The sequence below is a fragment of the Lytechinus variegatus genome, chromosome 1, assembly GCF_018143015.1.
Source record: "Lytechinus variegatus isolate NC3 chromosome 1, Lvar_3.0, whole genome shotgun sequence".
Lineage (NCBI taxonomy): Eukaryota > Metazoa > Echinodermata > Echinoidea > Temnopleuroida > Toxopneustidae > Lytechinus > Lytechinus variegatus.
Genome location: NC_054740.1, coordinates 54,575,583 through 54,679,919, shown reverse-complemented (window position 1 = coordinate 54,679,919; position 104,337 = coordinate 54,575,583). Strand labels below are relative to the sequence as shown.

General features: G+C 36.3%; 2 protein-coding genes across 5 annotated transcripts; one reads left to right on the top strand and one right to left on the bottom strand.

Moving 5' to 3' along the window:
* Positions 1–9,753: 9,753 nt before the first annotated feature.
* On the bottom strand, positions 9,754–80,444 carry LOC121417119 (oxysterol-binding protein-related protein 1-like). 4 transcript variants are annotated; one of them, XM_041610704.1, is made up of 22 exons: positions 80,285–80,441; positions 75,786–76,528; positions 75,137–75,297; positions 74,000–74,111; positions 73,168–73,253; positions 65,208–65,420; positions 63,203–63,247; positions 62,738–62,808; positions 61,198–61,261; positions 58,891–58,992; positions 57,390–57,539; positions 56,690–56,792; positions 56,126–56,220; positions 32,980–33,452; positions 32,098–32,308; positions 24,158–24,255; positions 23,061–23,237; positions 17,250–17,447; positions 15,867–15,990; positions 13,467–13,577; positions 12,529–12,652; positions 9,754–11,607 (listed from the first exon to the last, which is right to left on the bottom strand). In XM_041610704.1, the coding sequence occupies exons 2-22, from the start codon at positions 76,477–76,479 to the stop codon at positions 11,414–11,416; spliced, it is 3,606 nt and encodes a 1,201-aa protein (XP_041466638.1). In that variant the 5' UTR covers positions 76,480–76,528; positions 80,285–80,441; the 3' UTR covers positions 9,754–11,413. The 4 variants fall into 4 exon arrangements, with proteins under 4 accessions (XP_041466638.1, XP_041466645.1, XP_041466653.1 ...); XM_041610711.1 differs by having other exon boundaries at positions 13,467–13,574; XM_041610719.1 differs by lacking the exons at positions 9,754–11,607; positions 12,529–12,652; positions 13,467–13,577; positions 15,867–15,990; positions 17,250–17,447 and adding an exon at positions 17,466–17,594 and having other exon boundaries at positions 80,285–80,444.
* Positions 80,445–83,803: 3,359 nt separating this feature from the next.
* LOC121417110 (GPI transamidase component PIG-S-like) lies at positions 83,804–100,559 on the top strand. The gene is made up of 14 exons (XM_041610697.1): positions 83,804–83,922; positions 87,018–87,157; positions 88,278–88,383; positions 89,037–89,138; positions 90,614–90,754; positions 91,169–91,284; positions 92,325–92,445; positions 92,813–92,983; positions 93,708–93,797; positions 94,876–95,057; positions 96,648–96,698; positions 98,076–98,204; positions 99,522–99,682; positions 100,084–100,559. The coding sequence occupies exons 1-14, from the start codon at positions 83,883–83,885 to the stop codon at positions 100,193–100,195; spliced, it is 1,662 nt and encodes a 553-aa protein (XP_041466631.1). The 5' UTR covers positions 83,804–83,882; the 3' UTR covers positions 100,196–100,559.
* Positions 100,560–104,337: the final 3,778 nt, after the last annotated feature.

Below are 104,337 nucleotides of genomic sequence, written 5' to 3'. Positions count from 1 at the left end.
GTTTGAAGATTATGTTGAATATCTTGTGCAGACGTACTGTAAACGTATAATGTGGTGTCGTCTGCGTACATGGTAATACTACAATGTTTCAAGGCATGAACCAAATTATCGATATACATTAAAAAAAGGAGCGGCCCAAGGACGGACCCTTGCGGTACTCCTAGCGAAACAGATTGCTCATCTGAGAGGGTGCCTCGTACAGCTACTTTTTTTCATTATTTTATTGTATATCCCGGGGGATCACTTCCATTGACGACTGGATACCATGCATGACCCCCCCCCCCCGAAAAAACACGGAAAAGGGATCTCTTTTTCTAGATAGGGCACGTAACGTACGTAATGCAATAACGGTGTAAAAAATAACACTAAAATAATGAAAAAGGGTATATATTTCGCTAGAAAAACTGCGTGTTTACGGTCCACTTTGCGAGGGTATAATAAGACCTACTTTATAAATGTACTTTTTGCCCCCAACACTACGTGTATAGAGGGTCCGATTTAAGCGAGGTGTGTAGGGTGCAGTGGCATAGCTAGTATTTTTTTCCTGGGGGGTCCTTGCCTTTCCGGGGGGGCACCATTTTTTCCGGTGTGTGTGTGTATGTGTCACAAGGGCGGATCCGACTTTCGCCAATAGGACACGGGGCCCGAAATTATCTTCACCTATATTTTGCCCGATCAGTCACTTCTTAGTTTTATTCTTATAAAACAACATAAACATGAAATAATCTCATAAGCCTTATAAAAAGTGCGAGCGCGAAGCGCGAGCAATTTTTTTTTCTTTCATGTATTTTGTCCTGAAAATTTAATATTCTGGGCAATGTTATGTGTGATCCTGAACAAGATTCATATGTAACTAGAAGGTTACTGCGAACGCCAAGCGCGAGCAGAATTTTTTATTAACTGTTCTAGCAATATCGAAAAGGGACCTGTTAAGGACTGCTTACAGTTACCCACGAAGACGGTATATATTTCAATAATGCAAGCGCGAAGCGGGAGCAATTTTTTTTTACATTTCGACCTAAAAATGGTCATTCTTAGCACTTTTTGTATTAATGAATGGGATAGGTATGTGACTAAACTATTGATGCGAGCGCGAAGCGATAGAGGAAGAAAATTTTGAGATTTTAGACCTAAAAGCGGGACACTCTATTCATATTTTGTAAATCATAAATAGGATATAGTAAATTGGGTATCATTAATAATGCGATCGTGAAGCGTGAGCAGACAATTATTGATATTCTGATGTGAAACTGGATAATTAAAGTACATTTTAGATAAAGAACATGCATGCTTTCGTGCATATTTTAGATATAGACCTAGAATCTAGGCATTCTGAATACATTTGTTTAATGGAACATTATGGAATACACGCGGGAATACACGAAGCCAATATGAACTTGGCAAATCAAACAATGTGACCACGCAGCGTGAGCTTAAAATGCTGACGCTGATATGTAGACTATAACACGAACATTTTACAGAGCATTTAAATTTGTAAATGAAAAAAAAAAATAATGAAAACTCAATGTCCGAGCTAAAATATGTTTTATATGTTTGACTTCAAAACTTGCTCCATATCAGCCTACTGAGCAACATATGAATCTCATCGAACAGGCAATTCTGGAGCGAAGCGCAAGCAAAAATTTTATGTGGTAACATGAAAGATTTTTTTTGCAAGTCTTTCCCTCATATTATTATATCATTCACTCGTCTTTCTCCTCTTATTTTTCTCTTCTTTTTTCTTCTTCTGTCTTTCTTCTTCTTTTCCTTTTTTTCTTTTCTTCTTTCTTCCTTTTTTTTGCTCTGCCAATTGGTGGGTACCTGGGGGGGGCACACCTAATCTCAGGGGGGGGCATGTGCCCCCCCGGCGCCCCCGTAGCTACGCCACTGGTGGGGCGGTACTAAACCAATGAAAGTAAGGGTAAAGCCGTCCGTGACATAACAATTAAGATATCGTTGTATTCGTTTAGGGGGTCGATTCAGGGAATCGGGTCAGGGAATACTGTCTTGTCAAGGGTACCGTTTTGTTTCCAGCACTTGATAAGGGTAGGGTTTCAAACGCCAATTTAAGGGGTGCATCTTCAGAACAGAGAAAATACTTTTTTTTTTGGGGGGGGGTGCTTTTCGAAACCTCATGGTCGCGTATCCACTCGTCAATATATAAATATATATATATATATATATATATATACATATATATGAATGATGACATTTCAAAACCTTAACCTTAGGACTGTTAGATTAAGATTTTGATGTTGATTCCCCCAACATGGTCTAAGTTCATTGACCCTAAATGACCTTTGACCTTGGTCATGTGACATGAAACTCAGGCAGGATGTTCAGTAAAACCTGATTAACTTTATGGCCTAGTTTCATGAACTAGGTCCATATACTTTCTAAGTTATGCTGTCATTTCAAAAATTTAACCTTGGGTTAAGATTTGGCGTTGACGCGGCCGCAAAAGCGGCGCCTGTAGTCTCACTCTGCTATGCAGGTGAGAAAAAAAAATATATACACCAAGATTTTCAATACAATACTTAAAGTGTCAATGTACCAAAATAATATAATAATTAAATCAATGTGTGTTGAACTAGAACCATTTATTTTTAACACGTGTTTGAATTACTGGATGCAATATCACATCTCGTCATATATTTCATAGGTGGAAATACATGTATAATAACAATAGAAGTAAAAAAACTCTGCGTCTCATCGACCTTATTTCATGGAATTTAGTAGACTAAACTTTGATTATTCACATCTTTTATACAAGCCATACCTTTATTTTGTGTTAAATAGTATTTTTAAACCTATTATTGTACATGTATCTATTTCATTTGTGTTTTTTTTTAATTCGATAATTCTTAAATTTCCCTCAATGAAGTTTGCCGAACAGTCTTGAAAGTGGGAGGGGGCTAATCATGCAAAACTTTACAATCAGACGGTCATTTTTACATTTTTGTTCAGTTTTGGGAACAAGTAGGGTGGGGCTGAAGCCCCCCCCCCCCCGAGTGGATTGGCGCTGAATAGAGAGTGGATGACATGTGCCCTCTATGTTAGCTTTAGGAAAGGGCACTTCCAAACAACAAGGTCCAATCTGGACTATTCCTCCCTTTCCCTTTTATGTTTTTTTTTTTTGGGGGGAGGGGTATCTCCACAAGCCTTTGTCTTTAGCCCCCTCCCACGCCCATCTCGAACAATCACATTTTTTTTTTTTGTAATCGATGTTGTGCCCGTTTTGACGATTCTCTCGTTGGGTAAAGAGTATGCTCCTTCCTCTATCATACCACTCTGCAGTCAGACAACAGACAGAAAACAAAAATCACTCTCAGATATATCATAGATGTTAACATTTATTAAATATACTTTTCTTTTTAGGACTACACACTGTCTCTACAAAATAGTAAGAAAATTTTGAAGTATAGTCATAACATAATCGTGTCGCATTCCTCACTCTCAAATGATACATTACGTAACTATCCATCGACGAGACAATTCATAAGCACACTATTCGGCTGTATTGGTTAAGCAACATAGATTAGATTCCAAACTTGGCAGTTGAAGATGACACGTTTTTCAGTCGGACTCATGATACCATAAAGGTTTACAATTCAATTTAAGATAATCAATGCCCCTCTGTCGCTAAATTAATCACATTCTAAATCTGACATAGATATAAAGGGTCATAACATTGGTCGATCAAAGTCAATTACAATACTCAATGCTGATTGTCTGATAGTCTCACATAGGCTTACAGCTATTCTACTTGGTTATAACATACTATTTTGGTACGGTACTTATCATGAATAAGAGCTCTTTAACAGGGCACGTTGGTAGAGCAGTAAATGACACAGTTGGAGATACCCTGTATAATACTTCAATGAAATTGAGAGAAATGGGAAATAAACAACAATTAGTCAAATCATTTTAAACAGGAGGCTGCACGATATGACGATGCAACAATGATATTCAACTATTGCGACATTGGATTTCAAAGAATACACGGTATTGGGGCCATGATGTATTGCTTGTATAAACTATGTTGTATAGAGTTGAGCTTTTAATAGTTTCAGTCTAGAAATCTTCCTTCAACTGCCATAAAACGAACACATTCATTACCCCAATCAAAAGCATACCGGCTCCAATAAAAGGGTCATAAAAATGTCATTCCTTGTCAACATTTAATACCCCCTCATCTTTGCTGTCTTTTGTTTGTATTGTCTCAGCTAACAAAATGTGGAATGCAATCATTGACTGGTATTATTTGACAAATATCAGAACCCCATATCATGGTACTTCACATGGTGATAACTATCAAAGCAGCAAGATATGCAATATCGTGCAGCCTTAATCGATGTCTACAGCAATTACTAAAATTAATGTTTTGAATGAAGAGTTACCACTCGCTACACAACTCGCAGAATAATCCATGAATTATTCTTATCAAAGAAATGGAAGGCAGCTATAAGGCTGAGAATGCACTGAAGATTTACAACACTCTGAAGAAGCATGACATTATTAGGATATACAACCATTTCAATATGCCTATCTAGAGCTATCTATATCAAATGTACACATCAATGTGAATTATTATCATTCAGTATCTCCATCAGTTGTCAAACATTCGTAACAATTTTCAATCAAATACAATTTATCTTTTTAATATAAAAATTCCATGATATACAAATAATTGGTGCAAAATCATACAAGCATTATTTATGGATACAGACTTGTTTGAATATACAAAAAGATAAATACATGATTGCAAGCTTTCCCATCATATATGATTGATTTCACAGTCTTAATATAAAAATTTCATAAAGGGTGGGGGGGTCAAAAAACTATTCTTAAATCTATGAACAATATCATGAATACCTTTGTATATGAAGAACCAAAAGTTTAAAGTCCAACTTTATTCCTGAATTTTCAACAAAGTATAACTATTTTATTAACAATTTCATTTTAAGTTTTTAAATTTTGGCATACAATATTGATCAAAGCAACCAGCGAAAGGAACCTTCATTATTTAAAGGACAAGTCCACCCCAACAAAAACTTGATTTGAATAAAAAGAGAAAAATTCAACAAGCGTAACACTGAAAATTTCATCAAAATCGGATGTAAAATAAGAAAGTTATGGCATTTTAAAGTTTCGCTTATTTTCAACAAAATAGTTATATGAATGAGCCAGTTACATCCAAATGAGAGAGTTGATGACATCACTCACTCACTATTTCTTTTGTATTTTATTATATGAAATATGAAATATTGTTATTTTCTTGTCATTGTTATGTGAAATGAAGTTTCATTCCTCCCTGAACACGTGGAATTCCATTATTTTAACATTTTGTGCTTGAGGCAAGGAGGTCCTAATCGTCAAATTCGTAAAAAATATTGTATAATTCAAACAATAAAAAACAAAAGAATTAGTGAGTGACATCATCGACTCTCTCATTTGGATGTAACTGGCTCGTTCATATAACTATTTTGTTGAAAATAAGCGAAACTTTGAAATGTCACAACTTTCTTATTTTACATCCGATTTTGATGAAATTTTCAGCATTGTGCTTGTCTGATTTTTCTCTATTAATTCAAATCAACATTTTTCTGAGGTGGACTTGACCTTTAATATAGCAATGTGTCAGTTGAGCGTTGGCGCCCTTTACCATCTCTAATGGCTTTTTTTAATCTGAGGGGTTATGATTGCAAGTACGAGTAAAACACAATGAAGAGCACACACAACTTGTAAATTCATACATTTTTCATCAAAATGATTAACAAATTCTCACTATTACTCCCCCTCTTCATTCATCCTTATCCTAAAATGAAACAAGATTTTTTTCTGTGTGTTTTCTTCCCTCACTTATACTACAAAGAGGATGAGTAAGCCAACAGAGATGGATTCAGGTTGTCTGTAAATGAAGCTCAAACACTTCACCCCAGTTCCAAACGCCTCCCAATTTAGCAAGGTCATCACAGGTATGACCTGAAGTAGTTCATTAACATTTGTCATCCCACAATTTGTCAGATCTGACCACTTTCCTTGATCTTGATTGGCCAAGCACTGTTACTATGGTAACTGTAGGCTCAAACAGGACCCGTCTGATAAAAATCTGACAAGTCCTTGCATGAAATGCTCCCAGAGGACAAAGAAGCCATGTTAGAAGAGTGAGAAAAGCTAATGAAAATAATAAGTGTATCACACATGAATTAATAGGCCAACAGGTATATCCTCCTTTTAAATTGCTGTAATCATAGCATACCCATTGTTAATGCCCATCATTAAATATATACCAGTATACATCTGCATTTATAATATATTTACTGTATTCATCTTCAAACTTGCTGACTGATTTCAATATAGGTGGATATTCAATGATGCTGTTGATTGTCTCCTTGATTTGATAACATACAATGTGGTGGAATCAACATTTTATTTCATTTCATTGGAAGAATTCACCCAGCCATATCAGATTTTATATCAATCTTACAGACAACATGTGCGTAATGATATGATCTATTTCTCAATCTACAATAACTCCAATCTACAATAAACTTTGAATGTAAATTACCTTTAGATTTACCAAATCCTAATACTGTATTATTAACATATATTGAAATAACTGAGTTAATTTAGTCTTTTCAATATTCACCTACAAATAAGGACTTACAGCAGGGCTCCAATTCAAAATTGAAAAAAAAAGGTTTATGCAATTTTTTACAAATATTTGCATCTTAAAAAAGAGACAGACGTTAGCATTGATAATCATCCTTTTGAATTTCATATTTACAAGTATCTAAAAATCACCAACAAACATTTACAGAAAGGGAAAAGAATGGTGTGCTGAAAGAAAGCCTTGCTGCTTCATACTACAGTGAAACCAACAAATCAAACTCCAAACGTACCAATGACACGCCATTTAATACTAACGTTAAAGGGGAAGTTCACCCTGACGAAAAGTTTGTTTTAAAAAAAAAAGGAAATATAATAACAATTGTGGGTGAAGGTTTGAGGAAAATCCTTTACAGATTAAGAAAGTGATTAGAATGTGAAGTTTTGGATTTGTGATGTCATAAACGAGCAGCTACCCCATAGGCTAGGTAATAGAAAATAAATGAATTAATTTTTTAATGGTTCCTGATGACTTATTTGTGTTTTTTTTTCCTTGATCGGATGTGAAATGATTTGTCTAATGATATACAAAAGGTACAGTAAAAACCATTTTCAATATTATGAGAAAATACCATTTCATTGATTTTTACCATTCACTATTAAGTAGGAATGCTTCTCGCATATGATGTCACAAATCAAATAATTAAAATTCTAATTATTTTTTAATTCTTTGATGGATTTTTCTCAAACCTTCGGCAATATTTTTATAATTTTATCTGCTATTTTTACAATAAGCTTTTTGTCAGGGTGAACTTCCCCTTTAAGAAGGGGGGGGGGGGGCATGGACTCCCTCCCATTTGCATGACCAGGTAAAAAAAGAGAAAAAAAAACTGAGAGTGAAAATGTTGACATATGACCAGTTTTTTACTACTCAAAACCTATCACCAAATTTGAATTTGGTATCAAAAGAATCAAAGATTTTTATTAGGTATCTTTTAGCAGATGTCATCATTAAATAAGAAATTATCTACATTTCTCTCTTACGGTGAGTTTGTACATTACAGATAAAGTGGAGATAATGGCTGAACAGGGATTTCAACTGACAACCTCACAATCACGAGTCTAATGCTTTAATCATACCACATGACCCTGGCATCATGGTGCAGTGGTTCTTACTCTTGTCTCTTAATCAGAGAGGGCCGTGGGTTCAAATCATACTCCAGATGTAAATTTTCTTCAGCAAGAAATTGATCCATATTGTACAGCACTCTACCCATGTAAGGTAAATGGGGCATGCAGGCATTTATTCCTTAAAACACACAAGCTTATGAAAGCTTATGAAACTCGGCTCAAGCTGGGGTGATTGTGCTGCATTACTGTTGAGTGCTGAGAGACTTCTAATTTTGTAATTGCTCACTTTATAAGCAAAAAGTATTATTACATCTAGTCTACTTAACAAGTTATTCTATATTTTCACTCTCACAGAATATTACATGCAGAGGCATTTCTTTGATAAATCATAATTTTGTCTGCTCACATTTTATAGACAACAATACAATATTTTTGAAGAAACTAAAGGAAGCACTCATATTGCTACAAAATCTCACCATAATAAAATATTTGACAATAGGAAAACAGAAGGCATTCATACAAACACAGGTTTACATGAACATGTAGATTACCAACGTAATAGAGCTGCATATGAATTTCTCAATTTTGCACTTTATCGAGCAAAAATACATGAAGATAGCATAAATGTAAAGATCTTACAAAGAGACCGTCATAACACCTGTAGAGAATAAAATTAAAGGCAACTGGTTGTATTTTAGAGACAATTCCTCCAATCAGGCTACAAAATATGCATTTTTGGTAGAGGAAATGGGACTAAAGGGATTTTGTGTAAATATTTTCATCATCATAATCAGTCATGCTTTTGTAAAGCGTAACAAAATCTATATATCTATATATCACTTTGGGTTTTCAACGTCAAACAAATTATCATATCTCCTACAGCTTAAAACCAAGCCAAAAGTTGATACAGGTGCAAGTATGCAGAGCGTCAAATACCAGTGCTTGATTTTGCCACTACAGGTTACGAGGGAAGATTCTCCAATTAAAATAGTATCCAAAATTTGGTCCCCTCAATTTCATAAAAGTACCCAACAAGAGAAAATTTCCCCACCAAAACGGGAAGGCCTAGTAAGAGATAGCTGTACATAGTATTTTTTTATATCCTGAGGTAGAGATATACATATCAAAATATGTGCATGTATTAAATACCAAATGACTCTCATTTATCTTTGCAAATACAGTGAAAACCTGAATGAAAATTGACACTTCTACATTTTTTCCTTAAAATGCATCCATGGCTAAACTTAAAAACATTGTAACTTCTATTTAGAATAAGTATTTTCATTTTTGTATCAAGATTCTTTACTAAATCCTGACCACAATTCGGTGAATAACATTTCCCCATAGAATGGGTTCCAAAAGAGTCATTTAGTGACTATCTACAAAGGAAGTGAAGAACTGACGGGGGGGGGGGGGGGGTCAGGAAAAGGAAAGTCAGACTTGAAAGATATTTCATAATGCCCATGTGGCATTACATTTAGTCTGGGTTTGATTCAAACTCAAGATATGGTTGTACATATTGCCAATTTATGGCAATGAGCTTTAGCCTGATTTACGACACCTCCTCCTACTATGAATACCTACACATATGCATTTCCATTCAGAGTAAAAATCTGTTTAGGTGAATGGATTGAATAAATCTTGAATATCCTAACTCTTAGCCTGATATTTTAGGTCGCGTTTACCAAATACATTCACCTACAACAGACTGCCATTTTGAAGGCTAGATTGCAATTTACCTAATGGATGTGGTCCTAGGCCAAAGTACATTGGGGAGATTTCAAGTTTTGGTGTATGGTGTTGGTGCCGGAAGCACAATTCAGATTGTGTTCCCAAGCTTCAACACTGAATGCGAGTTAACATTTCGGTGTTTGTGCATGGCTTGGTGTTGGAAGCACAATTCAGATTGTGGTTCTCTAGCCCAAACACCGAATATGAGTTTACAAAAAAAGATCAAAATCACAATATCGTGAGATTCATCCCAGAACAAGCATCCCTTTTTTTTGTTCAAAGTTTGGTGTGGTACTGATTTAAAAACGAGCCCAACTCCAACAGAAATCTTGAAATCCCCAATTGATGATTGCTATATGCAACAATATCGAAAAGTCATCTACATCAATAGATGTAGTTGGCAATCTAATTATAGAATTACCTGATGGGTGTTTCATAAAGTTGTCTGTAAGTTACAAGCGACTTTACGATCGTCTGGTGACCCTGTCTTAGGAACATAATCAAGGTCAATCCGGTCTGTATCATTTACCACAGGAAAGGATCACCAGTTGCTCGTAAAGTCACTCGTAATTTAAGAATAGCTTTATGAAACACTCACTTGTGCTTCCTAACCGTACTTGATCTTTGAACCAGGTGGGTGTTTCATAAAGCTGTTCGTTAAGAACGACTGGTGATCCTTACTTGTGGAAATGGTACATTCAAAGGCTGTGGTTTAGCGCGTAAGAAAGGATCACCAGTCGTTCTAAAAGTCGCTCTTAACTTACGAACAGCTCTATGAGACGGCCCCCAGGTTTTACAATTGACCACATTAACCGTTTTCTGTAATCAATTTGTGTAAATCAACTATAAACATCAATCACTGCATATTTATGTTACGGACCCCAGAACTTCTGATAGGTTAGAGGCCAACACCAGTCCTAATATAAATTATTTCTAAAAAGTAGAGTACTCCGTAGCTGTTATCAATCACTGGTTAACATGATTTTCACACTGGTTAAGTTGAAGGTAGCATGATTAACTGCATAGAAAGGTCACTTGTCTTTCCCCTATTCTTTGATCTTTCATATTCAGTTATACCATTGCAGTGGTCAACATAAATAATGTAGGTTACCTACATTCATAGTCAAGAGGATACTCCTATTTGTCTTAACAGGAATGCTTCCCCATATTTGCCCAGCCAACCCAAAACCACCAATGAGTCGCCAGGGGAGGTTTTCTGTAATTTGGCAGTTAAAAAGCAAAAATTTGAAAATTAGCTTATCTGAAAGAGTAATTTTGAAGTAAAGTTGAATAAAATACAAGATAGAAGATTTTTTATTTATGAATGACACTACTCTGGGCGACTTATTGTTTATTTTGGGGTGGTTGGTGACATATACTATTCTGTTGAATGAACCTGACCATAAAGACAATGTTTCTTCTTCGGGCAAAGCAACCCTTATGGTAACACGACATTTGCTCTTATGACGAATGCTCCTCCGCTTATTTCTCTAAAGATATAGGGGGAGGGTTAGAATTGTAATAGGGTTTTTGGTTCAGAGTCATGTGATTGGGATGAAGATTAAGGTAAGGTCTGAAGCTCGTGGTTATGATTGACTTTAACGCGTGCATCTTCCAGTAGGAGCAATTGTCGCAGGAGCAAAAGGCATGGAACCCCAACACGACGACCCCCTATCCAATTAAGACCATCTTGGATTTAACTTTCCATAAACTGGGCTTTCCCATGAACAGACATGTTAGAGAACAAACAATAAAAACCTGTCCATTAAACCGTGGCGAATCATTCTCTGAAGGGTGTAATGCACAGGTCTTCCATCGTTTTGCCCCCATGTGACATCATCTGAAACTACTCTATAAGAACATCATCGTTACCAGAGACATCTACCAACCAGACCGTCGTCACCTTTCGGAAGTTGTACTACACAGGTTCACTGGTCCCTCAAAATATAGTAGGAGAGTTGGAGTAGTTCCTGTCCCAGTAGTTACCCTTGTAGAGCCAGTCCTGCTCCCCTGTCAAGCTGTTGACGTCGGCTCGGAACCAGACGGGGGACCAGGTGTCTTTGTTCTTGTTTCGTTGCTTCCGCCTCGCTCTCTGGTTCTCCTCCAGGCGATGCTTCTCGTCGGATGCACCGTCTGGAATGGAACGGATGACAGGAGGAGTACCAAATCACTTTCAAGTTTGCAAGGTTCAGAAGGGTGCCACACTTGCCACAAGTGAACTACACAATAGCATTACTAGGACTGACAACTTTATTTTAGTGATAGATAAAAACAATTCCTCCCTCTCTTTTGGCATTGAAAGGCAATACTGCTGCTTAAGATCTAATTTTGAGAAAAAGTGGCATTTTCATGAAACCAAGACATCCTATCTCTTTAAATTGATCTTACTGAGATTAAGTATCATGCAAACGGAAAGAAGGGGGGGGGGGAGAGAAAAGGCAAGAAGAAAATAATGGAGAAGTTGAAGAGAATGTACACGAAATAGAGGACAAAAGTGTCAGTATGAGGTAGAAACTTAGTTGAGGAAGGGTAAGAATGAAGAGTAGATATAATGAGGATAATAAAAAGACAATAAATACTAAGCAGGAGAAAGGGAGTCAAACATGTAAAACACAGTGATGCCCCCCAAAAAAATGTCAAGGATATATAAAGGTCACTATCCCTCCAATAAAGGAGAGAAAGAGTAGTGCTGCAGTCACATTTTCCTACGGTGTCCACACGGTGAGTTGAAAACAGCCATTTCACGGATGTCTGTATGAACCGCATACAGGGGACCGTTTTATGAAAGTTGTCAGCACTGACAAGGGGAGCGTTTCATGAAAGGACTTGTCGGACGTTTCATCCGACATGTCCCATTTTATCCGACATTTACCATAGGAACACTGATCTCACTGAAATCGTTAGCACTTAAAATTTAGTCAGTGCTGACAACTTTTATGAAACACCCACAGGAAGCTATTACAAAAATTATGAAAACAGCCGTTAGCAACTCGTCATATGGCCATCGTAGAAGAAATGTGACAGCGCCATTAATGGAGAACTGATTGTGCTTACCTATATCACCGTTTTCTAGTAATCTGATGTCTGGTCTCAACCTGCTGTCTGTGCACGGTAGGGTTTGCTTCATACCATCGCCCAGTTCATTCAGTTTCATGGCAAACGATGTGAAGGAATAGTACTATAACAAAATGAGATGGCAAGTATATTGTTATTGTGGCTGAAGGTCGATAGTATGTTTTATGACCTGTAAAGCAAAGGTGGTTATTTGTTTATATTACACAGGTTCGCTTCATACAATCGCCCAGTTCATTCACTTTCACGGCAATAGATGTGAAGGAATAGTAGTACAACAATGAGATGCTAAGTATATAATTATTTGGGTGAAGGTTCACAACATCTTTTGAGCTAGAAGCAGAGGCGGTTGTATGCCTTATATTCCACATCTCAAACAATTTAGCTAATGAAGGGGGGGGGGGGGAAATAAGGCCATGGGCTGGATATCTTTGCTGGGCTATTAAAACCTTGTATCTCAAAAAAAAAGTTTTAGACAATACGAGGATGTCTCCATTGTCATTCAAGTATATCTTAAATGAAGATTTTTCTGAGCTGCCTCAAATTTTTGAAATTTTGAAATAGAAGATCTTAACAGCCTAGGTAGGTGTTTCATAAAGCTGTTCGTAAGTTAAGAGCGACTTTAGAACGACTGGTGATCCTTTCTTGTGGTAAATGGTATATTTCATTGGCGATTTGGTTAAGTGCGTAAGAAAGGTTCACCAGCCGTTCTTAAAGTCTAATTAGCTTTATGAAATGGCCCCAGCAACAGGAAGGGTTGGGTTCAAATGTATAGAGTCAAATCTGTATTAGAGGTCACCTGTCTAAAGCGAACACCTTTACTTTGTGGCCTTGAATGGCTTGAACAGACAGGCTTTACTATTTCTTATTGGACCAATGGTAGCTAGAGAAAGTGTCAAGGAATCAGGTTCTATACGTACTTTTAATGATTCTTTAGGCCTTGTTAGGTTTTGCCATAAGATCTGAGAGTCCGTGTCTGGTCCATCATCAAGAGGAACGCTCCCTGCTCCAGGTGAACTCGGTGGACTCTGCTGTAATAGTGAAGAGAATGAGAGTCAGAGAGAGTGCGAAAGAAAACACAAAGAAATCGCCATTAATTATAAGTTCTTTGTCCCCCTAAAAAAAGATCTAGTATAAAATTCCCTTTCTTATTTGTGTTTCCAATCAAAGTAATGAAAGCTTGAATATTTTTCCTGCAGCAGATTTGAATTAATAAATTTTATGCTGTTAACGATCATAATGATATATAAGGTGTAAAAATTGACTTTGATTGGAAAAATATCATAACGCTCTAACACATAAAACTTTTATTTGTAAAAATAAGCACAACACAAAAACTGTTTTGATACAAGGTTACAAAATGGCATGTGATATTCCCTTTCAGAGACAGGAAGAGATCTACTTTTGATATGCATTCATGTTGAATCTATTACAATTACAGTCAGGGCTTGCTCCTGAATCCTTTTGAATTGAACAATAGGGGAAGGCGGGGTAAGTTGTGACAGTTTTTACTTTTTGCGTGTTAGAATTGATATGATTAATAATCTTGTCGAAATAAGTACCTTGCTTTGAAATTTCATTCTTCTGAAATATTTTCCACCTATATATAAATTTCTGCTCCAACACTGAAAGTCATCGTGACCTTTGAAAAAAACGATGTCAAATGGCTCAACTTACCCCATATATGGGGTAAGTTTGAGCCACCTTCTGGGGTAAGTTGAGCCACAAAAACTATGTACAAAATGTATGGGGGAGAACCAGCATGTCAATTTTTTGTTTAAAGTCTTTTCACTTGCTAATTCTCTATAAATACTAACATCCTGTAAAAGGAAAAGAGCAGTCATGTAAATTTGCTCCTTTCAGCCTGCATTTAAATCGATTTTTATGGTTTGTTTGTTTTTTAAGATACATTACCATAGGAATTACCATGGCTCAACTTGCCCCATGCTGTTTGGCTCAACTTACCCCAGTCCGAACTTAGTGCGATAATTTTGTATCCACACATTTATTATGCATCCATCATATAAAAGACTATGACAAGAATGAACATCCATACCTGGACTAATAATGTTGTTATCATGTCTTTATTATATTTAAAGACGTGTGTGTTTATAAAGCACTTATCTATTTTACACTCTTTTATACTTTTTTGGCTGAAATTCACATTTTTCCCTCTAAAAAACTACTTTTTGTTTCAAAGTTGGAAATAATGTGGTGGGGTTAGGGGTTATGCTATGGGTCATCAATACATGACACCACCACAATGTCTGACTCATTCATTATTGGCCTGCGGCTGGTGGCTCAACTTGCCCCTATGCTCAACTTACCCCGCCTTCCCCTACAGTAAACTTGGATAAATTATTAAATGATTCAAATTTTTAAGATCCTTTGCAAAACTAGGGACAGTGATCTTGTTGTTTCTGAAAATAAAAATGTTAATTCCTTTTCAAACTTGAACTAAAATGGAAATTCTGATTTGTCACAGATAATCAAGACAGTAGAAACATAAATTCTGTTTTTCAAGGGTAAAGTCAATGGCCCATATTCTGAAGTCGGGTTAAAAGTTGTGGTTTAAGTATGGATAGCCAATTGCTTCATAAATCACTAACAGTAGAGATAGAATATTTCACCTCACTTGGCTCTCAAATCATTCATAATTGTCTAGGAGGTATAAATAGATGATTGTCCTCACCATCAATGAATCAGGAAAAAGCAAAGTAAACATAAGTAACATAAAACTTAATAAAAATTTTGACACTTTTGGCTTCCCATAATTTTAGCACAGTTAGACCATGGTCTAAGTGAAAACCCTACTTCAGAATACGGGCTATTGAGTTCTCGCACATAAGAAAAGAAACAAAACAGATCTTCTGTTTTGATTTACTGGTAAACAGAAAATCACTGTCCCTTCAAACCTTCATTTCTGTCACATACTATATAATCTAATAACTAATGCATTTGCATTTAGTCTATAGGCACAGACCTTGATCATCCTGATGGAAACTGAATCAACGAGTGGGTGTCGAGACAAGGCTAGCACAAATTCAACTTGTTTCAATATCAGCAAGGGACTTTCAATACATAAATCCTGGTCAGGGCATTTAGACTGCCAATTCACACCACATTCCCTAAACAAATGTTTTTGCCGGGCAAACTCGACCTGCCAAGCCAATTTATCCAATAACTCCTCCCCCCTCTTTTATTTGAAAACAAAACTGATTTTACTAGATCGGCGCAGCCAACATATCCAAGATATTTTTTTCCCTCTTTTAGTCACATCTTATTTCATTTCTCTTCCCAAGTACTCTCTTTTGACATACCCTTTCTGAGGCATTCGCCCTCCCTTTCCTCTTCTTCTCTTCCTTTCTGCTTTCAGGTGAATCTTTTTGAACAGCGCATAGGTACTCTGTCCACTTCCCATAGAGATAGCACAGCTTCTTCCCCCTGTTGAAGAAGATAAGAAGTCGAAATAGTTATATGATTAACACAATGGATTTTGCAGAAGAACATTTTTTGGTATGCATCTGTTGGAATGGCTGATTGTAGTAGAACATTTTAAGAGTGAACTAGACCTGAAAGTTATCATTTGTTTTATTCTCTAGATCTTGAGTATTTATCCGATTGTCGAAGAAAGCTCTGTCTTAATTTGTTCAAACATATACAAAACCCCAACCACAAACTTGTCTCTTACCAGCAAAACGTGAAACCAGATACGCTCTGAGAAAAACCAATGATCTTGACTTACCAAAGTGTAAAACCAATAGGTATAATAATAGTTTTATTCCCTGGTGCTTATATAATTTGTAATGATAATTCATTCTTTTTTTCAAATTCTGTTTTTGTCTGGACTGAGTTAATGGCATTATTATGGGCATGCAATTTAAGACAGTATTTCTTGATTTTATGTATGTTTGTGTATGTATGTGTTTCTCTTTTTAAATGTATAATAATATTATAATTTCTTACTTTAGATGTTTTTAAGATACTCTTTAATATGATGTTTATTCAACTTAAATATATAAATTATCAATCTTTGTAAGATATGAAATTCATAATTGTCAACCATTTTTATTTGTACATAATCCAACCTTGTATACGGTTGCAATAAAGATTGAATTAAATCTCTTCCTTGTTTCCCGCCATTAAAATAGTTAATGAGGTTTCTGTACATGAAAGTATGTAAAGTTATCAATCATAACAACAGAAATCATTATTGGCTATGTCATGTTTTCACAGTATATTATTGTATTGCATAGTAATATAATGATGTATTATTGTTTTGTAATTTACCATCTTTGAATGCTATTAAGATGTAATTTAAAGTGATGACTAACCTAATGAATGGGTTGCCTGGCCTGTTCGTACAATATTTCATGTTCTAACTGATCTTTAATAAAGACATGGTACAGTATATCATCACCAAAACATTGCACTTTCTTTACATTTATTTGATATATTTATCTGATCTGATATCTCTGTCTGTACACATGGCAAGTCATGGTGGAGAAGCATGTGCTAGATACAAGGTTCTATCAGATGCACATTCATCATGATGAATAAAAAGATCTAAACACAAACTAAGCGATTATCTTAGCATCGGCTCTCGACATCCCACAAGTGGCAATTGCTATCAATTACCCCATCAAATTACATGGATGTATTGACACCTATTTGACAAATAAAAAGTATGGAAGCTTGCTTACTGCTTATCAAAGATATGGCCTTCAATTTTGTGGAGATCTCGACTAAACCAGCCAGCCGGTTTGAAGTTAAGAACGCTCTTATGCCCCGTCTTGTGATTGATGATCTCTAGCGTGCCATACTGCTCTATCCAGAGTCTACCCACGATGAGATTATGAACACACATTAGGACGTTATGAAAGGTGTAGGATTCACCATGTCTGTCAACAAAGAAACATGAAAAAAAACGTCAGTAAGCTTTCAATGTGAACATGCCATGCATGCCGTACTGCTCTATCCAAATTCTACCAACGATGAGATTATGAACACACATCTGGACGTTATGAAAGGTGTAGGATTCACCATGTCTGTTAACAAAGAAACATGAAACAGAAACGTCAATAAGCTTTCAATATGAACATGCCATTTTGTGATTGATGATCTCTTGCATGCCGTACTACTCTATCCAGAGTCTACCCACAATGAGATTATGAACACACATTAGGACGTTATGAAAGGTGTAGGATTCACCATGTCTGTCAACAAAGAAACATGAAACAGAAACGTCAATAAGCTTTCAATATGAACATGCCATTTTGTGACTGATGATCTCTTGCATGCCCTACTGCTCTATCTTGAGTCTACCCAAGATGAGATTATGAACACACATTTAATAAGACGTATGAAACATGAAGGATTCACTGTGTCTGTCAACAACAACAAAAAAAAAACGTGAAAAGAAACATCAATTAACATTTCTACGTGAACAAAGCCTGTGTAATCTGATAACAAAAAGAAGAGAAAATGTCAACAAAACAATCTACCCATTTTAAAATGCATTAATTCCTGGTAGTGTATCTGCCACTTGGTATATCATTCCCTGGTAATGATTACATGCCATTTATGTTAAACACAAAATGAAATTCACAAAGAGTGAACTAATGTTACCAGGTTGAGGAGAGACTTGACATTAATGTCACATGGTGAATGTGGTCTACAAAATATAGATTTGACATGAGAACTTCTACCCCACAACATCACTGTTGCTAAGCAACTAATGTGGTTTCAGAATCAATAAATCTTAACACATACAGAATGCTCGTTCATTTAATTGGTGAAAATTGACATCACACTTTGCATCGGCTCTCTTACCCATAAACAAAGTGGTGAGACGGAGTCCTATCCCATTTCAAGAATCATAAATCAACAAGATAAAAAGAGTCCTTTTTGTATCATATGTACATGGAGGGACTGGGAGCTCGAGGAAAAACAAAATAAAAAGAATGATTTGAATCCCACCCAGGATTTTTTTTTTCAATTTGAAGGCTACTATTTTTAGCTCACCAACCAATTTACTACAATAAAGTTTACGTTGATTCCTGTGTGAAATTCAGGGGGCTTTTCTAGAACAAGTTTTCCAGGGCTCTCAAGAGGGGCACTTTGGGGGTCAAATTCACCTCCAAGACCCCATGTAATTCACCCCCTGGTTCCAACATTGTACATTTTCATACTCATACACTTTTACCCATTTCTGTAGAGATAAAAAAGGTCATAGGCAGGGCTCCACACTAACCCTTTTTTTCTACCGGTCTGACCTTATCATGTCAGACCAGTATAAACCCAGTTTTTCCATTTTTTACTTGACCAAACTGAAAATTTACAGGTCCCAAATAATAAAGAAAACTATAACAAAAAAAGCCTTAAGTTTATTTTGCTGTCTTTTAATGCTTATTGTTACCACCCCCCCCAAAAAAAAAAAATTGTACACACACATAACATAATTCATGAGAGCCATTTTTATAATTTACAAAAGAGAAGAAAATATATTTCATTTGAGATATAATCTTACTGGTCATGTAGGACCAGTAAATCTGGCTATTTCTGAAAGGTTACTGGCCCAACAGCAATTTTTACCGGTCTGGGACCGTCGGACCAGTGTCAGTGTCACACACTGTCATAGGATATTATTCTTGAATTGAAATGGAATACATGTACATGCACAGAATGCCTCACTTTATTTGGTCCTCAATATGAACACGGTTTATAAATCATAAAAAGGCAATGCACATCCAACACAATGATAGATCAAAGTGTATATGAGAGCAATTATTTCCTTTCAAATATTTTCCACTGAAATGTCAAATGGCACTGTGTGAAGGTATGTGGGTCAATATGTTACTCACTCCAAATACAAACATTGATTTATGTACAAATGTCAAGTCCATCATATACACATGACATTAAAGGTCTACTATGGAGTCTATCAGGGTGTGTTTGAATGTCACATACAGAGAAAGTAGAGGATCGACATACAGAACATCACTGCTTTATATAATGTTCACCCTTAAACCTTTACCAACCCCCCTCCCCACCCCATTCCAAGATTATATTTGAAAAATAAATGAAGCCGTCTTCATGTCCAATTTCTCTCAATTTAACGTCGTCACATTTGTTCCCTTCTTTTTGATGATCTTGGCACCAGGGAAGAAAATTACATGGAGTTTCTGGGCAATTTCAGCCCCAATATGCTCAAAACAGCAGAGAAAATTTTTAAAGATTCCCCCAAAATCCCCATTCACAACATAGTTAAAACAGATTAAGGTAGTAAACTGTGAAAAGTAGCCTCCGAAATAAACAAATGATTTTTTCCTGCTTCGCATATTCATTAACAAGGGTACGATGCTGGTACGACCGTGAAAAGGGGAAAATTTTTTAAAAACCCTATATTTAGTATGCGCATATTCATGTCTGTTTATTAGAAGAAACATTTGGGAATCGTTTGCTTCATCACGATATTCCTCAAATAAGAAATTTCAAAGAAAAATTTTTCCATTCACAGCAAAAATTAAAAAAAATTCTGATTAAATCAACAGACTGGCATGCATGCTTCATTATATCCATTACATCGAGTACAACAGAAGCTAATATTTGGTTGTGCAAATACAACATGTCTTCTTCATAAATTCACTTGTAGGGTTATTGATAAATCCTTGCTTGCAGAAAAATGCAGGTACTGAGGCAGACTTTCTGAGGACAAAGAAGTAATGTCCTGTTCATTATTTCATCTCAATACTACATGTACAGGAAAGCAATCATATTTCTTATCACATAACAAAATACTGGTAGTTGAAACCACTGTGGGAGAAACATAACACGGCCACTTTGATGGGAAAGAGTGGCTTAAATATAAATTAGTAAAATACAATGGCTGGTGGAAGAGACGTGGTGAAGTGGTTCTGACTCTCGCTTTGTAAACAGAGGGTCCTGTGTTCTAGCGTCTTTTGGCAAGGCGTTAATCCACAATTGCCACTCTTGACCCAGGTGCTAAATGGGTACCCGGTAGGATGCGAAAGATAATGTATGTTTGAATTTGCCTGCACCATAATGAGGCAACGATAAATACAAGGAATGCTCCCCAGGGAGTGGAAATTGTGCACTTTTCGTGCGGGATTGAAATGAATCCAATGACCGGGGTAATAACATGCTGTAACATGCTTTGAGCCATTCTGGGAGATGTGCTATATAAAAATTGGCTATTATTGTTACTGATTTCAGGGATTCGATTTTAAGGCGCGCGAGAGTGATCGCGCGCTACATGTACATGCGCGCCTTAATCCATTTTTGGTAGCGCGATTAATAGCCTCGCGATCGTTGACCTGCGCGGAAATGCCTAAAGTCGCCCTCGAAATCACCCAAAATCATGCTTATTGCCGAGTGAATAACAACTCAATATGCTCGAGCTCCGCTTACCATTTAAAAATAATCCAAAAACCAACACTCAAAGTCATGAATAATCCTTAAAAATAGCGCGAGTAGCGCAGTTTCAAATGCCGACGTTGCGTTATTTTTTCTGTACCATGTATTTCCATACACATGGTACCAAGTACGGAAAAAAAAATCAATGCAACGGTCGGGAAACAGTTGCATGTATAGGGGTCCATTATGACTACCACCATGTGCAATTTCGAATGCACATGTTTCCCCTACAGATATCACGATTCTGTGATTAAATAATTCGAATTACACAGGAAATAAATCCCTGAGACTTGTAACCTAGCATTGGTGAGTTGTCATTCGGCTTTGCTTTTCAAAACGGCTTAGGCCTATTAACTTCCAAAATAAGTTACCTTATTTATTAATTATGACTAAAAAATAATTTTTCTTTTTCTAGGGGATGAGGTATTATATCAGACAATAAATCATCAAACAAAGCTCCATCTATTTTACAAGGCTGGCGGCCCAGCTCACGCATTGGCGCTTTTACTAGCTAGCCAGTTAGAGCTCTGTCTCTGCCAGAGCTCTGGGGGACAATTCACTCAGTAAAGGCCTCAATGATGGTGATTTTCTGTTTCAGACAGAGTTTACATTTCATGAATATTATTCAAAACTGCCAATAAAGTTTGATGATTTCTTCATTGTCATGTATATTTAAGTTCTTAATGAATACATTCTCACCGAATTTAGACTCCCCAATAGAGAAATGAAATTTTCATGGAGATCTGCGTTTTCAAAGAACTTCAGGAAAAGTTAGGGGATGTGGGCCTTTATTACATGTACATGGCTGAGTACAGGGTATTGTACTGGAATAGATGGAGTAGAAATTAGATATTGAATTCATTTATATCCAAGTCCAACTCACAGTCACACACACGCACTCACCCACACACACCCACATCCACCCACACACACCCACATCTAAGATTCTAAGCATGAAAAATAACTTTAAAAATCATACAATATTGAATAAAAAGTAATAATTCATTAATAAGTGAACAGGTATATCCAAGTCACACACACACGCACTCACCCACACACACGCACTCACCCACACACACCCACATCCAAGATTCTAAGCATGAAAAATAACTTTAAAAATCATACAATATTGAATAAAAAGTAATAATTCATTAATAAGTGAACAGGTATATCCAAGTCACACACACACACACTCACCCACACACACCCACATCCAAGATTCTAAGCATGAAAAATAACTTTAAAAATCATACAATATTGAACAAAAAGTAATAATTCATTAATAAGTGAACAGGTATATCCAAGTCCAACTCACAGTCACACACACACGCACTCACCCACACACACCCACATCCAAGATTCTAAGCATGAAAAATAACTTTAAAAATCATACAATATTGAACAAAAAGTAATAATTCATTAATAAGTGAACAGGTATTCCTCAAAATACAAAAAGTAGCATTTAAAAAGAGCCCCCGAAATGCAAAAGTAGCCCCCGAAATTTGCCAAAAAAATTTAAAATGGAGCCCCTGAAAAAAAAAATTGTTAGTTACTTAACTTTAAGCCAAAGTCAAAACCTAACTCAAACAGGTTTTGATAACACACAATCTAATTACAAAACATTGTAAAACAATTACAAATACTTCCTTTGGTTGTTGATTGTAACTTTATAGTACATACATTTCCTCCATCTGTTTTGTTAATTGGACAAAAAGCTCCCCTTGTATGATGAAGAAGAGCTTTTTGCAGTGCTCCTCTACCGCTCTCCTTAAAAGATCTAGGAGAGCTATTTATTGCTCCCCTCATAATTATAAAACTGAGTCCCTGTGATTTACTGAGGGAGCATAGTCATTTTCTTTAAGCCTGCCTCTTTTTGTGTGACTGACTGCATCAATTTTTTTTCTTTTTTTTTAGAAAGCAATTGCAATAGGATATTTTAAATAATTGAAATTCATATTAATTTAAAATTCATTTCAAATTCATATCCGGGAATGAATCTACAGTAAGTGACAGCTGGCTTAAAGTGTAGTAAATGACTAGCTCATCATCAACACTCAAACTGAAGTGACTGCACTTACTTTGGAAGCTTGATGGTCACCACGCCTTTGGGTTGGACCTCCATACTCTTTCCCCAGAACTTGAGTTTTGGATGGACAGCACCGTGGAACTCAAAGTGAGGCGAGCTGGCGTGGAAGGCACTGACGGGAGGATGGTGGGAGACCTGCTCTAACAGCATCTTGGTGTCAATGTCCTCTCTGTGAACGGAACAAGTAAAACATCTACTGTTATTACTGGAGAACTGATCAGCCCTGGAAGATGGCTTCCTGAATTTTATGATTGAAAACAGTCTGTAGGCAACCTGACCTTTTTCATTTCTTCTTTAGAGATTCTGTTTTTTTTCAAGTTATATGGCTTGAAACTAGTACATTATTTACTGTAATATTTTTCATCATCACTAACAGTCTCTTCGCCCCCCTTTTCCCTCTCCCTCCTTTCCTCATCGCCTTCCTTATCCTCCAGACTCTTCCTTTTTCTCTTCTTTCTCCCTATCCTCTTCTTCATCAGCCTTCTCCTCCTATCCTAATTCCTCTTCCTCTGTACCCTCCTCGTCCATTCCTTCCTTTTCTCCAACCTCCTATCAATTGTTTTTCTTCTCCTTCCTCCTGCAGTTCTTGCTCATTCTTTCCTCATCTACCTCTTTCTCCCCTTCTCTGCCTCCTTCTAATCCTTCCCCCTTTTCCTCCCCTCCTCTCTCCTCTTCTTTCACTCCTCTCATCCTCCCATCCTCTAAATATACCTGATTTCCCTTCTCCTATTTCTCCCTCCCCCTTTTCTCTCCTCCTTCTCCCCTCCCCCTTCTCCCCCCTCCTCAACAACTTCATTTCCCCTCATCTCTCACTTCCCTGTCTTCTTCTTTCTCTTTGTCCTCCTATTCCCTCTCCATCTAGTCTCTCCCTTTCTTCTTTTTTTTCTTTTTTCTACCCCCCCCTTCTCTACATGTACAATACATGTAACAGTTATGGCACTCTATGTCTTACAATTTCATATTCCCTGATACTTCACAAGTAAATGCAGCATATCAAACATCACATTACATCAATTATCTCAAGAGTACCAATTACTCTTCCCATTTCACAAAGAATTCTCCTCATTTCAGAAAATAAAAATAATTTACCTTGTCAACTCATATGTTTCTCCTAAGAGTGGATTGAAGGGTTTTCCAAACCTGTCTACGTTTGAAGCTGATGCAGATACAACAAAGGCTGTCACAAACTGTAAACAAAACAGATGGAAGAGACAATTTATTTTGGATGAAAAAATTACAGATACCGTGTTTACACATTGACTCGGCTCGGGTGTTGAATCCGCGAGCCGGGTTGAACACTGCGAAGAAGGGATCAGAGATCGCGTTTATACGTACATATAAAAAGGCAAGTTCAACACGGCTCGCGGATCTCGAACGGAAGAAGAATTATGACGTCGCAAATTAAACGCGGGAAATTCACCGCCGGAATCGAATCTTGTCCGTGCGAACAACAACAATGCCAAAAGTGAAAGCGCGCGCAGTGACCTGGTCAAGAGAGTTCGACACGGCTTTCTGTTTACACACGAAAAAATTGCAGAGTCTGACTCGGCTCGCGGGTTGAAACCTACGATTTTGGCGGATCAAAAAAGCCGTGTTCGACACGGCTCGCGGATCACACTGATCGCGTTTACACAGCATAAAATTGCCGTGTTGAGCACGGCTCGCGTGTCGAACCCCGAGCCATGTCACTGTGTAAACAGGGTACAGAGAGTCCCAGGTCCAAAGAAACAGTGAAATAGCATACCAAAGCAAACTTGAGCTTTTGAAAATAAATCCATGTCATAACCAAAACATGCATCATCATAAAATTAAGTAGCTCTGCACATTGACCTCTGCTTTAATCAGGGAAAGTCAATATTTTCAAAGGCAATTTTGGATGTCACGAGGGTGAAATAGACTGTCGCCCTCATGGATTCCTACGCTGATTCAAACCTAGAAGAATGATCATCAAACATGTAAAATTCAAAACATTCTAGCTTGTTTTCACATAATTTTTCATACATGTAGCTTGTATTAAAAAGTAAACATGTTTATAAAACAAATTCAACTGCTGAAAAGATGAATAAACATACATTTTCCTGCCGAACAAACTTTTGGTTATTCAATTTTATTTCCCTTAACAACAATCATTGACATAAAAAAAAGATACTTTACATGTGAAGGGGTCAAGGAAGCTGGTTGTATAAATGGGCCCCATACTGGTAAAAAAATAATCATATTTATACTTCTACCAAACTTAACAACATTTTTGACAAGTTTAACTTGTCAAATAGTAACTTTAAATAGTTTCACCATTAATGCATGGGCAAAGAATACAGTTAAATTCAATGAAAACAAATATTTGACATTTTCAGTTTCTCATAAATTTTAGTGCACCATGGCTTATAAAAGTTAAGACTGGATCTCAGAATACAGGCCTATGTAAACTGCACTTGAGTTTGACTTCAATTCTATTGTGACAAAATGAATGCTTTCCATGGAAAAATGTCACTCACAGTCACACACCATATAAATTAAAATCAAATGTAAAAGGCAATCACCCCTTGCTTCTTATCAAGCATCAATCAGTTGCATAAAACTATCATTACACTTGACCTATCTCTACTTTGACCAAATTTGTAAACAGCAAAGGTGGCTTTTGTTGGCTAAACTTGAACAGTATCTTCAGGTGTCTTACCTAATATAAATTTATATTGCATTATATGCTATTATTTTGTATGTTACAGTGGCAGATCGGGGAGGGAGGGGGGGGGGTGTTAGGGGTTTAAAATTTAAACCCCCAACTCGGGCTCCCCCATTATAAAGAGAGTGAGATCAAACTCAAACACTCCTTCCCTGTTTACAAGAGTTGCGCAAGTACAGTAGTACGCTGGGGGATCTGTGTCTGTGGGGGGGGGATGCATTAAACCCCAATTTTAGCAAAAAGCTAAAATTGGACCATTAATCTTTGAATCCAGGTCTACAAAATTGATAAGATTAGTGACGCAAAGAGCAGACTAGATGTACAACAATGTAACATTGAATCTAACTGATAGTGACTGGCACTGGTCGACTTTGTCATCGACTCATTGAGATACATTTTAACACATCACAGAGGGTAATACATGTAGGCCTACAGGTACATGTACTTTGTACATTACACATAAATCTTCATGATAAGTACAAAGTATTTTCTTGCTTAATTAAAGGTCAAGTCCACCCCAGAAAAACGTTGATTTGAATACAGAGAAAAATTAAACTAGCACAATGCTGAAAATTTCATCAAAATAAGAAAGTTATGACATTTTATTTAAAGTTTTGCTATTTTCCACAAAACAGCGATATGCACAACTCAGTGAAATGCAAATGAGACAGTCGATGATGTCCCTCACTCACTATTTCTTTTGTTTTTTATTGTGAATTAAACAATATTTCAATTTTACAAATTTGACAAAAAGGGCCAACTTGAATGAACCATGAAGTATTAGAATAAGGCTAATTCCAGGTATTCAGGGAGGAAATTAATCTTTGTTTTACTTGACAATGAGAAAATTTCACATTTCATATAAAAGAAATGGTGAGTGGGTGACACCATCAGTCTCATTTGCATACTGACCAGGATGTCCTTAGAACTGTTTTGTGAAATTGAGAAAAATTTAAAATGTATTAATTAACTTTCTTAATTGACATGCGATTTTGGTGAAATTTTAAGTGTTTTGCTCATTGGATTTTTCTCTTTTTATTCAAATCAAATTTCAGTTGGGGTGGACTTGTCCTTTAATAAGGAATTCAAAATTCAATTCAAGGTTTATTAAAAACATGAGTCGCAGCCAAATGGCTGAATTGGTCATGTATACTAAGTAAAAACAATTAAAAGACTCATTACATTTTTCAAACATTAAAAGGCAGTAACCTTTGTAAAACTGACATGAGAAATATGTGTATAGGCAAGAATACTTAGGGAATGAAAATTTATATACATGTATGTACATGTACATAAGATAATGAGGAAAAGGTAACTTTAGAATAATAAAAACAAAGTACATAAGCTGTAAAATATCAATAAAAAATATGGATATTAAATAAAAGAGTTGATTTCCTCATTCATTAAAAATTGCAAGTAGGCTGGTATTGCTTTCAAATGAGCAATGGGTTTATTGATTGGGCATGTCAGGAGATCTATGAAAATATTGCTCAATGTGAGAGAACATACATACATGTACATGTATGCAGGGAGTTCTGATACATGTACATGTGTATAGAACAACACATTACATACATGTACAAATGTACATGCAAGCCTCAAATCTGAAACTGCTTTAGTCACATTTTCCCTTCGGCGAGTCAAAAACAGCCGTTTTATATAGTTTTATTCAGACCACCTACTACTGGTACAAAAATATCAAAAACGACTGTATTTGACTAGCCGTACAGCCACCATAGGGGAAATGGGACTGAGGTCACTGCAGGTACACATTCTGTTCTGAATTCCACACCGAGTATTAGCGCGTTGTAGATCATGTTTACATACATGTATTATCATCATTACAAATGCACAGAATGGCATTCCAGCATTTGTTGTATGTTTGAAATGTGACTAAAAAAGCGGAGGAACAAAGTGTTCAGTATTGTTTGCACATTAAATGTAAAAATGTAGTCAACTGGAAAATATGTTGATCATTATCATCATATTGATCACAAAAGGTGATGGGCCAAGTATTATCAGTGTTGATTAGGGGAGCGTATCATAAGGAAGTTCATGTGTGAATTCTAATGACTAATTTGCTCTCAGCCAATCAGATGCAAGGATTTCTAGTAGCTTATAACAATAGTCAGTTAAAATCAGTGACTATTATTTCATGAAAAGCTCCCCTGGTGGTGTCAGGGTGATACAGTCATACACGCCAATCTCCTACAAAAGCCAAAGCTGAATAACAAATAGAGGGGTTGGGTCATTGTATCATTGAACATGGTAGTAGTCTTCATTTTCAGTTTGCTTACATATTCAAATTTGGACCGATGTGTTATGCTGCAGTCACATTTCCGCTACAGCCGCCGGACAGCAAGTCAAAAGGCTAGTCGAAAACAGCTGTTTTATCTGTAATTCAAACCACTGTAGCTGTGCAAAATATGTTATAGTGGCTGTATTCGACTTGCCGTACGGCGACCATAGAGTAAATGTGACTGCGCTAAATTAAGAACATACATGTTGGCCATTATCTACATGTACTTCACATATCCTGATTAATATATGTACATGTACCATGAAGTGGGAGGAAAACTTAGCTACAATAATTAAGAATTATCAAAGTAAGAAAATTATATTGGGCCTCTACAAACAATCAAGTGTGTTATATTCCTAAGAATATGCATCAAAAGGAGAAAAATTATTGTTTGCCTGAAGGGTACGAGTTTACTAACCTTTCGATGTTCAAGTACATAAGCATGTACAATATAAAACACTTTGCGAAGATTGCAGGTCAGAGACTACTAAGGCATATATACAAATGATTATTTGCCGCAACAGTATCTAATAAATGATCTTTTCAAAAATAAGATGTGAAGTCTGCTAAATATATGTAAATTGAATCATTCACTTATCAAAGTTTGCCATGGGTTTTCATGTTGCAGAAATGTGAATGGAATGAAGAAACATGGAAGTGTACAAATACATATGCTCAGAACCCCGGACATGAACTACATGTAGCACATCAATGATGTGGAGCTCATCCGGCATCTCGCGACGAAATTTAACACAATTTTAATTTCAGCCCAGTTGACACTATAGTGAATTATATTGGTGACATAGAATTGAAATTGATGAAGAAATGACATAGAAGCATATTTTGTGATCTATGAATAAATTTCATATATAAATTAAGCATAAATAACTTTCTAGTCAAAATTTCTTATTAAACTCTGTGTAGAACCTTGGTGAACCTCATGTAGCTTTCAGATAGAACATAAATAATCAAAATAAATCTACAAATAAGTAATCAATTTTTGTGAGTTTTGAAAATATATGAATAAATTAGCATATTTAATGAATTTCAAAATTCTGCGTTGAAATTTTGTATCACCACCTCGAGCTATCATATAAAGCAAACAAAATTGAAATCTATCAACAAATGAAGAAAAAAAAATTTGTGATTAATGAATAAATTTTGCATAAATTAGCATAAATAATTTTCCAGACACAATTTCAAAATTTTGTGTACAAGTTTGGTAAACCTCATGCAGCTCTACCAGATGGAAGGAAAAAAATGAAATTCTGTCAACAAATAAACAAGAAGTATTTTCTGTGATTTCTGAATAGATTTTGCATAAATTAGCATAAACAATTTTCTACTGAAAATTTCATAATTCTGTGTAGAAGTTTGGTGAACCTCATGAAGTTCTACCAGATGGGAGAAAAAAAATCAGAATCGGTCAACAAATAAAGAAGAAAAAGCATTTTATGTGAATTTTTAAAAATATGCATAAATTAATTTCGCATAAATTAGCATAATTGTTCTGGTCAAAATTTCAAAATTCTGTGTAAAAGTTTGGTGAACCTCATGAAGCTCTACCAGATGGAAGAAAAAAAATCAGAATCGGTCAACAAAGAAAAAGCATTTTATGTGAATTTTTAAAAATATGCATAAATTAATTTCGCATAAATTAGCATAAAAATTTTTCTGGTCAAAATTTCAAAATTGTGTGTAGAAGTTTGGTGAACCTCATGAAGCTCTACCAGATGGAAGCAAAAAATTCAAAATCGGTCAACAAATAAAGAAGAAGCATTCTTTGTGAATTTTGAAAAATGTGCATAAATTAGCATATTTAATAAATTAAAAATTCTGTGTAGAACTTTTGAATCCCCCACCTAGTGCTATCATATAAAGCAAACAGAATTGAAATCGGACTTGAAATGGCGAAGAAGTAGCATTTTTAAATTGTGGACGGACGACAGATGACATGCCACAGCATTAGCTCATTTGGCCCTTCGGGTTGGATGAGCTAAAAATTGATTTTAAAAAATGTATTTCTTTTATTACCCCCCCCCCCCCATAGAAGTCCTGTACTTACAACAAAAACAACATACACATAAGGCTACATGATATCAAACTGATTCTGACACCCCAAAATACTGAAAATGAAAATGGTACATAAGACTACAAAAAACCTTTACATGTACATGTGCATAGGTGTGTATAGAAATTACACATGCCTTAAACTTATGAGGAAATTATAAATATATCTACAAAAACTGTATCTATATTTAAAACAAACGCCTACAACCCAAACCAATTAATCATACACCCCTATATTTCCTTGAATACATTGCTATCAATCTGCAGTACATACGTACATGTAATGGAGTTTATTGATTAACCCTACTTGTATTCAGTGTTGTCTTATTCAAATGCAGACATCACCAGAGACTGAAGCCACTGTGCAAATATAAAGTTGAGATTAATTCCAATTTGAGCACTCAGGTGACTGGGTGATATACTTGGACACCAGCCTAAAAAACATTCATCAGAAATTCCAAAGGTCTATTAAGAGTATAGACAATATTAAATCCTGGTACAATTGTGGGTGAGAGAGACTTGGGTCTCACTATTCTCCTCATCAACACATTTGATTAAAACCTACAAATGTGTACAGGCACATGCAAATATTGTTTTGTGAAATATGTGAAATCAGAGCTAGATCCTTTCACAAATGTCACTTGTTGTATAAACCCAAAAATAAAGCACTTGGCAAAATATAAGAGTTTATAAATGCAGAATAGAGTACCGAAGTGTGACGTTATTAATTTTTACTTTATGCATTATCAGCGTTTTTGATACCATAATTTGGTAGAGCATCATGAAAAATCCCCACAACCCAAATTTGGTGGGAATCGGTCCACTGGGCCCCAAGATATGACCTCATGAATACATGATTAGTCCCATTGAAGTCAATGCATTATTGGCCTTCTTCTAAATGTCCCCACAGACCAATTCCCACCATATTTGGGTTGTGGAGGTTCTTCATCATGCTCTACCAAAATATGGTATAAAAAACGCTAAAAGGCTGGAAAAAAAATTGTGACGTCGTCATTTCAGTACTCTATACAATATCGTATAGTGCATTTACTCGAATATTTCGCATTATACATCAAAAGTCTCTGGGCACTTTACTGGGAGAGGGCAGGCTTTCTCCACTCCCTGGGGAGCATTCCAATAAGAGCTTCTAGTCTGACTTGCTAAGCATCCTACTTGGTATTTTACACCTGGGTGAAGAGTGGTAAAGAGTGGATTGACGCCTTGCCAAAAGACGCTAGGCCACAGAGGGATTGGAAAACACAACCCTCTGATTACAAAGTTAGCATCAGAAACAGTACACCAACATCCTTCCACAGAGTTTGCAAAAACTTACTCTGAACTTTTCTAACCTATTGTATTCTTATTCCATTCCAAAATGAAAAAAAATATCTGGTACTATTTTCTAATTCACAAACTGTAGGCCAATATGAAATAAAAATTTAATAATTATATCTAGATATCAGTTTTGGAGCAATATTGACACATGAGTTTTATCATAAAATTTTTAATTTCATTTTTTTATTACATTTTAACATAATATTCATAACTCATGACACAATCAGCAATCACACTTTCCTTTTGCTCTGCCCCATTCATGTCATTAAGGTGTTATAAAAGAGTTTTTTTCATGCAGATTTAGAAAACGTTTTTGAGAGATCGATCATATAATGAGCATTTTAATACAAATTTGCAAAACTTTACCTGTAAAGACATTCTCTACTCTCTATTAATCTAGATATTTTTATATTTAAAAAACAAATAGAAAAGGAAAAGGGGAAAAATACAGTAATGAAAGAAAATGTCAAAGGTTGCCAATTTGAAGAACAAGAGCTGATCAAACAGAGAATCAAATAATTAGCTGTCAAGAGCCCTGTAACATAAAGCTTAGCGATGATCGTCGGGCCGATTCTTACGATTGATCATACACTATAACCTATGGAATCAATCAGCCCAGAATGGGGTTAATAAAAGACTTACCTTCATCCTATCCACAGGGTCATCGGACATACTGGCCTTCAGCAGGAGGTGGGCATGTTCAATGTATTCGCAGCATCTTTGGAGGAAGCTTAACGGTTCGTTAAACACTACAGGCATGGTGATCTTGGAGAGTTCTTTGCCCATGCATTGTTTTAGTACTGTCCATAACGTCATATGGTCTCGTTTGTACATTTGGGCCGGTAACCTTACCCTACAGATGAATAAAGCCAACAAAAACATATGAACATCAATGGCGTATCCAGCATCAACTAAGACAAAGAAATGTATGGGCCCATGCCAAAGCATAGTAGAATCACTATTGTCCCCAGACAATATTGGGTCCATGAAATGGTTCGTAGGACCTGATGCAGGAGGATATGAGCCTGAAAATGCAAGAAATTAAAAGCTGTTTGATAGATGCAAGTGGATGTTTCTATCATATATATTTAAAATTTGCAACAGAAGTATTGAAGGGATCATTACAGGTTATTCAAGAGTAGATCATTAAACTGCGGGTGAAAGAATTTACGGAAGCAGCATTTAATCATTAACTTGGAGTGGTATAGTGGAGTACAAAAATTGCAACAGGAGAAAATCCACAAATCAAGTAAAATTATATGTCATATTTTCATATGACTTTGATGCCAGGACGTTATGGCGCAGATGTCAAAACCTGATAGGTGCGCAAACTTTGTCCTGCGACTTTGTAATTCAAACCTGATCTGTAATTTTGTGTAAGTACCAACATGTATATAGGTAAACACACAAGAAATATGAAACTGTCAAATATATTATTTTTATTGAGCAGAAAATGATTTGGGAACAGACGGCTACGACACTATATTCTCCTTTCAAATAGTCATAGACAAAAAAATTTATTACCTTGCACAACCTGGAATGATAATATCGGGCACACTTCCAAACGTGAACACATCGCTTTTTCCCAAGTCTCTGTTTTTAGTTATACTATAATCTCCATTGTTTGATGAAAGAAGGTCTTCCTTGCTCTGTTTACTGTTTGAATGGTTCTCAGAGTCTGATATTCTATGCTGAACGCCCTCTGTTGGCGACCTTTGCTCGGAATCCATCCTGACACTGTAGAAGCTCTCAACGTCACTGAGTCGATCATCAAAGCTACCGGTGGGGCTGCTTCCTCGGCTTCCGGAGTCCCTCACACTGTGGAATTCGTGATCCTCATAGTCAAACTCCGCAGGGATATCTTGGAAGTTGAGAGGGCTTGTGGAGAGGGTCGCCGAGAGGAGTTCTAGTCTGTCATGCTGCTGCGCTAGCGCATGAAGGGCGTCCTGAAGGTTACGGGTCCGTTCTTGCTCCTGCTTCAACTGCAGGTTACGAAGCTGGAGAGAAGAAAAAAAGCAAAGAAAGAATCCATGAAATGATAGTCTGAGGATTTTAAGAAATAAATCTTTTTACTCAACTCTTTTCATACATGAACATGTTATACAAAGTACTTTTACAAATTTTGAATATGCCAACTTTGGAAGCAAGACGAAAGTACCATAGACTTGTTATGTTCTACACGTATATAAAGCTCACTAATAATTTACTAGTAGTTGATGTCAATGCAATGATTAAAGTAGCCCACAGGATAGGTAGGAACAGAAGGTAATTGCGCCCATTGCAAAAACAGATTACTTCCCTAACTCTTTTTATGTTAGAATCTCCAAAGATAGGAACATGCACCCTAGTAATGTAATAAATAGCACATCTATCTCTACTTTTAAAAACTTTCTCAAGGCTCACCTCCTTATGTAATTTATATTACAAAATAATCTCACTTTTCCTTTCCATAACAATGCCTCATAGCTAATTTATTATCGTTCTTGTCATATTATGTATATTTAACCCTATTGTTAAACTTATATTGATGCTACTTTACATTACTGGGATCCAAACTTGCACGGGTTTTTCAAACCTTTTTTTGTATCCCTCGATATGTTTTACTTTGTATGTTTTACTTGTCTAAATAAATACAAATACAAATAGTACCCATTGGTACATGTACTTTTATATTGTTACACATGTTGTTAATGTACACATGTGACAGGGAAAATAAATTCTTGATTCTTGGACAGCTTGTAAAAACCTTTAAAACTTTGCAAAGATATTTCACACTGTTCTCAAAAGATTGGGAATCCACAAGGGTATTTCTAAATAGAGTTTTTTGCATACATGTACGACACATGATGCACTGTGCGTACCGGTTCTGGAAGAATTTTTATGGTATGGTGGTACGCTATTGAGAGACGTAGTCTGGTGTGCAAATTCTGCACTTGAGTTATACCAAGGAGTTGCTGGTAACTCCTTGGTTATACCTTCTGAATGCGTTGCCTTTAATAACTTGTGTACAGAAAGCCCTATCGCTCAAGTTTTACATGTGTTAGTCTTGTGTGAAGACTCACTTGTTGATCAAATTTTCATTCAATGTCTGTGCCTGCAGACTAATTGAGACATGTACTTGCTATCACAAAAACTTGATATATGAAAGACCAGTTTTTCAAGAGATGCATACTGAACAGTGTACTGTATCCACTATGAATTATGAACATAGACACTGTTCTCATTACACTTTCTAAAACTAGTTTACTGGAAAACAGTTCAGGAAACCAGTCAGGAAGATTGCTTTGCTAGCATTCCCACTAGATCACATGAAAGTGGTTTTCAAAATCACTTCACGTAAAGCGAGCTTGTTGCTATGAAAAAGCTCTCAGTAGGGTGACACGTTTTGCGCAAAATTCAAAACGCCAGGGAAAGCATTCTACACCTGTCGTGTGGAGTAGCACGCTCAAAACTTGTGAAGATTGCTTTACAGTTTTGTCCTCACTTACATGTATGCTAAAACCAGTTTAACGAGGAAAGCGATCTTGAAAACTACATCGCGAGGTGGTTTTCTGAACTGGTTTGGAAGATCGCTTTGACCGTTCTCATAACACGTTAAACTAGCTTCCACTAAGCTAGTTTTAGGAAGATAGACTACTGCTGAATAGTACCTTCATTCATATGTTGTAAATTGGGTTCAAAGAGTCTGGTGGAGAGACTAAAAACATACAACAGACCAATAAAGGAAGTGCTGGTATTTCATGAAGGAAGTTGTGGGAATAAGGGTTGGCTGGATCAGTATTATCTTTATTACATGTAGCTTCCATTTAAGTACTCTCAATTAAAAAATAATCAAGTGCTACCAAGGATACTACTGGAAGGAAAGACAGTAAATGTAGCTGTAATTTATCTTAGGCTGTGTTTATGCCACCTCAAGCCAGAATCATGATTCAAAACAAAAACCTGAATCACAATACCACAGAATCACGGTTTAGACTTTCATTCCAATGCCGTTTCTCCTCTGGTTCAGGCCGTTCCAGTGCGCATCACAGTGCGCAGTTTGACCCATACAATGAGCATATGCACATACATTGGAAGAAGCCTGACACAGTGATGTCATAGAATCATGATTCAATTCATGATTACGTTCATAGGGTAAAAAAGTGGCGCATAAACGCACCCTTATTAATTTTTAATAGGTATGATGTACACAAGTGGGATGCTCTTTCTGGAAAAAAAACCCAACCAACTATGAAATTGATCTAAAATCAAACAGGATGTAGGCCTACTCTTGTACTCCATACAACACATGCATTGTAAATGTACATGTATGAGAATCTTCACAAAAATGAAATTAAAACGAAAAGAGCAACTTGCCCACCAATCTGCCCTTCAGTAATGAAGAAGTTCAAGTATTGATACAGAAATGGCATGAATTGAAATTATGGCACCTTGGCAACCTTGGCAACAAAAATCAAATGAGCATTTCCTTTCCTCCTACACATAGATCTGAGAAGAAATTGAAAAATCTGAAAGCACAGTCTTGAGTTCTGTTTTGTCCAAGAAATAACCGATTTCTGTTTAGTGTGAATCCTACCGTACTACATCATGTACAGAATAAGAAACCCCATTTCTGCATACTGGTCAATTATCTCTTTTCTTGGGTAGAATTCAAGTATCAAAATGAGTTTCAAGGTACTCTGCGTATGGAGTTTGAAAAGGTCTTTTTTAGAGCCCTACATGAAACATGCTTCTGCACATGAGATCAAGGGTGCTTTGAATCACATTTGAAGAAAACTTTGAACTTTGATCACTTCTACCTATTTCCAGTTTCAGAGAAACTGTGCAAGCCTTGCAATGCCCTGCATACAGCCAATTGTGCAAATATTAGGATTGTATGATCTTTCAATGATTTCATCAATAAAATCTTGGAAAAAAAATCTATTCACCTTTATACAAATCATCTTAAGATTAAAGGGGAAGTTCACTCTGACAAAAAGTACATACATGTATCAAAAAATATTGGCGAATTTAAGGCAAATACATAGATTAAAAAAGTTATAAGAATTTTAATGATTTGATTTGTGACGTCATATTGAAAGCAGATTCCTACAAAATGGCATAAAGTCAATGAAATGCCATTTTCTCAGAAAATTGAAAAAATTTAATGTACCTTAAGTATATCAATGCACAGATGATTTCATACCTGCTCCTAAAAAGAAAATAAAAATAAGTCATCAGGAACCATTAAAAAAATGAATAAAATATTTAGACAACAATGGAATTGCTAGAAGAAAATTTGAGCTTTCAGAAAATTGATCGCAAACAAAGTATCACATAGCACTTGAACTAAAAATCTAGCTGTGCATTGGAGCTTGCATCTGTTGTTCATTTAAGCTACTTAGTGTTCATTTAAATTATTGAAAATGAAAATAAGGAAAATGATTCAGAAGTTTATACATGTAGGTATCTCATTAACATTCCAGGGAGACCAAGTACTGACAAAAATAGTGCTGAATCATAAGGAGTCTTTTCAATTACCCTGATCAATTGTAAAGAAATCAATGTGCAGGTAAAATCCACATTCTCCATCGGGCAGGCTATGCCTTATTGTGTACATCGTACGTGTACGTTTTATTATACAGGCACATATTAAAATGCTAATACTGTACAAGGTGTATGTTTGTACACAATGTACGTGTGCATTAATACCTAAATTTGAAGTAGGCCAGTTGATGTATTTTTGTTTTATACGTGCACCCAATAATCAATCACTGCCACCTGTCACTGAGTTTTATACGGATTCCATACATGGTAGTACTTAGTATAATTAACCCTAATTGACCAATGATTGTAGACTATAGATGCAAGCAAGCCTAAACTACATGTAGATGCATTGACTTCAGAGGACTGTATGGTGGCCATACAGGGGGTTTCCAAAGAAAAACTTTTGATTGGATAGGCAATGAACCAGTTGCATTGCTATGTCAGTGCATATATATCATCTTTTGTTAGGCATACATGTACTTGTCAAGCCCCAACCCTAGTTATAAAAATGTATAAAATTGCAACTATTTGGTCTACACATGTATAAAAAACTGCAAATTTGCTCATTCTACATCACACCATTGTGTGTAAGGAATTTTTTTTCCATTGCTGGGGATAACCCCATTCCAATATGCATACATGCCTTCGCAAAAACTATAAGGATCAATTGAATATCACATTCTGTATTAGCTTTATATGTATCTTCCCCCTTTCCTCCAAACCCTGATGTTGAAAGTTCATTTACAAACCTGCCACAATTGACAGGTGCATGGTGTATTAAAATTATTTCCATTGCCTGTCAGCTATCAGAGGTGGCAGATGTTCTACTGTATGTCTAATATACCGGTAATTACAAGATTTCTTTTTCTTGATGTTTATTTCATTATTATATTTTTTGTAATGTCAAGGTTCTATTTAACAGTAATCTTTGTTTTCCATTTCAATGTAACATTTTATTCAGAACTTCTCAAGGAAATGTCAGAAATTGTGATATAATCTTTGCTTTTGTTTTTACTTTTGAAATATATGTACATAAATGTTACTAATTACTGCTTTGTGGCATTCTTTTTCTAACGGTTAATCTCAAAATCCTAATTTCATTAAATCTTAAATTTGAACGTGTATCACTAAACCAGTGTGCACCGGTAATGCAGTTTGCTTATTTTACGAGTAGCAGGCCTATATCCCCTTGTACACTACCATTTATATGCATTTACCATGGCAACGCAGTCCTGATGCATTAAAGGCTGCTTGGCTACCGTCACTGAAGGAGGAATATTATGACAAAACATTTTACAATTGACAAAACGGAGGTGGGGGCCAGCTCAGGGAAACGCATGAAACGCAACATCATATTTCTGAAGGGGTATTGTGCTATATACATGTGTCGGAACTTGCACAATAGCATGTCCTTGTGAATTGGCCTACATGTACATGTAATTAGCCTAACATTGTAAATGAAGCGTGGAGTCATGCCTTTGTGAAAGGGTTCACTCTGTGTAAAGTGTAATCTACATTGCTTAATGTTTTTAAAGTGCAATGTGTTATACATGTAGCAGATGGCTAAATTGGTACTTCGGGAGAGTGCTCAGTGCATCTTAATCAACATCAACCAGGTCTGGAATTCAGAATTGTAAATTCCATTAATTCCAATAATGGAACAACCAACATGATGAAAATAATATTTTTTGTAAATAACAGAAAGGGGTATGAAAGGATGCGTTTGACTCTGATATATCCATCACACAAATACATGTAAACTCACTTTCAAAATTTTGAGAAAAAGGCATTTTATTTGGGGGAAATTATATCACACAACGATGTAAGGAGAGCTGCTTCATGCACAGTACATAAATGTAGTCTGAGTCATCAGTTTATTCTTTGACTGATGGTCATCAAACCTGAAACATTTCTCTAATTTTCTGCTTTTACTAAAACAAACTTATCGCCAGGGTGAACTTTCCTTTCAATAGACAGGTGTAGTGTATGTATTATATATTGATTTCTGCTTTTCTTCAACACCTCTAGCTGATGAAACTGCACTTTCTTTCTCCCTCTTTTGGATATTCCCTCATGCTCCAATGATTCTACCTACCTTTCACGCTTCACTGATGGAAAGAAATGCTAATTTGGAAGAATTTTACAGCGTGCATCAAAGGGTATGCCAGCATGCAAGGCTTGTGAGAAGGTGAAGTGCAATATATCACAATCTTAAAGGGGAAGTCCCCCATCAAAACATCCCTTAATGATTATAATGACAGGGACATGATCAGTGACAACTGGCAAATTTGGCAGGTCTAGAGAACAAGGTTTATAAAGTCCAAGCAAACTCACAGAAATTCACGATTAATAATATACTATCGATTATTTAATCATGAAAAATAGCAATCAATAACAAGATCAAAGTGTAGGGACAGTGATTTTCTGTTTCACAAATTTGCCTTTTCTGTTTCAGAAAATCTTAAATTCCGTTTCGGCATGTCAGAAAACGGAAATTCTGTTTCCCCATAAACGTTGTGTACATAAAAAATTCACAATTCCGTTTACCTATTCAGTAGCACACAAGTTAACACTCGAGCTGGTCAAAATTTGTATCTGTCACTGTATCAACAACGCAGTAGAATCCGCTCTTATCGGATCTATGCGGGTACAAAAAATATTTTGACACAAATATTTAACATGACTACATCCTCACCTTTCACATCTTTAGCATTATTTCATGCTTAAATGAACTTTTATAGGTAATTTTGGGGGGTTTTGGACATCGTTTCGAGCAGTCAATGATTTCTTTCTACCTGCCTTTTTGGATTTCAAGATCGTGCTGTACATTTTGAAAAGTAGAGGGCAGCAAAACACGACCTGCATATGAATGATTTCGATACGGCCAATCGACTGTACCCCGTCAGAGCGGCCGGGAAGAACCAGGGTGAGGGGTACGATCGAGTGTGAAGGAGTGAAGAGTATTCACGATGTGTGGATTTTGTCGTGATTGTAGTGAAGTGAGATCGTGTTTTGTGAGGTTTTGTGGCCATTTAATATTCGTATTTTGTTGAGATTTTGGAGTAATTTATGTTGCTGTTCTGTGTATTCTGAGGAAAAATATGAGGAAAAATATGTTTTCCGCGATTTTCCGTTTGAAATGTCACTTTCCGTTTCAAAAGGCCATTTCCGTGAATTCCGTCCACTTTCCGCGATCGCGGAAAATCACTGTCCCTAAAAGTGGAGGAATGAGGAGAAGAAGACAAACAAGATGACAAACAAGAACAAGAAGAAGGAAGAATAAAAGAAGACATTCCTACCTGATCAAAAACAATGATAATAATCTCAACTTGAAAATTATACACTTATAAAACACAACATCTCAAGAGCAAAAATGCCATAAATTACCTTAAATTGATATCTAATAACAATGTAAATACAATGCTTTATGCTGTTAGTTAAGTTCTTTATACTTCAATCAGGAAAGGTTTATTTCAGTTCATTGTACTATGAGCCCTCAAACAGAGTCCACAAAGCATGTACATGCCCTATAAAATGTAAGGAGGGGGAGAGAAAGGGTTCATTACCCCCCCCCCAGTTTGTAAACCAAATAAAATCAAATAAATACAAGACAATAAATAAACAAATGAATAGAGAAAAATGAAATAAATACATAAACAAATAAATATATAATATATAAAATATATAAGAATAAATTGATAAACTAATGAAATGAAAGAATGAAATTTTCTAAACAGATCAAAGAGTCAAAGAAAGGCAGATACACAATCAAAATAAAACTATTAAAATAAAATAAGTGAATGAATTAAATAAAAAACTTATAATTCAAAAAATATATAGATCAGTAGGTTGTTCAGAAAAAAAATCATCTCTATTGAATAATGCCATTACCCCACCCCTAAAAACACACAGAAAAAATATCCTAATCTGGGATTGCCTGTTGTAATATACAGGTAAGGTACAGTGTTTGCTCAATGACCAAAGTTCCCAGTTAAACTGTAACAAAGGTTTGACAATGATTAATTGGAATGGAATTGAAAGTCTACACCTGCCTAGAGTACTGCATTAAAAAAAGCATGAGGGTTGAACTGGGTACAGTATGAGCCAACATGTAAATGTACAAGTTTATGTTTGGGTAATAATTGTCATTGCTCATGGTAATATTTTCTAGTCTACTGTGCAAACCCTATACTCGAGTTAAGGGTCTGAATGTGCAGTCTATAATATAATGCCTTGTGTACTGGACACCCTCTTGCTCATTTGGAACAGCAAGTCTTATGTGCTAGTCTTTGCGTGGAGACCAACTTTTTGATCAAAGTTTCAATCAGGGTCTGTGCCTGCAGACTACATTGAAGGTAATAGCAGTTTTCTAGTCTACAAAAGTAGACCTACATCTGCAGTGTGTGTACCTCAGCTGATTCAGTGAGTCTGCATAGCAGACTAGGTCTACTGAGGCTGCTTCGCTCGCCCTTTCAGGCTGGTTTGCTTTGCAAACCAGCAGATCCCACCTCACAAGCCATTCAGAGTCTGCAGAGCAGACTAGCAGTTATCAGTGGGAGGCTGGTTCTACCAGTAGAAGGGGACTCTTTCGAACATTGCACAACATGGGGACTTTGACCTCATGAAAAGATTAACATAAATTGAATTTTGCTTATTTATAGCCTTTTCATCTAATGGACGAAATTCTGTTTTTCAAGCCATTTTTCTAAGAGCCTCTTTGTGACGTGCACTGACGCAGTTACTCTGTATTTTTTTTCTTCAGACGAGATCTAGACCTAACTTAAGACTGTATTATTAAAGGTCTACCTTGTTCTAAATGATTTGAATGTTATTTATAATATGTTCTGTATTTTTGTACATATTTTTGTATTAAATTATGAATAATTATTTGGCTTTGCTTTGTGAACAGTGTTTTGTTGACGTATTATTACTTGTATGATTTTAATGAAGAATAGTACAAAACAAACTTCCCCCCCCAAAAAAAGGAACCAAAGGAAAGACCTGGGTCCGACCTTTAACGTCACCATCCGAAAGATGTGACCAGGGCTCGAACCTCTGCATCAATTTGTAACTTCCCCACAGCTTGGATCACAGGCACATGCCACAAAGCCCAGTCATAATATCGTGTGTGTGTATTTGAGTTTTGTCAGACGTGTACATGGGCGGAAATCCCAGGGGGGACAGGGGGGTCGTGTCCCCCCTACTCAAAATAGTAGGGGGGACACAATATCCAATGTCCCCCCTACTATTTTGGGTCTTTGGTGATGCTAAGAAATATATCACTCAAAATGGGAATAATACGTGCGTTTTGGGACGAGATGACCTTTTTACTTTTTTTTTTCGCTTGTCAAATATATTTTCGTCGAAATGACCTTACATTTTAGGTAATAGCCTTTTTTTTTGCTTGTCTAATCTTTCAGACCCTTGTACCCCCTACCTTTTGGGAGAGATTTCTGCCCCTAGACGTGTATCAATCTGGGCTCCGTAACACAAAGATTAGCGATCAATCGCTAAATGAACTGACCAATCAATATCAATGTTACACGCGCATTCGGTTTAAAATGCTGACCAGGGACCAATCAGTGCGCTTCTTTCATATTTGCAATCCATCGCAGACCTTTGTGTTACGGAGCCCAGATGTGATTATTTACGTCTGGGACCGACCTTTAACGTCACCATCCGAAAGAAGTGACCAGGGCTCGAACCTCTGCATCAATTTGTAACTTCCCCACAGCTTGGATTACAGGCACAGGCCACAACGCCCAGCAAAAAACAATATTACGACTAGTCTACTCTCCAAGAGTATTGGGTATTTACTTTTCTGACTGAATAAACCAATGCCATTGGGAATTACACACACTCAAAATTTTTTCTTAACATTGTATATATGCAATAGCTGTGTTAGCTACTAATTAATCTGTGGTGAAACTAGGCCTGGGTCACGTCAATACGTTTACAAGATGTCGTAAGCACTCCTGCTTAAAAAAAAATTGAAAAAAAATTGCTAAAATTTCACATTTTACATCTTTAAATCCATGAAATGGCCTTCTTTTTTTCCATAATTCCTTAAAATTACTTTTAGTTGAAAAATATCAGAAAAATTAAGTATATTTACCTCTTTCTCGACTCTGATTTGAACTTACCTCGGTAAATATTGTAGTCCCACATGTACACTTCCATGGTTTTGCCATGAAAATCTACATATGGGACTACATGGGACTGCAATACGAGGAGTATTTAGACAGTTAAATATTGTTTTTAATGTGATTTTCATTGATTTTAATGATTCTTATTATTGAAAATATTCATTAATCATCTCTAGGAAACTGTCTAAAAGTGGCAGAGTGGTTTTGAAGAGGAGGGAAATGAGGGGTAGATGAATATCAACGGGTTAATTGCCGTTTTGTATTTTTAGGAGAGGGGACTTGGGTCACGAGGAGCAGTATTTACTGTTTTAATTCAATTCTATTGATCTTAATAATTCATCATCGAAAATAGGAAACAAGTGACACAATGGTTTAATTCGGATGAAGGGGGACTTGAATCACGAGGAGTAATTATACAGACATTCTTTTTAGGTACCTTACGAAATAAAGCAATGGAGACTGTTAAGAGGGAGATATGCAATTTGATTTATTTAGTAAAAACGTGATAGACGAAATAAAGCATAATCATATTATATAATGAGATTTATTTATAGCATAATTAAAAAGTACAACGAAATAAAGCTATATACTGAAAAGAAGTAGATGCAATTATGATTTATTTAGTAAATTAGGGATAAACGAAATAAAGCAATGTCTGAAGAGGGATATACTCGGAGCCGATTTATTTAGTAAAAATGTAAACGAAATAAAGCAAATTTCATAGTGTGGGAAACATAAGAAGATGAATATAATCTTGATTTATGTATATATGAAAAGTACTAATTTTACGAAATAAAGCAATGGAGATTCAAAAGAAATAGATGCAATTCTGATTTATTTAGTAAATTATGAATAGACGAAATAAAGCAATGGAGACTGAAGGGGATATAATGACCTATCGATTTATTTAGTAAAAACGCTGACGAAATGAAGCAAATTTTCTTGTGAGAAACATGAAAAAGATGAATATAATCCTGATTTATTTATATGAAAAATGCTAGTTTACGAAATAAAGCAATAGAGATTGAAAAGAAGATTCAATTCTCATTTATTTAGTAAATTAGGAATCAATGAAATAAAGCAATTAAGACTGTTCGAGGGATATACTTGGGGCCGATTCATTTAGTAAAAATGTAAGCGAAATAAAGCAAATTTCATAGTGTGGGAAACATAAAAAGATGAATATAATCTTGATTTATTTATATGAAAAATGCTAGTTTACGAAATAAAGCAATAGAGATTGAAAAGAAGATTCAATTCTCATTTATTTAGTAAATTAGGAATCAATGAAATAAAGCAATTAAGACTGTTCGAGGGATATACTTGGGGCCGATTCATTTAGTAAAAATGTAAGCGAAATAAAGCAAATTTCATAGTGTGGGAAACATAAAAAGATGAATATAATCTTGATTTATTTATATAAAAAGTACTACTTTATGAAATAAAGCAATAGAGATTGAAAAGAAGTAGATGCACTTCGATCTGATTTATAACGCCAATAAAGTGAAGATAGACCGCTCTACAATCTTTGGTGGAGACTGAAAAAGGGACAAGTCACACATAACTACGAGGCAGGTTGGTAGAAACAGGTAGGACACGTTTTACGTTTTGAAAAATTGTCTGTGGATCCGAGTCACTGGGGACTTGGATCACAATATAATAATGCCGTTATTTTTAGTGGGGGGTGCATATGGAACTCCTTCCTTTTTTTTTCAATTTTAGTGGAGGGGACATATGGAAGTTTTGCCGAACCGGATCTGCCCGGCAAATCTGCCGCTACACCGCCACCGGCATCACAGTCACACTCACAACAGCAATGCCACTGGCACTGTACTGCGAGGCTGGCCCGCGCCCACCACAACACCATCAACAATCATCACACACGATCAACACACAGCAACAGAGACATTTATTTTCAATGACAACTAACATGACTAATACTTATACTCACTTCACAACTAAGCCTCTATAATCAAGACCTCTAGAATAATAAAAGTCAAACTGAAGAATAAAGTAGATAAACTGGTAAAAGAGGTGTCTTCCTATCACGTTATGTAACCAAGACAGGATCACCTTCGCTCCACAGGGGTACGGTAGGTCTACTGACGTTTAATTAGGGAGAAGTCGCCATATACGTTGCAAATAATTTAGCAAGAGATGGCGCTAGACTCATGAAAAAGAAGTCGTGGATTTATTTTTTTTTCGACAACATATTGGCGCACACATCAAAATCATGGTATTCCCACTAACTTAAATGAATATCATAATTAGTAAATTGATGAAAAACAATTATATTAGGAGCTCATGCTTAAAAAGAAGAGTAATAATCAAGAATAATCTAAGATCCCGATATACTTTGCGCATTTTGAGGGATCCCAATCAAAATTATTGCTCAATCTTATTAACATTTTGTCATGATTTTTTTTCTGTGGGTTCTTGGAGTTTTCGTGTGTTTTTTTTCGACGAAATCTATCAGCGACACGTAGTGTGGGAGGATATAATGATCAACCAAAAACACATTTTCATAACCTTTTCTTTTACTTTAGAAGTGCTGGATACTTGTTTGCCGCCCGACCCGTTTCCTCTTTATCTCTTCTTCTTCTTCTTCTACAGGCCACCGTCTGGCGTATTGTCGTACTGTTGTGCAAGTGCAATGTATGTACAGTACGTGTCTCTCCGATCCCTTAGATTTGAAATCAAACTATAAGATTCCGATCGCATACCAATCCATAATTAGATCGTGGAGAGATCGACCACTACAATAAATATATCACATCGCTGCTCGATTCTTATTTACCTGAGCATTTGGCGTAATAAACCAAGAAATATCATGCGGTCAGATACAGAAAGGGTTCAAATCAAATGCGACACCAACAATAAATAGCGGGCGCACATATACAGGGTCCGATACGAGGCGATTGTTTGATAAATCACATCCAGTGCATTTAAATGTGAAAGTTCCAAGAAGTCTTTTTTTTTCATTTGAAATTCGGCATAATATAAGGAATACTAAAATCATTAATTTTGCTTTGCGGCAAGCCGGCAAGCCCTGTCAGTGGTCGGAGTAAAGTCCAGGCTTCGAGTCATGCACAGCCGATGATGACAGCAATTTCTATTCCAAATCAGAATGACGTCATTGACGTCATGCTGATTTGGAATATTTATTCCTACAGGGAGGCTAGAACTAGACTGAAATTTTATTTCAGTAGTCCTACCAATATTCCGAACTCTGATCGCTTAGAATTTATTGGCTGGAATGTTCATATCATTACAATTTCTTTGAAAATCAGAGAGCAACGAATCGTATAAAGTGCGCCGGGCTTAAAACGCAAACCCGGCTCACTGACACAATGCGATTCATTGCGATCAGTATTTCAAAGAAATCGTAATAACATTGAACATTCCTACCAATAAAATCTTAGCGATCAGAGTTCAGAATATTGGTAGGACTACGGAAATCGAAATTTAACCTAGTTCATACCTCCCTGTATAGGAATAAGAACAAATTCAAATCCAAATCGTGATGACGTCATCATCGACTGCAACTTGAAGCGGCGATTTGTACTTTACTCCGACCACAGGGCTTGCCGCAAAGCACAGTTATGATTTTATTATTCTTCACATTATGCCGAACTTCAATTGAAATCATCTTACTTCTTGCATGGAACGTTCAGTTAAATGGAGGTACAGAGGCACGAACACATCCTTCCAGAATTTCCATATTTTTTTGTATGGAAATTCAAGCAAAATTCATACAATCATAGTCATAATAAATCAATAATATGCATATATATATGTGCGCAAAGTCGCAAATAATTTCACTATAGATATTTATGTTGTTGCGGAAGTCGTATATAGGTTTTCTTTTCACCTTGGAAAATTGCTGCCATTTCTTTGGTTTTACAATTTCTCTGATCTTTTTCTTTTGTATTTCATCTTACAGAGGTTTTCATCATTTCATGGTATTGTTTTAAAAAGTTAGACAGAGCGATCACGCAGAAAACACTTCCATTTAGAGTATATGTAGATTAAACATTTTTCATTTTTTCATCCATTTATCTATTCCCACTGTACGGATATACAATGGAAATTCCGCGAGCTGATCAAAACGCTGCAAATCAAAGTATACATATCATATAGATAATATATTAAGAATTGAATACTACATATAAAAAAAGAAACAATGGAAAACAATGGTGCATCCGAAAAATCCAATAAGGCTAGAAAAACTTTTCCGACAGCGGCGTCGGCTGCATGCGGTGGCGCGCATCGTCAACATTATTAAAATCTTAACAAAGTTTTGAAATGCAATCTATAGGGACGAAACTAAAGAGGGGGGGTGAATACCTCTGTGTGTTTTTTCAAGTAGTGGGAGAGAAGAAACTAGCAAATGAGAATGAAAACGAAAAAAAATACAGAGAAGAGTATAAAAAGGTAAATTTGGGCCGTGCAAATATATAATATCCGTTATCCGTTCAAGCATAAAATGACGTCACATTTAATGAGTCGTCTAGCTGAACATAAAAATCACAAAGTTTTATACAATAAAGATTTCAATTACTTTTTTTACATCTTGCTAGCTATGATTAGAAGTACAACAGCTCTTGGATGCGCTAATGTAACTCTCTGAAAATATTTGTACAAATATTTCGAGCATCTGATTATCATTAAAAGCAAGTCTTAAATCTGTTGCTGAACTTTTACTTTATAAAACTACAAAGAAAATGTTGTTATGTTAGGTCTCTATCTCTATAGAAATGACACATACAGTAGCACCATTAGCCATTTCAATTTCATGTCTTAGAAACTTGTTTCTGCCGAGTGTTTTGGTCGTAAATGACCTTAATATCAAAAGGAAGCGATGCGAGTGACAGAAAAAGAGCCCTATAATAAATCTTAATTATTACTTCCATCAAAATAAAATACAAACCCAAAACATCTTTATCGGAATATAATATTTTTAAACTCTTTTTTTTTCACTTGAACGAACTATCTTTTTGTAAATGTTTTATAAGAGTGCAGCGGCATGGAGATTTCTATAATTTTTTAAAATTTCATATCCATGACATTGAAAATGATTTTATCACTTATCTGCTAGATATAACTCTACTGGATGTTGCATCATCAACGCCCCCTGGGCAGCACTTTAGGTGGATGCAAAATGCACAAGAGAGAAGGGAGAAAAACTAAAGACAAATAATCTATTTTAAAAATTTTGCACCCCCTTACTTGAAGATCAATTTAACTAGTCTGTATATGATTTAAAGGGCACAATTTTTGTAGGGCTCGGTTGCTAATGGTTCCTCCCATGATAAGATTGCCCTTGGAAACGAATGTGGGGGGGGGGGCTGAAGCACTGCAAAGATATTGTATACCAAACAGACAAAGACCAGAGTCACACATCCCTTTTGGGGGGAGGGGTTTGACAAAATTCACCTTCACCTGACAGAGAAAATCCTTTTTCATTGTTGCTTTTTTTTTGCTCTACAAACTTTACTTAACAAACCACCATCCCTCTTAGAAAACTATTCCATGGCCCCTGCATGATTCCTATCAAAATGACAATAATTAGGACCCTGATATCATTGTTCTGAAACTTCCATTCTTAAAGGCATCATATGGGTCGAGAAGTTGCTTCATTTGTAGCAGGGGGGGGGGGGCAAGCTGCCCCCCTGGCGGATTTCACCGGGAAATTAAAAAAAAAACAGGAAAAAGAAAAGGGAGGGAGAAAGAAAGGGGAAGGAAAGGGGAAAAGGAAAGGAAGAAAAAGAAGAAAAGGAAAGGGAAAAGAGAAAAGTGAAAAGAAAACGAAAAATTGTTTTTTTTAATTGAAAAAGGAACAAAAGATGAACATTTGAAAAAGAACAAATAATTCCGAAATAGGCCTATGTAATGTAATAGCATGATAGGAAATAAATTAAAAGATGACAAAATGCATGGCAAACAATAGCGGGAAATGAAGGTAGAATGGAATAGTCAAAGGCGAAATTGGAAGACAAAGCGAAGGGACAAGAAAAAAAAAAATAACATGTCCGGGCTGTCGAGGATTGAAAATAAAGAGCGGGAAGAAAGATGGACTGCATACAACATTGTGCTATAAGCTTGCTAAATTTTATGCAAATAAGCTACCAGGGCTTTGCCCCAGACCCCAAAGAGTAGGGGCTCTACATCTATAACCTTCAAATTGCTCTATAACGCCCTCTGTAGGGACCCTTCCTACATTAAGCTTTACGTTCAATCACAGGCGTACAGGCACAGTGGGGGGGATCTTGGTTCCACACCCAAGAGGAAATAAAAGTAATTATAGGAGACAACGTATAATGAAATGAATGTGTTATATGCTGAATATAATGGAAAAATCTAATCTAATCACATTATTCGAATTCAATTTCAATAGCCAATTTTTTTCCAACTCACTTGGCATGCTGGCGACTTTTAGCATATTTTCCCACATTGCTATGTTTTATCCATATTTGTTTCAACTGGGTTGAATAAATGTGTTGTGTAAAAGCTATATTTTGTATATACCCGCGATTTGATTAAAAATAGCGGCAATCTGCGAGGTTTAAATGGCTTTGATATAAAAAGGTTCCAGGGGCTCGGCCCCGGACCCCAACAGCATAGCACTGCCGTATATGATTATGGTTGGGCCATGGTCCCCAAAAGTTCTACAACCAAGAAAAAAAAGGAGGAAAGAAAAGCATAGGAAAAGTGTAGGATATGATTTTATTTATTGAATATAATGTCAAGAAATATCTCAAAGTTAGATTCTCATGAAAAGGTGATTTTTTTTCTCGCTCGCTCGAGACCTATATTAAGCAGCTTTTTAGCACATGCGCCATACTGCGCCCCTCGTTTATTTTTACTCTTCACGCTACTGCCGCAAAAAATCCTGTTCACAGTGGCGTACAGATAACAAAAAATATAAAAATAAATGGAAAGAGAGAACAGTGAAGTCTATCATTCTCTGGATGTCTATCATGTCAAAATCTATCACAAAACTGGATTTTGCAAGCTCGCTTGCAACTTTCTTGTTTTTTTAATATAAATTCTGCCTGATATGCAAATCATGCATGGCAAAATCGTCACCTCATTACACCTTACGCCTTCATGAAATTTTTGGCTCTTGCCCCCCCCCCCTGGCCACCGACCCCTGTTATGCCGGTGCATAATGAGCAAAAAAGTTTGAGGGGGCAACATATGGTGTAAGAGGCAAAGTTTTAGAAAGTTTCGAGTGAGTGAAACGAGCAAAAATGTTGACAATTTTAATACAAAAATCAAATTTTGTGATAGATTTTGACATAATACTCAGAAAACAATATCATATTTCACCCTTCTCTCTTTCCTTTTCTTTCTTTTTCCCTTTTTTTCTTGGTCATGAAAAAAGTGGTGGTAAGAGCACCCCCCCCCCCCTCTGTACCCCAGCAAAGAAAAGTACGGTAACCTCTGAGGTCAGCAACTTGATTGGATGCAGAAAATGCAAAGGATAATTTTCAGGAAAAATGAAGACAAATCAGAAAAGAGTACACAAGTTAAAAGTAGCAGAAATTAAGCTTTGAGGGTTTATAAATTCAAAACTTTTTCACAGTTTGGTCGCTTCATTCCATTGCACATTTTTCCCTTTCAAGAACTCATTCGAGTTTGCAACATCAAGGTTAAACACTTGTTACTATTGCATATTAATATATCTTCGTTTCTGTTCAACTTCATTTATTGTCATTATCAAGTATGCAAATACACAGTATATAATCAGAATATGTAGAAATGATGAACATAATGTACATTACTACGCACTATGTTTACAATAAAAATACATATCTTAATAATTATTCATAATTCAACTTTACCTCAATACAGATATTTGTCTTTTTCCATGATGGTCATAACTCTTCCATATTAGAGCACACAGCTTTATCTCTCTCAGTTTAAAAACTTTTCACACCTCCCTTATTACATCTTACATTCAGCTTATACTTCCATTTTAAAATCACATTGTGAGTAATTTCATTCCTCAGAAATTGGCAAGAAAAAAAAGTTTTCACAACACAAAAGTACACAATATGTTAAGGAATTACAACACTTTCATCATTACCCAAAGAAAAAGGAGCACTGCAAATGCATATACACCTGAACCATTGTTTAAAAAAGTGGACCTTTACGTTTATCAATTCCTCAATAGCAACATTCATGTTGATATTCTAAAATTCGACAACAAAGAAAAGTATGACAGCACAAATGAAAAGCATATATAAAATAATGAAAAGCATATATAAAATAATGAAAAGCATGTATAAAATAATGAAAATAAATACAGTGCATATCAAAAAAAAGTTTACACTTTGAAAAAGCCCTGGGAATGAAAAGATATGCAACATGTGGGTAATTTTTTCACATATAATCTCGGGTTTGGGTCTCATCTATCCAATGAAAGTAAAAGTTTTGACAGAATGTTACACTTGAGTGAGCGATGTCCATTTTTGTAAAGCTCGCAGAAATCTGTTTGCGCAGAAATGCTTGTTTGCACGCCGCTGTGTCAAGGGGAAAGGGCAAAATCAAACTTACTCTGCGAAACATTTCTCCTACATTTCCCTTGCACTTTTAGTCAACTGAAATAAAACGGATACATTCAAGCATTTTGTAACAATTTTGCCACCCAAATTGAAATTTCAACACTTAATAAGCACAACCTTTACCCTTTTTGTGTCAGCTGGATCTGAGGACATAACTGAATCTGAACAAAAGTTTATATCAGACATCTCCAGCATTTTTCCCACTAATTGTTTATCATTGAAAGTGGGTTTACATTTCATTTTTCATTTAATACTTGTTTCTCTACACTTTTCACAAGCTTGAGAATAATTAACAAAATGAAAATCAAGCCTAAGCCATTTCATGTAAATCACAGCTCAGTGTAAAGCAAATATTGTCACGATGGCCTCGTGTGTGAGAGAGTGGGGTGGGGCGCAATGCACTCTTCGAAGTGTTTTGGGCAAGGAAACAAGTTAAAAAGGTAAAAGGTATCTTCAAATCAATTTTACTAGCTAAATTCTACATGTTCTTCGTGATTAAGGTCTACTTTTATTCGCATAACTATTTCAAAGTTCTGCGCAAATCATTTTTCACTAACTTTTCAAAAGTAAGTGGTGCTCACTCAAGCGGAAATATTTTTTGACAGTTATATTGTAATTTGCTTAAATGGATCTGTACCAATGTTAAAATGTGGAAAAATTCTCAGGATTTTACAAATATATAATTTTACAGGATTTTTTCTCAGTGTAAACTTTTTTTTGATACGCACTGTATATGTGAGTTGGTGATATCAATATGAGGCATGGATACTGCACAAAAATTAAAAGTTGGGGATGAAACTGTAAAAGAGACTCAGACCTGGGCCCAATAACATTAAAGGTCAAGTCCACCCCAGAAAATGTTGATTTGAATAGAGAACAAGTGGAATGCCTCTGGCCGTCTCACCTGCATCACGCAATTCAACATAGCAGCAGTGCTGACTTTGAAAACTACTATAACTCGCACAAGATGTTCAGTGATACTTGGTTACTCTTATTTCCACATTTTATGAACTAGACCAATACACTTACAGAGATAGGATGGTAATTCAACAAATACCCCCAATGTTGCCAAAATTCATTGACCTCACACGACCTTTGACCTTGATCATGTGACCTGAAACTTGTACAGGATATTCAGTGATACTTGATTACTCTTATGTCCAAGTTTCAAAAGTCAGATCAATAAACTTGCAAAGTTATGATGGTAATTCAACAGATACCCCCATTATGGCCAAAGTTCATTGACCTTTGACCTCGGTCATGTGACCTAAAATGCGCACAGGATGTTCAGTGATACTTGATTACTCTTATGTCCAAGTTTTATGAACTAGACCAATACACTTACAGAGATAGGATGGTAATTCAACAAATACCCCCAATTCGGCCAAAGTTTATTGACCCTAAATGACCTTTGACCTTGATCATGTGACCTGAAACTTGCACAGGATATTGAGTGATACTTGATTACTATTATGTCCAAGTTTCATGAATCAGATCCAAAAACTTTTAAAGTTTTGATTGTAATTCAATAGATACCCCCAAATCGGCCAAAGTTCATTGACCCCAAATGACCTTTGACCTTGGTCATGTGATGTGAAACTCATGCAGGATGTTTGGTGATACTTGATTAACCTTATGTCCAGGTTTAATGACCTAGGTCTATATATTTCCTAAGTTATGATGACATTTCAAAAACTTAACCTCAGGTTAAGATTTTGATGTTGATTCCCCCAACATTGTCTAAAGTCAAAGTTCATTGACCCTAAATAACCTTTGACCTTGGTCATGTGACATGAAACTCTAATAGGATGTTCAGTAATACTTGATTAACCTTATGGCCAAGTTTCATGAACTAGGTCCATATACTTTCTAAGTTATGATGTCATTTCAAAAACTTAACCTCAGGTTAAGATTTGATGTTGACGCCGCCGCCGTCGCCGTCGGAAAAGCGGCGCCTATAGTCTCACTCTGCTATGCAGGTGAGACAAAAATCAAACCAGCATAACGCTCAGATTTCATCAAAATCAGATGTAAAATAAGAAAGTTATGACATTTGAAAGTTTCACTTCTTTTTCACAAAACATGTGCACAACTCAGTGACAAGCAAATGAGACAGACAATGATGTCCGTCACTCACTATTTCTTTTGTTTTTTATTGTTTCAATTATACAATATTCATTTTTTACAGATTTGACAATAGGGACCAACTTAACTGAATCATATAGTTTTTAAGGAATGCTAGTTCCACATGTTCATGGAGGAATCAATCTTTGTTTCACTCGACAATGAGGGGAAAATCAAAATATTTCATATTTCATGTAATAGAATACAAAAGAAATAGTAAGTGGATGACGTGGATGACTTTCTGCAGGTAAACAATATATTTTTAGATGTCGATGTGACGGAACAAAACCTACTCTCCCCCATTTTTGTAACTTTCTTTCATCATTTGAAACTGCTGATCATAACATACCATAGCACAAAGGAAATGCAAATTAGAGAAACATGATGGCAAGTGGGCTATCATTCTGAATACTTTAAAGGTCAAGTCCACCTCAGAAAAATGTTGATTTGAATCAATAGAGAAAAATCAGACAAGCACAATGCTGAAGATTTCATCAAAATCGGATGTAAAATAAGAAAGTTATGACATTTCAAAGTTTCGCTTATTTTTAACAAAATAGTTATATGAACGAGCCAGTTACATCCAAATGAGAGAGTTGATGATGTCACTCACTGACTATTTCTTTTGTTTTTTATTGTTTGAATTATACAATATTTCAATTTTTACGAATTTGACGATTAGGACCTCCTTGCCTGAAGCACAAAATGTTAAAATAATGGAATTCCACGCGTTCAGGGAGGAATGAAACTTCATTTCACATGACAATGACGAGAAAATCAAAATATTTCATATTTCAAAAAATAAAAAAAAAGAAATAGTGAGTGAATGACATCATCGACTCTCTCATTTGGATGTAGCTGGCTCGTTCATATAACTGTTTTTGTGAAATGAAGCGAAACTTTGAAATGTCATAACTTTCTTATTTTACATCCGATTTTGATGAAATTTTCAGTGTTATGCTTGTAGAATTTTTCTCTTCTTATTCAAATCAAGTTTTTGTTGGGGTGGACTTGTCCTTTAAGGAGGCAATAAAGCAGAAGGCTGTTTTTGTTGTTTGATATTATTTTTTTATAAAGGACAAGTGCCTGAATTTTTTTGTTGTAAACAAACACATATGTTTTCTTATCTTATACTATCTTGTATGTTAGACATCTTATTTTATATGCCAACATCATCTGAAATCTTATATGTGATCCATTATATCATCTATGTTTTTTTATATGTATACTTTGATGAAAAGGATCAATAAAACATGAATTACAAAAAAAAGTGGATGACGTCATCAGTCTCCTCATTCGCATACCGACCAGGATGTGCATACAACTGTTTTGTGAAATTAAGCATCCGATTTTGTTGAAGTTTTCAGTATTTTGCTTGTTGGATTTTTCTCTTTTTATTCAAATAAACTTTTTGTTGGGGTGGACTTGTCCTTTAAGCATAGCGATCGATCATATAACTGATTTTTGTGTTAGATCATACACAATGATCGATGCAATCGATTATAAGAGTTAGCCCCATGATCAATCACTGATCATTATGTTACCTGGCCAAGGAGGGTGTTTCATAAACATTTTTGTCCAAAAATTTTGTTGGATCTTACAACTTCCCTTGATTTTGATTGGCTGAAAAGCTCTGTAACTATAGTAACTGTTGGATAAAACATCCAACTCCATGAAACAATCCCAGGCTTCCGGAGCGTTGTGGCCCAGTGGATTAGTCTTTAGACTTTGAAACAGAGGGTCATGGGTTCGAATCCCAGCCAATGCGTTATTTCCTTCGGCAAGAAATTTATCCACACTGTGCTGCACTCAACCCACGTGAGGTAAATGGGTACCCAGCAGGAATTTATTCCTTGAAATGCCACCGCGCTGAAAAAGGCTGTGGGGCTAAAGCCAGGGTAATAATATCCAATTAAGCGCATAGGGACACATTTGGCAGTGATATGCGCTATATAAGCATATTGGTATTATTATTATTCTGCACTTACATTTGAATGTAGAAATATTTGAAAGCAGAGCAGAAGCAACTGAAAAAATGACTACCAATCTGCTGTATTGATAAGTCAGAGCAAGATCTGCCACATATTTCCCCTTTAAATAAAGGAGAGGTGAATAAGACCAAGACTCACCGACTTTAACTTATTCAGCCCCAAGTCAATCAAGTGGAATGCTTCTGGCAGTCTCTCCTGCGTAATGTGATTCAGCTGTGCTGACTTTAAAAATGACTACTGAATAATTTTTCACAAAATACACAAAGAAAATTGATAAAGATTGATACATATATTTATCATGCACAATACGTACCTCTTCCTGGCCGGACACCACAGCCATACAACTAGACAGGGCGCTACAAGCTTCGTGAGATCTATCAACAATGCCTTCCAGCCGTCTGGTTAGCTCTGACAAAGAGGAAATGCGGCAAAGGATGACTTTCAATATTACCTGCAGTTTACATGCCAGTGCAGCATCAAAATCCACATTTCAAAATAAATGCTGTATTCTTTAGAAAGCAGGTATAATGTAACAGAACTGACTTTTACTTATTCAGCCCCTTGTCAAAATACAACAAGTGGAACGCCTCTGGCAGTCTCGCCTGCATTACGTGATTCAATATAGCAGCTGTGCTGACTCTAAATCGACTACTGAATAATTATTCACAAAAAACAATTCATATGATAGTAAAAAACTATGTTCAGTGACCCTAAATGACATTTGTCCTTGATCATGTGACCCAAGACATGTACAAGACGATCAGTGATACTTGATTACCTTATGTACATGTATGTCCACATTTCATGAACTAGATCCACAACCTTTCAAAGTTATGATGGCCTTTCAACAAATACCCCTAAGTTTGACTATATATACCTGTAATATTAATACTGTCATCTGTGCTGCCTTTGAACCCTTCCATCCATTGTGAAAGATTTCTGATGCTCTCCTCCAAGAGGTGGTGTCGTGTTTGAGCATTCTGGAATCGAAGAAAAAGGACAGAGAATTAATCACTTGAAGGTAAATGCCAGTTGTGGTAACGATATTAAAATGCGTTCATACAGAATCCAAACTGAGTGTTTGTATAAATAAAAAATATGTGCCAAAGGATTCTGGAAGAAATTGTGTAATTGCTGAGAAATTAGCAAATGAGCACAGGATTCGAGTCAAGCATCGGGCCAACATTCAAAGCAATAATAATACATTGTCCCACGTGCGCTTATCTGTGTTGGTGATCTTCAGTGTGAACATTTTTCAGCGTAGATTTCAAGATTTCACTAAGTTCAGTTTATGCAACTGTACCAGATCTAGATCCTCGATGATGTACTGACAATTAAGCCTGGTTTTACAGACTTTCTCATGAAATCAGTGATTTCTGCAACTACTGGCATTTCTCTTTTTCTCTCTGGAATTTCCAATTTTTCTGCAACAGACATGCATGTGCCTGATATGATTTTGAGGAAGTCATTTTTCATAAAATCTGCAGTATATCTTATGATAAGAGAGAAAAAAGGATAAAGGATAAAATGCTGAAAGGAAAGGTTCGGTTTCCAACTCCAATTCAGCAAGGTCATACCTTTAAGGTATCTTGGATGGAGCTCAAGGCAAGGAGTTTCTTCTTATCTTCTCCTTCCTCATCATCTTCAGAATCGGAGTCGGCGATGATGCAGGAACTAGCCAATCTCTCACTGTAGGATCGATGCTCCCTCAGAGCCGATATCCATTTCTAGGTGTTGGAAGAAACAAAACAAAGCAGTAAATAACAAAAGTAATAATTTGGGTTTCCAAAAATTTAAAATTAGAAATAAACTTCTCTGAAAAATAGTTCTTCTTCTACTTCATACTTCTAAATTAATCAAGGTGAATAAAAGACAAGATACAAGAGTTTCTTTGACACCATTTTTTGCAGACTGCTTAGAAGTTTCACTGAGATTGCTCAATATGCACATGTCATGCTGGAGTGAACCCAGAACTTCAAACCTTATTTCTCCTTATTATTTGAAGCTCTGAATTTTTTTCTGCATTCAATCAAGCACTTACATGGGCAATTTTTGATCAATTTTGACAAAATATTTATAATTCAAAAGCTTCGGATGTGCATTTTGAAGCTCACTTAAAATCTTTAAAATCATTTGTGAGGATGTGTTGCATTCTGAGTTGCCTCGGTTGCCGAACCGATTAAGTGGCTCAATAATGTGGCTCAATATGCATGTACCCAGCTGGTTAAGTGAAGAGGCGCTATCTTTTACAGTGCATACTGGGTAATACAAAGCTTGCGTGTGCTTGCATTATTTCAAATCTCCCAAAATATAAAGCCTTATTTACCAAAAATTACAAAAATCAAAACATTTTAGTGATATGACAAGATAATAGTGGAGCGTTGTGGTTCAGTGGAATAGTCTCCGGATTTTGAAACAGAGGGTCGTGGGTTCAAATCTCAGCCATGGCTTAATTTCTTTCGGCAAGAAATTTATTCACATTGTGCTGCTCTCGACCCAGGTGATGTGAATGGGTACCCGGTAGGATTTATTCCTTGAACGCTCTAGCGCCTAGTAATATGGTGGCTCAGCTACAGCTGTGGTAATAATGTGATACCAAGTATCAAAGCACAGTTGAGTATATGCACATAGTAACTGCACTATATCAATGGACATATTATTATTATTGTTATAATTTTGATTGATGCATATATTCTATTTTGAATGAGAGCACCGTTAAAAACTAATCAACAACATTAAGAACAACATATTGTTTGTTGTTTTGGGGTTGGCTGGGCACGACTGACCTCGAGGTCAGAACAAGCCTTGAGATACAAAACATATATACCTCCAGGATTTTCCAAAAGGGGGGCAAACTTTTCAGAGGATATTTTGTATTTTTCAACCACAAATTAAGGGTATTTCATACCAAAAAAATTTGACAAGCAAAAAAAAAAAGAAAAAAGGTCAATTTCTAAAGAGGGGGCACGTGTCTGTTTTAATGGCATTTTTACATTACAAATTTTTAATTTTGCTTCTCAAAGGGGGGTGGGGCACATGCCCCCTGTGTCTCCCCCCCCTGGATCTGCGCCTGTTTACCTCTCTAGTCAAGTCTTTGGAGAATTTTTCATCTAGCATCCAGAGATGGGTGGATCCTTCATTGTACCTCACCGCAAACATATATTCATTATCAACATTGATCTGAAACAAAAGAACAATACAAAGAATGTACAATTAATAACAACAAGTGGAATGCCTCTGGCCGTCTCACCTGCATCACGCGGTTCAATATAGCAGCAGTGCTGACTTTGAATACTACTCTAACTCGCACAAGATGTTCAGTGATACATGGTTACTCTTATGTCCACTTTTTATGAACTAGACCAATAAACTTACAGAGATATGATGGTTATTCAACAAAAAAACCCAATACGGCCAAAGTTCATTGACCTTACATGACCTTTGACCTTGATCATGTGACCTGAAACTCGCACAGGATGTTCAGTGATACTTGATTACTCTTATGTACAAGTTTCATGAATCAGATCCATAAACTTTCAAAGTTATGATGGTAATTCAACAGATACACCCAATTTGGCCAAAGTTCATTGACCTTTGACCTTGGTCATGTGACCTGAAACGCGCACAGGATGTTCAGTGATACTTGATTACTCTAATGTCCAAGTTTAATGAACTAGACCAATAAACTTTCAAAGTTATGATGGTAATTCAACAGATACCCCCGATTCGGCCAAAGTTCATTGACCCTAAATGACCTTTGACCTTAATCATGGGACCTGAAACTTGCACAAAATGTTCAGTGATGCTTGATTACTATTATGTCCAAGTTTCATGAATCAGATCCATAAACTTTCAAAGTTATGATGGGAATTCAACAGATATCCCCAACTCGGCCAAAGTTCATTGACCCTAAATGACCTTTGACCTTGGTCATGTGACGTGAAACTCATGCAGGATGTTCAGTAATACTTGATTAACCTTATGTCCAAGTTTCATGAACTAGGTCCATATACTTTCTAAGTTATGATGTCATTTCAAAAACTTAACCTCAGGTTAAGATTTGATGTTGACGCCGCCGTCGGAAAAGCGGCGCCTATAGTCTCACTCTGCTTCACAGGTGAGACAAAAACTGGATGCAGCACTCTATGTCATAAAAGGAGGGGGCATTATAAACTACTGTTTCTTTTTCAAATTTAAACACTTCGGCCTGTATTCTGAAATCGGGTTTAAATAAAACCTGGTTTAAAGTTGTGGTTTAAGTATGGAGAGCCAATTGGGGCACAAATCCTTACCGGTCCACATTCAATCTATTAACTCATATGACACTCAAATTGTTCATAGTTGTCTGGGAATGATAACTGAAGTATTTCCTTCATTATGAAAGCAAAAGGAAACAAAACAGTAAACATAAGAAATATACAATATAACAGAATTTTTGGCTCCCCATAATTTTAGCACAGAGTTGTGGTCTAAGTTACACCTGACATAAGAATACGGGTCTTTAGGTTTCCAGGGATCTCACTGATGATTACTCATTCTTCACTTCACTTTCTATTCATCATTGGTCGCTGAAATATATCTTTACTCATTTAATTCTCAATTGCAGCCATCTTAAAACTGCTCTACCAACACATCTTTCATAATGACCGGTGTGTTGGCTCAGTTGGTAGAGGGTCCATATCACAACCAGGAGGTTGGGAGTTCAAACCCTGGCCGCGTTAGACCAAAAGACGTTAAAAGATGTGAGTTGCTGCTACCCTGTTTGGCTTACAATAATTAAAGGGATAGCGTCTCGTCAATCTGGCTCTGCACAGTGGCTGCTGGGCCCACAATCAATTGGGCAAAGCAAGTTTTCGGAATATTTCATTCCGTGTCTATTTCGAATAGAATAAAATATGGGTAATAATGAACATGGGTGCTGCATGTATTATATAATTCACACATTTTTCTTACTATTTTGTCATTTTTTCAAAACTTGAATGAGTGATGAATATGTGGTGAGGTAGTAAAATGGACTAAAATGCTTAATTCATGGGTCCATATTCTGAAGTCAGGATTAATTTGAACTCTGGTTTTAAGTTTTGGTTTAACTTTGGAAAGCCAGTTGTTAATACATCTCTAACAGTAGAGGTTAATTGTATCACTTTACTATTGGACTCCCAAAACATTATTAACTGCCTAGAAAGGATAAGTATAACAGATGTCTTCACCATTAAAGAATTAGTAAAGAACACAGTAAACATGAGAAACGTTCACTGTAAACAAAATTTGGAAACATTTGGCTTCCCGTAAATTTAGCACAGAGTTAAACCATGGTCTGGGTTAATCCAGACTTCAGAATACGGGCCATAAAGTTTCCTTCCTGCTATTTTTTTGTGTACAGACCTTTATATCAGCGTGCTCCAGACTTTTGCAGCCCTGTCTCTTCACTCCTGTATATGCATCAGTCCTGGAAAGACACACACAAAATTAAAATAGAAATTATACAAGAAAAAAAATTAATTATAGAACCTGAAGGTGAGAGCGGTGTTGGCTCAGTCGGTAACGCGTCTGCCCGTCGAACCAAAGATCGTGGGTTCGAGTCCACCCCTGGCAGATGACTGAAGCCAGTGCGTTGTGTGTAAACGTCTCTCCCATGTTTCATAGATGCAGGCTATGTTACAATGGAAAACACTCCGTCCCTCGGATAGGACGTTAAATGGAGGCCCCGTGTAGAGGAGAGTCACCACCTTTGCACGTTAAGAACCTATTGCACTATTCGTATAAGAGTAGGGGGAAACCCCGGTGTAGTGGTCCACCTGCATTCCCCCAATCAGTTATATCGGGAGGAGAGACCTGCGGGTCACAGTGATTCAGTTCGCTTTTCGCCTCCCAGGCACAGGTGACGCCAAAACAAATAATAATAATAAGGTATACGAAGAAGAAATAAAAAAGATCACTTAACTGCAAATTAAATGATAGATATCTAAACTTTGTGCAGTGCCCTTATAAAAGTTTGATCAGTTTGTTTTGTGACCTAGTTTAGTTCAATTTTATGATATTGCAATATTAATCCTTCCATAAAACTAAGAATAGGCCTACATTCAGGCCTTGTTGGGAATCTATTTAAATATCTATTGTATCGTATATACCCGGTGTATATATCTGTATAAATTTGTATGTATACATGCATTTGCAGAAGCGTAGTGATTGCAGAACTTTGTTGATATGAACTGAAATGATTTGCATCAAAATGTCTCCTTATTTATTTGCTGAATTCATCTGTCACTAATAAAAATCAAATATGCAGTATGACTGATGCCTGATGAAATCAATCTGATTGTTAATGTCCTGCTAATGCTGATATTTTTTAATAATAAACAAATACATCTACATTATATAACATATATACTAGCGTGGAGAGTTGTGGCCCAGTGGATTAGTCTCCGGACTTTGAAACAGAGGGTCGTGGGTTCGAATCCCAACCATGGCATAATTTCCTTCAGCTAGAAATGGATCCACAATGTGCTGCACTCAACTCAGGTGAGGTAAATGGGTACCTGGCAGGAATTTATTCTTTGAAACACAGCGGGCGTAACAGCTGCACTGCTAAAGTCAGGGTAATTATGCTGCATATACTGTAGAGCGCTTAGAGACTTCTGACAAAGTAAGTATTAAGCACTATATAAGCAAGTATAATTTTTTTATTATTATCATTACTACATAAATAATTAAATACCTAAATGAATAATCAAATAGATGTATAATGAATGACATTGTAATTAACAAAGGAATATATAAATAAAAAATTAAAGGTACAATTTATTTAATTTTCAATATTTTACATACCTATTTTGATCTTGAGGGCTCAAAAACAAGAAAATTTCATATCTAAGCTTAATCATAAAAACAATGAATTTCTCTTGGCATTGAATGATGATTTTACCTGTTCCTGTAATAGCTCAGCATACCTTGGTCAAGTACTACCCAAAGATGTCGCCTTCTCATCAAACCAGCCTACAATAAGATGAATAAAGAAATATATGAATGACTAAATGAACAAATAAAAATAAATACATAAATGGATGGATGGATGAATTGATGGGCGGACGGATGGACAAATGAATGACTAATTATCAAACAAATGGATGGATGGATGACTATATCACAAATGAATGAATGGATGAATATATGAGGAAATGAATACATATATAAAGCAAAAATTAATGATAAACAAATCAATTGATGAATTGAAAAATGAATGAATAAACAAATAAATAAATACATGAATCAATCTTTCTATCTATTCCTTTTGCAATCTATCTATCTATCTATTAATCAATACGCTCCAAATGGAGCTCACACTGCTAAATAAGAACCCAAATTTTAAGTAATAGTTTCTCTCACTCACCCTATAAAGCGGTCCTTCAAACTTATTGACATAGCTCTGAACAACCTGTAATCAAGAAAATAGTAAAATGATTAGTCAGAAACAATTAAGAATGTTAATCAAATATAAACAGTACACAGCTAGCTTCAAATCTTTATATTCATACCACTTTCCCATTGTTATTTATCAATTTGTCCTCTTAAACATAAACATACACAAGCACATTATTAAAATCAATTACATTATAAAAAAACACTTTCAACAAATGAAAACATTATAATTGACTATTTGATTTGATCATTTTAGCAAACTTAAATTCCAACTTCAATTCTGTGCCTATTCTATAAAAAAAAATATTGTTCAAGCTAATGTTTAGCACAATAAACACCTGGGGTGGTATTCTGAGGTCATTTTATCTTTAAAATATTTTATTTTATCTCTTAAAATGAAATTGGTATTCTGAGATGACATTTTATCCCCGAGATAAAATTTACAATTTTATCTTGCGTATAAATTTCATCTTGCGTAACCAGATGATACGCAACAGAACAGTGCCTGCGTAGACATACCCATCGCGTATCTGGGAATTGCAACGCGGATGATGTGCTTGTGCCCCAGTTACTTTTAAGAAAAAATAAAATAAACTTAAAAAGAGGGTATGGTTTCACCAATATTTCTAGGTGAATTAACCCAAAATGTTGACATGAAAATGAAGAAAAATTACATATTTATTGAGAATAACACCTTAACGCTATTCCTGTACAACCAGAAAGTATTTCATAGGATATGTCTTGACTAATATTGTCTTTGAAATGATGCTTGGAAAGATGCGATAGAGACTTCGAAAAAAGATGAGAGTATTGTCCTTTTTGTTAAAAAGAAATCTCTGTAAAGACGCGCAAGCGTATAGTGCAAGCGTATTTGAAGTCAATTAATTGACGCAATCTGTCCCCTTTGCCACACCTCCTGGCGGAATGGATTTCAATTGGTTGAGTGACACGAGAGAGCTATAAAAGCGTTTCTAATTGGATATTGATTAAAAAGTAGGTGTGTCTTACAGAGATAAAATGAAGATAAAATTGTTCTCAGAATACCAATTCGGAGAGATTTTAATGGTATTTTATCTCACTGATTTTAACGGAGATAAAATATTTTATTTTATCGGAGTTAAAATGGATCTCAGAATACCAACCCTGGGTAGAGTAGCCTATTCACAGTATTCAGTATTTTAGAAAAGTCTTCTAAACATGGTTTACATCTTGAAATGGTCAGAAATGGGATCTACCGTATATAAATTTGGAAAGTGATCAATAACAACTCTCTTTGGATGAGTTGTGGTCTAGTGGTTCTGACTCTGACTCGCCTTTCAACAGAGAGTCATGGGTTCAAATCCTAGCCGTGGCGTGTATTCCATTTCCTTCAACAAAAAATTTATCCACACTGTGCTGCACTCAACCCAGGTGAGGTAAATGGGTAATAGCAGGAAATAATTTCTCAAAAGCTGTGTGCACCTGAATTGGTAGCCTAGCTTAGCCGGGTAATAATAGTAGCAGAGCCCGCTGTGGAAGGAAGCACAGGAGGTAAGAGCCCCCCCCCCCCCAAAAAAAAGGGGACACCTTTTTGCTAAAGGAATATTGTAAACAATTGAATTAGAACCCTATGATGAGTATTGCCTTACCCCCCCCCCACAATCCTGTGCCTCTCTTTTTGAAGTGAGGATGCAAAATGGTCCATTTCAGAAATCGATAACTTTTGTTTTGGTTTCTTGTGTTTGGGGGTTCTTATTTTTTTGGGGGGGGACAAAAAGTCCTTTTTTGCGGCAATATCTTTTTTTATGTGTTGCTTTTCTAAAAAGAATGCCAAGCAAAATGAAACAATTTTCTATTCTTCTCAATATAGCAAAGTCTGGATGTGCCCCTTGTAAAATACACAAAACTCTATTCCAAACCATTCAATATAAGAAGAGGAGAAAAGATTAAGCATATATAAAGTTTAACAAAGAGTCTGTTCTTTCCTTATTCCATACCTTTACTGGACGAAGGCTGACTAGCTGTCTGATGTGGTGCGACTGGGCAAGGTCAAGGCTCGTTTGACCCTTGGTGTTCTTCAAATCAGTCTTCGCCCCACTCTGAAGCAAGAAAATGGCTGCCTCTCGCTGATCGCTGTAACAAGCCCGATGGAGAGGAGTATTTCCACTTGCGTCTGTGCAATTTATGTCAGGGGGCCTTGGGCCTTTTAGCTAACAAAAAAAAGATAAAATGTATGGATTAAAAGTTTCAATTCTTGCATTATTAATTAAGACCTTGATGCGCAGTTAATTTCCCATCTTTGTAAACATTATGGTGTTCTTGCAATTACTAATGCACTATACAAAATATGAATTGAAATGGGGCCATTTTTACAGAGGGAATGTACAAGAAAATTATTCTAAATTCATCCTACATCTAGTACTAAATCAATCAAGTCAGTTTATTTCTGTTCATCTGTTCTTACTTTGTCATTTAATGTAAAACATTAATTCAAAACATATCTTGATATCTCTTTATATAAACATATTAACACAGTAAAATCGTGAGGATTGGTTGAGCATAGCATTTATAAGCTACAATGCAGACAAATTATAGTTATTATTCTGTTCACTGTGCAAACAGCTATCAGCCTCAAGTACATGACCTTAACTTTATCAACAGCTGCTGCATGTTAAAACACATATATTGGATGTTTTAATAATGATTCATCAGATGTTATCAACCTGATTATATTCTTGACCGACCTTTCTATGGCACTCAAAGAGATAAGGATCTACTCTATTTTGGGAGTAATACATATCTACAGAATTAGATTGTAGATAAAAATCAGCTCTACTACGTATTGGTTATTCTCTATCATTGATACATGTATTGCAGTTTGTTCTTAATCAGAGAGAAATAAGAAGAAGTTTGACAGATTATGTTCTCAGGCTGGATTAAAAGATATCTTCTATATCAATCTTTCTACCCTCACTTTCTAGTAAAGACAGAACATAGTTACTAAATTACATGTAACACCTCAAATAGATATAATCTCTCATCTAAATTCATGATAAGTTTGCACAAATGTGTACATTAACATGAACATACTGCACATGTAGCTACTCTTACTTGTTCACTTTTTATTACAATAATTTGGAGGGAGGTCTGCTTTAATTTGTGGGAATACTTCTCCTAGGTAGCAACTTGCCCAACTTAAATGTCCCTCTGCATGTCTCCTACTATCCCGCAGACCCGCACCCCTCCCACATTTTTCCTCTCCTTTAATCCTCCAACCCCCCCCCCCTGCCCTACTACCCTCCCTCACCCCTCCCATCTTCTTCTTCTCTCTCCTTCAACCCATCCATCCCCAACCCTCCGTCCCCTACTACCCACCCCACCCCTCCCATCTTTCTCTCTCTCTCTTTCAACCCATCCATCCCCAACCCTCCGTCCCCTACTACCCTTCCCCACCCCTCCCATCTTCCTCTCTCTCTCTCTCCTTCAACCCATCCATACCCAACCCTCCGTCCCCTACTATCCTGTCCCCTACTACCCTCCCCCACCCCTCCCATCTTCCTCTCTCTCCTCCAACCCATCCATCCCCAACCCTCCATCCCCTACTATCCTGTCCCCTACTACCCTTCCCCACCCCTCCCATCTTCTCTCTCTCTCTCTCTCTCTCCTTCAACCCATCCATCCCCAACCCTCCGTCCCCTTCTACCCTCCCCCACCCCTCCCATCTTCTCCTCTCTCCTTCAACCCATCCATCCCCAAACCTCCGTCCCCTACTACCCTCCCCCACCCCTCCCATCTTCCTCTCTCTCTCCTACAACCCATCCATCCCCAACCCTTTGTCCCCTTCTACCCACCCCTCCCATCTTCTTCTTCTCTCTCCTTCAACCCATCCATCCCCAACCCTCCATCCCCTACTATCCTGTCCCCTACTACCCTCCCCACCCCTCCCATCTTCCTCTCTCTCTCTCCTTCAACCCATCCATCCCCAACCCTCCATCCCCTACTATCCTGTCCCCTACTACCCTCCCCACCCCTCCCATCTTCCTCTCTCTCTCCTTCAACCCATCCATCCCAAACCCTCCGTCCCCTACTACCCTTCCCCACCACCCCTCCCATCTTCTTCCTCTCACTCACCTTCAATCCATCCCTCCTCCTGTCAACTACTATTCTACCCCATGCTATCCTCCCCCATCTTTCCCAGTTTCTTCATCTCACCCGTTCAACCCATCCATCCCCCTCCCTGTCTCCAGCTACTACCATTTCCTCTACTAAACCTCCCACCCCTCCACCTTCTTTTGCTCTCAGCTTCTTTAAATATCCCTCTCCTATCCTTAAGACTGTCTATTTCTCCTTCAATATCCATCAATTCCTAACTTTCCCTCTCCTTCCCCATACCTTTCATCCAAGTCCGCTCTCTTTCTCTCGCCCCCCCCCCCTTGCTTAAAGCTTGTGTATAGTTTTGGTAAATCCACCAAAATGCACCTATCACTATTCCAATTCATTGCTAGCTAATATGAATGAATATGCCCTATAACAGTTATAACAGGAGGATATGAAATGAAAATGTGTTTTACAGGATAAATTTTGCGATTTTACATGGAAATTTAACTTGATCGGGTCACCCGATCAAATTAAAATATCTGTGTGTTTTGTCTTTAAATTAAATCCTATTCCAAATCATGGAATGGGCTGAAACTTTCAAGATATGTTCTTTGTCTGTATCTTTTGGATATCTAATCACTAGATTTATAAGATAAGTGCTTGAATGCCCATTTTTTAAATTTAAAACAAGCATCGCCGAGAGAGGGCGCTATATATCCAAGATTTGAATATTTGAAATTTTCTCAGAGAAGTGCAGTTGGAAAAATATCTAACAATCTCTACGCTTCGGTAAGACTGTCATATGTGACTCGGCATACCGAAATGAGAGACAAGTCGCAAATGAAAATTCCTAGAAATTCGACAAACTAATAAAAAAGTCAAAATTTTGAAGATTTTGTTTTTTTCATTTTTAGATTCTTCCATGTTTCATAATTACTGTGTGAAAAAATGAGTGAATTTGATGACGGGAAAGTGATAAAAAACAGTTTTTCTGCGAGTGTTTTTTTTTCGGTCAGTTCGAAATTTTTTGATACTTGGCACGCTCGATTTCATCGAATTTCGCTTCATACTAAGCTCCGCCCCTAGCAACGTAACGCCATTGTTGATTGGCTATTCATTTAAACTCAAGTACAGCTGGCGGCGTCCGCCGACCGTCCGCTCGATCGATCGGTTCAATGAGCCTCAAAAGAAAGATCAAAAGCATCGCTTTCAATAGGTATTCTGAAATTGAAAAGGGGGCTTCTGAAAGTTAACAAACGGGATTCAACTTCTAAAGGGCTATTTTTTGTAATAATGGTAGTTGGTACTAGGCGGGGGCGTTAGCGATAGATTGATAGGCCTACCTGATTTAGAGTGTATAGCTAGCTTGTCTCGCGAAAAAGGTCATGCGTAAACGCAAAGTGTTTATATAACACGGTTTGTTGGCGAGGATTAATTTCATAAAACATAACATGGACATGTTGAAGATTCTCTTTATTATTTGCAAGTGATCGGGATGTTTCGATGAGAAAACTCTAATTTCAAAATAAAGGGTTTAAAATACATAAAAGTGTTGTATGTTCGCGAATGTGGGTTAATTGATCTGCAGTATATCATTAACAAAATAAAAAAAGTTCATCATGAAAGCTTTGTGGGCTTTATTATTTCCAACTATTTTTGCCTTCAATTTTTTTATCATGTTTGAATGAACGATAGAGAAAGAAATAAATGTCAGAACTTCGACAACTGAGGCACGGATCCAGGGGATGGCACGTCCCCCCCCCCCCCCCCCGAGAAGAAAAAAAAACAAAATTTGTAATTTAAAAATGCCATTGAAGCCGAGATGTACCCCGGGATGTACCCCTTTTTGAAATCGAAGACTTCTATTCTTTTTTTTTGCTTGTCAGTTTTTTGGCGGGTACGAAGTATCTAAAAAAAATCCTTTTTTGGTAAATCCTGGATCCGCCCCTGACTTTGACAAATGAAATATGGGACCATGCAGTAGGCCTGCATTTAATTTTTGGATAATGGTATACGGGTCTTACGATATTGATTGAAAATATTAGTCATTTAAAATACACCTATTGAAATTATCATTTCCTAAAAGTCATCGTCACGTTGTCCCATTCGACTTTGCCCAGATCTATTCTCTCTTTCCCTCTCTGTTATTCTCTTACCTTCTTCTTTCGTCTTTCTTGTGTTTTATTTTTTCCTTTCTACTGCTCCCCCTTTTCGTTCGCAATTTTCTTTCAGATCAGTCGGTCTCTTCTTTCTAAATCTCCCCCCCCTTATTCTTCCTCAACCCCTTTCTCTTCTTTAATCTTATTCGTTAATTCCTCTTCTGTTTTCCGTTCTTTTCCCCTTTCGATCTCTTTTTTTCTATGTCGATTATTTTCTCCTCTTTTTTTTCTTCTCTCTGCCCTTTCTTCACCCTCCACCTTTCCCCCCTATTTTCACCTTTTCTTCTTTTTCGTTTCTATTCACATAATTCTGTTTCTCGTTCTTCTCTCTTTTTGCCGGTTTTTCTTTCTTCTTTCCTTCCGTCTTTTCTCCCTCCCTCACCCACCGCCTCATTCCTCTTCCTTTTATCTTCGTTCCTCCTTAATAATTTATATTATTTTTGTTTTCGTTCTCCCTCTCACCTGCTCATCCCCACGATCTTATTCCTCCCCCTCCATTTCTATTTTCTTCCTCTTTACCTCATTTCTTCCCCCTTTCCTTCTTTCTCTTTCTTGCTCATCCGAACGTCTTATTCCTCTTCTTTTCCCCTCTTATTTTTTGTTGTTCTATATCCTTCTTCTCCCCGTTCGATCTTCTATTTTTTTTTATATCACAGCCGTTCTTTATTCTTCCTTGCCACATCCATCGTCTTTCCTCCACGCCCTTTTTCTTCTTGTTCTTATCTTTGTTTTATCCTCTTCATATTTCGGTTTATCGTTCTTTCCCAGTTTGATCTTCTCTTTTGTGTGTGTAAGCAAGTGCCATTTTTCGTATGCCAATTTCTACCCCCAAATGCCATCACAAACGTGTTCTGTACGTGCAGCCCATTTCACACCCGAGAATTAAGGGCCCGTTTTTATTCCGTTAAAGGGACCCCTTTGCTTTCTGATATAGGTGACCTTTCTCTTATCAGTGCCCCTTTTACCCAAATAAAGTGCCCCTTACCAACACGCTGTGCCTCTTTCACCTGGGAAAGACAAGTTTTGTCACGGTGTATAACGAGTGCCCCTTTTAAACAAGAAATAAACAATATTCTGAGGGAAAAAAATAATCATACGTGCATTAGTAAGTTTCATGTGTCAGGTGAGTGGGTAGATGAGTACAGATGGGGGATTCTCCCCCAAAAAAAACAACAACAACAAAAATCACAAGCAAGAAAAAAGAAAGAATAAGAGAAGGAAATAGAGATATGACATTATTCTGAATAGGCCTATGTAAAAATCTATCACAAATTGGATTTTCGTTAGAAAAAAAGGTGATATTTGCTTGCTCGCAGCGTCGATACTACAGCCAATTAAAAAAAAAAATTCGCTCACCACACTACTGTAGATGCCTTTCTTTTTTAAAAAAAAAGATTTAGTGCCCTTTTAACGAGAAGGTGCCATTTTTCCTAGTGCCCCCCCTCCCTTCAAATTCGCTCCAACGCCCCTGAAGTAAAGTGCTTCAAAGGGCTTGTGATTATAATTTTTAATCTACATAAAGTCAAAAGCAATAGAACGGGCTATGGCAGAGAAATAAAAACAAAGGATCCCCCTTATCCTTTCATTCCCGCCCGTGCTTTAAAGAGATTTTAATGTGTGCCTTTTAATTATCTTATTTTATCCAAGAGTTTATAGGCTAAGATTTCGCCGGTTTTACGGTTAGTAATGGCGAAATGAAAGCCAAGCACAAGAACTGTGAATTGTTTCTGTAGAAGGATCAAAGGAGATCAGCGCTTTGTAACTTTGGAAAAAGCTCTTAACAAGAAGTAATTATCATTATTAACCCAAGCTCACAACCCGTAGTTTGGGCGGCCAGAACCCCGTAACACAAAGGCTAACGATCAATTGTGAATACAAAAGTACAATTGGTTGGTGCCGTAATCACCTTTACAGTATAAACAGACCGCGCCGGCGCTGGGCGGCCGGCCGTCAGATCGACCGTTGTCTGGATTTTGTATGTTACTCGCGCGCTACGTCCGGGCTTTTGTTATTTCAAAACGTGCTAAGTGTCGATCATCAACTCAGAAATGGCGTGTTCAGTGCGATATCAAAAGTCGAGACTGCATTTAAAGACGGATGATTGGAAAATTAACAAAACGGACAAAGAAAACAGAGAACTATAAACACAACCGGGTTGTCTTGTTTTAATGTTTGAATCATACTTGCAATTAGATTTAAAATGGCGGCTAGTTTTAAGGTTTAAAATGAGACTTGGTGATTTTATTATTTATTTTAAATCTATTTATTATTATTATTACGTTTTTCTCTCTCTCTTTTAGGGGATCTCTCTCCTCCAAAATAAATCATTCAATCTTACAAAGGCTTTTGCATGGTCTCATTCTTTATCTGTTACTGTGTTAGAATAAAATATTGGTTGTGCTTGATTTGATCCGAATCAGCATTCATGTTGGAGGTGCCATGGCCGAGCTGTGTCTGGCTATACATGGAGAGCGCGGTCAGGCGCCGATCCCCGCGGCTACGACATTTTTGCTCTTATATCCTGCATTCAGATACATGGAAATCCTTTACGCATTATTTGTAACTTGGTGTGCACTTGTTTGTTTAAAAAGTGAAAGCGTATCTTCCCTAATCCATCCTCTGTTGGAAATTATGATGGGACTTAATTACTCATGGTACCTCCTGGCTCTTTTTGTTGTAGAATTAAGACGTTTATGTCAAGGGTTTTTTTTTCTCTGCATCACTTTTAGAATCACTTTAACCTTTTTTTCATTATACCTTTCTGTATTTTGTTCTAATTTTGAATCATTTCAATGCTGTATACCCCCCCCATGATGGATACGATATTGAACCCATTTATTGAACAAATTATTCCCGTTTTTACTCACACTGTCTCAATCTAACTTAAATATTGATAAAACATGAGCACATAAGTAAAGGTGAGGTACGAATTATTTTGAAGGCCCATCTTACCATTTTACAAGGGATATTTTTTTTAGAACACGCGGTTAAAGTTCAGGTCATAATGACACGCTTGATAGACTACATGTCACGAGTCCGGGTAAGAGTAAACGCCATCGACATTCAAACAAGCCGATGGCACAATCCCTCCTCCATGGTTTTATGTCCAACTTTTTAACCCCGCCTTTTATTTCATTAATAAGGGAGATCATGGCATTCTTTTTTTCTTTCACGAAGATTATTATAAAACCCCGGTTTAACCAATGATGTGTACGTAGACGATAATTGATTGACGTGGAACGTTGTTTCGTCTTGCAGTCGCGCGTGACTAACAAGTTGACTATTGTTCTCAATGCAGCCTCCTCATTGGTTAATCGTTTCGCCTTTTTTGGCACGCGGTTACTAGGGCCTTTCGGTTAGCTCGGCGGTGGCAAAATATATTTTTTTTCATGGAGCAGGGTCAAAACGGAAGTCAAACTTCGAAGGCGTTTTTCTCTTGATTTTTATTTTCAAGAGCCCAATTCTTCCTCCATTCTAAAGCTAATATCTCCACTAATATTTACTCCTAAGGGTCGAGTGATATATCAAATTAAAGGTAAAGAAACGGGGAATAATAATCACTAAAAAAGTTGGATTTGAAAAATTCCGACTTGTCTCTCATTTCGGTATGCCGAGTCACATATTAGATGATATTCGATTATCAATCACTTTATTGACCCTTTACCAAAGCTATACACAGGCTTTAAGTTGTCATGCTCACCACTTTAGCCATGATTTCAATATCACCCTCTGATGCAGCATGGAGTAAAGTTTGGTGGGACTTCAGCTGCTGTGATTGTTCAGCACCTTCAATCAGAGAATAGGAAAGAAAAAAAATTGATTCGACAAGTACTTGAATTTCTTGGGTATAAAGTAAACGTGAGAAACCCTTAATACCTGTTTAGGGTTCATCAAAAAAAGCAAGTGAACCTGGGGTTGCATATGAAGGGGCAGCACCAGGTTACTGGTGGGCAAGATAGTGGTGAAAAGGTGACAATATATATTTTCTCAAATAATGATCCTTATTTTTTTATAGACTTTTCTCTCCCCCCCCTTATAATTATTTCCCATTTTTCTCTTTATTTTCTAAAAAAATCAAAAGGGCGCAGTATTCCCCTGCCTTAGTGTTGTAATCTGAAAGAAAAATCTTGTTTGTAATGAGCCTGTAAACCATCAGGGGCCTGTCTTACAAAAAGTTGTGATTGATCCGATCAATCGCAACTATGGAAAGCCATCAAAGTCAACATACAAAATGCATGATTGTTTAAAAAAAAATATAGATATTATTGTAAATCCATAAAATAATTAATTTCTTGACAATTTGGTGTGTTCTCCTTTGTTTACAAAGGACATTTTGCAAAGTTCCTGTAGAAAAAAATTATGACGTTGATGGATTTCCATAGAGTTACGTTTGATTGAATCAATCGTAACTCTTTGTAAGATGGGGCCCTGAATTCCATCCCGATTTCGGATTGAATAACACTTCAATGCCCTCTCCCCCCCTGTAAACTTGTAATTGGGAATGGGTGCGAAATTGATGAACAATATAATACCTTCGAGTAGTCTCTTGACTTCTAGTCCAAGTGCTAGTTCCTTGGGCGACATGCCTTCTCCATTGATAGCAAAGACATCAGCACCATGCTCAATTAAGAGCTGCACTATGTCCTGGTGAAGAAAGGGAGCAAATTTGGCCTTAAAAACTCAAATACATGTACAGGTAACTCTAATTAAGTCAAATCTCTTTGGACCGCAGAAATTTGTTCGATTTATGAGAAATTTGACTTGAAAAAGGTATCATATATTAAACACATGTTTTGAATAACCAGGGCCCGGTAACACAAAGGTTTGATAGCGATTAATCGTTAAATGAAATAGCCTAGATCAAGATCATCATTGCATGCACATTTTGCTCATTAGACTGACGAGGAACCAATCAGAATTGCTCTTTTACTTGTGATTGCTTAATCACTAGCCTATGTGTTACAGGAGCCCTGGTCTAAGAAAAATGCTTCAACTAAGGCGAACATTCAACGTATGGAAGGTCGGCTTGGGCAGAGTCACCTATATTTTAACCCTAATTAGACTGCTGTTACACAGGTGGAGGGGGCTGATTGAACCCTACACATCATTAAAAACACAGGATTTATAGTTTCATTATCTATTTGGCAAATTATGAAGATAACACAGAAAAATACATAACAATTCAGAGAACAAAGTTCTAATTATCAATACACAATGGAAATTATTCAATGGAATGGCAGGGGCAGAAAGGGTTAACTAAAAAATTAGAAATAAGCCTTCTATCTCACTTCCAAATAATTGATTTAATAAGTTTTAATATGAGGTTGTCATTTTTCTTTCAAGCAATCTACTTAGGATGACAAACTTTCTCCTGCAAATTGAAAATGTTATAATATTTTGGTAGTAAGTCATATTTGTTATATATTTGATTATTTTTAATGCCAAAAACAGTATTCAATATATTATGTTTGTTTTCTAAATGAAAAAAATATATATAATATGAATGATATGAATGCAGAAGAAAGCAATAAATCAAATCAAATAGAATTACATATCCATGGTACTTACACACTGTAACTTCAAAATATATTTTTAAAAAATACTTTAAAAATATCTATAAATAGACCTGTTAAACAGAAATCCAATGATCATCATAAACCTTTACTCACTTCTCTGCCAATATAAGCAGCTTTGTGAAGAGGTGTATCTCCCATAGGATTCATTGAGTTGATGTTAGCTCCGTTACTCAACAGAACCAACGCAACCTTCTCATGACCAAAGTAAGAAGCAAGATGGAGTGGACTCCAACCTCGATTTGATTTTTGTTGACCTGGGTATCAAATCAATAAATACATTTGTCTGAGATTAATAAAAGTACACGATCTCTGACTTTAAGAAATGAGAAGAGTAAAAAATACAAATGACTGAATGTCTTCATGAGAAGAAACTTGGAAATACAATAACTTCTTAACAAGGCAATTTATTCATCTTGGAACTCATTTTTTTCATTTAACATCTTACTGTAGCATGCAATATATTCATATGTTTGGGGGAGGGGAGTGAGTTCTAATAAAACTCATCACTTCCTTTAATAACACTTTTTTCTAAATAAAACATTCTCCCTTGCAAACTGCTGGTTATTCCCTATATCACCTTTTTCTTTACTATTGGGTGTGTTCCTATGAAGCAAATATTTTCTTTATCCGTTGGTTCAACCTTTTGTTAAATAACAAATTCTTTCTAGCAAATTGTTGACCTTTCCAAAAAATCTTTTCTTTAATAATGAGTAATAAAGCAATGCACAACTTCAACTCTCACCTTTACAATTGACACTGAAAGTGCAGTTCATGTCACGTTGCTCATACTTCTGAATCAGTTTATGTACCCCTGATGCATCTCCATGTCGTGCTGCAAGAAGTAGCAGCTCCATGTCCTCCTTTTCATCCTCGGGTTTAACACCGTCTCCCAACCCTTTCTGGAAACTTGAAGCTCTCTCAAGATCTTTGTTGATACCGTGATCAACAATTTCACTATTCTCTGCTCCTTTGATAATCTTGTTTGCCACACCATTGTCTTGAAGGATAGATCTGTTGTCCTTAGCTTCCCTAAATTCTTCCTCTTGCATCCTATCATCGTCATCTCCTAACATCCATCCTTTCTCGTTCACCATACCCGGATCACCGGCTTCGTTTATCGCAGTAACAACTGCTTCTGCACCTTTTGTAATGGTGGGATAGTCATCTGCGATTCTAACACTGGCAGCATCTCTGGCAGTCTCCTGCTGTCCCTCTTCATCTTCAACATCACAATCAAAGAATTTGACTGTTCCAGAGACCTCTTCCACTTTTTCCAAATCGATTTTCCTCAAATTTGGATCCTGAACCTGGTTGAAAGTTTGCGTTGGATCGGTTCCACTCACTCTTTCAGATGTTTCAGTTTCAATTTCAATCCCTTCAGGCAGTTCACTCTCATCCTGGCAATCCTTGAACTCTGGAGGAGACTGTTCTGCCATGATTGTCTACTAGATGCCAGAGAACAATCCAAATTAGTCTTGGCAATATCTAGATGATAAAGAAACACCAAAATAATAATTTGAAATTTGGAGAACCTAAAGGCAAACTGCATACGTGCATGGTATATAGAATGAGAGAGAAAGGGTATGAAAAAGGATGAAAGAAGGCAATACCACAAACTGTTTGATGAAGAAAATACTGGAAACTAAATTCCCTTCAAACACTGGTGGATCCAGGGGGGCACGTTTTGAGAAGCAAAATTAAAATTTTTAATGTCAAAATGTCATTATAACAGGGTTTTTTGTGTGACAATTTTTTTCAGGTACGAAATATCCTTACTTAATTAAAAAGTTGGTTTTTTTGCGTGTCAAAATTTTCCTCCGATAAAATTTGCCCCCCCCTTTCGGAAAATCCTGGATCCGCCCCTGCCTTCAATGCAACTCCATTATAAGGACTCCAAGAATGACTTGTTCACAATAGAATGAGTATGTTTGGTTTGTATTTAGTGACTGACTAGGCTAATGAAATGTTGAAATAAGTTTGATATGTCGAATGGTGGCGCATGTCAGGATCATTGACACATCAATGAGGTTGAGGAACATGCAACATTTGGAGTGGCTCAGAGTATCAATTGGTTGTATGTCCAACCAAATGAGAAATCTGAAGTTGTGCTCAATAGTTAATAGTGAACCCCACTTGTTCACTGCTACCACCCTGCCTGTGGTGTATCTTCAGGTAGGACTATGGTATGCCAATGTTGTACAGAGCACACACTTTAAAAAATCACTAATTACTAATTTCCATACAGTTGCAATATATTTTTCATTAGTAACTTGGGAATAATTTTTGTATTCACCAGAGCGCTCAAAAACTTGAATTTTGGGCATATTTTTGTGTACGCCCTCTATTGTTTGACAGTAATATGGCAAGAAAATTTTCATTTTTTGATCTCTATTTTTAATTAAGAGAAAAAATGATTTAAAGAATCAAATTTAAATAAGAGCCAAGTTGTATGAAAAATAGGTGTAATGGAAACTGTCAGTGTAAAAAAATCAAGCATTTGCCCCAAAGAAAAAGAGAAAATAGGCCAAACAATGCCACCCTTATTTTGCCACACATGGAGATATAACTGAGAACAAGGTTATATCATAACCTTGTTCATTGAATGAGTGGTGAACCCCATTAACAGAATCAATCCTTAATGACGAGTGTAGAATGTGGAAACGCAACTACAATGTTCGGCGAGCCGAGAGAAACAAACTTTATTGAATGTAATGTTTTATCGCCTGACTTCACAATTAAATATCTAAGACATGGAAGGACTTAAATGTGTCAAATATGTTCATTTTCTGGTGGGGTTCACTTTTGAGCACTACTGTATCAATCATGTACAGAAGACAGTTTCCCCCCAAAAAATTCAAACAGATTAGCCACATAGCAAGTGCCTCCCATTTGTTTTGCTCTAGCATTTTATTCATTCATGCAATTTTACTCCGATGAGTGCATGTCGAAAAGCTTCAGTATGTCTCTTTTTAAGGCTATTTTACAATAATAAATGTAAGTGCTACTTACTGAAAAATGAAAACTAATTGTTACTGTAATTGTAGAGTTAAGTCATACCCCCAGATCAAACCTTGTTCACTGAATAAGTGCCAAGATCCAGCTCATTAATTACTTATCATGAATATTTCATTACAAACAAACCAAAGCTAGCAGCTGTCTCTTTCAAAGAATTTTTTGAACATTTCATTTTTTTTTTAATTTCTCCTCGTACACAGATGGCTTGCGATCGTGCAGCTGCCATTAGGGAGTTAGCAATACACAATCCCCACAAAAGGGCTCGAAGATTTTTGTCTTTATTTCATAAAATACACAAAAAGAACTGGACCAAAATAAAATTTATTATTCCGTTTTGGACTGAAATGCACCAAAATGGGAAAAAATAAACTTAAATCATATATATAAGGTATTAAGGAAAACAAAGTGACTTACTTCAGCTGTCGTGCAACTCCCACTTTGCTGGTTTATCTAAATACATTAACATATGGCCTTTGAATCCCTGTACAGACACTTATTCAATGAACAAGGTTATGATATAACAGATGTGTACAGTTAGAGTTAGAACTTAGAACTTCAGCCTCTGTTACTGTAATTTAGAGACACTCAGTCTCAGAGTCAGACTTAGACCAAAAGCTTCGGTCTCTGTTATGTTGGTTGTTCAGCTGAACTCCATTGGCTTCACTCACCAAATACCACTCATTCAATGAACAAGGTTATGATATAACAGATGTGTACGGATAGAGTTAGAACTTAGAACTTCAGCCTCTGTTACTGTAATTTAGAGACACTCAGTCTCAGAGTCAGACTTAGACCAAAAGCTTCGGTCTCTGTTATGTTGGTTGTTCAGCTGAACTCCATTGGCTTCACTCACCAAATACCACTCATTCAATGAACAAGGTTATGATATAACAGATGTGTACGGATAGAGTTAGAACTTAGAACTTCAGCCTCTGTTACTGTAATTTAGAGACACTCAGTCTCAGAGTCAGACTTAGACCAAAAGCTTCGGTCTCTGTTATGTTGGTTGTTCAGCTGAACTCCATTGGCTTCACTCACCAAATACCACTCATTCAATGAACAAGGTTATGATATAACCTTGTTCTCACTTATATCTCCATGTGTGGCAAAATAAGGGTGGCAATGTTTGGCTTATTTTCTCTTTTTCTTTGGGGCAAATGCTTGACTTTTTTACACTGACAGTTTCCAATACACCTATTATTCATACAACTTGACTCTTAATTAAATTTGATTCTTTAAATTATTTTTTTCTTAGTTAAAAATAGAGATAAAAAATGAAAATTTTCTTGCCATATTACTTTCCACCAATAGAGGGCGTACAAAAAATATGCCCAAAATTCAAGTTTTTGAGCGCTCTGGTGAATACAAAAATTATTCCCAAGTTACTAATGAAAATAAATTGCAACTGTATGGAAATTAGTAATTTTGGTCACAAAAGCGATATCTTAATGATTTTTTAAAGTGTGCTCTGTACAACATCGGCATACCATAGTCCTACCAGTAGATTCCCCACACAGGCAGGGTGGTAGCAGTGAACAAGTGCCAAATACAGAGACCGAAGTTCTAACGCGATCTGTACAGGGGACTCAATGGCCATATGATTTAAGATCGCATAAAACGGGGATGTGAATTTGCTTGACAGCCGAGGTAAGTCACTGTTTTTGTTCCTTTTAACTTTATTTTACTCCGTTTTTTGGCAATAATGCCAAGAGGGAATGATTTGCACTTTTTTTTGGTCGCATTAATTTTCAAAATTTTTATTCATTAAAGACCAAAATTGAAGAGCCCCGATGGGGGGATTTTGCATTGCAAGTCCCCTAATGATGGTGGGTGCACGTTAGCGAGCCATCTGTGTACGAGGAGAAATTTATAAAAAAAATGTTAAAAAACTCCTCGAAACAGACGGCTGCCAGCTGTCTAAGTCAGACTCAGAGTTCAGCAAAACAAATAAACAGACATGACAGAGACCAAAAACATGCCCAATAGTAGATGTTCATCCCATTATTTGTTTTCTTTCAGTTTATGCCCATAATCAAATTAATATGACACAGTCACAGACATTGTGACGATCGCGATCTTGGTCATTTCATTTCAGGCCATGGCGGTGCGGTATTCCCAGGCCAAGGCTACGGGCAGAGCAGGAGGCAGGGCCGGGCAGCGAAGGATAAGCTGGTGCGGAAATTCCAACCTCAAATGTACCGGTACCTGCCATTATTATTAACTCACCGGATCTGCTTGTTTCCCTTTTTACAGTCAAAGTTTCATCTATATACGTCATCCAAACAATGTCAACATACAAAATGTAAATAAGTGTAAACTATCTAATTTCTTCCCACAATTTGCTGCCTCAGCTCCGATGCGTCCTCCGATGAAAAGTGCAGCAGACGGACATGACCAATCGAACGGTCCTTGTCACATGCTAATTCCTTGTCACGTGATATTCAGGAAATGGTTTATTCTTTATGATCTGGGATAGCATTCGTTCTAGGCTTTCTAAATACATGTACATCCTTTATCATGGAAATCAAAGCGAGCGCGAAGCGCAAGCTTAAACTATTGGATATTCCGATCTTAAAAAAGTCAATTTCTGCTTTATGTTTTAAACACTTCGTAGGAATATTGTGAGGATCTATTTTTCATTATTATTACTCCCCCTATTAGTATTACTCTAAGTTTTGACATACTAAGGATATGTCATCATATGAAAATGATGACTATCTTCCTCTCTTGCTGAGCGCGAGATGAAACAAATTTAAAGGGAAAATTAGATTTTTAATCAATATCATATTCATTAATGCCTAATGAGGGCACAAAATCTGATGATAACATATGGCCTGAAAACTGGACATTTCAAAGCTTTATATAAAAGTGAGCGTGTCGCCCAAGCGGGAAAAAATAGAGATTTTTATACCTAAAAGCCAATCAAAATTCGAGCGTGCAGCGCTAGCTAATACGTTTTGACAATCAGACCTGAAAAGGGATATTTTGAAGCTTTATGGAACTCACGATAGATACCTGCAATCAATTATTTGCGAGCATACAGCGCGCAAGCACTGAGCCAAATGTCAATATTCAGACGATAAGACATTTTACTGAACACTCATTTAAAAATAAATTTGTAAATCACACAAAATAATAAAAGTTCGATTTTCGAGGTTAAATATATAGGTATATATTCATATTGGAGTTCTTCAAATATATGTATTATTATTTGATGTAATTTGGTAACAGTTAGTGGTGTACTAATTATCTTTGAATCTGTTTTAATTATAATCTATAATATTTATGAACATGGTTTTCACTGCTAAGTATTGGAAACACTTATCTGAAAAAAGTGTGGAACTTCAAATTGAAAAAAAATAAATAGATACATTGTAAATTGTGATGAATCTCATAAAACATTAATCTGTGCACACTGGCAGAAAATATGCAAATTAACTGGTTTCAATTGGATCCAGTTGGGTAACTGGAAAATTTCCAATTGGAAACCAATTGGAAATCATTTCCAGTTACCCAACTGGATCCAGTTAGGATTTCCAGTTACCCAACTGGTTCCAATTAGAATTCAGTTACCCATCTTTCCAGTTAGAAGTCATCTCCAGTTACCCAACTGGTTCCAGTTAGAAACCATTTCCAGTTGGAAGTCATTTCCAGTTACCCAACTGGTTCCAGTTAGGATTTCCAGTTACCCAACTGGTTCCAGTTAGAAATCATTTCCAGTTGGAAGTCATTTCCAGTTACCCAACTGGTTCCAGTTAGGATTTCCAGTTGCCCAACTGGTTCCAATTAGGATTTCCAGTCATATCAATTTGTTTGCGCTCCTTTTTTGCAGTGCGTAGCGTGTTAAATTATTTCCCTATGGAGAATAATAGAAAATACGCCGTTTTTGAGGGATTTGCTAAGATATCTCCCAAACGCGTCAACAAGGTGATCTATCAAAACAGAATAGAATAGAGCAGATTCTCACCTTGAATATGATATGATTTTCATTTAATTTTAGTCAAATTAAGTTCTGTCACTTTTGAGGTTTTTGGAACCTTTCTTGATGATTTTGGAAATCCATTTGTACATGAGCCAATGGGCAAGTGCGGGATGCGAAACGTTTGGTGCGACTTCACATTGTTGTAAAAAAATATATACGTCACAATAGACCCTATCAAAAAAAGACATTTTGCAGAAAATGCTGTAGATTGCCAATACCTAAGAATGATTTTGATTGGATAAAAAAAACCTCTGTCACTTTTCACATTTGCAAAAGCTTTTGCAATAATTGGTCACTATAGTTTGGCGGGTTCAGCCGATGGCATTGTGTGTACACAGTAAACACGCATAGCTAGGCAACGCAGCGCGTGAAGAATTTTGCACTTTTTCATTTATTCGTACAGCGACGACTTGAGTGTATGTTGGATAGGACCGTACCATTTTTGACCGGGGGGTGTGCCAATGAATGCAAGTGATCAAGAAGAGTTACAAAACTGAAGGGAGTGAGAAAACAAGGAAAGTGAGAGGGAAATTTATGAAAACAAGTAATGCGAGGAAAAATGACAAGAAAAGGAGAGAAAGGAGAAGAAGTGAAAACACGCAGCTGAGTGCGCTCACGATATGTAAGTTGAACACCCCTGCACCGCAATGTAGCAGCCCGCCACTATACACGTAGACTGCCTGCACGATGCGAAGACAGCGGCGCGTATTAGTGACTGTGCGATAAACGTCCCATTTCTATGCTTTATAAAAGGAGCGTTTTTGTACACAACAAATTGATATGTACCTAACTGGTTCCAGTTAGAAATCATTTCCAGTTGGAAGTCATTTCCAGTTACCCAACTGGTTCCAGTTAGGATTTCCAGTTGCCCAACTGGTTCCAGTTAGGATTTCCAGTTACCCAACTGGTTCCAGTTAGAAATCATTTCCAGTTGGAAGTCATATCCATTTACCCAACTGGTTCCAGTTAGGATTTCCAGTTGCCCAACTGGTTTCAATTGGTTTCAACTGGAAATTGTTAAATTCCAGTTAAAACCAATTGAAACCAGTTGAAACCAATTGAAACCAATTGAAACCAGTTGGAAATCCAACTGGTTTCAATTGGATTTTGGTCCTGGGATTTTTTGCATTATTCTTCCAAACTTTAAGCTCCATACTAAGACCACCTAACACAGTGTGAAGTGCGAGAAAAAAAAACTATATAATGACATAAGATTCTTTGTATTTTCCAAGTCTTCCCCTAATTAGTATTCACTCATCTTTCTCCTTTTTTCCTCCTTTTTTTGGGGTCCTTTTTTGCTCCACCAATAGCTAGGGGCCCCCCTGGTATCCACTCGTCAATGTAAGTGCTCCCCCCCCCGGCCCCCCCGGTATAATGAGTGAAGGACACCATCGATCGCCTAATTTGCATGTCACTGAGTTGTAAATAATCATGGTTTTGTGAAAAATAAGCGAAACTTTGAAGTCATAAATTTCTTTTTTTACATCCGAATTTGATGAAATTTTCAGCGTTATGCTAGTTTGACTTTTCTCTATTTATTCAAATTATTTTTTTCTGGGGGTTAACTTATACCTTTTAAGTAAAGGATCTCTGGCCTTAGCTCTCAGCATTGAGACTGCATAAGAGAAAAAAAAAGGTTTGAGAGAGAGAAAAAATTCAAGCAGACGACGCCGCACCGGTCGTCACGATACCCGCGCGCGCGAGATCGATTGCCGAGATATCGCCTGGAAATTTCGTAGATTCGACTGATATAAATAATAGGAGTGAGACCTTCGCCTGAGGCTGAGTGAAATTTTGGCGTAAAAGTAAATTTCAGATTCAGCATTTATTTGCTCCTCAACTATGGCTAAACAAGGTTCAAAATTACACGAGGAGAGTTCAGGTAAATAAGACAAAATTATAACTTTGTTACACATTTTATTTTTTCTAGTGTCGATTAATCAAGTTCCAGCTTTTCTTGGTCCCATGTGTAGAGATTGGTGTAACGTACCGGTATGCGCGTCTTGAAGTTGTATGGCAGTGAGTCCAAACTTCGCGCGTGTCCATACTTCGCGGACGGTCATTATCTCAAAAACTAGCCAATATCCTTAAAATCTGACATCATCAACATGAAAAGCGACCTTAAATTACCCTTTGATGAAAGTTTCTTTTCAGTAGACCTATTCATGAAAATGGCAAAAGATCGGCAAATTTGTCACCGCTAGCGTAACCAGGAGGCTTCTACTTTTTCTAGAGAGTAAAAATCATTTACTAACGTAAGGTTACTCTCATACGAAGCCAGGAAGGTCTTCCTTGTCATTGAGTCATTGACCCACACATCGGAAGCCAAAACCTGAAACTTTCACCCCCGAGATTTCTTCTTTCCCTCTATTCTGATTCACTCTAAATTAGACATCATGTAGGTGTAGGCTACATGGGATAACAGAAACTTCATTTCCGACATTTCTAGTAATTCTACGCTCTCGTTTTTATTTTTGAACAAGAATTCATTTAAAAAAATGAGAGAAATATTGTGAAAAGACGGAAGAGACTTGCCCGATGTTTACGCCGCCATCTTGCTTCCTATTGTTCTTCGCCAACGTTACAGACGCGTGCGTCACAGAAGAGAATTGAAATAATAATCTTAGGATTTCTTGAAAAAAAATAAAAACAGATTGATTTCAATTGTCTATTATCTCATTATTGTTATTGTGGTCTCAATAAAATTGTTGATATTATTATTGTCTCATCATCGTTTCATTATTGTCCCAATTATCATTATGATTTTGATTATATTGATAATAAGTATTTTTGTTTCATTAATATTATTTTCTAAATAATTATTACAATCAAAATTACTATCATTGTAGTAATAATTGTTATTATAATTATTTCATAATAGTACTTATTATTGAAATAATAATTATGATTAAAATAATTTATGACAATAATCATTAATGATGACTTATCAATATTACTGTCTCAGTAATTATTACAATTATAATTAGGGCCTACTTACATTATAATTGTTATTATAATTCTATTATTATTATTGTACTAATATTTATTATTGTCTCAATAATTATAAGGCCTTTAATTTTAATTATGATTATTTTTATAATTATGATTATATTTATAAATATAATAATCATTATTATTGAAGACTTATCAATATTACTGTCTCAGTAATTATTACAATTGTAATTACTTTCATTATAATTTAATCATTATAATTATTTTATAATAATTATTATTGTAATAGTAGTTATTATTGTCTCAATAATTATAAGGCCTATAAATTATAATTATTTCTACAATTATATTTATTTTAATTAAAAGTATTATTATTATGATTATTATTATATCTCATTAATATTATTGTCTCAGTAATTATTACAACTAAAAGTACTATCATTATAATTGTTATCATTACAATTATTTTATTATAATAATGATTACCGTAAGGGCACTAGTATTCAACCCGTTTTGAGAGTTTCTTCAAATATATAGAAATATGGAATTTACCTGAATTTCAGACCTGTCTTATTTCCAAGCGCAAATGCTGGTGCTTCTTTATCCGTTATTTTTTTCTTTAACCAGTCGACTGTGCGCGGACGATCGAATTACATGGCGACGGGTTTTTGCACTAGTTTTCAACCCGTCTGCACTAGTATTCAACCTAGCAATAAAAGATGGCCCTGTCTCTCAATTTGCCCTTGTCCCAATCGACTATGGACTAGACCATTTGAGATGAGACCAAACAGGGACTTAATCAAAGCCAGAGACTTACATAGATCTAGATCTAATTTAGCAATATAAACCCTTTTGAGATTTGCTATCTATCCTCACTAGGTTGAATACTAGTGCAATTCAGTGCAAAAGGCCATCGGCGCATAATTCGATCCTACGCGCATACAGTCGACAGATTAATAAAGAAAATACCGACAACAGATTACCCTGGAAATAACAAAGGTATGAAATTAAGATAGTTTCCATATTTCTAAATATTTTTGGCAATATGTCAAAATCTTTGAATTATGCCGGGTTGAATACTAGTGCCCTTACGGTACTGTAATAATAATTATTATTGTCAATAAATACTAGAATTGTCATCTATGTAATTATAATTATTTTATAATTATTATTGATGTCTCATTAACATTGTCTCAATAATTATTACAATTATAATTATCATTATAATTGTTTTTAAAATCACTTTATAATAATTATTATTGTAATAATAATTATTATAATTGTCTCAATATTTATTGTCTAATTATTATTAATGTCTCATCATCACTATAGCCTCATTGTCTTCTCTTATTTTTTTCATAGTATCTTCAAAATAATAATTAACACCATAACAAAGGTCCATAAATCAGATATCAAATTCATGAAACACATCTCATGATTATGAACCTATTTCTAAATTAAATTCATGAAAGGAGCTTTCTGTGCCATTCAAAAATACGACTTTCGTGAGATGTAACTGAGAACAAGGTTATATCATAACCTTGTTCATTGAATGAGTGCTAGCTGCCAATGTGGAGAACCTCTCAAAAGAATTTTCAATTCTTTAAGGTGATTCCCAGGCATTGCCTGGTGGCAGTGGTGCTCTATTTTACAAGTTTTGTAATGTTTCTATTGCTGTCATGTTTTCTTGCCTGGAAATGAAATGAATAAATAAAAATGAATGAATAAATAATTAAATACATAAATAAATGAATATATATATAAATAAATAGAAAGAGAGAAAAAAAATCAGAGAAGTAGGAGAAAATAATTAAGAGGAATGAGAAGTAGGATGATGAATAATTAATGTTAGAGTTAAAATTAGAATTGATCTAGTATTAGGTCTAATCTTGGAGACAATCAAGGATATGATTATGAGATGGGGGTGGGGTGGGTAAGTGGGAAAAAGAAGGTAAAACCTGCCAAAAATGTACCTTTATCATTTTTTTATGTATTGTAATCAATAACTCATTTCCGTTCTTTTAGCTGGTTGGAGTGAAACCGTTGCTGCTATAGTTGTAGGTGTCATGTGTGTTGCCTTTGGAGTTCCTTTGTGGTGGAAAACAACAACTACATACAGAGCATCTCTGCCATATAATGATATTGAACAGGTCTTTAAACAAGAGGTAAAGTGATTCTCCCTCCCATTGAATATGACACTTTTAGAAATTTAGATTTGATTGTGGATTTCAAAAGTTGGGAAACTTGGGGTCGTCAATCAGTTGGTTTAATAGTCTATTGAAGTATGTTTGTTGATTTTCATAAAAACATAGATATGTGCTTGTGAATCTCCAAAATTATTGTGCAAATGATGAGGTTACTGAAACTACTGAAATGTACAATTTTACTTGATAAATTTTGGCAAGAAATAAGATTGTTTGGATGCAATTTTTTTAGCCATATAACAGCATGTAAACGTTGCTACTTGAGTGATCGATTGTTTATACCAAATCATATTCACAGATTATTGATCCTTGCTGAAAAATGTTTTGTAAGAATCATCCCACACATGTATGCACAAATAGCCAAGTTATCAGGATTGAAATTGAGACAGATTTTGCTCAGAATCTTCACTGTGGAAGTAATTATTCATGAAAGCTAGATTAAAAATGAAGGAATAATGATGAGAATGATTGTAAGATCACGAGAGTGAATTTGAAACTCAGTTTAACTAGAGCAGCTTAAAGGGATGCCAGTTTTCAGGCCAAAATCTGAATTCAGGACCTGGCAATCCCAGAGCTTAGGCCAAATAAAACACAGTCACAAATTGACAATCTCAATCACAGTAATTTCATGGTAACAATTAACCCTCATTTAAAAGACTTTTAATGCCAATCAGTATGGTAACCAAGGCAATGGCTTTAAATGGTCTTGGATTAATTTAGGACCCCGTCTTGCAAAGAGTTACGTTTGATACAATCAATCGTAACTTTTTGGAAATCCATCAATGTCATAATTTTTTATACAGGAAATTTGCGCAATGTCCTTTGTAAACAAAGAGAAGCAAAGTGAATTTTCAAGAAAACAATGAATGCATGAATATGCATCATAGTTTGAAAATATTTTGTACAAACATGAATAATTGATGTTGACGTTGCTGGCCGTCCATAGTTGGGATTATTCGGATCACTTGCAACTCTTTGTAAGACGTGGCCCAGGTCTACATGTTTTGTGAAGTTGTAAAGATGGAACCCATTTTCTTGATTAAGAGACATTACCGGTAAAATTCTTATGTCAACCTTTCAGACAACATGCAAGATTCCCATAACACTGGTTTTGTGCAGTCAACAGTCAGATAGTGGCTCATCAGTAAAGGAGCTAGAAGCACAGCTGGCAAGGTCTTTGATGTCAGGTAAGTAGTAGTAACGGGACTAATTCAAGAAAAATACCTATCTACTTTCATGTTTTTAATTCAATTTTGAATTTTTAAAAATGTGCCAACTGATCTTAATTTTCATAATCTTTTCTATTTTCACCAGAAATGCCAACCCTCTCGATTTCATTGGGAGGCTCCCGAAAATTCATCCCAACTCCCGCCCTTACGATTACCATCCTTATCCTCCCGAAATTAAGATTTTTTGGCATTGATCAAATTGGATTGGAAGGACATGTATCGTCTGCTAACTTTAGCATGTAGTAACTCCATTACGTTCGGACTGGACTGGACATCTGAGGCCAAGGCCAAGGTGACTTAGTTGTCCCCAAGTCCTAGGCCCAACGCCGTACTCGAGGATCACAACACTACAGATGGTTTTCTATTTTTAAATCTATTGACTTATTGTTACCTTCGTATTTCTGAAATAATTACTGGCCTTGTTTTGCTTTGTCTGGCCTTGCCCTGGCCTAAAACTAGGAAAAGGTCTAGGACTTTAGATGGTCAAGGACAAGGTATCAAGACGGGAATCATGAATTTAACTCACTATTTTTGTTTAATGCTAAAGTATATTTTTTCTAAGAAACTTGAGAATCTACTCTCTGATTATCCCCATTTTGATAATCTTACAGGACAAGATGGAAGTTCTTCTCTTGGTATGCAATACTCCATTTATTCCAGGAATTGTTTAACAGCTGAAAGGAGATTTATGGAAGAATCATCATCAGTAAAAGGTAAAGGGAGAAGATAGATTTCATCTGACAAAAAGCTCTAGGAATTTTGTAGAACTGAGTTCAAACCATTTTTTTTTTCAAAAGTATGTGTAATAAGGAATAATTAGTTTTTTTCAAATTAGATTAACTGTTTAGGCTGTTGGAGAAATGTATCTACAAAGTTTTGTTCAATCTTTTCTTAAGCCTGCCACACAAAATACATTTTGTGTCACAGGTGTAAAAGATTGGAAAGAATATTTTGGTGAGGTACCAGAAATATCCCCTGCACATATAAACTCATCCAAAAAAAGTTTGGAAATCTGACTTTGATTGATAATTTATCCTTGGTTTTAGTGAATATTACTGTGTCATTAATATTAATAAATAGATAATTTAATTCTCTTTAAAATGATACCCTTCATGATATGATTATGGGTCACATGGAGGTGCAATGCCTTGAAATGTTGGGCAATGTCAAAATTCAACAGTTGCAATATGACACAATATTGAAAGCCATTGTTCTTTTGTCTGTGTCACCTTGACATCAACATTAACATGGAATCAAAGACACCTCTGCATAAGCAAACACATAACAAACAAACACGCATGGGTATTTCAAACTGCGACTCAATTAACCATGTTATCTCACTGAACCATCGCTACATAACCACAACAAAACATCAAAATTGAAGAAACAGGGGCTTGATTTGAATAGATGTTCATCTCTATTGACACAGACAAAATAATCATGTTCTGTATTGACCCTTCATGGCTATTTCTACTCGTTTTGCAGCTTTTCAATTTAGACCTCATCCAACACTTTTGAATCCTGCTCTTTTCTTGATGGCATGATCATAGCAAGCATGGTATCATTTTAAAGAGAATTGAATTATCTTTTGAATAATATCAAATTTGAATTGTGTAAAATTGGAAATTGGGAGAAATTTATGGCCAAACTCAGATTTCCAAACTTTTTTTTTCAGGGGTTTAAATGGCCTGTTGATCTTATACTAGCTGCCATTTGGTTAAATTTTGGAAAACCTGGATGATGATTATTACCAATATCATGACTATAAGGATGATGATAATGATTTCATATTGATAATAATACATTATTATTTAATATTACTGATAATTAATGAAGTAATAATGATAATGATATTTAACATCAATCAAATTTATTATGCCAGTGAATCAAGCAGTTTGTCTTGGTCGTGTCTCTTTTATTTAGAGATATAATTTGTAATTGTCTTTATATGTAGCATGTTTTAATTTATGTGCTTCATGCATCACTCACAGGCTTCAAACTGTAGTGATGAATATGGTGATAGTGATGGTGGAGATGGAGATGGTGTAATTCATGATAATGATGTTAAAAATTACAATTGTTGATGACTCCATGTTACAATTCATGCCATGACTCTTTGTTTGTACATATAAATACATTGACTTCACTTTGTAATATTTTCTGTAATGTCTTTTTTTCTTCCCTACAGAATTTGACAGGAAACTGTCTACTCTGCACCAGGACTCTGTTGGTCAGATCACTTTGTATATCTTGGGAGATTCCTCGGTCTATTTCCCAGACAAGAAGATAAATATTCATGTGGGGCAACATAGAGCTATTTACATCAAAGGTAAAGGTGTTTTTTGGGGGGGGAGGGTTCAGGGTATATTTTGATAATCAGTTTCTTTCAAAATAAGCATTCACAAGCAGCAAGCATTCAGGAAAAGTTTTAATGATTTGCCAATTTCTTCTAACTTCATTCCTTTCTTTTTTTTATCGAAAAAAAAAATGCATTTTTAGGTGTTTATCACTTTAGGAAACCTGTGAAAACCTTCAATGGTAGGTTCGATTATCAAAATATTTTGATAATGTTCAGCTGCAAGTTCATTGCATTTCATTTTTCTAAATAAGTATTATACTTCACAAAAAAATAATTGCATTTTTGTTTAAGTCTTTTCCATCCATCTCTACATCTTTCCATGCCATGGATAAAATAAGTGTGATTTTTTTTTATTGAGACTTAAATCTTTTGAAATGCCTCCAGGTTCAAAGCTGGAAGCTCCTTTAGAATTGACAGCAGAATTGATCAAGACTGTGATAGTGTCTGAAGCCAGTCTGGACAAACATTACAAGACTGCCAGAGGTGTCATCCACACAGTGGTGAGTACACGGTTGTGCTTTGAAGGTAGTGAACCCCACCACAAAATGCACTCCTTCACTCTGTGTGTTGAATGAAGACAACAACACTCCGGTGGTTGGGGAGACCAGAGAAAAAAACTTTATTGAATGTAATATTTCATCACTTGACTTGACAATTAAATATCTAACACATGGCCAAACTTGAACACTTTAAATGTATTCATTTTCTGGTGAGGTTCACTAACTTTTGAGCACCACTGTACATATGCAAACATATGATGAAGATTATGTTGGCATTGTTAGTGCCTCATATGGTGACTGGTTAGAGCAATCCCCAGTGAGTGGAGGGTGTGCTCATATTGTGTTTGGGAATGACTGACTGAATCCAATGACCAAAGTGATAATAAACCTATAAGCATTTAGATATGTACATGTACAGTGTATGTCTATAGCACCTTTATTCAAAACTCGATTATTATTTTCCCTTTTTTTTCATGTAGTTGTACAGAAGATTCTTTTTTTTTTTACTTGTAGTTGTAATGCATGGGCTGTTGGGTTAATCAAAGGCACAAGTGACTTTGCCCCATTACAGTAATCAGTTGGAGCTTAGCTGGATATTAAATTAATGATAAAGAGAGGGAGGGTTCATGAAGACAGGGAAGAATAAGGGGGTAGGAGGAAAGTTGAGTGAGGTTTTCTGCATTTTATTCTTGGAATCAAATTTCTCATTTCTTTATTCCCTTTTGGTCCAAGTCCGTCATGATGATGGTGATAGTAATGATGTAGATGATAATGATTATTATGATGTTGATGGTTGAGGTGAATAGGTGATGTTAGTAATGGTGATGATGATGATGATGATGATGATGTATATGATTGATGATGAAGATGATGATGATGATGATGATGATGTTTATGATGATGATGATGGGGAGGAGGATGATAATGACAATGGTGATTATGATGATGAATAACGACAATAAGAAGAGTGTACATGTTTGGTTACCTTTCCAATAGATCCTCTGAATTCACTCTCTATCTTTTCTTACCCTCCATCTTAGGCTGATCTGGAAAGCATGCGTTCCTTCCGTTACAATCCTGGCTACGAACTCTCTTTCACCTTGCTCATCCCAGAACCTCACAACATTCTGGGCCACTGGAATCTAGAGAAGGATCAGCAAGGTATATTTATCTCTCAGATACAAAACAAAAGCTCCTAATTTGATCAATATTGCTCCAGAATCCTAACACAAGATGCAACATTTGAATGATTGATCATTTTCTGCTATTTTCATACTACAATGTTTGCTAAAAGCAAAATATTTGGAAACAAGCATACATGCATTATTTTCTTTCATAAAGATCAAATGGCCATGATAATGTTTTTGAAAACGAAATTCACAATATATTTCTGATTTTTTTTCATGGAAAGGTAAGTACATATCAAGATTATCATAAACCGCATATTCCTGTGAGAAGAGCAGCAGTAGCAGCACCAATAGTACTGTTTTCCTTCAATTCAAACAACTTCTCTTATTATTAAATACAGTTTATTTGGACCCAATGACGAGGAAGCTTGAAGAATTTGCCGAGTTCACAGTGGCCTCCCAGGTCCTCTACTACACAGGTCTCTCTGTCAAACCAAAGAAGAAAGATTCCTCATTCTACTTTCCTCACAGTTCACTACCCCACATTATTACTCCAGTGGAAGCCAAGCTAGGTGAGTTTATAATGTTGGATGCAAAGAGGAATGGAGGAGGGGGAGAGGGGAAGAGGAGGGGAGGGACTTTGTAAAACCAAATAAGAAAGATTCCTCATTCTACTTTCCTCACATTTCATTGCCTCATATCAGTCCACCAGTAGGAGTTAAACTGTGCAAGCTGTAATGTCACAAGTAATGGAGGGTGGGGAAATGTAGGGGAGGCATTTGTAAAACTGAAACAAAGATACAGATTCAGGCTTTTGATACAACCGTAAATCAGGCTGAAATTCATTGTAGATTTCTGATAATTGGTATGCATCTTGTTATGAGCATGCACAGACAGGATCAGTATGTAGGTATATTATCATAGGGTATATCATCGCCCAAAGTGAGAAAGCTCACCAACATTCCATGTCTAAGTTCATGAAAAGCTGCCAAATTCTTGGGCCCTTTTTTCAAATTTATTGTACTGATGATGTCATATTGTTTACATCTTTTCCATTCTTATTATTTGTCTGAATTATAATTTGTATGTCTTTTTACTCATGGATTTTATAATGAAATTTGTTATACATTTTTTACACATTGCTTGTTCTTATGAAATTCTGAAAATTGATTTCTGCTGGATGAAATCAATCAAATTGAATTTGATCCCCTTTTCAGTTACCAAAACCTTTTCAGATTTGCTAGCCCTACCAGTTGTTAACTTTCAATGTATTTGAATTCAATTCATTTTCAATAGGATCGCATGTGACCAACTTTCCCAATCTCAACTTTATAGTCTACATTCCCCGCGTGGATCAGTCTCCTTTGTACATTCACTCCAGCGATGGTAAGAGACAACGTTTTGTTACTTCCTTCAGGGTATTCTGCTTCACAAAGACTTGGTAGAGTAACAAATGCACAAGTTTACAATCAGCCAATCAGATTGGTGGATTTCAGTAGTTTTTAACTGTTGTTGCATATTTGTTATCATAACAAGTTTTATGAAATGGGCCTCTGATGATGCACTCCTATGCATGTTTGTAGTGTTGTATATTTAGGTAAATGCTACTTGGGTCTACACCCAATTCACCTACTTAAATAATGATGGTGACAATAATAGTAAATGTAGCATTTATAATGCGCCATCTATCTAGTGTGATATTGGCAAACACATTTTGTTACCCCTTTTCCCCATCCCTTTCAATTTCTATTTTATTTTGATAATTGTCTATTGTAATATGTTAATTTTTGATAGAATGTGATTATATGTTACTATGTCAACTGTATAATCATTGTAGATAATGAAAAATCAAAAGTAGAAAATAAAAACAATTGAATTGAATCGAACACATGGCATATTATTAGTCATAAAACTTTCAAATCAAAGATATTTTACACAATCTGTCCAGACATACAACATGTTGGTAGACATGTATGAGGTATAAAAAGATGAGAGATCACGAGTCTTGAAAGTTGATAACATCATTGCATTGTGTGAAGGAAACTCGGTGAGTACCATTGCATTGCTGAGCTACATTTGGCATATTATTGCTCATTAAAAACATTTAAATGTATTGCCTATTGACACAATGGGTGATTTGAAGTCTGAAGTTGGCCTTGGTGTTGAAATTTTGATTGCTTCCCCTTGCTCCAAAACTTATTCAAAGTTTGTAAAACTGATCCAGATCACGTTATTTACATCTCGACAACTAGTGAGTGACTTTTCGGGACCATCTTCATTTTATATTTTTTGCTATAATCATGTAAAAATTGACCCATCACCAACACCAAAAAGGTCAACAATGAACTTGAAATCACCCAATCTGTCTTGACATACAATGTGTTGATAGACATGTATGAGGTATTAAAAGATGAGAGATCAGAGAGTCTTGAATGTTGATAACATTATATTACATTGTGTGCAGGAAACCCAGTAAGCACCAATGCATTCCTGAGTCCTAGATGGGGTGGAGTTTTGATCTATAATACACCAATCCCAGATGAAAATGCTACAAGTCCACTACGGGTAGAGGTGAAAAGTCAGGTCATCATGCCAGTCTTTTTGGCTCAGTTAAGATTACTTCTTGGAATTCCATCTCCAGATAATGTGAGTAAAGCTGTATTTTAATCTAATTTGCTAACCTCCCATCCATTCTGACTTTGGAGGAAACAATACATTTTTTTTCCTATTAAAACATTTTGTCTCGATATGATTTTCCTATTTTCATTCATAAATTTACTGCACAATCCTACAGGAAATATTGTTTCTTTCATAGATTTTGAGAAAAGTCTTCCTTATTTTCCATTTGCATGGGTTGGAAAAGTTAGAATTGAATTTTAAATAGAATATACTTTATACACTGGACATGAACAATATAGAGTGATAAAATAATTAAGTTATAATAGAATATTGTATTTTAATACAACAGTAATTTATCAATTAATTTGAATTTTTAAATTGGCATATGATATTATTTGGCAATTCTGTAAATATAAATTGCTCTCCTTGTTGGACTTTCCTGTTGGACTTACCTGAAATAATTAGTCTCCTTATTTAGTTACCTTATTTGTAATGCTCTCAAATTATCATATAGTACATGTAGTTCATTAAGTGAAGTGATAATTGAGAAAAGTCAGGGTCAAATTTTTGATCTACACTTCTTATCCTAGAAGTAGGGTGTTCAAAGATGTCTAGTTCCAACCATGGTAGCTATATTCAGTTATTTGATGGTAGTAATATCAAATAATCTTTTAAAGTAAACCCTGAAAAAGAGGTGTTTGAAAAGTGACCCTTGAAGAACCTCAGGGCCATGTCCTACAAAGAGTTATGATTGATCCAATCACTCGTAAATCCATCAGCGTCATAATTTTGTCTACAGGAAATTTGCACAATGTCCTTTGTAAACAAAGGAGAACACACCAAATTGTCAAGAAATCAATGTATTTGTGGATATACATTCGTATCTAGAAAAGTTGTTGAACAAACTTGTATATTCTATGTTTACTTTGCTGGCTTTCCATAATTGCGATTGATTGATTCAATCACAACTCTTTGTGAGATGAGGCCCCTGTCTTACAAAGAGTTGCGATTGATCTGACCAATCGCAACGATGGAAAGCCAGCAACATCAACATCTAAAATGCATGTTGGTTCAAATATTTTCTAGATATTTTTTGTAATTCATGTTTTATTGATCCTTTTCATCAAAATATACATAACAAAACATTCATGAAATAATTGATCATATTTTCTAGATATGCTGTATATTCATGCACTCATCCTTTTCTTGCAAGTTTAGTGAGCTTTTCTTTGCTTAGACAAGACATTGAGGTAGTTTCCTGCAAAATAAATTATGACATTGATGGATTTCCATAGAGTTACGATTGATTGGATCAATGGTAACTCTTTGTAAGACAGGGCCCTGATGTTTTAAGTCAATTGAACATAAGGCCCCTTGTTAAAAGTCAGAGCCGCATCTTTCCTGCAGAGTCACCACAGACAAAACAATGGGGACTGCAGGAAAGCTGCAGTGAAAAGGCTTATAGCATCCTTGTAGCGGGATCTTGCTCAAAGACGCGACACAGGCTCTTCACAAGTTGCCTAACAGAGATTTTCAATCAAGATTCTACGATGGGCCACCTTGTGAAAAAGAACTAATCTTAAAACCCATTATCTGTTCTTTTCATTTATTTCACAGATTGAATCTGTACTATTAGAGGAACCCAAGGAGCAATCCATCTTGGATTGGGTGAGTTGCGAAGCCATGTGTTTTAAATTGCCGTTTGCTGTTTGGTTCAATACCCAAATTGTCAACATCATTGTCAATGTTTGTTGAACATCCTCCTGTAATATCAGTAGTCTTTATATCCAGAGAGGGATGCGCAAAGAAACATTAACACTATCCAAAATAAAAGTGGACTTTCCATGAAAGTCAACAAAATTAAGCAGAATTTTAGGAATTCAAGTGTCATACATCTTTCACTTTTTGACACATAATATATAGAAATTTCAAATACTGAGTCAAAAATTTTCATATTCTTTAGTGTGTCTTTCTTGATGTGGAGGAAGCATTTTAACCTCTTTGCTACTGAGACCGAGAGATCCCTGTGCAATGTCTATGGGAAATTACAGAATTTAGTAGTTAACAGGTTAAGATCAGTGCTGGTGCTATGAACACTAGAGTTGCTAATTTTCCGGATTTTTCCGGAATTCCGGATTTTTTCCTTTGCTGAAAAATATTCCGGAAAAAAAAATCGATTGTCAAAGTGAAATCCGTAAAAATTTCCCCTCCAAATCTTGTCACGGAGTTCGCTACGGAGAGCGCAATTTCAATTTTGGATGGCCAATTTGCGCAGACGGAAAATTATTAGCGTTGTGCGCAGCATGAAGTTTAGCTGGTACTGTACTTGCACGGTACGCGCGAGCAATACATTGTAGCAGTTGCAAACGCCGCCCTATACCCTGCAGGGATACGGGTGTCAGCGCTATCCCAGTCGGGCGATCGCCCGGTAGAACCGCTCGAAGCACGGCCCGGTGTGGCTGCTGCTGCGTGAGTGATTGGTTGTCTGCCGCGGGATTTCAGCTGAAAACCTATTTGCTACCATGAAATATGTGTTCTCTGGTGCGTATTCATCAATTCATATGTGTGAACTATCCATCATTTTGATAGAAATTGTGATTTATGGATTTTCAATAGTATAGGATTGTCTTGTTGATGAGTACAGTGAGTGAAAAAGGGCACCCCAGCTGCTACATACACCCGTCCCGAGTCGCACCCATTGGCCGCAGCATATTAACCCGCAGCAGGTTAACCCGTACCGTAATGAGTACGGGTTACATGATTTTTTTTTTGAGCACCTTTCTTGCCTATGATATGAAGTTTATTATGTCATTAATTATTTGTTATGTACTACTGTAGATTAATGATTTCAGCCCTCTAAAGAATAAGAAAACGTTCCAGCTTCAGGGGGCTTCGCCCGCGCGCCCTTGACCCCGCCAGGGGCCCTGGGCGGGCCCCTGGACCCCCGGCCTGGGTTTTCAGGATTTTTTTGAGCTATCAGTTAGCATCTCTGGAACACACACTGCTACATTGACCCTTAATCATTGATTTTTTTTTCTTTCCCAGGAATATGATAGTCTTCTGAGAAGGCACTGCATCGAAAACCTAGCCTCAGCTTCAGCCTCACTCTTTTCTCTCTCCCAACTTCTTGAGAAAATAAGCAATATTGTGATCAATGATGACATAGCAAAACAAGTAGGTCACATTTTTTTTCTTAATGTTTATGAATTCTATTTTCTTTTGATACCTGTGAAATTAGCTGTAAGTCAGAATTTTTATTTTTCCATGTTTATTGAAAACTCCTTGCAAATTTATTATATGGCACGATTCAATATAGTTTTTGATACATCATGAGACAACTGGTTCTTTCTTCTACTCAATATAAATTTTGTTGACATGTCTGGCTGCATGTAAATCCAATTTATTGAAATATCAGAATTTGTTTCCTCGACATTAGGATTTAAGAAGTTTTTAAGACGGCTTTTTTGTTAAATGAAACTCAACCCTGAAAACGAAATGCTCAGAACCGTCTCACTGAGTTAATATGCTCATATCAAGCATCATTGATCAAACAAGAGACATTGATATGTTACTTTATAAATGTTTTCCACCTGTTTATAATCATTCTAAGAATAGAGTCATCTAAATACATCTATTCAAATTTCAAAGATGGTATACTTACCTGTTATATTAAATAGCTCTCATGTAAAGATCATGTGACCTTCAAATTTGACAAATCTTCACTGATTAATTTCAGATAGCCCATCTGAATCCAAAGAAAATTGGATTTCCACACATATTCTTTTTTTTTTTTTGTTATTTACAATAAGGTTCCAATGTAAAGAACTGGCGATTGGAGGGTCGTACTTGTTCATTGATACACTTAGAATGAAGAAGATACACCCTAAAAATCTGATAATACTGTCTTTGTGTCACTGGGGAGCAATTCCAAGAATAAATCAACCTTTTATTACATCAGACCCCCATTTTTTCTCCAATCTTACTTCATAAAATAATGATCATTAGAAACCATATCAATTTTTATAAGAACTAGATATAAAAGAGACAAATCATACCAGGAAGGTCCTACATATGGACAGTTAGATGTATATATTTCAATGAATTACACTAGACTGCACAATCATCACAAAGGCCGTATTCTGAAGTCGGGTTTTACTTAAACTCGGGTTTAAAGTTGTGGTTTAAGTATGGATAGCCAATTGTGACATAAATCTCTAACAGTAGAGATATCATATTTCAGCTTATTTGGCTCTCAAATCATTCATAATTATCTAGGAAGTATAAATAGATTATCGTCTTCACCATCGATGAATCAGGAAAGAGCTCAGTAAACAGAAGAAACATACAAATTCATAAAATTTTGACACTTTTGGCTTCCCTAAGTTTAGCACAGAGTTAGACCATGGTCTTAGTTAAACCTGACTTCAGAATACGGGCCAAGGAGTATGAAACCACCACATTGATATGGCTCCAATAAATTTCTTGTTACAGGTTTACACAGCGGTTGAGAGTATACAAAGTGGTCACCGCTTCCTGGCAGAGGGTAAGCTTCACCCTGCTTTCCATGCATCAAAGAGGGCGCTAATAGCTTCGGAAAAAGCTTTCTTTGACCCTTCGCTTCTTCAGCTTCTTTACTTTCCTGATGATCAAAAGTAAGTTTGAGTCATTTTCTGAAAGGGATCAATTGTCTTTGTTAAGAATGTAAAACTTTGCTTCTGACACTATTAGTGGTATTATACATGATATCACTCACTTGTGTATGATAAAGAGTGCTAGTACTTTTTATTCTCTTTTGCTCTCTTTTTTTCCTCTACCCCTGTCTCTCCCCCCTTCCTATTCCCTGCCCCTCTCTCCCGATCTTTCTCTATCTCCTTCGCACTCTCTGTACCCCTTCCCCTCTCTCCTCACTCCTCCCTTTTATCTCCTTTCTCTTCTTTTCTCTCTCCCTCTTCCTCCCTTTCTCTCTCCTCCTTTCCATATCTCACTCTCTCTGTTTTATTTTCCTTCTCATTTACACTCATACTGTATCCATTCTCTCTTTTCTGTCGTACAGATTTGCAATCTACATTCCTCTGTTCTTGCCTGTCAGTATACCAGTGGTCTTGTCCCTCTTCAAGGCTGTACAATGGATCAGACAACAAAGAAGAAAAGACAAAGTCGACTGAAGATCAAAGTGATGACTATTTGAAATTTGAGTAAATTATTTGTGCAAAGTTTTCAATGATTTGACCTTTTTCTGTGAAACTCTTGAGTGAATTGTCACAAAGGTATGTTCATGACTCCAGGGGCCTGTAACACAAAGCTTAGCAATCATCGTAATCATTTTGTTGCGATCGATTGCATTGATTACAATGTGTAATTCATCATGAATATTAAGTATACAATTAATCAGTAACCTTTGTGTCATAGGACCCAGGTCAGGCTTAGGTGGCCATGCACATGTTATTTAACGCATGGTTTCATTGGTGGATGTGCATGTCCCTTGATTATCTGACCAATGCGTTGCGTTTCATACCACACTCATCTGGGTTCAAGTGCAATTCTTTTTTCATGCTAAATCTTAATGGCCCCTCCCACTGTTACTGTATGTTACCTGATCAAGATGAGTGTGATTTTGTGTACTTTTTTTAAAGACGAATATACGATCATGTTAATCAGTGAGTGACAACAGTGTTTTGTAAACTCCCTACAGTACATTGTATTGTAGAGAAATAAGGTGAAAACACAACATACAGTTTTGTATACAGTGATAAGGAAGCGCGATAGCTCAGTTGGTTGGGTGGTGATCTCATAAAGGTCGGTGCACTGGAGCCCTTTGATAAGGCATTTAAGCTTGTGTCCCTTGGAGAGGTCTTTAAGCCATCAGTCCTCTGGTTGATTGCAGTTGTTTTATAGGATATTCGGTAATGATGACAATTAAAATATCGCAGCAATAGTAATAAGTGCATCCAAAACTATTTTGTGAAGTGCTAATGATTTCCCGCCAAAACTCACCCCCCTCCTAAATATTCATATTCATACACTTGTGCTTGTATCTCACTCCTATGGCTTGTGTTACTCTTTTCACAACCCTGGAAACTGTAGCGATGCTACAACCATGAACAGTTGCAGCGCTATCCAGTGCTTCCAGCTGATTGACGGGGACTTTCTCACAATTCTGTACTGACTACCACAGATCGTTGTAAAATTCGTGAGTGTTAGGAACAGGATTCTTCGCCCTCACAGAACTGAACAGGTTTTCGAGACAGTCCTGTGTCAGGCGACTGGTAAGGACAAATTTATGTCCCTGACTCAGCAGTTCCTCCACAATGGACATTATTGCCTGCGTTATATGATCACACCAGTCTGAATTGGCTTCCAGTGACCCTTCCATCCAATCTTCATCTTCCTGAAAAGGGTCACTGTTTCCTTCAGGAATTCTAGAGATTCGTTGTACTTCTCCAGATTGGCGAGCATTAGAGACATTGCTGGTTTCCTACTTGCTGATATTCAGTCGCTCCTATTGCAAAGCACTTTCCCCATTTCTTACATTTCCTCCTCCCCCTCCAGCCATATGTTACTGATCTTGTGAGAAGATGTCTCTCTCAATCTTATATTTTGAAGAATCAATTTTCAATTTCAGCTTTCTGTTCTCTTTACGCACACCATGCAGCACCCTCTCAAGTTTCTTTGTCTTTGCCTTACCCAACAACCTCCTTTTGAATGATTTACCAATATACCACTCGTCTGCATCCTACTTTCTCGATCCCAACTGACCTTCTCTCCGCTTTGACATCAATTAGTAGCATATAGTTTTTGTTCATTAATTTATTGAATTATTATATTTTCAACATTCATCATTCAAATGCATAAAGTCTTATAGTGAAGCTATTAGTCCTCATTATCAAAGTGTGCGGTGGTGGTTTGAATGCTACCTCACTTTTCTTGTCAAAATTGTGCTGGGAAACCAGAACAAAAAGGATCTTCCTTTGTGAACAGTTTAAATTACTTTAAAAAACAAACAGAAAGAAGCTTACAGATTCAAGGGAGATCTCACGGCAATCTGGGGGATGGTCTGTTGCCACAGGGAGAGGGGTAGCCTGATTACCTGAACATTCGGCTGGCTCCTTTCCAGCAGAGGGTCCGGGAGACTTGTTTGCACTTGGAAGTAGGTCTCTTGTAGTGGAGCTGGCCATCATCTAACATTTACAATTTTGAATCAATTTTAATTGAAAATTAAATGAATACAAAAATGAAATGAAAGAAATTAAAAAGTAATGATCATTCAGTAGCATGTGTTACAATTAGTTGATGCATGATACTTTGGTAGTTGCTCCCTTATAAGGGTCCCTTGCATTTTCCTCCCAAAAAGTCTGCTACATGTACATGTACATTAACTGACTGAATTGTCAAACTACTCTCAAACTGAAAAATGAAAATATTGATAACATGCAACAACAAAAAAAAAAGCAATGATTGATAACTGAAAACTATGTTTAAAAAATTTTGTAATTTTCTTGTGATTTCTCAACTTTACAAGTTTCATTCTCATCTTTTCATGTGGCACCAAATACGAAATTAAAAAAATGTCAAATATTTCTTGACAAAATGAAGAGTAAGGTACAATACAAAAATTGTCTCAAACTAAAAAAAAAAGCCTTCCTTGCCCTTCTTTTCCTTCTCCTTTTACGTTGTGCCAACTGTTTTAATCTTCGAAACTTCTTCTTTTTCACCTTTTGTAGAAAATACTCTTTTCCTGATGCCAGGAAGGGGACATGATGCTGGTTGATAATTTCTCCCCTCTTTGATGGCTCTGTAAGTTATTTTGCATTCACATTTTTCTGGCATATGCTGATATGGAGGCAGGCTAGGAAGTTTTGAAGGGCGAGCGACCTTACTTCGGGTGCAAAATCCATCCTCAGATTGCCTTATGGAGGCTCTGTTCCTCAGTTTTTTCTGTTTTTTCTACCATCTCTGAAGCGACTGTCATTTTAAGTACTCTGTGACCCATCTTGGGAGAAAGCATCATCATTATAATCAAAATCCTCACAAAAACTAAAGAAAAAGCAGTTCAACTTCATTGAAAGTTTCTCGAATTTTCATTGTAAATTATCGACAATTGGTATAAATCTTATAGGCCCTAACGGGAAAGAATGCTTGAGAAAATAACTGTTGCTGACCAAAATACTTCACTCACTATCTGGTACAATTTAAAATAGTGTTGACAGTCGAGCGCAATCCACACTCTAAATTGTTTGTGCCGGTATGCAGAGCAATAAAATCTGTTTCAAATTTAAAAAAAAGAATTGTCAGTCCTCAGATTGTTCTTTAAACTTGCGAGGCAACACACCCACAGTGCTTGTATCTCACTCCTATGGCTTGTGTTACTCTTCTCACTACCTTGGAAACTGTAGCAACACTACAACCACTACACTACATTGCCATACACAGGTTCCTATGAGTGGGACTAGGTTTCGTTTGACGCTCTGGCGCAGACGATACAAATAAAACTCTGCTTAAATTCTGTTGTGTACCACAAACCAAATTAAATCAGCAATCAAGCAATATCTCTAAGAGTAAGACTAACGTTAAGGGCAGACATAAAAATATTCATCTCATCGATCAGGCATCAAGCCTAAAATTTCTATAAAGAACTTCAAAATTCCAGTTCTGACAAATTTAATTAAAAATTCCTTTTTATAGAGAGGGGGATTATGTAACCTTAAGAAGTTTAAAAGAAATATTCCACTCATGATTCTTGCTAAGATCAAACGCTTGGACTATCAACTGTAAGTCTGGACTAAAGAACAAACTCAACTGGCTTGAGGTTTCCTTCTGATAAAAACTCTAAGATGCAAAGTGAAGAAATTTTCACCCCCTGCCCTTTTATACCCCCAGCTATTGGGCCCCTATCGCCTGACAAAAGCTTGACTTGCCCGCTTACGTGATTGGAATTCGAAGTCGGCCTCAACTCAATTCACTCTTGCCAAAAAATCTAAAGCAGGTATCGCCTGATTATTTGTTCCAAAGTCATTGTCATATGGATTAACAAGTTGTACGAAATCCGCTGGCACAATCACTTATATCATCCTTGTTGACTCACTCAGCTGTGGAGGAGGCCCCCCCCCAGTTTTTTTACTGCTCCTCCTCCACTCACAATACTCTTTTGGCGGTGACCCGCATCTTTTTCCATTTCTCTTTTATCTGAGGAAGAGTATACTTTTGTCCAAACTTCTGATCAAAACTGGCTCTCACTCCCACGCTGCTGTTCTCTTTCTGTTCATATGAATGTGCGTACATTAATTTGCAAATATCGCATCATTGTCAT

Bases quoted from the DNA above. Each gene is read 5' to 3' on its own strand.
- LOC121417119 (XM_041610704.1), bottom strand. From the start codon at position 76,479: ATGGCAGAACAGTCTCCTCCAGAGTTCAAGGATTGCCAGGATGAGAGT. The intron at 63,248-65,207 runs GTATGGAATAAG...TCTTGATTACAG, and splicing joins TCAGCCTTCGTCCAGTAAAG to GTTGTTCAGAGCTATGTCAA. The intron at 58,993-61,197 runs GTCTGTACACAA...CTTTTGTTTCAG, and splicing joins TGGAGCACGCTGATATAAAG to ATCAATGTTGATAATGAATA.
- LOC121417110 (XM_041610697.1), top strand. From the start codon at position 83,883: ATGGCTAAACAAGGTTCAAAATTACACGAGGAGAGTTCAG. The intron at 83,923-87,017 runs GTAAATAAGACA...CCGTTCTTTTAG, and splicing joins ATTACACGAGGAGAGTTCAG to CTGGTTGGAGTGAAACCGTT. The intron at 88,384-89,036 runs GTAAGTAGTAGT...ATAATCTTACAG, and splicing joins GGCAAGGTCTTTGATGTCAG to GACAAGATGGAAGTTCTTCT.